Consider the following 144179-nt stretch of genomic DNA (forward strand, 5'->3'; position numbering starts at 1 on the left):
TCTCTCTCTCTCTCTCTCTTGGTGAGAGACTGAACAGAACAGCTTCAGGTAGGTCGGTCTTCATTTCATACTAATCAAATGACTAGTACTATTACTAGTTGGTTGTTTGTTAATCTGCAAAACCCGATCTGTTTTTGTATGTGTTTTTGTTGATGTTGAATTGGGATTAGGTTCAAAATCGAACATGCCGTCTCTTCAAACAGCATTGCCTCCTGAACTCGCCAACAATGCGATTAGAGTTAGTATTTTCTATTTCAAGTCTCAATTTTTTTATTTCTTTTTTATAGTTGGATTGGGTTTCTTTTTTATAGTTGGATTGGGTATTTCCCAATTACTGAGGCAATTTTTTGTTTTTGTTTTTGGGGGGTCTGTTATTGGGTGCAGCTTTACCGTGAATGCCTTCGAAGAGCTAAATATATTGGCACTTGGGTACATATTATTCTTCTCTTATCTCTCTTACTCTTCAGCTATTATTGTGCTTCTCAACTTTGATATTGTTTTGTTGTTTCTTAAGAAATTTGATCACAACTAGCTCAATATGGATTATTTGAATAGTCAGTTCATGCTTAATTTTTTGGAATAATTACCCACAAGTTTACACATGGTAATCTTAACCAAAAAGTGGATGTGGGTATTTAGACACACATGAAGCACAACATAATTTGAACAAAAACTTAGGACCTATTAATAAAAGAAAAATATTGTCCGTTTATTCTTATTAATCAATACTCTGTCAAGCTTTAGAAATTCCTGTTATGTTATATGTTTTATTAATTTTGAATGAAACATTCACATATTATATATAACATATAAAATCATATATTTTGCATGTATCTCCCTTGTGTTGTGTCTTGAATTTTTTGAAAATTGCAGTGTCAGTGTGTCAATGTCCATGCTTTTCAGATAGCCATTCTTGTTTATCTCCATCAGTTAGGTTTTTTATTGTTTAGCTCAATTTTTTGGATTAAACAATGAGGTTAGGTTAAATTTCATATCAGGCCTCCAGTTTCACTTGAGGATTTGTACTTCTAGTGGGACAAGATCAGATCTTTGAATTCAATCCCGTATTTCAGAAGTTTAGCCACTCATTTTAGTCAGTTTTGTAGTATCATATCAACGTGAACAACTTCTTTAATGGGAACAAACTTTATCCCTGGTGGGCTTGGCTTGATGGTTACTAATGCGCTTTACCCAAGAGACAACTTTGAACTCTTTGGGCTTGTTTGATTGGTTGGAGTAATAGTGATAGGATTAATAATCCATGGGATTAACCATTAGATTGACTGTCCAACTCAATTAGTAGGGTAAATATGTGTGGAATTATTAATACTTGCCTCCATAGGTATTGAATATCCCACGATTTTGTGGGATTAGAAGTCCTACGTATTGCTAAGCTGACCATCATTTATGTCATTCAACCGTAGGAATGTGCATATCACTGGATTAACAATCCAATCCTATTCTCTAATACTAGAATCAAACAGGCCCTTTAGGTGTGAAATGCAGCAGAAGGTAAAAGCATTGATGTTGAACCGAAAACAGATTAGTCTCTTGTTTCTCCAGAAAAATAAAGGTCAACATCTAAGATGATCTTACCTGAACTTTCATTCCTCATTTCCTCTGCAAATTCATAACCCTCAATCTCCATGGGCATGAATCAAAGGCTGGGCATGGAAATTGTAGGATGAGGAGGGAAACTATAATGAATGAAATTGGAATTATTGTTGGCTTGAGATTTACTTCCAGAGTGGGATACAGCCCTCATGTTTTTGGGGTCTCCAAATGTTTTAGGGAAGAAAAAATATGGAAGCAGAAGAAAACATCGGCCATCTCATTAGTTTATGAATCCTATCTTATTCTTTAGATAAAGTTGGTTTAATCCCTAGCCATAAATAGGACAGAGAAGGAAATTTATGTTTGTCTCAAAGTTGGAGGGGATTTTGAATTCTAGTGATGAAATGAAAAGAAGTAAAATAAAATAATTCAATTCATGAATTTCTTTTTTCCCACAATGCCCATGAAGTAAAATCAAATCCAGAAGTAGGGGTTTGATGCATGGCTTATTGGCATGCCTTTTGTCACCGACCATTATTTTCATCTTGTCAATGTGTTTTTATTGGTTGAAGGGTTCTTAATTCAAATACCTCTGAATTGAGTTTTAATGTTTCAGACTCTTTTTAAGTTCATATTGTCAAACTAACTTCATCTTAAATGTCCTTATCCGATAATTTTGGCAAGGAATATGATATTTAACCTGGTGCTTAGGTACTTACATTTGTCTAATCTGCAGCAATATAATACAGAGCTCGTTGTTGATATGGTGAGACAGCAGTTTAAAAAACACATGCATGAGACAGATTCAGAGAAGATTCAGAAGCTGAAAGATGAGTGAGTGTCATCTTACCTTGTTCACCTGTTCTTTTTTAAAGGGTGGCTAGGGAAGCAGAGGTTAGGATGTCAAAGACCATATTCTATTTAGAAAAGACATCCAAGTTTTTCTATCAGACTGTTCAATATGTATCATAGCCTTCCTTACTTTTAATTAATTATGTGCTTAAGCCAAATTTAGCTGGCATGATTGTAGGACAATGATCAGACCACCTGCTAACAAACATTAGATGCCCTTTTTTCTTCTTGTAAATTGAGTAGTATGCCTTGGGGTTAATTGCTCAATGCGAGCACTCAAGACCAATAACAGAATTAATATTTCAATGTTTTAATATGTCTGCTTCTTGGATTTGCAGTGCAGCAAGGGGACTCATAAATCACATGCTATACGAATCTGAGAAGATGTCTGGTCGTAAATTCAGCAACAGCACTTGATGTTGATTGAATGACACTGCTAAGATTCTGCTGGTTGTAGGAAGTCAAATTTTTGGCTGCTATCAAAATAATAAAGACGGAGTGAAGATCCCAAGCCCAGGACATCTCTTTTGTGCTTCCATTTTATGGAGTCTAGACTGTTATTCTGTGTGAGATCAGTGTGTCATGGTTTTCTCGGAGTTATTCACTTGGCACTGAAACATTCACCATAAATGTTAGAAAGGAGAAGTCACAACTCAATTTGAGCAGAGAAGGGTGTCGCATTACCTTGTAAGATGATTTGTTAAGGTTAATATACTTGCATACATTTGAGTATTTATCATTTGAACAAATGCTTCTTGTTTGCCAAGGATTATTATTAATTTTAAGTCAAAAAGATGTTTGTGAGTATTGTATTTGAGAAACCAGCACGGTGCTATGTACCATCAACATTTGTTTCAGATGTTAGTTTGTGTTGGTATTGAAGGTCGAGCTTCTCAAAGTGGTTGAAAAGCCGAGTCTTTTGTGTTGGTATTGAATGGTTGCAATTGTGTGCATTCATATTCGTAAAAACTCCCTGCTGTTGAGATTGAAAGTCTTACGTTGCTGGAAAAATGGTTTAATATAGGCATATATTTTAGCTCAATTTGAGTGGGTCCCAAACGTCTTTGGGGTGAGTCCGAAGAGGTGACGTGTTCCTTGCCGCGTGACAAGTCACACGGTGAAGACGGAACGTCAAAACTATTTATGAGTGAATGGAAAGTTAACATCATTTTCGGATCTAACATTAATTTTTTAGATAAAATTTATTTGAATTTTTTCAATAAAAATTATTGTGGGAATTTAATTTAATTCTAAAATTCAAATTTTAGATTCTTGAGTGGTTTCTTAAAGTTTGTAATTGTGAGAATTTAATTTAATTCTAAATTCAAATTTTTGATTCCTAAGTGGTTTGCTAAAGATTGTACCTCTTCATTTATTTATTTATTTAACTATTTCAATAGTTGAATATTTATATATATATATATATATATTTAATTAGTTTAATATATATATATATATATATATATTTGAAATAGTTTAAATAATAAATTACCTACAGATTTGAAACATTCTCTAACGGAACACTTCTTCAAATATTTGAGTTTGAGATCAAACAGTCAACTTTATTTGAATTGAAATAATGCACATTTTCACTTCTTTAAGTTGATACCTGTTCGGAACTTTTGCTGCCTATATATACCATCTATTCTAGCAGGTTTGTATCTAATTTTTCACATCCGAAAATCTGTCTAAATTTGATCTCATTGTTGTCCAGATTTTTCTACTTTTGCATTTTTTTTCATTCTAGTTTTAGAATAAATAAAAGAGAGTATAGATCATAGGTTTGGTTCGCCGAACAAATTTATTTGAAATGTTTCTATAAATTTGTGAAGATCATTGTATCCTGGGAGATAAACGCCACTCAACCGTAAGCACCATAGCGGGGCGAATCTGTCTTAAGGACAGAGTGTCACACACTCGACTTGGTCTTTAAATTATTGATTCGGTTCAACAAAATAAATTCTGTAAGGTTTATTTTATTTTGTTTGAATTTTTTTAAGTTATTTTATTTACACAGAAGATTATTCCAACAATCTTAAGACAGATTCGAATTATTCTGTTTACAGAATTTTTCATTTTTTTTTTCTCATTCTTCATAAATAATTTCAGAAGAAAATTATTTTCTGTGGATTTACAAAATAATATTCTGGTTGGAAAAATAAATAGTGATTATATGCTATTTGACAGATAGTAGTAATATACTGTCTCTTTTCTTTGACAACAACTAGTAGTACGATACTGGTGTCATTAACAATTCAGAATATATTTTTGTGGAATTTTTTCAAAAATTAATTTTGGGTTTTAGAAATTATTTTTCTGAGTTTTCATTAATTAAAATTCTGTTTTCAGTATTTTAATTATTGACGTGTTACTGAAATTAATTTTCTATGTGGAATTAATTTGGTTAAATAAAATTTTATTTTATTTCCAAATTAATTGAAAAATAGCAGTTATAGTTTTTATTTCTTTTATTTTACAGAATTTAATTTCTTGTGTGGAATTAATTTGGTTAAATAAAATTTTATTTTATTTCCAAATTAATTAAAAAATAAAAGTTATAGTTTTTATTTCTTTTATTTTACAGAATTTAATTTTCTGTGTGGAATTAATTTGTTTAAATAAAATTTTATTTTATTTTCAAATTAATTGGAAAATAAAAGTTACATTCTTGTTTCTTTTATTTTTACAGAATTTAATTCTGTGAATTTGGTTTAATTTTCTGTGTAGTGTAAATTCTAATTATAATTTTGTTTTATATATTATAATTGATGGCTACTGAAACAAATGCCCAAACAAGTACTACTGTGGTGGCTGCAATGACGCCAACCCCCTCTCCTGTTGTAACAGTACCGGTAAATCACGGTAAAAAGCCAAAGAAGTTCTTAGGAACTGACTTTAAAAGATGGCAACAGAAAATGTTGTTCCATCTTACAACTCTGAATTTGGCTCGTTTCCTCCATGAAGATGCTCCTATCCTGAAAGAGGATGAAACCGACCGGCAAGTGGTTGCTGCGGTTGATGCCTGGAAACATGCCGATTTCCTTTGCCGGAATTACGTCTTGAACGGACTTGACAACACATTATACAATGTCTATAGTCCAATCAAAACAGTATAGGAACTTTGGGAATCGTTGGAGAAAAAGTACAAAACGGAAGATGCCGGCTCAAAGAAATTTGTGGTTGGCAGATTCTTGGATTTTGTAATGGTTGATTCAAAAACCGTGATCAGCCAAGCTCAAGATTTCCAACTCATTCTGCATGACATTCACGCAGAAGGTATGTCTCTCAGAGAATCCTTTCAAGTTGCAGCCTTAATTGAAAAATTACCAAAAGGTTGGAAGGAATTCAAGAACTACCTCAAACACAAGCGCAAAGAAATTTCTATGGACGAGTTAATTGTGCGTTTGAGGATTGAGGAGGACAACCGCAATTCTGAAAAGCGGGCTGGTAAGCTTCCTATGGAGTCTAAGGCAAATGTGGTGGAACATGCTTCAAAAACCAAGAAACGAAAGTGTTCTGGAGAAAGTTCATCACAAGGCTCTAAAGGGGGGATAATAAAAAGTACAAGCTTAATAGCAAATGTTACATCTGTGACAAAGAGGGACATCGGGCCAAAGATTGTCGTAGCAAAGGCAAAAGCAAAAGAAGAACAAGCAAGAAGCTTGCTCAAACCCGCATGACTGAAGTGGACAATATTTCCAATGGTATAGATGATATCAATCTTTCTGCAGTTGTTTCCGAGGCAAATCTTGTCGGAAATCCTAAAGAATGGTGGGTGGTCACTGGTGCTACTCGCCATATTTGTGCCGACAAAAAGATGTTCACATCTTATTCTTCAGTGGACAATGGTGAACAACTTTTTATGGGCAACTCCTCAACTTCCAAAGTTGAAGGACAAGGAAAGATTATACTCAAGATGACATCTGGAATGAAGCTCACTCTCAACAATGTGTTGTATGTACCGGACATTCGCAAGAATTTAGTTTCCGGATCTTTGTTGAGTAAGAATGGGTTTAGGCTAGTTTTTGAAAGTAACAAGTTTGTACTTACCAAAAACGGGATGTATGTAGGAAAAGGTTACATGTCTGATGGCCTTTTCAAGTTAAATGTAATGACCATTGTACCCTCAGTTATTAATGATACTACATCTTCTTCTTACTTGCTTGAGTCTTCAAATTTAAGGCATGGTAGACTAGGACATGTTAATTATGGATCTTTGCGTAGATTAATTAATATGGAATGTTTACCTAAATTTAACATGGATTCAAATCATAAATGTGAAATTTGCGTTGAGGCAAAATTATCTAAAACTCCTTTTCATTCAATTGAAAGAAGTACGGAACCACTTGAATTAATTCATAGTGACATTTGTGATTTTAAATCAATTCAAACTAGAGGTGGGAAAAAGTATTTTATCACTTTTATAGATGACTATACTAGATATAGTTATGTTTATTTAATTCAAACCAAGGATGAAGCTTTGGAAACTTTCATTCAATATAAGAATGAAGTTGAAAATCAACTTAGTAAGAAAATCAAGAAACTTAGAAGTGATAGAGGTGGTGAATATGAATCACCTTTTGGTGAATTTTGTAAAGAACATGGAATAATTCATCAAACCACCGCTCCTTACTCACCTCAGCAAAATGGAATTGCTGAAAGGAAAAATAGAACTTTAAAAGAAATGATGAATGCCATGTTAATCAGTCCTGGATTACCTCAGAACTTGTGGGGGGAAGCAATACTTTCTGCTAATTATATACTTAATAAAGTACCCCGAAAGAAAGTGAATCAAACACCTTACGAATTGTGGCATGGGAGAGTACCATCCTACAAATACTTAAAAATGTGGGGGTGTTTGGCTAAAGTGGCTATTCCTAGTCCTAAAAAGACTAAGATAGGTCCTAAGACCATTGATTGCTTTTTCATTGGTTATGCCAAGAATAGTAGTGCATATCGGTTTTTGATTCATAAATCAGAACATTCCGAAATGCATGTAAATACTATTATTGAATCTCGGAATGCATCCTTCTTTGAACATGTATTTCCGAATACGATTGGACAAGAGACTAGTAATAAGAAAAGATCTTTTGATGCTATTACTAGTAATGATCAAGAACATGATCAAGAACAAGAGTTAGATCAAACTGAAGAAGAGGAACCTAGGCGTAGTAAACGTGCTAGAACCTCAAAATCTTTTGGTCCAGATTTTCTAACATATTTGTTAGAAAATGAGCGTTTAACTTTTAAAGAGGCTATGTCCAGTCCTGAAACTCCTTTATGGAAAGAAGCTGTCAACAGTGAAGTTGAATCTATCTTGCAAAATCACACTTGGGAATTAGTGGACTTGCCACCAGGTTGTAAACCTCTTGGGTACAAGTGGATTTTCAAAAGAAAATTGAAAGCGGATGGATCAATAGATAAATACAAGGCAAGACTTGTAGTCAAAGGTTTTAGACAGAAAGAAGGTCTAAATTACTTTGACACATACTCACCGGTTACTAGAATCACATCCATTAGAATGCTAATTGCCATTGCATCTCTATACAATCTAGAAATTCATCAAATGGATGTTAAAACCGCTTTCTTAAATGGTGAGTTAAATGAAGAAATTTACATGGAACAACCAGAAGGGTTTTCTGTTCCAGGGAAAGAAAAGAAAGTGTGTAAATTGGTTAAATCATTATATGGTTTAAAACAAGCGCCAAAGCAATGGCATGAGAAATTTGACAAAGCAATGATGTCAAATGGATTTAAAATTAATGAGTGTGACAAATGTGTTTATATTAAAAACACAGATAAAGGTTATGTCATTGTATGTCTTTATGTAGATGATATGCTCATTATAGGTAGTAATAATGATATGATTAAAACTACCAAGAAAATGTTGAATAAACATTTTGACATGAAGGACATGGGCATTGCTGATGTAATTCTTGGTATGAAAATTACCAAAACAGTAGAATGATATGCTTTGTCACAATCTCATTACATTGAGAAAATACTTGACAAATTCAGCAAAGATGATGATCATCTTGCTAGAACTCCTGTAGATGTTAATTTGTATCTTTCTAAAAATGTACAGGAAAGTATTTCTCAATTAGAGTATGCCCAAATTATTGGAAGCTTAATGTACTTGATGAACTGCATCTGCCCAAATATAGCTTATGCAGTAAAGTAAATTAAGTAGATATACGAGTAATCCGGGAGTAGAACACTAGAAAGCAATGATAAGGGTTCTAAGATATCTCCGATTTACTCGTAACATTGGGCTTAACTATACTAGATATCCAGCAGTACTTGAAGGATACTGTGATGCAAATTGGATATCGGATACTAGAGACTCAAAGTCCACCAGTGGGTATGTCTTTACTCTTGGTGGGGCGGCTGTATCTTGGAAATCTTCCAAACAGACTTGTATTGCTAGGTCTACTATGGAATCTGAATTTATAGCTTTAGACAAAGTAGGGGAAGAGGCAGAATGGCTTCGCCACTTCCTTGAAGATATTCCAATATGGCCAAAACCGGTGCCTGCTATATGCATACATTGTGATAGTCAATCAGCAATTGGTAGAGCATAGAGTCATATGTATAACGGTAAGTCACGACATATTCGTCGTCGACATAACACCGTAAGACAACTACTCTCTAATGGAATTATTTCCATAGAATATGTTAAGTCTAAAGACAACATAGCGGATCCACTAACCAAAGGGTTAGCAAGAGAGTTAGTTGAGAATTCATCGAGGGGAATGGAACTTAAGCCTATTAAATAAGAGTTACCACAACGGCAACCCAACCTAGTTGATTGGAGATCCCAAGATCTAGGTTCAAAGGAACAACCGAGTTGTGAATGATTCAGAAGAATCACTGTGGAGTCTAACTCCTACCCATTTCTATGATGAAATAGTGATGTCTGCAGCGTTTTAGGTTAAGTAAAACTTTAAATGATTCTTATATCTAGGTAAACCTAGTGGAGTATGGAAGGATACTCTTCATAAGAATCACCTACGTGAGTGTGAACTGGGCCGGTTCTATAAGATTTGTGAAGGGCTATAAGTCTTTAGAGCACTCATGAAAGACCAGGATGTTCAGGGCCAAAATGAACACAATAGTGAGAACTAAACTGTGTCTGGGAATATACTATGTGAGTTCTATTGTCTAGGTTTACACAAACGGCTGAACAATTCAAGACATCATGTTCACTGGTTAGCTAGTAAATCCGATAGTGTCTCACAAGGGAAGGTTCAAAGCCAAAAGCTACCTATCATTTGCAGAATATTTCCAATTTCTGTACTCTCTGATTAGATCATGTTGTTGCATTTTCTCCCCGTCAAATTCCATTCATGTGGGGGATTGTTGGAAAAATGGTTTAATATAGGCATATTTTTTAGCTCAATTTGAGTGGGTCCCAAACGTCTTTGGGGTGAGTCCGGAGAGGTGACGCGTTCCTTGCCGCGTGGCAAGTCACACGGTGAAGACGGAACGTCAAAACCATTTATGAGTGAATGAGAAGTTAACGTCGTTTTCGGATCTAACATTAATTTTTTAGATAAAATTCATTTGAATTTTTTCAATAAAAATTATTGTGGGAATTTAATTTAATTCTAAAATTCAAATTTTGGATTCTTGAGTGGTTTCCTAAAGTTTGTAATTGTGAGAATTTAATTTAATTCTAAATTCAAATTTTTGGTTCCTAAGTGGTTTGCTAAAGATTGTACCTCTTCATTTATTTATTTATTTAACTATTTCAATAGTTGAATATTTATATATATATATATATATTTAATTAGTTTAATATATATATATATATATATATTTGAAATAGTTTAAATAATAAATTACCTACAGATTTGAAACATTCTCTAATGGAACACTTCTTCAAATATTTGAATTTGAGATCAAACAGTCAACTTTATTTGAATTGAAATAATGCACCTTTTCACTTCTTTAAGTTGATACCTGTTCGGAACTTTTGCTGCCTATACATACCATCTATTCTAGCAGGTTTGTATCTAATTTTTCACATCCGAAAATCTGTCTAAATTTGATCTCATTGTTGTCCAGATTTTTCTACTTTTGCATTATTCTTCATTCTAGTTTTAGAATAAATAAAAGAGAGTATAGATCACAGGTTTGGTTCGCCGAACAAATTTATTTGAAGTGCTTCTATAAATTTGTGAAGATCATTGTATCCTGGGAGATAAACGCCACTCAACCGTAAGCACCATAGCGGGGCGAATCTGTCTTAAGGACAGAGTGTCACACACTCGACTTGGTCTTTAAATTATTGATTCGGTTCAACAAAATAAATTCTGTAAGTTTTATTTTATTTTGTTTGAATTTTTTTAAGTTATTTTATTTACACAGAAGATTGTTCCAACACACATTTTACAGGGAAACACACTTTATGATCTGATTGGCTTACAGGATTTTTGTGGTCCATCTACCCACTTCCTTTTGATGTCATTTGATTTTTGAAGCTTTCATCAAATAAGATCGATATGAAGTATTTAAAGCACCAACTCAGCACTATATGGTGTTCCCGAATCTATAAGAGGTGTGTGGGTAATTTTCTTACCACACTGCCCGCCTAGTAATCAGCTGGAGAGCACCGGCAGAATAGATAGCTCCAGTAACCTGTAACAGAAAGAAAGGGCTCCGGCGGTGGCTCTTCCACCCGGGGGCACTCCGACGATCAAGTCAGTATATCTTTCAAACATAATCAAGTGCTAAACTCACAAGCTTGAGTATAAAACTGCGTACCTTAGACCCATGGGGGTACCTCTCTTTTATAGTTAACTCAATCCAAGTCCTGCTAGAAGCATGACTTCTATAGACTTCAATTCCGTGCTTACTTAGGATTTCTCAAGAGATAAAGATAAACTCCCTAAGAGCTTTATCCTTATCTCTGCTAAGTCCCCTCTTTGTCCTAGGACTCCTGTCCCCTATCCGCTTATCTCGGATTCCGAAATCTTCGGAGATAACCTCGGCCTAGCTGAGATGACCTCGGTACAACGACCAAGACACGTGGCACCTCGGCTGACACGTCAGCGTCACCTTGCCACGTGTTGGTACTTAGAAAATATATCCCCACAACTGCCCCCTAGGTTCTATTACCTCGGCATCCTGAGGTGATGGAACTTACTTCGATATTTCTTTCTGCATAGTGGCTCAAAAACTATTTGGCCGAAATAATTTATTTTCAAGCCGATGTGTTCTCTTCGGAGAACAAGAATTCAAATGAACTCCATCACGCGCATGAGCTGTCATGCACATCTAACCGTTCCTTTCACGTGCTTTGTCTTCATTGGCCCGTGTCTGTGACGCGCCTAAAAGCTGTCTTTCACTCGTCTGTGCCGTCTGATGTGTGCGTTGCTCCAGGCGTAATAAATGCCCTGCTTTTGCCGCCGTTTCAAGTTTTTTTGATAAAACTTTTCTTTTTATCTTCTTTTCCTTACTTTATGCATTCGAATTTCTGGTTTTTTTTCTCTCTCTAAACTTTCTGAAATCCACCATTGTTCTAACTCCAAGCTATACACCCGTCTTCATTCCTCCATTTCAGCGAAGCGTTTGCCATTCTGCTGTGTCTGCAATCGTTGCCCTACCTCAGCGGCTTTTATTCCGGCTCCATTTGTTCTGGTAAGATTCCGTTTCTTTTATTCTCAATTTCTTCTATGCTACTTGCTGCCATTTTTGTTTTGTTCATACCTTGGATTGTTCATCTGGATGTGTTCATTCATGATTTCACTTATCTCTTGAACACTTGTACTGTTTTATCACTTCCTTGCCATGGTTCTTGATCTTTTACTTCTGTACCTCTTTCGCTTTTGAGAATCATACCTTTGTTCTTGATTCTGAAACGTCATTCTTTGTTTCTTGTTTTCTGTTTTTCCTTTCCAGATCTGTGCCTTTGATCTTGTTCTTCATAGTTCTTAGGCTTGGGATTTGTTTGTAGAACCTTTAATTTAGGGAAAACTGAAACAAACCGTATCACTACTTACCTAGGTTGTTGCCGAGGTTCCAATAACTTTTTTAAGAACAGCTCCTTGCTGAGACCTAGCCCTCTGACTTTAGGCTGACGTTATGGGTATGTGGAGATATCGGGTAAATACCCCAACAAAACTCAAATACTTTAGGCAGTAGTTCTCCATCCCAGCCGATGTTCACCTTAGGCTAGCTGGGGATGGTGATTCCATCATCCCCACAGATCATACGATGCCCTTTCCTATTGTAGCCTTTACTGAATGTGGACTCCGGCTTCCACTCAATCCCCTTTTTCGCGAGGTTCTCCACTTCTATAGGTTGAACCCTATGCAACTTACCATCAACTCTTATCGAGTGATTAATGGTATCATAGCCCTGGCTAGGCAAGAGAACGTTAGGATCACCCTTGCCGATATCCAATTTTGTTATACCATGTGCCCCCTTAACCTGAAGGAAAGAGGTTATGTCTACTACCTCAAGCCGAGGTCCACCGAGTTCAAAATTGTAGCCGACCTCCCGGATTCCAACAAGGGAGCCGGGGATGACTTTGTCATTGCTTCGGGAAATTGGGAATTTGGCCCAGACGAAGATATTCACCTCTACCCTCTTCCTCAATCAGTTAAAGAGGGTAAGGGTAAGAGCCCAGTGCCAATACTTAGTTGTTTCTTTTCCAAGTTTTCAAAACTCTGTCTGTTTCTAATGTTGGTTTGTTTGTCTTGCAGATCTTCATCAGCCACCCAAAAACTTCCATCAATCCTTCTTCCCTGGAAAAGATTTAAAGAAGTTTCTAGATCTTCCAATTCACAAGCGCAAGGCTCCCCTGTTACTGAATTTTATTCCGACATACAAATCCACACTACCCGACGTCCCAAAAAGGAAGAAAAAGAGTCTTTCTTCACCTTCTGCCACAACTCCTCCCATTGCTTCCATATCACGAGCAGACGAAGGATCCACTTCTGACCCAGTCGATCTGCCATCTACTTCGGCCTCATACTTAGTCCCAATACCAGAAAGAAAACGTCGGCGTCGACTTGTCAAGACTGCTGAGATGGGTCGTCTGAAGCCTATTGCTGTAGATCTTTTAGCCGACTTACTTGCCGATGTTGATGCTGTTCCAGCTCAATCCATGCCCCCACCGAAGCCAAAAAGAATCAAAAAGGCTCAGCCTAAGGCCAAGGCAACTGAGTTTGAGGCTGAGGATGCCCTGCCCATCTCCAAGCTGGCTGAAAGCAGCAAATCCCAACCTTCTGCTGGGAAGAGGTACGCAGAGACCCAGCCATCAGAATCTTCAAAGTCAAAGAGGCCGAGGTCCTCCTCTGCAACGACTTCAAAATCCAAAGTGCCAAACGTCCCCTAGACGCCCGAGATTACCCTGGAGGACAAGCCAGTCATGGCTACTGATAGCGTCGATGACATTAACGTCGGCGTTGCCCTTAGTACAGCTCTTCTTCTTCCAGGTGATCTGGAAAAGAATGCTGGAATGAGTGAGTATGAAAATTACGCTTTCATGCTTCAACGCTGTGTTCAAGTAAGTGTCTTCACTTGGTAACCTGTCTTTTCCTTATTGTTTGTAAAACTTCTGTAATAACTTCTCGCTTTTGTGTTCTTTCAGGCTGTTCAGCATGCCCACTCCTTCTCCACGCAATCTTTTGAGAACAGGGAGAAGTTAACTGACTTGCAGAAGGAGTATTCTGCACTCCAGAAGATCAACAAGGGTCTTCAAGCAAAAATGAAGAAATTGGAAGACCAGGCCGAGGCTGCCACTAAAGCCCAAACTTTGGTTGAAGAAAAGGCCGAGCCTGCTGAAGCTATAAAGAAAGTTGCCGAAGCGCAGAAAAATGAAGCCGATGACAAGGCAACCCAAGCCGAGAAGGAACTTCAGGAGGCCTTGGCCACGAAAAAGGCTGAAATCAAAGAAGCTGATGAAAAGGCTTATGCGTAGGGCATGGCCGACGTCACTGAGGAGTACAAGCTTCAAGTCAGGCAAGCATGCAACAGGGGATTTTCCCTTGGTTGGATGTCTCTGCTAAAAAGACTTGATCTCCCTGCTGACTCGCCTTTCCGTAATGCCGACGCTATTCCTCTCCCATTTCCTCCTCTTCCACCAAGTCAAGCTGAAGAAGAATCTAGGTCTGAGCCTGAGGATGAAGATGATCATGATGCTGAGGCCTTGATGAAGAAACCCAAGGGTGATGCTGGGGTCAAGTCTCTTTCTCAAATTGAGCCCATCCTGGACTTAACCCAAGATGAGGAGATTGAGGAGGTACCCAAGGGAGTTGATATTGGGATGTTATCTTCCGACCTCATTCTGGCTGAAAGGAGTCTTTCTAAAACACTTGTTGAGATCGATGCCGAGCTGGCTGCAGAAAAGGCTGCCGAAGTATTTCCTCAGGAATCTGCCGAGGTAATTCTTCAAGAATCGGATGAGATCCAGACCCAAATCCTTTCTGAAGCCGAAAAATCATAATCTTCCCTGTCTTTTGTACTTGTTTTCTTTTATGGACAATATAAGTTTCTTTGTATGGCCGAAGTGCCTTTTCCTGTAAAAACGATTTACTTCTGGTAGGCCGTAGTGCCTTCTTCAATATGTAACTGCAACTGTTTTTTCTATAGATATTTCAATCTTTATAATTTTCTGTTGATTGCTTCTGCATAGTTCTATACTTAGAATTTTTTGCATGCCTTTCCATTTTGCTTTCTTTGTATAATCTTCTCGGGGTTACGTACCTCGGGTGAAATAACACCCAACTTCACTTCGGCAAGATACAGATCTGTAAACTCTTCATAAATTCCAACAAGTGTAAAACATATATTGTTTAATGTCAATTTTGCAAACTTTTTTTCCAGTTTCAACAAGTATTTAAACAGCGATCTCAGTCTAACCTACTTGTAAATTGCTGCAAATTTCAACAAGTGTTAATATATACTGTAATTTTTTCTTCAAGTTATAACAATGATCTACCTGTAAATTGCTACGAATTTCAACAAGTGTTTAAACAATATACTTAGCTTTTACCTCAACCTGTAAATTGACGCAAATTTCAATAGATGATCACATGTCGGCTTAACATTATCTTGTAAATTGCTATAAATTTCAACAAGTGTTAAGTATCTTCTTTGGTTGGATCATCCTGTAGATTGGTATAAGTGTGCAAACTATAACCTCGTCTTTACTTCGACTTGTAAATTGCTACAAATTTCAACAAGTGAAGAGAAACAGTAATCTCGGCTTAACTTTGACTTGTAAATTGCTACAAATTTCAACAAGTGAAGATAAGGAATCAGCTTAACTCCAACTTGTAAATTGCTACAAATTTCAACAAGTGAAGATAAGGAATCAGCTTAATTCCAACTTGTAAATTGCTACAAATTTCAACAAATGAATTAAGGAATTATCTCGGCTTAACTTCGACTTGTAAATTGCTACAAATTTCAACAAGTAAAGATAAGGAATCAGGTTAACTCCAACTTGTAAATTGCTACAAATTTCAACAAGTGAAGATAAGGAATCAGGTTAACTCCAACTTGTAAATTGCTACAAATTTCAACAAGTGAATTAAGGAATTATCTCGGCTTAACTTTGACTTGTAAATTGCTACAAATTTCAACAAGTGAAGATAAGGAATCAGCTTAACTTCAACTTGTAAATTGCTACAAATTTCAACAAGTGAAGATAAGGAATCAGCTTAATTCCAACTTGTAAATTGCTACAAATTTCAACAAGTGAATTAAGGAATTATCTCGGCTTAACTTCGACTTGTAAATTGCTACAAATTTTAACAAGTGAAGATAAGGAATCAGCTTAACTCCAACTTGTAAATTGCTACAAATTTCAACAAGTGAATTAAGTGTCTCTGTCTTCTCTCTGCCCCCAATGTGAACCTGAGTTCTACTTGGGTTCTCATTATTCATGTTTCCAAAAACACCAATATGTAATTTTGTCAATCATATGTGTTGAAAGAATTCTGAAAAGACTTTATTGATGATATCGGCCAAAAAATGATGCACATCTAATGATAGAAAAATTTCAAATTACAAGTATTCCAAGGTCTGGGCAATGCTTTGCCCTCATTGTCCTCAAGCCGATAAGCTCCATTGCCTAATACTGAAATAATTCTGTAGGGTCCTTCTCAGTTTGGGCAAAGCTTGCCCTCTCTGGGATCCTTCTTGTTCCCGACGACTTTTCTCAGGACTAGGTCACCGACTTGAAAATATCTTGGATTGACCTTCTTGTTGTAAGCTCTGGCAAGCTGTTGCTGGTATACTGCAAGCTGAATTGCAGCTTTCTCTCTTCGTTCTTCCAAAAGATCCAGATCTCGGGCTAGGAGTACATCATTGGTGCCATTCTCTACTCCTTGGGTTCTGATCCCTGGTATGTCGATCTCCAATGGGATGACTGCTTCTGTGCCATAAGCCATGGCGAAGGGGGATTCTCCTGTTGATCTTCTCGGTGTAGTCCGATATGCCCAAAGCACGTTGGGCAACTCGTCTACCCACTTTCCTTTTGCAGCCTGCAACCTTTTCTTTATTCCATCCACAATCTGGCATCCACCAGATTTTGGATGCCTCTGCTTGGCCATTACTTTGGGGAAAACTTGGTGTTGAGAAATAATTCTTGATCTTGAATTTTGCACAAAAGTTCTTGATGAGTTTGCTGTCAAACTGTGTTCCGTTGTCGGCAACTATTGCTCTTGGAATCCCAAATCTGGTGATGATGTTTCTCCATATAAAGTTCTTGACGTCCACATCTCAGATTTTGGCAAAAGGTTCTGCTTCTATCCACTTTTTAAAGTAGTCTGTTGCTACCAGCAAGTATTTTCTTTGCCCAGTTGCCTGGGGAAGTTGCCCAACTAGATCCATGCCCCATTGGGCGAACGGCCAAGGGCTGGATACTGGGTTCAGGTCAGCAGCTGGCTGATGTATCAAAGGTGCAAACCTTTGGCATTGTTCACACTTCTTCACGTAGGCTTCAGCATCCTTTTGTACCCTGGGTAATGGCCCTGTGGGCTAATGATCTGCCTCCAGCGTGGCTTCCACAAATTCCTTCATGGATTTCATAGAGGAAATCTTCAACCTGCAAAGGGTGTACGCACCTTAAAAGGGGTCCAGTGAAGGATCTTCTATAAAGATATCCATCTTCTGTCAGACAGAATCTTGCAGATTTCAATTTGACTTTGTGTGCTTCCTTACGATCTTCTGGCAACTTTCCTTCTTTCAGGAATGCGATAATTGCATCCATCCAGCTTGGCCCCATGTCCACACACATTGCTTGCTGCTTTGTATTCTCGGGTCCTATGCTCGGGCCCGACATGTAGTCGATCATAATTGTTCTTGTTTTTCCAGTTTGAATTGAACTTGCCAGGTACGCCAACGCGTCGGCGTGGGTGTTGTCATCTCGGCTAACCTTGAGCAGTCGGCAGTTTTGAAATAGGGTTGCTAATCTATTGACCTCTTTTGCATATGCCGACATCCTTTCGTCCTTGGCTGCAAATTCACCTGTTGACTGGTTAACAATAAGTTGTGAATCACAAAAAATTATTACCTCATCTGTTTCTGCTGCTGCTGCTAGTTTTAGCCCTGCAATTAATGCTTCATACTCCGCTTCATTGTTTGAGGCCTTGAACCCCAAACGGATGGACTGTTTTATTATTTCTCCATCGGGAGATATCAGCAGTACTCCTGCCCCCGCTCCTTGACGGTTTGAACTTCCATCGACGAAAAGTCTGAATGAATCGCCGATGTAGATGCTGCAGGGTCTGAGTTTTTCCTTCCTTTGTTCTTTTGCCTTTGGCTGGGCTTCTCCTTGCTTGCTGGGATACTGCTCATCTCGGCTCAACGGAGCCCGATGTTCCATGGTTTCTGGGGTGAATTCTGCCACGAAGTCGGCCAAAACTTGGCCCTTTATTGCTGTTCTCGGCTTGAACTCCAAGTCATATTGGCCCAGGGCCACTGCCCATCTTGCTATCCTTCCTGTTAAGTCTCCTTGTTGTAACAAGGACTTCAGTGGGTGCTCTGTTAGGACCACAATCTTGTGCGCCTGAAAATAATGGTTCAACTTCTTTGAAGCCATTACTAAGGCCAGCATTAATTTTTCTAGCGGCAGATACCTTGTTTCTGCATCGGCCAAGGTTTTACTTACATAATAAACCGCTTTTTGCTCCCATTTTTCTTCTCGGATTAGTACTGCACTTACTGCGTGTTCTGAAACTGCCAAGTACAAAAACAGTTCTTCCCCTGGTTCTGGATTGAAAAGAACCAGAGTTGTGGTCAAGTACTTCTTTAGGTCGGCTAGAGCGGTTTCGCATTATTCTGTCCACAGAAAGTCTGTGGCTTTTTTCACCAAGTTGAAGAAGGGTCTGCATTTATCTGAGCTTCTGCTGATGAATTTGTTTAGGGCTGCGGCCCTTCCAGTAAGCATCTGAACCTGTTTCGCCGACGTCGGGCTCTGCAGCTCTAGGATGGCCTTGATTTGGTCTGGGCTGGCCTCTATGCCCTTTCTCGTTACCAGATACCCTAGAAACTTACCTGATCCAACTCCAAACGCGCACTTTGATGCGTTGAGTCGGAGCCGGTATGTTTTGAGTATATCAAAGATCTCTTTTAGGTCGGCAAAATGTCTCTTAGATTCTTTGGCCTTCACGACCATGTCGTCAATGTAGACTTCTACCGTTTTGCCAATCAGGTGCTTGAACATCTTTGTTACTAACCTTTGGTAAGTTGCTCCTGCGTTTTTCAACCCAAAAGGCATTACCTTGTAACAGTACAAGCCTTTAGGGGTGATGAACGCAGCCTTCTCCTCGTCTGGAGGGTACATGGCAATCTGGTGGTACCCCCTGTATGTATCTAGAAAACTCATCCTTTCATGTCCTGAAGTTGCATCTACTAGTTGGTCGATCTTGGGCAGAGGAAAGCTGTTTTTGGGGCAGGCTTTGTTGAGGCTGGTAAAGTCTACACAGACCCTCCATTTACCGTTCTTCTTTTTCACTACTACTGTGTTGGACAGCCATGTTGGATAGTGAACTTCTCAGATGGCCCTGGCTTCCAGAAGTTTGTCTACTTCTTCTTCTACTGCTTCGACGTGCATCAACGTCGGTCTTCTGGCTCGTTGAATCACAGGTTTTGCCGACCTGTCGACATTCAGTTTGTGGCAAGTGACCTCGGGGTCAATGCCAGGCATTTCATAAGGTGTCCAGGCGAACACCTCAATGTTGGCTCTCAAAAACTCTTCCAGTTCTCTTTCCTCTTCTTCGGCTAAGCCTGAACCGAGAAGAAAGAAACGTTCTTCGTCGCCCTCCTGGACTAGGATTTTCTTTAGTGTTTCTTCACTTTTTTCGGTTGGCTCCTTGCCGACATCATCTAGGACCTCCATGTCCTCGTTTTCAATTTCTGCCTCTTTTGGTTCTCGAATGTTACAAGTGGACTTTGTTGCTGCCATGGAGCAACTTTTTGCCTGCAGTTGATCTCCTCTGACTTCTTCAATTCCATGTTCTGTGGGAAACCGTAGTAGTTGATGCAATGTTGAGGGAACTGCCCCCATCGCATGCAACCATGGTCTTCCCAAGATGATGTTATATGGTGAGGGTGTGTCAATCACCATAAATTCTGTTTTGATCTTCTTAGTACCAGCTTGTACTTCTACACTTGCTGCGCCCAGTGGCCATGTCGATGTTCTATTGAAGCCGACCATAGGGTTGCTGGATTGTTCTAGGTCGTCAGGATGAAGGCCCAGCTCCTTGTAACATCTGATATACATGATGTCACAAGAGCTGCCTTGATCTATTAGGATGCGTTTTACTTGGCATTCCCCAACCTGGAGGGATACTACCAAGGCATCATTATGCGGATGCTGGACCATCTCTAGGTCGGCTTCGGTGAAGGTTATGATTGGTCCTTGTCTTTCTTCAGGCCGAGGTCTTTTTTTCCCGATTTGGTAGACATGCTGTAAATGCCTTACCCTCTGGGTTTCTCCTCTGACTTCGTTCTCGTTGATCCTTGAGTGGATCACATTAACCACCCTTGACCCTCCTGCCTGTGGTTGCTGTGCTGGAGGTGGTGGAGCTGCTGGTGCTTGAGGCAATCTTGCCTGTTCTTCTCTTGTCCTGGCCTCATCAATAAGGTCCCTCAGATGGCCTTGTCTTACCAAGTCTTCTAAGTGTGCTTTTAGGGCTCTGCAACCCTGAGTTGGGTGCCCTTCTTCATTGTGGTAAGCACAACGCCTACCAACGTTTCTTCCCATGAATTCCTCTGGTGTTCTTGCTGGAGTTCTGAAATAGGGTTGGTTTCGTATTTGATCCAAGACTTTATGGATAGGGATTCGGAACACCGTGGTCACTGCCTGTTTACCTTTCAATTCTGTTTCTTGTTTGGTCGGTCCGTTGTTACCTCGGCCTCGCTTCGGCGAGCCGTTTCCTTTCTCCTGTTTTATCTCTTTGTTTCCCGATGTATCTTCCTCGGCTCTGGCGTACTTCTCAATTCTTGCCATGAGTTCTTCCATGCTTTTTGGCAGTGTTTTTGCCAAGGACTTCCGTAGTGGGCAGTCATCTTTGAGGCCGTTCTTGAAAGATACGACCGCCACTTCTTGGTTGCATTCGGGTATTCGATTAAACACCTCGTAGTATCTCTTCACGTAGGCCCTAAGGCCTTCTTCCTTGGTGATTCTTAAAGCCATCAGGGCGTCGACCCTCAAGGGCTGTAGTTTGTTCGTCACAAACCTGGCCACAAACATCTCGGTCAGGCCTTCCCATGTCTTTACGCTTCCCTTCGGTAGTTTATGGAACCAATCAGATGCAATTTCCCCAAAGGATGAGGGAAATACGTTGCAGAGCAACGGCTCGTTCCCACTGTATAATGCCATTGAATTCAGGTATAGTCCAACGTGAAAGTTGGGGTTTGACTTACCATCATAAATTTGGAACCTCGGCATACTGAATCTCTTTGGTGCCTCAAATTTATCCAGTTCCACCGAGAATGGTGTTCTCAGCTTAACTTTAGAAGTCACCTCGGTTTCAACATTCTGCTGCCTCCTTTTGAAGTAGTCCCTCAAGTCTTCCTTACTCCTACCTGGAGCTCGGCTATCTCTGGACTTCAATCTTTTCAGCACACTACTTTCGGCCTCGTGGTGGGCCCGTTTCGATCTTTCTCCATGGGTTGTGTCAAAGCAGAGCGCTTGCCCTTGAACATGCCGATGTTCTTTGGGCCCTGGATACTTCATGCGATGTGTCCTTCAGGACTCTTCTTGCCTTGGTTCCTCTCGTCTGACTTCCCTGGAACGTTGGTAAGAGTGGCTTGCACTCCTGGTGTGCTGAGGGGCTTCGAGGATTGCTTTTCTTCCTCCCTTTTGGGTATTAATCGTTGGCATCGGTGTATCTTGCAGCGGGTATGGTGGCTGCATAACATTGTTTTGCATCATGAAGTTAACCACTGACTGTAGGTCTGCCAGCTTGTTTGCCAAGTTTTTTACTTCCTCATCCCTTCGTAAGCACCTATCCCTCCAAACCTGAAGGTTATCTTCGTTGTAGTACTTGCTTTGGTTTGTCCTTTTTGAAGCGTCGCCCTCCTGGCCGACGTCTTTTTCTCCGTGGCCCTGGTCATGATTTTCTGTACTGTGGTTGTCTTCTTCAACGTCAAGGTCGATTGGTCCACCACTCCCAGCAGGAGTTTCGCCCCCAATGTTTTCCCCTTGTCCGTCACTGGCCATCTATTCTTCTAAGATTCCCACAGACGGCGCCAAATTGTGTGGGTAATTTTCTTACCACACTGCCCGCCTAGTAATCAGCTGGAGAGCACCGGCAGAATAGATGGCTCCAGTAACCTGTAACAGAAAGAAAGGGCTCCGGCGGTGGCTCTTCCACCCGGGGGCACTCCGACGATCAAGTCAGTATATCTCTCAAACATAATCAAGTGCTAAACTCACAAGCTTGAGTATAAAACTACGTACCTTAGACTCATGGGGGTGCCTCTCTTTTATAGTTAACTCAATCCAAGTCCTACTAGAAGCATGACTTCTATAGACTTCAATTCAGTGCTTACTTAGGATTTCTCAAGAGATAAAGATAAACTCCCTAAGAGATTTATCCTTATCTCTGCTAAGTCCGCTCTTTGTCCTAGGACTCCTGTCCCTTATCCGCTTATCTCGGATTCCGATATCTTCGGAGATAACCTCGGTCTAGCTGAGATGACCTCGACACAACGACCAAGATACGTGACACCTCGGCTGATACGTCGGTGTCACCTTGCCACGTGTTGGTACTTAGAAAATATATCCCCACAAGAGGAATAGTAAGTCGTTGTGCAGAAGTGTACGGATGGAGCAGGTTGGCTTCACCCATGGTTGCTCCCAAACCAATAAGAGTAGTAGTCACATAATGGGCCTCTGATGGTCTTAAGATGCGGGTGACCCACAACAAGAACAATTGAACCAGGCTTCAGACACAAGATCATGAGCCCCACAGCTCCATGACTATTCTGTAATCAATCCTATGATCTTCTATGTTTAAGAATTGTAGCCCTGGGAGTGTTTTGTGTCAGCTTTCTGTTTTCCTAGCATTAATCTAACACAGCCCTGACAAGACTGTAACCGGTTTTTCTGTTCCTAACAATAACCCAATAAAAATCGTAGCACGGTGATTCAGTTAATGTATCCCAGAAACAAAAGCAAAAACATAAACAAAAATAAAACTGATTGCTAATTCATTAATCTTTTTTTTTTTTTTTTTTTTCAAAAAAAAAGGCGGATTGTTCAAACCTCACCAACTTGCTGACTCTTAGTAATACTTTCTTCAGGCACACCATTATCATCACACCTCAACACGTTAGTGGTCAATTTCAAGAAAATGGCTTCATATAAGCAAATGAATCAAACAACAATACAATTGGAGATTTTAATCAACAAGCTCGATCACCAGGAAATTGGTTGTGATCAGTGCGCTATAAATAGGAAAAATTAAAACAAAATGTTCATACTCTTAAAGTTCTGGAATGAAAGTTCTCTACAATCATCAACAAATTGAGATACCGAAAAGCAAAAAAGTCATATGTTTCTCTCCATTGCACTCCTTACACGCTGCAAAACACGAACAAACTCATAAAACATCGAGAAATCTAAACCTCCAAGACTAAATTTTTTTTTTTTTTTGAGACAGAGGGGTACTTGTTCTAAAATCTGTCCTGTTGCGAAGCTCACAACAACACAACACAAAACAACACGTCTGTCTGTCTGTCTGTCTGTCTGTGTGTCTGTCTGTCTGTCTCTCTCTATCTTGGTGAGAGACTGAACAGAACAGCTTCAGGTAGGTCGGTCTTCATTTCATACAAATCAAATGACTAGTACTATTACTAGTTGGCTGTTTGTTAATCTGCAAAACCCCATCTGTTTTTGTATGTGTTTTTGTTGATGTTGAATTGGGATTAGGTTCAAAATCGAACATGCCGTCTCTTCAAACAGCATTGCCTCCTGAACTCGCCAACAATGTGATTAGAGTTGGTATTTTCTATTTCAAGTCTCAATTTTTTTATTTCTTTTTTATAGTTGAATTGGGTATTTCCCAATTGCTGAGGCAATTTTTTGTTTTTGGGGGGTCTGTTATTGGGTGCAGCTTTACCGTGTATGCCTTCGAAGAGCTAAGTATATTGGCACTCAGGTACATATTATTCTTCTCGTATCTCTCTTACTCTTCAACTATTATTGTGCTTCTCAACTTTGATATTGTTTTGCTGTTTCTTAAGAAATTTGATCACATCTAGCTCAATATGGATTATTTGAATAGTCAGTTCATACTTAATTTTTTGGAATAATTACCCACAAGTTTACACATGGTAATCTTAACCAAAAAGTGGACGTGGGTGTTTAGACCCACATGAAACACAATATAATTTGAACAAAAACTTAGGACCTATTTATAAAAGAAAAATATTGTCCGTTTATTCTTATTAATCAATACTCTGCCAAGCTTTAAAAATTCCTGTTCTGTTATGTTATGTGTTTTATTAATTTTGAATGAAACATTCACATATCATCAATTAGGTTTTTTTATTGTTTAGCTCAATTTTTTGGATTAAACAATGAGGTTAGGTTAAATTTCATCTCAGCCTCCAGTTTCGCTTGAGGATTTGTACTTCTAGTGGGACAAGATCAGATCTTTGAGTTCAATCCCGTATTTCAGAAGTTCAGCCACTCATTTTAGTCAGTTATGTAGTATCATATCAACGTGAACAACTTTCTAAAATTATTGAAAAAAAAATTTAAAAAAAAAGTAGACAAACATTTTAAGACAGATGGAATAGTGTATAATATTTAAATTAATTATAATTTTTTTACTATAACGTTTTTTATTTTATAAACAATGACCAATCGACATACCGCTTTAAAAAAAAGGGTAAATTATAAATACACCCCTTGAAATTTATTTAAAATATAGATTGTCTCCTGTGATTTGAAAAATTACAAATATCCCCTTATCAGAATTTTTTATTTAATAGAATTAACTAAAAAAAATAAAATTCATAATTGCTCTCCTATATAATAATAAAATTACCTAAATTATTAATTGAAATATATTTATAACATCATTAAAAATTATTAATTGACTTGATGGTTTATTAATAAAATGGGTAATTTGTTATGAAATTAGAAACCTCAAGGGTTGAATGTAATTTCCAAAATCACAAGTAATGATTCATATTTTAATTAAATCTCAGGAAATGTATTTGTAATTTATCCTTAAAAAAAATATCGAGGAAATTATTCATCAGTTGGACTGAAAAAAAGAAACTATACAAACATGGAGAGGTGTAATTACAAAATCACACACTCATATTTTGGTACTTCTTCCGTCTCAAAATATTAGTCCTTTATTCTATTTTTTATTATCCCAAAATATTAGAAATTTTTCAAAAACTAAGGACTAAAATAATAAAAATTTCCTATTTTGTCCTTCCCTTAAATTCATTAACAACACAAAAAGTATAATTATAACAATTGATATTTTTAGAAAATGTATCAAAAGGTAATTTTAAAATTTTAATATTTTTAAAGTATAATAATTGTACTACTAAAAAAATTAAATTCCTTAAAAAAAATTATTATTTTAAAATGGAGATAGTAATTTTTTTTTTCCACTGTTAAATTAATTTCTCTAAAAACATATAGATTAGAGAAGGCGTAAAAAAAGAAAAAGAAAAAAGGGAATGCTAGAGGAAGAAAGTAGAAACAATTATGGCAGTGATGTGTCTATCCCATCCATCCACGGATTCCATAGTAGGATTAGTTAGTGCATTTCTCTTTAGGGGCAATTTGGTAAAAAGTTAGTTTTTTAGCTTTTTTTAGTCCAAAAAAAAGTCAATTTTTTTAGCCAAAAAAACTACCAAAAAAGTCAAAATAACAGTTTTTTATCAACTTCTCAAAACAGCCCTAAATTAAAGAAGAGAGCAACACGTAATTTGTAAATTTTGCTTGGTTTCATACAGATTTAACTTTTCAAATTATATTTATGAGAAGATTGGTAAATTTTGTTGACTCGTAACTGATTTTTTGACAAATTTATTTTTTTTATTTGTAATTTCTTATTTGATTATTTGTTTGATCTTTTAGAGGCTTCTTGTTTTTCTTTTCAAAAAAAGATATCTCGTTAAAAAGCTTCTCACTTGTCACTTAGGGACAATTTGCGCTCAACTCATTTGAGTTTGACTCGTTTATTAATCGAGGCGAGATTGAATAATTCTAAAGCCATCTCAATAAAGCTTGATTCATTTAAAATTTGTTTGAGTTCAACTCGTTTATTAATTAAGTCGAGCTCGAATAACACTAAGTTCAACTCGATAAAGCTTGTGAACGTAAAGAAAATAAATTAATATTTATTTTTAATAATATATCAAAAAAATTATTAATTTATTTTATTTATATTTGATATTTGTGTAAATTTACTTACTTGATTCATAAAATTTATTATTAATATAATTATTTTTGTATATTCAACTCATAATCTTTTATTTTTATCTTATATATAAATTAATTTTAATTTAATTTTTATAAAGTTTCAATTCGCTTCTCTATATAATAATTGGCTCAAGTCAAACTTGAGTTTGTCAAATATTTAATCTGGAAGCTCGACCAATTCATAATAAATAAGTCTTGAACGCTCAAGTCAAAAGCTAGCTCGGCTCGGCTCGGCTCGGCTCGGCTCAGCTCATTCGCAGTTCACTATATCTATATCTATATTGTGAATACCAAATCCCACACTAGATGATAGTGGACCAGTGCTCCACGACTAAATGGACTATCCAGCAACAGAGGACCTGCCCAATGACTGACCCACACATTTGCGTAACCCACACATTTGCCTAATTGACTGGCCCACACATTTGCCTAACCCACGTGAGTTTTGGTTTAGCAGATTGGACAGCCCAATGCTTGATCCGACTTATTTTATATTCTCCCCTTTCATGTATATATAGGCACAAGCACACGTGAGTGATGCAGAGAGTGAAGAGTAGAGTTGGAAGAGGAAGGAGTGAAAGAGTGTTTTCCATATTCTAGAAAGGAGTTTGAGTAGTAATAATAATAATGAAGAGTGATGTGCCCAATTTGGGTATACTAGTACTAGTGCCAGTGGTGCTGCTGCTGCTAATGCCAATACTTGATGATGTCTGTGTTTCTTCTTCCTCCCTCTCTCTCACTCCCAACGACAACCACCGCAATCTTCTCGCTAATCGCCTTGCCACTACTCCTCCTATGGGGTCGGTACTCTCTCTCTCTCTCTCTCTTTCTCTTCATAAATTTAGATATGTGTGTGTGTGTTTGTGTGAGATAGGTTGATGCTGATCTCACTACTGGATATATATATATATATATATAGTGAGGAGGAGAGTATAAAAATCAGAATTGTTCATTTTGTGTCGATGACATTAATGTCGATGACATTAATGTCGGCGTTGCCCTTAGTACAGCTCTTCTTCTTCCAGGTGATCTGGAAAAGAATGCTGGAATGAGTGAGTATGAAAATTACGCTTTCATGCTTCAACGCTGTGTTCAAGTAAGTGTCTTCACTTGGTAACCTGTCTTTTCCTTATTGTTTGTAAAACTTCTGTAATAACTTCTCGCTTTTGTGTTCTTTCAGGCTGTTCAGCATGCCCACTCCTTCTCCACGCAATCTTTTGAGAACAGGGAGAAGTTAACTGACTTGCAGAAGGAGTATTCTGCACTCCAGAAGATCAACAAGGGTCTTCAAGCAAAAATGAAGAAATTGGAAGACCAGGCCGAGGCTGCCACTAAAGCCCAAACTTTGGTTGAAGAAAAGGCCGAGCCTGCTGAAGCTATAAAGAAAGTTGCCGAAGCGCAGAAAAATGAATCCGATGACAAGGCAACCCAAGCCGAGAAGGAACTTCAGGAGGCCTTGGCCACGAAAAAGGCTGAAATCAAAGAAGCTGATGAAAAGGCTTATGCGCAGGGCATGGCCGACGTCACTGAGGAGTACAAGCTTCAAGTCAGGCAAGCATGCAACAGGGGATTTTCCCTTGGTTGGATGTCTCTGCTAAAAAGACTTGATCTCCCTGCTGACTCGCCTTTCCGTAATGCCGACGCTATTCCTCTCCCATTTCCTCCTCTTCCACCAAGTCAAGCTGAAGAAGAATCTAGGTCTGAGCCTGAGGATGAAGATGATCATGATGCTGAGGCCTTGATGAAGAAACCCAAGGGTGATGCTGGGGTCAAGTCTCTTTCTCAAATTGAGCCCATCCTGGACTTAACCCAAGATGAGGAGATTGAGGAGGTACCCAAGGGAGTTGATATTGGGATGTTATCTTCCGACCTCATTCTGGCTGAAAGGAGTCTTTCTAAAACACTTGTTGAGATCGATGCCGAGCTGGCTGCAGAAAAGGCTGCCGAAGTATTTCCTCAGGAATTTGCCGAGGTAATTCTTCAAGAATCGGATGAGATCCAGACCCAAATCCTTTCTGAAGCCGAAAAATCATAATCTTCCCTGTCTTTTGTACTTGTTTTCTTTTATGGACAATATAAGTTTCTTTGTATGGCCGAAGTGCCTTTTCCTGTAAAAACGATTTACTTCTGGTAGGCCGTAGTGCCTTCTTCAATATGTAACTGCAACTGTTTTTTCTATAGATATTTCAATCTTTGTAATTTTCTGTTGATTGCTTCTGCATAGTTCTATACTTAGAATTTTTTGCATGCCTTTCCATTTTGCTTTCTTTGTATAATCTTCTCGGGGTTACGTACCTCGGGTGAAATAACACCCAACTTCACTTCGGCAAGATACAGATCTGTAAACTCTTCATAAATTCCAACAAGTGTAAAACATATATTGTTTAATGTCAATTTTGCAAACTTTTTTTCCAGTTTCAACAAGTATTTAAACAGCGATCTCAGTCTAACCTACTTGTAAATTGCTGCAAATTTCAACAAGTGTTAATATATACTATAATTTTTTCTTCAAGTTATAACAATGATCTACCTGTAAATTGCTACGAATTTCAACAAGTGTTTAAACAATATACTTAGTTTTTACCTCAACCTGTAAATTGACGCAAATTTCAACAGATGATCACATATCGGCTTAACATTATCTTGTAAATTGCTATAAATTTCAACAAGTGTTAAGTATCTTCTTTGGTTGGATCATCCTGTAGATTGGTATAAGTGTGCAAACTATAACCTCGTCTTTACTTCGACTTGTAAATTGCTACAAATTTCAACAAGTGAAGAGAAACAGTAATCTCGGCTTAACTTTGACTTGTAAATTGCTACAAATTTCAACAAGTGAAGATAAGGAATCAGCTTAACTCCAACTTGTAAATTGCTACAAATTTCAACAAGTGAAGATAAGGAATCAGCTTAATTCCAATTTGTAAATTGCTACAAATTTCAACAAATGAATTAAGGAATTATCTCGGCTTAACTTCGACTTGTAAATTGCTACAAATTTCAACAAGTGAAGATAAGGAATCAGGTTAACTCCAACTTGTAAATTGCTACAAATTTCAACAAGTGAAGATAAGGAATCAGCTTAATTCCAACTTGTAAATTGCTACAAATTTCAACAAGTGAAGATAAGGAATCAGGTTAACTCCAACTTGTAAATTGCTACAAATTTCAACAAGTGAATTAAAGAATTATCTCGGCTTAACTTTGACTTGTAAATTGCTACAAATTTCAACAAGTGAAGATAAGGAATCAGCTTAACTTCAACTTGTAAATTGCTACAAATTTCAACAAGTGAAGATAAGGAATCAGCTTAATTCCAACTTGTAAATTGCTACAAATTTCAACAAGTGAATTAAGGAATTATCTCGGCTTAACTTCGACTTGTAAATTGCTACAAATTTTAACAAGTGAAGATAAGGAATCAGCTTAACTCCAACTTGTAAATTACTACAAATTTCAACAAGTGAATTAAGTGTCTCTGTCTTCTCTCTGCCCCCAATGTGAACCTGAGTTCTACTTGGATTCTCATTATTCATGTTTCCAAAAACACCAATATGTAATTTTGTCAATCATATGTGTTGAAAGAATTCTGAAAAGACTTTATTGATGATATCGGCCAAAAAATTATGCACATCTAATGATAGAAAAATTTCAAATTACAAGTATTCCAAGGTCTGGGCAATGCTTTGCCCTCATTGTCCTCAAGCTGATAAGCTCCATTGCCTAATACTGAAATAATTCTGTAGGGTCCTTCTCAGTTTGGGCAAAGCTTGCCCTCTCTGGGATCCTTCTTGTTCCCGACGACTTTTCTCAGGACTAGGTCGCCGACTTGAAAATATCTTGGATTGACCTTCTTGTTGTAAGCTCTGGCAAGCTGTTGCTGGTATACTGCAAGCTGAATTGCAGCTTTCTCTCTTCGTTCTTCCAAAAGATCCAGATCTCGGGCTAGGAGTACATCATTGGTGCCATTCTCTACTCCTTGGGTTCTGATCCCTAGTATGTCGATCTCCAATGGGATGACTGCTTCTGTGCCATAAGCCATGGCGAAGGGGGATTCTCCTGTTGATCTTCTCGGTGTAGTCCGATATGCCCAAAGCACGTTGGGCAACTCGTCTACCCACTTTCCTTTTGCAGCCTGCAACCTTTTCTTTATTCCATCCACAATCTGGCATCCACCAGATTTTGGATGCCTCTGCTTGGCCATTACTTTAGGGAAAACTTGGTGTTGAGAAATAATTCTTGATCTTGAATTTTGCACAAAAGTTCTTGATGAGTTTGCTGTCAAACTGTGTTCCGTTGTCGGCAACTATTGCTCTTGGAATCCCAAATCTGGTGATGATGTTTCTCCATATAAAGTTCTTGACGTCCACATCTCAGATTTTGGCAAAAGGTTCTGCTTCTATCCACTTTTTAAAGTAGTCTGTTGCTACCAGCAAGTATTTTCTTTGCCCAGTTGCCTGGGGAAGTTGCCCAACTAGATCCATGCCCCATTGGGCGAACGGCCAAGGGCTGGATACTGGGTTCAGGTCAGCAGCTGGCTGATGTATCAAAGGTGCAAACCTTTGGCATTGTTCACACTTCTTCACGTAGGCTTCAGCATCCTTTTGTACCCTGGGTAATGGCCCTGTGGGCTAATGATCTGCCTCCAGCGTGGCTTCCACAAATTCCTTCATGGATTTCATAGAGGAAATCTTCAACCTGCAAAGGGTGTACGCACCTTAAAAGGGGTCCAGTGAAGGATCTTCTGTAAAGATATCCATCTTCTGTCAGACAGAATCTTGCAGATTTCAATTTGACTTTGTGTGCTTCCTTACGATCTTCTGGCAACTTTCCTTCTTTCAGGAATGCGATAATTGCATCCATCCAGCTTGGCCCCATGTCCACACACATTGCTTGCTGCTTTGTGTTCTCGGGTCCTATGCTCGGGCCCGACATGTAGTCGATCATAATTGTTCTTGTTTTTCCAGTTTGAATTGAACTTGCCAGGTACGCCAACGCGTCGGCGTGGGTGTTGTCATCTCGGCTAACCTGGAGCAGTCGGCAGTTCTGAAATAGGGTTGCTAATCTATTGACCTCTTTTGCATATGCCGACATCCTTTCGTCCTTGGCTGCAAATTCACCTGTTGACTGGTTAACAATAAGTTGTGAATCACAAAAAATTATTACCTCATCTGCTTCTGCTGCTGCTGCTAGTTTTAGCCCTGCAATTAATGCTTCATACTCCGCTTCATTGTTTGAGGCCTTGAACCCCAAACGGATGGACTGTTCTATTATTTCTCCATCGGGAGATATCAGCAGTACTCCTGCCCCCGCTCCTTGACGGTTTGAACTTTCATCGATGAAAAGTCTGAATGAATCGCCGATGTAGATGCTGCAGGGTCTGAGTTTTTCCTTCCTTTGTTCTTTTGCCTTTGGCTGGGCTTCTCCTTGCTTTCTGGGATACTGCTCATCTCGGCTCAACGGAGCCCGATGTTCCATGGTTTCTGGGGTGAATTCTGCCACGAAGTCGGCCAAAACTTGGCCCTTTATTGCTGTTCTCGGCTTGAACTCCAGGTCATATTGGCCAGGGCCACTGCCCATCTTGCTATCCTTCCTGTTAAGTCTCCTTGTTGTAACAAGGACTTCAGTGGGTGCTCTGTTAGGACCACAATCTTGTGCGCCTGAAAATAATGGTTCAACTTCTTTGAAGCCATTACTAAGGCCAGCATTAATTTTTCTAGCGGCAGATACCTTGTTTCTGCATCGGCCAAGGTTTTACTTACATAATAAACCGCTTTTTGCTCCCATTTTTCTTCTCGGATTAGTACTGCACTTACTGCGTGTTCTGAAACTGCCAAGTACAAAAACAGTTCTTCCCCTGGTTCTGGATTGAAAAGAACCAGAGTTGTGGTCAAGTACTTCTTTAGGTCGGCTAGAGCGGTTTCGCATTCTTCTGTCCACAGAAAGTCTGTGGCTTTTTTCACCAAGTTGAAGAAGGGTCTGCATTTATCTGAGCTTCTGCTGATGAATCTGTTTAGGGCTGCGGCCCTTCCAGTAAGCATCTGAACCTATTTCGCCGACGTCGGGCTCTGCAGCTCTAGAATGGCCTTGATTTGGTCTGGGCTGGCCTCTATGCCCTTTCTCGTTACCAGATACCCTAGAAACTTACCTGATCCAACTCCAAACGCGCACTTTGATGCGTTGAGTCGGAGCCGGTATGTTTTGAGTATATCAAAGATCTCTTTTAGGTCGGCAAAATGTCTCTTAGATTCTTTGGTCTTCACGACCATGTCGTCAATGTAGACTTCTACCGTTTTGCCAATCAGGTGCTTGAACATCTTTGTTACTAACCTTTGGTAAGTTGCTCCTGCGTTTTTCAACCCAAAAGGCATTACCTTGTAACAGTACAAGCCTTTAGGGGTGATGAACGCAGCCTTCTCCTCGTCTGGAGGGTACATGGCAATCTGGTGGTACCCCCTGTATGTATCTAGAAAACTCATCCTTTCATGTCCTGAAGTTGCATCTACTAGTTGGTCGATCTTGGGCAGAGGAAAGCTGTTTTTGGGGCAGGCTTTGTTGAGGCTGGTAAAGTCTACACAGACCCTCCATTTACCGTTCTTCTTTTTCACTACTACTGTGTTGGACAGCCATGTTGGATAGTGAACTTCTCAGATGGCCCTGGCTTCCAGAAGTTTGTCTACTTCTTCTTCTACTGCTTCGACGTGCATCAACGTCGGTCTTCTGGCTCGTTGAATCACAGGTTTTGCCGACCTGTCGACATTCAGTTTGTGGCAAGTGACCTCGGGGTCAATGCCAGGCATTTCATAAGGTGTCCAGGCGAACACCTCAATGTTGGCTCTCAAAAACTCTTCCAGTTCTCTTTCCTCTTCTTCGACTAAGCCTGAACCGAGAAGAAAGAAACGTTCTTCGTCGCCCTCCTGGACTAGGATTTTCTTTAGTGTTTCTTCACTTTTTTCGGTTGGCTCCTTGCCGACATCATCTAGGACCTCCATGTCCTCGTTTTCAATTTCTGCCTCTTTTGGTTCTCGAATGTTACAAGTGGACTTTGTTGCTGCCATGGAGCAACTTTTTGCCTGCAGTTGATCTCCTCTGACTTCTTCAATTCTATGTTCTGTGGGGAACCGTAGTAGTTGATGCAATGTTGAGGGAACTGCCCCCATCGCATGCAACCATGGTCTTCCCAAGATGATGTTATATGGTGAGGGTGTGTCAATCACCATAAATTCTATTTTGATCTTCTTAGTACCAGCTTGTACTTCTACACTTGCTGCGCCCAGTGGCCATGTCGATGTTCTATTGAAGCCGACCATAGGGTTGCTGGATTGTTCTAGGTCGTCAGGATGAAGGCCCAGCTCCTTGTAACATCTGATATACATGATGTCACAAGAGCTGCCTTGATCTATTAGGATGCGTTTTACTTGGCATTCCCCAACCTGGAGGGATACTACCAAGGCATCATTATGCGGATGCTGGACCATCTCTAGGTCGGCTTCGGTGAAGGTTATGATTGGTCCTTGTCTTTCTTCAGGCCGAGGTCTTTTTTTCCCGATTTGGTAGACATGCTGTAAATGCCTTACCCTCTGGGTTTCTCCTCTGACTTCGTTCTCGTTGATCCTTGAGTGGATCACATTAACCACCCTTGACCCTCCTGCCTGTGGTTGCTGTGCTGGAGGTGGTGGAGCTACTGGTGCTTGAGGCAATCTTGCATGTTCTTCTCTTGTCCTGGCCTCATCAATAAGGTCCCTCAGATGGCCTTGTCTTACCAAGTCTTCTAAGTGTGCTTTTAGGGCTCTGCAACCCTGAGTTGGGTGCCCTTCTTCATTGTGGTAAGCACAACGCCTACCAACGTTTCTTCCCATGAATTCCTCTGGTGTTCTTGCTGGAGTTCTGAAATAGGGTTGGTTTCGTATTTGATCCAAGACTTTATGGATAGGGATTCGGAACACCGTGGTCACTGCCTGTTTACCTTTCAATTCTGTTTCTTGTTTGGTCGGTCCGTTGTTACCTCGGCCTCGCTTCGGCGAGCCGTTTCCTTTCTCCTGTTTTATCTCTTTGTTTCCCGATGTATCTTCCTCGGCTCTGGCGTACTTCTCAATTCTTGCCATGAGTTCTTCCATGCTTTTTGGCAGTGTTTTTGCCAAGGACTTCCGTAGTGGGCAGTCATCTTTGAGGCCGTTCTTGAAAGATACGACCGCCACTTCTTGGTTGCATTCGGGTATTCGATTAAACACCTCGTAGTATCTCTTCACGTAGGCCCTAAGGCCTTCTTCCTTAGTGATTCTTAAAGCCATCAGGGCGTCGACCCTCAAGGGCTGTAGTTTGTTCGTCACAAACCTGGCCACAAACATCTCGGTCAGGCCTTCCCATGTCTTTACGCTTCCCTTCGGTAGTTTATGGAACCAATCGGATGCAATTTCCCCAAAGGATGAGGGAAATACGTTGCAGAGCAACGGCTCGTTCCCACTGTATAATGCCATTGAATTCAGGTATAGTCCAACGTGAAAGTTGGGGTTTGACTTACCATCATAAATTTGGAACCTCGGCATACTGAATCTCTTTGGTGCCTCAAATTTATCCAGTTCCACCGAGAATGGTGTTCTCAGCTTAACTTTAGAAGTCACCTCGGTTTTAACATTCTGCTGCCTCATTTTGAAGTAGTCCCTCAAGTCTTCCTTACTCCTACCTGGAGCTCGGCTATCTCTGGACTTCAATCTTTTCAGCACACTACTTTCGGCCTCGTGGTGGGCCCGTTTCGATCTTTCTCCATGGGTTGTGTCAAAGCAGAGCGCTTGCCCTTGAATATGCCGATGTTCTTTGGGCCCTGGATACTTCATGCGATGTGTCCTTCAGGACTCTTCTTGCCTTGGTTCCTCTCGTCTGACTTCCCTGGAACGTTGGTAAGAGTGGCTTGCACTCCTGGTGTGCTGAGGGGCTTCGAGGATTGCTTTTCTTCCTCCCTTTTGGGTATTAATCGTTGGCATCGGTGTATCTTGCAGCGGGTATGGTGGCTGCATAACATTGTTTTGCATCATGAAGTTGACCACTGACTGTAGGTCTGCCAGCTTGTTTGCCAAGTTTTTTACTTCCTCATCCCTTCGTAAGCACCTATCCCTCCAAACCTGAAGGTTATCTTCGTTGTAGTACTTGCTTTGGTTTGTCCTTTTTGAAGCGTCGCCCTCCTGGCCGACGTCTTTTTCTCCGTGGCCCTGGTCATGATTTTCTGTACTGTGGTTGTCTTCTTCAACGTCAAGGTCGATTGGTCCACCACTCCCAGCAGGAGTTTCGCCCCCAATGTTTTCCCCTTGTCCGTCACTGGCCATCTATTCTTCTAAGATTCCCACAGACGGCGCCAAATTGTGTGGGTAATTTTCTTACCACACTGCCCGCCTAGTAATCAGCTGGAGAGCACCGGCAGAATAGATGGCTCCAGTAACCTGTAACAGAAAGAAAGGGCTCCGGCGGTGGCTCTTCCACCCGGGGGCACTCCGACGATCAAGTCAGTATATCTCTCAAACATAATCAAGTGCTAAACTCACAAGCTTGAGTATAAAACTACGTACCTTAGACCCATGGGGGTGCCTCTCTTTTATAGTTAACTCAATCCAAGTCCTACTAGAAGCATGACTTCTATAGACTTCAATTCAGTGCTTACTTAGGATTTCTCAAGAGATAAAGATAAACTCCCTAAGAGATTTATCCTTATCTCTGCTAAGTCCCCTCTTTGTCCTAGGACTCCTGTCCCTTATCCGCTTATCTCGGATTCCGATATCTTCGGAGATAACCTCGGTCTAGCTGAGATGACCTCAACACAACGACCAAGATACGTGACACCTCGGCTGACACGTCGGTGTCACCTTGCCACGTGTTGGTACTTAGAAAATATATCCCCACAAGAGGAATAGTAAGTCGTTGTGCAGAAGTGTACGGATGGAGCAGGTTGGCTTCACCCATGGTTGCTCCCAAACCAATAAGAGTAGTAGTCACATAATGGGCCTCTGATGGTCTTAAGATGCGGGTGACCCACAACAAGAACAATTGAACCAGGCTTCAGACACAAGATCATGAGCCCCACAGCTCCATGACTATTCTGTAATCAATCCTATGATCTTCTATGTTTAAGAATTGTAGCCCTGAGAGTGTTTTGTGTCAGCTTTCTGTTTTCCTAGCATTAATCTAACACAGCCCTGACAAGACTGTAACCGGTTTTTCTGTTCCTAACAATAACCCAATAAAAATCGTAGCACGGTGATTCAGTTAATGTATCCCAGAAACAAAAGCAAAAACATAAACAAAAATAGAACTGATTGCTAATTCATTAATCTATTTTTTTTTTTTTTTTCAAAAAAAAAGGCGGATTGTTCAAACCTCACCAACTTGCTGACTCTTAGTAATACTTTCTTCAGGCACACCATTATCATCACACCTCAACACGTTAGTGGTCAATTTCAAGAAAATGGCTTCATATAAGCAAATGAATCAAACAACAATACAATTGGAGATTTTAATCAACAAGCTCGATCACCAGGAAACTGGTTGTGATCAGTGCGCTATAAATAGGAAAAATTAAGACAAAATGTTCATACTCTTAAAGTTCTGGAATGAAAGTTCTCTACAATCATCAACAAATTGAGATACCGAAAAGCAAAAAAGTCATATGTTTCTCTCCATTGCACTCCTTACACGCTGCAAAACACGAACAAACTCATAAAACATCGAGAAATCTAAACCTCCAAGACTAAATTTTTTTTTTTTTTTGAGACAGAGGGGTACTTGTTCTAAAATCTGTCCTGTTGCGAAGCTCACAACAACACAACACAAAACAACACGTCTGTCTGTCTCTCTCTCTCTCTCTCTCTCTCTCTCTCTCTCTATCTTGGTGAGAGACTGAACAGAACAGCTTCAGGTAGGTCGGTCTTCATTTCATACAAATCAAATGACTAGTACTATTACTAGTTGGTTGTTTGTTAATCTGCAAAACCCCATCTGTTTTTGTATGTGTTTTTGTTGATGTTGAATTGGGATTAGGTTCAAAATCGAACATGCCGTCTCTTCAAACAGCATTGCCTCCTGAACTCGCAAACAATGTGATTAGAGTTGGTATTTTCTATTTCAAGTCTCAATTTTTTTATTTCTTTTTTATAGTTGAATTGGGTATTTCCCAATTGCTGAGGCAATTTTTTGTTTTTGGGGGGTCTGTTATTGGGTGCAGCTTTACCGTGTATGCCTTCGAAGAGCTAAGTATATTGGCACTCAGGTACATATTATTCTTCTCGTATCTCTCTTACTCTTCAGCTATTATTGTGCTTCTCAACTTTGATATTGTTTTGCTGTTTCTTAAGAAATTTGATCACAACTAGCTCAATATGGATTATTTGAATAGTCAGTTCATACTTAATTTTTTGGAATAATTACCCACAAGTTTACACATGGTAATCTTAACCAAAAAGTGGACGTGGGTGTTTAGACACACATGAAACACAATATAATTTGAACAAAAACTTAGGACCTATTTATAAAAGAAAAATATTGTCCGTTTATTCTTATTAATCAATACTCTGCCAAGCTTTAAAAATTCCTGTTCTGTTATGTTATGTGTTTTATTAATTTTGAATGAAACATTCACATATCATCAATTAGGTTTTTTTATTGTTTAGCTCAATTTTTCGGATTAAACAATGAGGTTAGGTTAAATTTCATCTCAGGCCTCCAGTTTCGCTTGAGGATTTGTACTTCTAGTGGGACAAAATCAGATCTTTGAGTTCAATCCCGTATTTCAGAAGTTCATCCACTCATTTTAGTCAGTTATGTAGTATCATATCAACGTGAACAACTTTTTAAAATTATTGAAAAAAAATTTAAAAAAAAAATTAAGATGTAAAAGTGGACAAACATTTTAAGACAGATGGAATAGTGTATAATATTTAAATTAATTATAATTTTTTTACTATAACGTTTTTTATTTTATAAACAATGACCAATCAACATACCGCTTTAAAAAAAATGGTAAATTATAAATACACCCCTTGAAATTTACTTAAAATATAGATTGTCTCCTGTGATTTGAAAAATTACAAATATCCCCTTATCAGAATTTTTTATTTAATAGAATTAACTAAATAAAATAAAATTCATAATTGCTCTCCTATATAATAATAAAATTACCTAAATTATTAATTGAAACATATTTATAACATCATTAAAAATTATTAACTGACTTGATGGTTTATTAATAAAATAGGTAATTTGTTATAAAATTAGAAACCTCAAGGGTTGAATGTAATTTTCAAAATCACAAGTAATGATTCATATTTTAATTAAATCTCAGGAAATATATTTGTAATTTATCCTAAAAAAAAAATATAGAGGAAATTATTCATCAGTTGGACTGAAAAAAAGAAACTATACAAACATGGAGAGGTGTAATTACAAAATCACACACTCATATTTTGGTACTTCTTCCGTCTCAAAATATTAGTCCTTTATTCTATTTTTTATTATCCCAAAATATTATAAATTTTTCAAAAACTAAGGACTAAAATAATAAAAATTTCTTATTTTGTCCTTCCCTTAAATTCATTAACAACACAAAAAGTATAATTATAACAATTGATATTTTTAGAAAATGTATCAAAAGGTAATTTTAAAATTTTAATATTTTTAAAGTATAATAATTGTACTACTAAAAAAATTAAATTCCTTAAAAAAAATTATTATTTTAAAATGGAGATAGTAATTTTTTTTTTCCACTGTTAAATTAATTTCTCTAAAAACATATAGATTAGAGAAGGCGTAAAAAAAGAAAAAGAAAAAAGGGAATGCTAGAGGAAGAAAGTAGAAACAATTATGGCAGTGATGTGTCTATCCCATCCATCCACGGATTCCATAGTAGGATTAGTTAGTGCATTTCTCTTTAGGGGCAATTTGGTAAAAAGTTAGTTTTTTAGCTTTTTTAGTCCAAAAAAAGTCAATTTTTTTAGCCAAAAAAACTACCAAAAAAGTAAAAAAAAAACAGTTTTTTATCAACTTTCCAAAACAGCACTAAATTAAAGAAGAGAGCAACACGTAATTTGTAGATTTTGCTTGGTTTCATACAGATTTAACTTTTCAAATTATATTTATGAGAAGATTGGTAAATTTTGTTGACTCGTAATTGATTTTTTGACAAATTTATTTTTTTTATTTGTAATTTCTTATTTGATTATTTGTTTGATCTTTTAGAGGCTTCTTGTTTTTCTTTTCAAAAAAAGATATCTCGTTAAAAAGCTTCTCACTTGTCACTTAGGGACAATTTGCGCTCAACTCATTTGAGTTTGACTCGTTTATTAATCGAGGCGAGATTGAATAATTCTAAAGCCATCTCAATAAAGCTTGATTCATTTAAAATTTGTTTGAGTTCAACTCGTTTATTAATTAAGTCGAGCTCGAATAACACTAAGTTCAACTCGATAAAGCTTGTGAACGTAAAGAAAATAAATTAATATTTATTTTTAATAATATATCAAAAAAATTATTAATTTATTTTATTTATATTTGATATTTGTGTAAATTTACTTACTTGATTCATAAAATTTATTATTAATATAATTATTTTTGTATATTCAACTCATAATCTTTTATTTTTATCTTATATATAAATTAATTTTAATTTAATTTTTATAAAGTTTCAATTCGCTTCTCTATATAATAATTGGCTCAAGTCAAACTTGAGTTTGTCAAATATTTAATCTGGAAGCTCGACCAATTCATAATAAATAAGTCTTGAACGCTCAAGTCAAAAGCTAGCTCGACTCGGCTCGGCTCATTCGCAGTTCACTATATCTATATCTATATTGTGAATACCAAATCCCACACTAGATGATAGTGGACCAGTGCTCCACGACTAAATGGACTATCCAGCAACAGAGGACCTGCCCAATGACTGACCCACACATTTGCGTAACCCACACATTTGCCTAATTGACTGGCCCACACATTTGCCTAACCCACGTGAGTTTTGGTTTAGCAGATTGGACAGCCCAATGCTTGATCCGACTTATTTTATATTCTCCCCTTTCATGTATATATAGGCACAAGCACACGTGAGTGATGCAGAGAGTGAAGAGTAGAGTTGGAAGAGGAAGGAGTGAAAGAGTGTTTTCCATATTCTAGAAAGGAGTTTGAGTAGTAATAATAATAATGAAGAGTGATGTGCCCAATTTGGGTATACTAGTACTAGTGCCAGTGGTGCTGCTGCTGCTAATGCCAATACTTGATGATGTCTGTGTTTCTTCTTCCTCCCGCTCTCTCACTCCCAACGACAACCACCGCAATCTTCTCGCTAATCGCCTTGCCATTACTCCTCCTATGGGGTCGGTACTCTCTCTCTCTCTCTCTCTTTCTCTTCATAAATTTAGATATGTGTGTGTGTGTTTGTGTGAGATAGGTTGATGCTGATCTCACTACTGGATATATATATATATATATATATATATATATATAGTGAGGAGGAGAGTATAAAAATCAGAATTGTTCATTTTGTGAATTTTCTTCAATTTATTACTGACTGACTGATTATTTCTTTGAAATCCGATTACAATCTTCAAAAAAATTGCATCAATTATTTAATTTCCATCGGTATTTTCTATTTAGACCGTCGAAACTGAAGAATCTGTTTTTCTTCTTATTTCTCATTTCACAGTTTCATTATTTTCAAAGCCCTATCTATCCAAAGAAAGAAAAATACAGAAAGAAAAAAAAAAGAAAAAGATAGATAGATACGACAGCAGGTCTCGAAGTATTGTGGAACTTGTTTCTGTCTTATCCTTTTCTAATTGCCTTTTTCTTGGTTCACCCACCTTATCCATTAATTAATTGTTGACTACTTACATCCTTTGAATGGAGAATCCTTTTGATTGGAGAGGACAAAGTATTTTGTGTAGTTAGTCTACGGTGGTGCTATATTATTTGAATAATGATATACAAATCATAACCAAATTTTATTTATATAGAATTTTTATAATATAATGATGCAGCTCAATGTAGATCATTCATTTTAAAATAAAACACTTACAAAATGACATTCCCACATCATTGTTTTGTTACCATGTTTTTTTTATATAAGTTTTATTTATGAATACCATTTTCTATATTATTTTATCTCACGTGTATGTAAGCTCCACCTTTGTAGGTTATAGGCAACACCATTATCACGATCTATCCATTACACAAAATGAAAATATTACTTGCACATAAATTTCAATGCCAGCCAGTTTAGGGGTTGTTAATGTTAATACTGTGCAGTGCGCACCTTATAATGTGCACCGAATGCAAGGGCTACATCCTCTATACCGTTTGGGGCAAATTACACTAATAATTCTTATAGTTTGAGACTTGTATCACTTTGATTCCTAACTTTTCAATTGTGACACATTTGATCCTGAATTTTGAATCTTATTCTAAATAAGGACAATTGAAAATACCATTGCTCAATTTTAAGGGCAAAGTTGTCAATTTGATAAAATATAAACTAATTTGACAAAAATAAATGTAAATAAAATATTTTTGAATTTTTAATATGTATTTAGATGATGATCATGTAATGGGTGATTGCTAGGCTTTAATGTGTAATCGATATATTGAATATATTAAATGTTTGACTTTTGAAAAAATAGAAACCAATTTAATGAAAATAACAATAATCACCCATTACATGATCATCATTCAAACATGTAATAAAAATTAATTTGGTAAAAATAAATAAATAAATGTGTAAAAGATTTATCAATTTTACATAATTTATCATTGTTGGGTAGAAATAATTTTAAAAAATTAAAAATATTTTTTGGCATTTATTTTTGTTAAATTAGTTTATATTTTATCAAATTAACGACTTTACCCGTAAAATTGAGTAATAGTATATTCAATTGTTCTTATTTAAAACAAGATTCAAAATTAAAGATCAAATGTGTTACAATTGAAAAGTCAAAAACCAAAGTGACATAAACCTTAAACTATAGGACCTTTAGTATAATTCGCTCTATCTTTTTTAATGTGCTAGTAACATAACTAACATTTTATCAGCTTACAAAAGAGCAGCAGCACACTGTAACAACGAACTAGACTTACAAATTCACGATGCTTTACAAGACCTAACATTATATTTTCACTCATTTTCATAACGTTACCCAACCAAAAAAATTTAAAAAGCTTTTTCCTTCCCCTGTTTCTTTTCTTTGACAAATCCAAAATCCAATCATATGGATGGAATTTGGAACTGAAATTTCAAACCTTTCTTTCTTTCTTTCTTTCTTTCTTTTGTGCTAGTAAAAGGACAAGGGAGAGAGTCCAAACTGTACAATTTTTGGTAAAACTGATCAGTTCAACAAGTCCATCCACCCAATAATTATGTATTAGATGACCGAATGAGACTATGTTATCCCATGTTTGCACACTTGGAGTGCTCCTGCCTAAGATCAGTTCTTTCTCAGTTATCTACAAAAAAAGAAAAGAAAAAGATGATCCAATGAGATTATGTTATGTGCTAACTTCTTAGGGACAAATATTTTAAGAAATATTAGTGGGAGTGGGGCCTAAAAAACCAAACATTCTCACTTTCTCTGTCTGTCTTAATTATAGGTGGAATAGCTGGAATCACTTCCACTGCATGATTGATGAGAATATGATCAAACAAACTGGTAACTCAGTTCCTCCGGATTTTACTCCTTCCTTCTCTTTTCTTTTTAATTGTTTTTATGGTTAATGCTTTTGCTACTATTATTATTGTTACTTATTTATTTGAAGGTAGTTCTTCATGGAGAAACATGATACGTGCATGCATTGGCGTGTCCCATGACCTGTCCTTTATTATTATTATTATCTTTGTTCTGTTTTATTTTAGTTGTTCTGTTTTTGTTTTAGTTTAGTGGAGTCTGTCGTGGGTTGTATAGTGTTCATGTCCCTAGAAAATGGGATCATGCACATATCACAAATCTGCTGGAACTACATCTATTTAAAGAGTCATTGAGTCATGTATTGTTTGATGCTTGGAAATATATTCAGAAAAGGCTAATTACTAGTCAACTTGGAGATCCAGCCTATCTCGAACGAGGCTCCCTCTCTCTCTCTAAATTCTTTTTGTTTTCTTTTCTGTAACCAAAGCCCACAACGGGTCGAAAGACTCGAATTAGTTCTAAGGCGTTGCGAGCCAACGAAGGTGATCGTAACATTTTGGTATCAGAGCCAGGTTTGTCCGACGATCGGATTAATCACCTTGAGGCGGAAATCAGCAACCTCTCTGCCTCCCAAGAACGCGGTCATCTCGAAATTCAAGAAATGTTTGCGGCCTTACATGCTCGCTTCGACCAACTTACGGCCTCTTGAAAAGATGATCAAGGTGAAGCTTCCACTGGCCATTCTTTTGGTCAGAACAGGCCCTCCGAAAACCGCTCGATTATGCCACGACTCACCAAATTGGACTTTCCTAGGTATGATGGCAGCAACGACCCTACGAGTTGGATTTGCCGTTCGGAACAGTTCTTTGAATTCCAACAAATCCAAGCCAACGACCAAGTGACCCTCGCAGCATACCATTTAGATGGCGATGCACAACTTTGGTATCAAATTGCCAAGAAGGAGGAACGAAGTTATACGTGGACCACACTTAAAGCCGAGCTCCAAGCTCGCTTCGGCCCTACACAGTTTGAGGATTTTTTTGGCGATCTTACCAAACTACAACAACGAGGAAGTGTTCGTGAGTATCAAACTCAGTTTGAAAGATTATTAACCCGAGCAGGTTCTCTTACACCACAGCAGCAAATTGGGTGCTTTACCAGTGGACTTAAGGAGTCCATTCGAGTGGAGGTACAGGCCTCTCGGCCTCCCTCTCTATCTGCTGCCGTTGGCCTTGCTAGGCTTTATGAAGCAAGGGTCATGGCCGCCAACCGGAGGCCATCCAACTTGAATCAACCACCTTTGTCTGTCAATAAGGGCCAAGAACGCAGCACAATATCCACGTCCCCTATTCCGCAAATTCGGAGGTTCTCACCAACAGAAATCGAGGAACGCAAGCAGAAGGGGTTGTGTTTCCATTGTAACGACAAGTACGGACCCCGTCATGTATGCAAGAAATTGTTTATCATGGAGGCTTGCTGGCCTGATGAAGATGTGGATGTGGAACCTGACGAGCACTCTAACGAGCATCCAAATGAAAGCGAACACCATGAGGACCCACCAGCCATCTCTCTTCATGCCATGTCTGGCATTCATGCTCCTCAAACCATGCGGGTCTTGGGAAAGATTCTTAACCATTTAGCCACAGTCCTCGTGGACTCCGGAAGCACGCACAATTTTCTTAAGGAAGAGTTGGCGACAAAAGTGGGTTTAAAACCCGACTTGTGTGGCAGGTTGGAGGTCCAAGTTGCGAGCGGCGAAAGGTTGTCTAGCGCCGGAAAATGCAAGGAGGTGCCCATAAGTCTTCAAGGAGTCCCACTCACTGTGGACTTCTACCTATTGCCCTTAGAGGGTTATGAGTTGGTCTTGGGTGCACAATGGCTGCAGACGTTGGGCCCAATTTTGTGGGATTTTTCAAAGCTCCAGATGCAGTTCGAACTAGGAGAAAAAAAGGTATGCTTGCAGGGGCTATCTAATCCTAGTCCTAAATTTGTAAATGAGACAAATATACACCGAGAGTATCGCCGGCGTAAGGAATGTCTGGTCCTCCAATTGCATGCCATGAATGGAGCACTGCCAACCACTCAGTCCACTACTCCTGATCCACGCATTCAGTCTCTTTTGAAGGCATTCCCTGATATTTTTGAAAAACCCATCGATCTACCTCCACAAAGAAGCCAAGACCACAGCATACCTCTGTTACCGGGTAGTGCACCAGTTAATGTTCGACTGTATCGATACCCGCATTTCCAAAAAATGAGATTGAAAAATTGATTAGAGAGATGTTGTCAACAGGAATTATCCGCGCCAGCAATAGTCCGTACTCTTCCCCGGTCATATTGGTGAAGAAACACGATGGATCATGGCGCATGTGCATTGATTATCGCGCCTTAAACAAAATCACAATCAAAGATAAATTTCCCATTCCCGTGATCGATGAGTTACTGGACGAGCTCCACGGTTCTCAATTTTTCACCAAACTCGATCTGCGGTCAGGATATCACCAGATCCGGGTCCGCCAGGAAGACGTGCAAAAAACAGCATTTCGTACTCATCAAGGGCATTATGAATTTCTCGTAATGCCATTCGGATTGAGTAATGCTCCATCCACTTTCCAATCTTTAATGAATGAGGTATTCCAATCTTATTTGCGAAAATTTGTATTGGTATTTTTTGATGATATTTTGATCTACAGCCGTACCTTGCAAGACCACGTCCATCACTTGGATTTGGTACTTACTACCTTGCGGGCTCACCACTTATTCGTCAAAAGGGAAAAATGTACCTTTGGCCAATCACAAGTGCTCTATCTCGGCCACATCATCAGCAAGGAGGGCGTTAGTGTAGACCAAGGAAAAATACAAGCAATGTTAGGTTGGCGGAAACCCGCAACTCTAAAATCTTTACGGGGTTTCTTGGGACTTACAAGGTACTACCGTAAATTCATTCAAAATTACGGTGGCATCGCCAGACCCTTAACCGACATGCTCAAAAAGGATAACTTTATTTGGACACCTACTGCAGAGGAAGCTTTTGCAAAACTGAAGCTCGCCATGACCACATCCCCAGTGCTTGCTCTTCCCGATTTTTCTCAACCATTCATGATCGAGTGTGATGCATGTGGTTCCGGAGTTGGTGCGGTCTTACAATAGCAGAATAGGCCACTTGCTTTTTTCAGTCAGGCCTTACATGGACGCAACTTGGAGCTCTCCACTTATGACAAAGAGATGCTCGCTATTGTTCTCGCCATCAAAAAGTGGCGACCCTATCTTCTTGGCCGCTCCTTCATCATCAAAACCGATCAAAAGAGCCTCAAGTATCTACGGGATCAACGCATTTCCACTGACGCGCAGCAACGTTGGCTCTCCAAACTCATTGGGTATGATTTCATCATTGAGTACAAAAAAGGAGTTGATAATGTAGTTGCCGATGCTCTCTCTCGCCAAAATCATGGTGATATGTATGCTCTCTCACAACCGGTTCCAAGCTGGTTGCATCCCATCCAAGAGGAGACTACATCCGATCCTACTCTACAGCACTTAATCAAGTTGATCAATGATGGTGAAGCCGTGGGTCCATGGCGGCATACCAACGGCGTCCTATTTTTCAAAGATCGGATTTACGTGCTTCATACTTCTGAACTCATCCCTCAAATCATCAAGGAATTCCACACCACCACCCACGAAGGTTTCCATAAAACTCTCCAACGAGTTCGCTCGGTTTTTTATTGGAAAGGGATGCGAAGCACTGTGCGCAGTTTCATTCAAAATTGTGACACTTGCCAACGTCAGAAGTCTCAAACTCTCTCCCCTGCAGGTCTCCTTCACCCGCTGCCTATTCCAACTCAGATTTGGGCCGACATCTCAATGGATTTTGTGGACGGGCTACCACCATCCAAAGGCAAAACGGTTATTTTCGTAGTGGTTGATCGCCTATCCAAATATGCCCACTTCATGCCATTGGCACACCCCTACACTGCTATCACAGTGGCCCAGGTATTCTTTGAGAACGTTTTCAAGCTACATGGCATGCCCAAAAGCATCGTCTGTGATCGCGATCCTACATTTACAGGTGTTTTTTGGACTACCCTTTTCAAACTGCAAGGAACTGATTTCAATTTTAGTTCGGCATACCACCCTCAAACGGATGGTTAGACGGAAGTTGTCAACCGTACCCTGGAGATGTACTTGCGATGTATCACTTCAGATCGGCCTAAGGAATGGACCACTTGGCTGCCATGGATCGAGTACATCTACAACACATCCTCCCATAGTGCAACCAAATCCACACCGTTTGAAGTAATCTATGGCCGAACTCCTCCATCACTGCTTACTTATATTCCGGGCACTACTAAGCTTGAAGCCATAGACCAAGCTCTACAAGCTCGGGATGAGATGTTACGGGTGATTCGTCACCGGTTACAGTTGAGCCAAAATCGAATGAAACAACTTTATGATTTGAAGCATCGCGAGGTTGAGTTTTCCGTCGGTGACTGGGTTTACTTGAAGAAACAACCATATCGGCAATCCAGTCTATCCAAACAGTTCAACCAGAAATTGTCACCCAAGTTTTTTGGCCCTTATCAGATCATCCATAAAATCAGTCCTGTGGCCTACAAACTCTCTTTGCCAACTGATTGCAAAATCCATCCCGTGTTTCATGTTTCACTCCTCAAGAAGAAAATTGGTCCTGAAGCTGTGGTTCAAAGCGCGCCCCCAGCTTATATCGATCTTTCCGATCAGGCCGTCCTGCCACAAGCTATATTAGAAACCCGTGTTCGGCCAACTGGCAAGCAACTGCTCGTCCACTGGAAGAATCATTCGCCGGTGGAGGCTACATGGGAAGATTTGGCCGACTTCAAACTGCGGTACACAGATTTTGTCCTTGAGGACAAGGAAGCTCTCAGCAGGGAGGGATGATACGTGCATGCATTGGCGTGTCCCATGACCTGTCCTTTATTATTATTATTATCTTTGTTCTGTTTTGTTTTAGTTGTTCTGTTTTTGTTTTAGTTTAGTGGAGTCTGTCGTGGGTTGTATAGTGTTCATGTCCCTAGAAAATGGGATCATGCACATATCACAAATCTGCTGGAACTACATCTATTTAAAGAGTCATTGAGTCATGTATTGTTTGATGCTTGGAAATATATTCAGAAATCTGCTGGAACTACATCTATTTAAAGAGTCATTGAGTCATGTATTGTTTGATACTTGGAAATATATTCAGAAAAGGCTAATTACTAGTCAACTTGGAGATCCAGCCTATCTCGAACGAGGCTCCCTCTCTCTCTCTAAATTCTTTTTGTTTTCTTTTCTGTAACCAAAGCCCACAACGGGTCAAAAGACTCGAATTAGTTCTAAGGCGTTGCGAGCCGACGAAGGTGATCGTAACAAAACAATTATAATTTATGATGGTTATCTTAAATGTTTTTATTTGTTTCTTTTGTTTTATTCAGGGCTTTCTTCTTTTTTCATTATTCTTCAAATAATACGTTACGTTGTTACTATGACAGACTCAACATTGTTCATTAATTTGTCTTCTGCTTTTTTTTTTACCACAGCTGATGCTCTGGTTTCAACTGGCCTTGCTAAACTTGGTTACAAATATGTCAATATAGGTACAATAACACGACCCTTTTCTATGCTTATTTTCATCTCCATTTTTTTTTTTCTTCAAAAACCACTATCAACATGTGTAGCTGACATAAGATTGTGATATTGCTTCTTTAGATGATTGCTGGGCTGAAATTGATCGTGACAATGAGGTTTGCTTGCTTCCACATATTTTTTTCTTCAATGACGGTTAACAGTGGATTTATTCGTAGATTTAATTGTTGAGATGTCCTATTTTAAGGACCTGTGCGAGAATAAGTCCCATCATAAATCTTTTAACCATTACAGTCCCTTTTTAAAAATTGTTATAATTTTTTGACATTTACCCTTGAATTAATGGTTTAGTAATGTGATTGTGGGTTGAGTGCATGCTTAACAGGCAAAGGGTTGGTTTTTTGTGTTTCAAAATTTTAATTTCATAACTTTCATTATAAATACACATCCATTTTTGATAAAATTGATATTTTTGGATCCTATTGGCCAAGATCCATCAAACTAAATTATTTGAAATTAGGTATAAAACTGAAACTTTTTTTAAATTAAAATATTTCTCAGCTTCAAAAATGAGAAATTTCTCATTTTTATGAAATTTCTCAATGTGTACGTGTTTGAGAGAGAGAGAGTTAATTTCTTTTTAATTTCATTTTGAATCTTAAAACTATAAAATTTCTTATATTCCTTAAACTAAGAAATTTGACATTTTCTTGAATTTTTTTTAATATGAAAATTTTCAGTTTTTCCTTGAATTTTCTTACTACTATGAAATTTCAATTGAGTAAAATTTCTCACTTTTGAAATTGAGAATTTTTCAATTTCAGTTTTCAGAACTCAATTTTTTCCAAAACTGAGAAACTTCTCATTTCCAAACCAATCCAACCACTCCCATTCTTCAAAGCAACTAATATCAGTTTCTTATATTTATATCAAAACTTTGAAAAAAAAATTAATTTCTTGAAATTAAACTGAGAAATTAGGACGACTTTCGTCTAGGGCTGGGAGTCCACTCCCATTGCAACATGTGCAAAACAACCCAAACATTCAGTTTTACAATGTTAACATGTACTCTACCTCAGACCACATCCTTCATTAGGAGTTTCAAGATCAAAATATTGTACATGTCAGTCCTGCCATTGCAAATTTCATGACAAAGGAAGCCCCACCACATCCCCGATGCTTATATTTCACTTCTCAACGTGTATACAAATACTTATGTACTATATATCATATATGTATATATTAGAATCCTTAGGACTGACCTGGTTGTGGTTGTGGAGTAGTGGATGGTGATGAACGTGTAGACTCAGAGAAATTGTTTAGTGGAGGTTTAGGAAACGACGACTTTGTAGTCTGTACAGAGAGTTGGGGTATTAGGGTGATGACGAATGATGATCACATTTTTGGAACTCGCATTTAATGGGACTTAACAGGTTAAAAAAACTTGGTTAGGACTAAAAAGTCCTTAAAATTGGACCTATCACCAAATCCCTTTTATCTATATTCATTAACTATATTGTACTTTAATTGGGACTTCAATTTCAGGGTAATCTAATGGCTAAGAAATCAACATTTCCTTCTGGTATTAAAGCTCTTGCAGACTACGTTCACAGCAAAGGTCTTAAGCTAGGAATCTACTCGGATGCAGGGTAACAGGATTCCACATTTAAGCTGTTTGACATTGATAATCCACTGAACCACCTTAACTGAGGTGTTGGACCTATTTTACTTCATTTTGCAGTTATTTTACTTGTAGCAAAATGATGCCTGGCTCACTTGGTCATGAAGAACAAGATGCCAAAACCTTTGCTTCGTGGGTATGATTTTAGGAATTATGTGTATGATGCCAAAAACTTTGCTTCGTGAGTATGATCAAGTAACAAAGTAACACACGTTTCTTCATAGGGTATTGATTATTTGAAGTACGATAACTGTAACACTGATGGTTCAAGGCCAACTGTTCGGTAAGAAAATTGTTACTGCCTTACAGTTCAACATCATCAATTTATTATGTAAATTTCTGTTTAAATTACCAGATATCTCATTACAAATTATTCTGCATTTCTCTTCTTCGTGTAGATACCCTGTAATGACCCGAGCTTTAATGAAGGCAGGCCGTCCCATCTTCTTCTCGCTATGTGAATGGTGATTCTGGTTTTTCTTTGACTATATTTTTTACTGCTCTTTGATATATTCAGTTTTAAACTCATTTTGACATAATTTTCCTTCTATACTCTATGTATTTATCAGGGGAGACCTGCACCCAGCTTTATGGGGTGCTGAGGTTGGAAATAGTTGGAGAACTACTAATGATATTTCTGATTCATGGGAAAGGTAGCTTTCATGCTTTTTTCCCTTTGTTCTTTCCTTTAGTTTATAAATCATATTTTTATTTGAGGCTTGGTGTATAATTTTTCTTTAAGTTTTTTGGTTTAACAGTATGGTCTCTAGAGCTGACATGAATGAAGTTTATGCTGACCTTGCAAGGCCTGGTGGCTGGAATGGTTAGCATTCTCTCATAATCATAGTAGTTTACCAATAATGATATGATTTGGAAAAATAAAAAATACATGTATAAGATGTTCACAATTGTCTGTGATTTGATTTTGAATAGATCCTGACATGCTTGAGGTGGGAAATGGAGGAATGACAAAAGATGAATATATAGTCCATTTTAGTATATGGGCCATGTCTAAGGTATTAAGGAGGCTTATATTCTTTTACAGCTATATACTTGGCTTAATACAAAAAATCCCTTTATTTCTTCCATGTGAAGCTATATATTCTTGCTTGCCCATACTATCGTAGGCTCCTCTTCTCATTGGCTGTGATGTGACAAATGCAACAAAAGAAACCATGGAAATCATTGCAAATAAAGAGGTGATTGCTGTTAACCAAGGTATACCATTTTCACATCTCTCTCTATAGATATATTCCCCTTTCTTTTACGGGTGATTTGATTTTAATAAAGTGGTTTTCTAATTATTTGCACTTGTGTTGATCATTTTGAACACAGATAAACTCGGTGTTCAAGCTAAAAAGGTCAGAATGGAAGGGGATAGTGAGGTAAATTGACGAAAGTCTTCTTCTGGGATGCCGTCATTTACTTTGTTATTTGTCTACAATGCAAAATGTAAGCTTTATTTTGTTTCCCGGCCACCAGGTTTGGGCAGGGCCCCTTTCAGAGTATAGAGTAGTTGTACTCCTTCTCAACCGTGCTTCTATTCGCTTTTCCCTGACAGCCCAGTGGGATGACTTAAGAATTCCTCCCAACACTATTGTAGAAGCAAGAGATCTTTGGGAGGTATTTTAGCTAGGGTTTTAATTTTAATTTTCTAATTTTTTAAGCGTGCTTCCATGGTATTGGAACATAACTCCTAATCGCGCATATATCATGCAGCACAAGACCTTGAAGACACGATTTGTTGGGAACCTGACAGTCACTGTGGATTCCCATGCATGCAAGATGTATATCTTGAAGCCTATTTCTTGAGAAACCCTTTTTTATCAGCACGCAGTCTCTTGGCTAGTTTCTACTGCCATATTGAACTTCAATTTAGTAGCTGATGTCACAAATGATGGTAAAAAATAAAATTAAGTCTATTTGACTTTTGGATGTAGTTACTAATAAAGATTGGATGCAATATTGTTCCCTTTCATCTCCCATGGATGCGAAAAGTTTGATCTTTTTGTTGATTTTTTCGGGCAAAGAATATGCGCGCACACACACACACATATATATATACAAACTATCAAGGACGAGCAATGAGGTTATATTATCGTATTTGCACACTCAATAAAAAAACTGGGCCTCCCTTGGATTTCCCACATCTCAGTCATCGATCTATGTTTGTTGGCCATGGTTGTGAATAATCAGTGAAAATTCTTGAAGAAATTATCAATAAAGACTTGAAATTACACAATTAGGACTGAGAAAAGTCAATTAGCACTTCAGAAATTGAAATCTTTGGAGTGTATGATGGAATCCCATTGAGATGAGTGCATTGGTAAATTTGTGGGCATATATATCATCATGTGCTTCTTCAAATCAGAAGAGGTTGTTCATATTTCTTTTCATGGAGGTGATTGTTGCTAGGATTTTCCACTCGTTCTCTTTTATTTTCTCTGTTTTGCTTCATTGCCATTGAGATTTATATTATTTGACATATTGATTTTAAATTGATTAAAAAATAAAAATTAAAATAAAATGTTTGAACTTGACTCTGAATTGGTGTGTAAACAAAAACATAATAGTTTGGCCACCTAAACCATAACTTTACTGTCTTCACTATTTCTATCAAAAACAAAATATTGGCATTTTGTTTCTGTTGAAAGAAAACAGCTCATCATCACATTAGGGCCGTTTGAAAAGAGAGTTGGATTAAAATAACCCACTAAAAGATAAAAAAAGTTAAAATAATTAATATGACAATATATCACATCTAATTCATAATCATTTTATTTTTTCTCTCATAATCATTAAATCAATTATGAAAAAAATCAATTATTTTTTTAAATATAACTATTTTAGTCAGATTAAGATAACTAAAAAACTAAATAATCAGCTAAAATAATTTACATCCCAAAGAAGACCATTATGTTGTGGCTGAACCAAAGCATCTTTGCAAGTAATAAGTAGAGAGAGACGACATATTTGGGAACTTAGGCAGGAAGAAGAGATGACAGAGTAAGTATCTTGTCTTTGGTATCATGCTTTTTTAAATATCACTCTTATTAGGGAAATTTTATTCGCACACCATCGAAAATTTTAATACACAACATTTATGTTGTTTGGAAGATATAAATTTTTAAACAAAGGTAAAATGTTTCGATATAAAATTTTAAACAAAAAATAATTGTGAACAGAATGTATATTTGAACAATTATTTTTTGTTCCAAGTTTATGTCCAAATATTTAACTTTTGTTCAAAAATCTATATTCGAATTATATAAATTGTGTGTATTGATATTTTTGTAGTGTGAATATAATTAGCCATCTACATAACCTAGCATAATATTTTGCACAAATCTTCCACTAAAATTACAATTATTATCTAATTGATTTGCATATAAAAATAAGTTAGCTCATATAGGCCCAATGATAATATATGACAGTCCATACCTTAAAAAAAGATAATATATGACAGCAAACGTATTTGCATAGAAGCCTAAGAAGCTTAATACAGTGAAAATGCTTATAATATTATAAGTAAAAAGTTATAAGAATCATATTTTTTAGGGCACTCGAGTCATAAACGTAAATTTAAAATTTGTATAGTAATTGTCTCAAATATTATTATTTTTTTTGTCTAAAAGAACAACATAATTTGAAAGTTGTCTGTTTTGGTTTGAGTTATTTGGTTTTTGTATTTTTTTGTTTTTAGTGAATATTTTTAAAATTTTAAATATTTTTTTTTACTTTTTTATATGCACCTTACTTACATGTATCTAAAAAGTAAAAAAATTGTGAAAAAATATTTTAAAAAATTAATAAATACAAAAAATATATTGAATTCTCGTATTTTTTTTTTTATATATTTTTGGTATTTAGTGAATTTTTAAAAGGTTTTTGTCACAAATTTTTTACTTTTTGAGTATATTTATGTTAGGTATATCTAAAAAGTAAAAAAAATTGCTTAAAATATTTAAAAAAAATTCAGTAAAAATAAAAAAAAACATGAAAAATAAAAAAATAGAATTTTCTGAAAAGTGTTTTTGAAAAAATAGAACCAAGCAAAGTGTTTGCATGTAAATAGATATGCAAAACGTATTTGTTTGGTTCTATTTTTATAAGTGTATATTACATTAGGCTCGGATTTTCACATGGAACAAAAAAAATAAATTTTCAGCTTAGAGAGAAAGCTAAGTCCTTAATTACGTGACGAAAAAGTCTAGAAACCCACACATTTACCTTAACTTTTTTGGACCGACCAATACCCAGCTATTTGCCAACCCCAACCCCAACCCCAACCCCCCACCTCCCCGGTGGAATTACCTTTCATGGTTGTCCACTTATAACAAGCTAATGCTATATAAATTGATAATTTTTTTAAAAAAATACTAATAGATGTGACACACAAAGATAAAATTTCAGAATTTAAAACAGGACTTCATCGAATAATATAATTGGAGAAACAATTCATCTGGTTTTAATTTGTATACCATTACTTCTAGTAGTAAAGGTTTTGTCATGTGATGAATCGTAAGGCTATATATTGCAAGTTTGACGCCCCTTTGGAATTGACACAGTCGTATTTAATATTAGTAATTTTGCAAATGATTGTTGATGTTTTCTATCCTTAGTTGAGTCTATTTCTCAGCTATGATTTTTCTACAACAATATTATTGTGCTTTTTATCATAATAAAACACATCAACTAAGTATATAATGCAACGATTAGTTAAAATTAGAAGAAAATAAAAAAAAAAAAAATCTTATATGTCAAGAAGATATCACGTGACGTTACACCAATTACCAATCATCAGCACTTCTCTTGTCTCCATACACCCCCTACACAAATTGATTGACTCCACATTCAAAATCAATCAAAATGGAGGCAGGCACTGCCTTGACCATCTCCTCCTTGCATGGAAGAACTAAAAGTCTATAAACTTATAATTGATCATGGAATCAACTGCATAAAACATACGTGAAATAATCTGAGTGAAACTATAATATTTTTATAATAGGTCCCACCATCTGATATGTATAATCAGAATATTTTAGTTAGTTAGTTCTATGGATGTGGTTATGTGTCCTTAGTCTTCTTGCATGGAAGAATTGCTCAATAAAATGACCTTAATACTACACTCTAAAATGATTTAATTTTATTTAAACTTTAAACATAAATTGCTGAATTACACAGCAAAACTATTGGAGAGCCATCTACTACTGAGAATCATGATCCTACCTACCTTGAATGGTTCTTTGTCAAGAAAAGAACAAAGAAAAGAAAGATGCCACCGGAATCATCGTTGATGATTGCGACACGCGGACATACATACGTGTATATTAATTTTTTTTCAGATGAAGATGCTGCTACGGCAAAGTAGTCTGTCTGAACTTAACATCCAGCCAAAGAACCACAACAACGTTCTTGTTCTCTAATAAAAACAAAATCATATAGTATAGTATATATCTATCCAACTTACCATTCTTCATTCCCGGATGCACTAGTGGGGTTGAGAAATGGCATCCTAGGATTTTAACATAGTACTAACAAAGATTTTAAGAAAAAAAATAATAATGAATTACAATATCAAAATTTCTATTGGTATAAAGAACCGTGCAAAATAATGCAAAAAAACATATACAAATAGAGATGTTTTCTTATATTCATATTGAGTTTTTTTTTTTTTTTTAAAGGCAATCTATTTACTAAAGTAAATCATCTTAAGTTGTACTTGATGTTCCTTCATCTTGTTATTAAATACAAGTAATATTAGGGATTATAAAAAAAAATCATGAAATGTTTCATAAATATTTTTTATTTTTTAATTAGTGTGTGATATTTTATTGTATGTACAATCTAAGAGTGGAAAATTTTTATGAAATATTTCATAATTTTTTTTCATGATTCCTAACATTATAGAATCTAACATTAAAATTCCAAATCATCTATTTCTTATCATCAAGTAACTTGTTGACTCATCTACCTTCTTCTATTCTGTGCAAGCTATAGCGCTTGTAATCGATATTAGTTACTATTTTTTTTTTTTGTTAATATTTTGTCCCATATTCAATAAATATGGAGGTGTACAGTAGTACAACTAGCCACACAAAAATAAAATAAAATAAAATAAAATAAAAATAAAAAACTTAACGGGACAGGTCTGTAAAATTTGAAGTTAATAATTAATACTAGTATAATAAAGCAACTTTTATAAATTGTCACCTTATCCCACTACAGGAAATGACACTTTTGGCGATCAAAATATTGGTCACCAAAAGCTCTATTTTTGGTCGCCGAAACAAATTAGCGGCTAATTTTTTTTGTCATCAAAGTCGTCGCCTATGCTGTCGGCGATAGTATTGGTGACTAAACTATTTTTGGTCGCTGAAAGTGAACATTTTGGCTACTAAAGTCTAGTTAGTCGGCAAAGGTTATCTTTTGGTGACTAAAATATTAGTCGCCAAAAGTGAACATTTGGCTACGAAACTCTAAGTAGTCGGGAAAGGGGATATTTGGCGACTAAATTTTTAGTCGCCAAAAGTGTTCAAATAAATTAATTTTTTTTTTAGCGACTACAAATTTTAGTCGTAGATAAGTTTTAGTCGGCAACATTACTACATTTAGGAACTAAAGAATTTAGTAGCCAAAAAATTATTTTTCATTAAATTTTATTTTTTGCTACTAACCATTTGGTCGCCGAAAGTCTTTATTTATTTTTGGCTACTAAACTATTTAGTAGCCAAAAATCTTTGGGTTCTTTTTGGCTACCAAATATTTAGTGGCTAAAAACATTGATTTCCTTTTTAACTACCAATTGGTTAGTTACTAACAAATTCACTTTTTCTTTTTTGGCTACTAAATATTTACTTGCCAAAAACTTTATTTAGTGTTTTTTTTATTATAATTTATTTATCCACAACCTGTATTTATTTCGTGCAACTTGCACCCTGCATATAAACAAAATAATACATATTTCTATTTCGTTTCAACCATACAAAAATTTGGTGTTTTAACATCAAATTCTATACAAATCAAATATAATCCAACCCAAAATAATAATTCCATACAAACAAATAATCATACAAAACAGATATCCTTTGTACACAAAATTCTACATCAAATGTCATTTACATAATATTTTGAAGGTGTAAACATGATGGGAAAATTAAATTTATTTACTAAAACACTTGCTTAATTTAACAATGAAGCCATTGATCTAAAGGCTTCTCATCTTTCAAGCTTGCTTCATATAGTTTGGTACCTTTCTTTCTGAAGACACCAACTGCAAAATAATAATCAACCTCCCAATCAGTGCAAGCATTTAGCAAATAAGTATAGATAATTAAACAACTTAAATAGAAAGATAATTAAATTGATGCTAACAAATCTCCCTGCTGATGAAATTAGTTTCAATTTCCTGGCATAGTTAAATGAAAACAAATACACATGTTCAGTACCAACTAAATATGAACTTTTTTTTGGGTGAATAAAAATATGAACTTATAACCCATAGTGATACATAAATTAGGCAAATGCATATGTTGTGAAAAATAAACCTGAGCATCAAATTCTTACTACTACACCGCTTGCTCGGGAGAGAAATTAATGAAAATGTTCTGTGCCATCAAAAAACACCTATTACACTATCAGTCAAATGCATCAAAAAATAAATTTAAAATTCTTAATCCAATGTAAATGCTCCAAGTTCAATATGTTAGCAAGACCTCAATTTTTAAGCCTGCAAGCTCTATTCAATATGAAGAAATATAACAAACTTGTGTAGGAAATAAACATGTGAGGCTAATCAACCAAGCAAGCAAATAAATGAACTATTTCAATTAACCAACTGTAATAAAAGTGACCAAAATAACTGTTAGACATAATTTTTCCAAGAAGATTAATGCAGCATTAAGACTCTATTTACATTATCAATTATAACTCATTTCTCAAAAAAAAAAAAAAAAAAAAAAAAAAAAAAAAAAAAAGAAGAAGAAGAAGAGGAAAATTTTTTTAAATGAGTTTACTGTAAAGAACTACTCTATACTATATTTTTTAAAAAAAATTAAATGAGTTTACTGTAAAGAACTATTCTATACTATATTTTTTTAAAAAAAATTTAAATGAGTTTACTGTAAACAACTACTCTATCACTAGGGTAGTAGCATTTCTTATAGCACTGGAACTACTCTATAAACTTGCCTCTTGAAAACCATCGAGCGACAATGACATGAAAGCAACCTTTGCAGCGGCATGCTCTGCTTCTTTTAAAGTCCTAAAGTACCCTGGACTCTCAAAGGAATGCCCATCCATGAACAAAGGATCAAGTTGAACAACATAATACATAAAAGTGATTTTTCAACAAATGATCCGTCATGTAGTCATATATATCTAAGTGCCTTGAAGCAAAATTAAAAGCACAACAGAAATGACAAGCAAGTGAATGTAGTCATACATATCTCAGCATGTATCAACTATTAAATTACTTACCAACTTTGACATCTGAAGCATTTGAATGAATCTGAGAACTCATATCTATTTCTTCAATCTCAGGTCCTTCAGCAATGGGTTTCGCATCTACAATTCAATTATGTATGTGGATTATAAATAATGATGGCGAGTAAAAATATTCAGGGCATGTCAAAGTTCTTATCCAACAAATATCATACTTTTTTTAAACTAAATTATCATCATAGGCTTCTAACTATATTTTCCACAAAGAAAAATGACCTCAAATCTCTCTGTTACCAAACATAAAGGAGAATTGGGGCATCCCAAAGAAACGAAATCATTTGTTGGCTTCAACACATAAAGGTGAGGATCATCTTCGAACTCTGCAGGGAACAAACAAGTATTGTAATTAAACCCAGAGATCCAGTTGTCATGGTCTTTGAAGCAAACATTTCAAATATGAAATAATAGAACTAATATGATTAAATGTATCATCTTAGATTCATCAGAAGAAGAAATCAAAAAACAAAAAATAAAAATCAACTTAGGTGACTCAATAAACTTTCACTACTTTTTAGTTAAGTTAAGTTAAGTTTGATTGATTGATTACCAGGAGCAGAAGCAGAGCTAAACTGCTACCCTAAGCTAGACCACCCAGATTTACCAGGAGCCCACTGCAGCAAAACCAGATCAATGATACACTCTCCTACCCAAAGACAGACCAGATCAAACCAGCCAACTGGGGACAGTCCAGACTCAAACACCCATATCTCATCTACTAAATCAGCCCTAAATTTATCAATTATTTATAAGTTGGGATGAGCAAAGTGAGCCCAATACCATATTCTAATTATCACTTGAAATTTGTTGCTCTAAAAATCTAACATAACTGCAAGGAACCGTACACAATCCAAATCAATAATCAAGAACATAATTTCAAATCCTTAGTTTAATAAAACTTGGCCAAAGGAAAACATCTGAAAGTACTTGACGATAATTTCACTAAGCATATCATTACAAACAATCTCTTATTCCCAAATTCTCCTTTAGTTGCTGAGAAAGCTGTGGTAAATCCAAACAGAAACAAAAAGACTAATAGTCCAATCTTATTGTTGAGTGATTTCCCAAACCCAAATTAAAATCCAAATATTTATATAGGGAATGACATGTATTCAGGTCCAAGTGATAGAAAAGACATAAACTTCCTTCATTTTCCTTCATTTTCTCAGCAACCAAACAGTGGACATCCAAAAAAAGAAGAAAAACCCAATTACACCTCACCAAGATAAGGCAAAAGAATGAATCAGAATCATAGATCGGCATAAAATATAATATATAAAGAGAGAAATTTAAAAAGAGCACCTCGACAGTCCAAATGAAGAAATCAAGAGGCTCAGGAGGGCGTTCTTTGTTCATCTCCCAAATCAAGACACAAAGAAACCTAACCTTAAAATCAAATTAAGCTTGAATAAGATCAAATGATTCCATTAAAAACAAAATCAGAAAAAACGCAACATATTTATGAATATATGAGTGATGATGGATTTACGGCGTGAGGAGGAGGTGTAATTATGGGTCTGATTGTCTTCTTCTTCTTCTCCTACATTTGATGCTCGGATTACGATTTCAGAGAGAGAAACAGAGAGGGAGGTTCTTTGAACCAAAAGGCTTCACTTTTTACGCACTCTCTTGCTCTTTCTCTCTCTCTCTGTCACACATACACACACACACTGAATCTATTCACCGGCACCGTGAGACTTCATTTGCAAAGTCCGCCGGAATCACCAGATTGGGATTGAGAAGAACATGAAGGAGAAAGGATTGAGAGATTCAGACCGCGAGAGAGAGAGAGAGAGAGAGAGAGAGAGAGAGAGAACATCTGCAAAGGGCTAGGGCAAATATAAGGAAAAGGAGAAAAATTAATAAAAATTAATTTCTTATTTTACATTTGCCGACTAAAGGCTTTAGTAGCCAAATGTATATAAAAATTAATTTCTTATTTTACATTTGCCGACTAAAGGCTTTAGTAGCCAAATGTATATAAAAATTATTTTTTTATTTTACATTTGCCGACTAAAGGCTTTAGTAGCCAAATGTATACCTACGGTGACTAAAAGTAGATTTTGTCGCTGAAAATCAACTTTTGGCGACTAAAAATTTAGTCGCCAAAGACAAAAATTAATTTTTTATTTTACATTTGCCGACTAAAGGTTTTAATAGCCAAATGTACACCTACGGCGACTAAAAGTATTTTTTGTCGCCAATTTCTGGCATTTTTGCTGACTAAATTTCTTTTAGTCGCCAATTGTAATATTTTTAGCTACTAAATTTTTTTTAGTCGCCAATAATTAACATTCCCCTATGAAAAAAAATTAGTAGCTAAAAAGTTGACTTTTGCCGACTAAAATTAATTTTGGTAGCCAATTCCCACACTTTTGGCGACTAAATTTGTTTTGGTAGCCAAACATGGTCGCCAAAAATGTGTTTTCTTGTAGTGTCCCTCTCTAGATTCATCCTTGTATGTGACAATGCATTACTTATTTTATATATATACACACATACAAAAATGTACTATGAAAATCATCCAATTGAATGTAGATGAAGAATATTTTTATCATTGTCAAAAAAAAATATGTGAGGAAAAAGAAAACTAGAAAAATCACCAAAATTTGAAATTTGAGATCAAAATATGTAGTGGTTTCAAAGGGACAATTTTAGGAATTAAAAAAAAACTGTGAAAAAGTAAATTATAGATTTTATATAATAGAATAGATATATGTGTGAAAAGAAGAAGAAGGAGAAGAAGACACCTTCTACACATATATAAATAGATACCTATGCAGTTCAAATATCTTCATTAGAGAAATTAAGAGACACAAAAAGAAGTATGAGCATGGTTCAACGTGGTGGTCTAGTTTGTTCTTCCTTCTTCTTCTTATCCTCAAAAGTGTCAAGAATGGCGTTCTTGTTTATTTTGTTGATCAGCCTTTTGGGAGTATCAGTTAGCAGTAGTAGTAGCCATGAAGAGGCCATACCCATATCCATAACCTCCGCAAGAAGAAATCTGTTAAATAATGGACTTGGTCGCACTCCTCAGATGGGGTCGGTACTCTCTCTCTCTCTCTCTCTCTCTTTCTCTCTCTCTCTCTCTCTCTCTATATATATATATATATATTCCTACATATACTGTCCTCCTTCAATCTACTCTACATGCTTTCTAATTCCCATTACATATAGAATATACAAAAAGTCTTGGCGCTACTGAAACTACGAGATATGTGAAATTCTGTCTGTCTGAGTAGTACAGCTATTTCTAAAATAACATCTTTTCTCCCTTCCTCACTAAGCATAACTAGGTGTCGCGCCACATGCATTAAAGGGTGCTCCCTTTCATTTTTATTTTTTTTTCCTTTCCTTTTTCATACATGTAATGTATCGTACTTGACAATGAAACAGTTACTTCTCAAAAAAATAACATATGTTGCGCCATTTGTCACTTCCTAAACAAAATTTGTACACATTAATTAGCCTGTTTGGATAGTCATTTGTCACCCCTCAAATAAATTTTTAAACACCTTAGGCTCGGAATTTAAGAGAGCAAACAAAGTATATTGCAATATAGAGATGAAGTCACATATACTCAACTCTATATATGCATATAAATTTAAACATATGAGAGTATATATGCGGAATCCGTCATTCATATTTGTGTGGCAATAATGAATATTATGGTACGTACTGCAGATGGAACAGTTATAACCACTTCCCATGCAAGCTCAGCGACCAACTAATTCGCCAGACTGGTAAAATATATACAATGATACATATATATATATATATATATATATATATATATATATATATATATATATATGAATTCGGCCTCACTGTTTTTATTTTTATTTTTCATTTTTTTGGACTTCCAATGCATACCTCTATATATTGAGGAATGGTTATCAAACTCTATGATTTTTCTTCTTTCACAGCGGATGCAATGGTTTCTACTGGGCTAGCAGCCTTGGGATATGAGTACATTAATTTGGGCAAGTTTTTTTGGGGTTTTTTTTTTCTTCTGAATTTGAAAGAAAGTAAAATTAATTTATATAATCCAACAAGTATTAACGTCTTTTGTTAATTTGTGCGTTTGAATTTTAATTAAACAGACGACTGTTGGGCTGAACTGAACAGAGATTCTAAGGTACAAATCAATAATCTATATAAAGTCTTTTGCATCTATTATGATTTGTACATTTATATTATATATATATATATATATATATGTATGATTAAATAGCAAGAACAAATACTTATATAACATCCTGAGTATTTAATAAGTAATTAAAAATACTTATATGAGAAATGATTAACTTTTCATCCCTGTACTCACTGGTGGTGGTGGGTCTCATTGTAAGTAGAAATAAGAAAATTTTAAAAACAAAAGGACTTGGTGGTTTAGATGGTGTTGGAACTAAAACTATGTCCTCTAGCAAGCATAAGTGTATGCTCAACAATTCACTCTGATCAAGCATCTCAAATATATACACGTATCAAAAGTTTTTGATGGTTTGATTAAATTAATTTCTCTCTCTCTCTCTCTTTCTCACACACACATACATATATATAGATGCACTAATAAATACTAGGAGATGATTGAAATATATACATCTATAATACATACATCAATGTTGGGCCGCATTTGTCTTATATATATATATATATATATATGCAGGGAAACTTGGTACCAAATGCTACAATATTTCCATCTGGTATGAAGACTCTAGCAGATTATGTCCACAGCAAAGGGCTCAAGATTGGGATTTACGCTGATGCGGGGTAACAGAGTTAACTGACAGTTCGAATTTGACAAATTATAGATCATCAAAGATAACATATGTCAGTAATTTGTAAAATTTATGAGAGCTGATTATTTATAGTCCTAAAACCTCACTCATCATAACTAATTCTTTAATCCAACATATGTTATCAATATCTTCTCTCTTTTTTTGATCAGCAAAAAGAAAGAGTATTATTGATGCAAATAAAAGGATTCCCTAGCTTGTAAATTGTTCCATTTATGTATTATTGTTTTCAGGACATTGACTTGTGACAAAAGGATGCCTGGATCACTTGGCTACGAGGAACATGATGCCAACACCTTTGCTTCATGGGTACGTATGTATGTCTTAATTAATTGATCGATTATGCATTTTCGTTACATTTTATTCATCAAATGATTGCATAATAAACTAAATTAAAATTGTATTAGTTATCTATGCCATGTGTGCCTCCATGCTTGCATGCAAGATTAGTAAGATGTTGGAGGTGGGAAGAATAAAAACTATAAACTTGGGATTGTATTTGTTTCTATTTTATTGTTCCTTTGATACTAAATTTACTCCACTGGAGTCACAAGTTTGCCTTGACTAATATGATTTTTTTTGTCCGTCTTTTTAAGGGAATTGATTATTTGAAGTATGACAATTGCCACAATAATGGATTGACTCCACAAGAAAGGTAAAACGAATGCAAAACTACTTATTACCTTTTCTTTTGACTATTAAAACACACGATGCAGTATTTAGATAAAATTTAATTATATATAGGGTTGATAGATTATTCAATCATTTGTCATTGTCAATCAGTTTTATGTATTATGAAACTAATTCATGTTAGATCAATATTGAAAAACAAATTTAAGTTTTTGTTTTTGTTTTTGTTATTGTTATTATTATTGTAAGATAAATTGATAGAGAGAGATACAGAGAGAATGAATTATGTATATTGATTTATGTATTGAATGTATTTTGTACAATGGTTCAGGAGCTCCTTATAAAGGAGAAGTTTACAAACAATGCACCCAAAAGCAACCGAAAGCAAAGACATCATGATCAGCTAGGACACACTTTACAGCTAATAACAACATAGAATACACTAACAATATAATGCACTAACAGCCCCCCTCAAACTCAAGGAGGATAGGCACAAACCAACTTGAGTTTGAAGAGAGTAACAAAATAGAAAAATAAACTGATAAATAAAATAAAACAGGATAGGAGACACGGTATGGTCGTGTCAGACCGATGTAGCAGACAGTTTATGGGGTCATGTCGGACCGTTGTAGAAGACAGTTTATGGGGTCATGTCGGACCGGTGTAGAAGACAGTTTACGGGGTCATGTCGGACCGTTGTAGCAGACACTGTGTGGTCGTGTCAGACCGTTGTAGAAGACAGTTTATGGGGTCATGTTGGACCGTTGTAGTGGTGCACCAAGGGGGCGACTTAGGGAGTGCGCCATGAGCGACTTATACATGATACTGTGTATAACCCCCCCTCAAACTCAAATAGGTGTGAAGATAGAAACCTATTTGAGGTTGAAACAAAGGGATTGATAAAGCTGACCGGTGTAAAAGACACTGTATGAGTGTGTATATAGGCTGCCCAAAAAAAAAAATATACACGGATGTAGATATCGAGCCCTCAAAAGTCGCGCCCTCAAAAGGTGTGCCCGCACCCTCAAAAGGCGTGCCATCAAAAGGCATGCTCGAATGCATCAAAAGGCGTGCCATGAAAAGGCGTGCCAGTTTGTCGGCGAGAAGAGGCGCGCGATGCGCGTGGCTGCCTCGGCTATTTAACCAAGACGGAGCTGAGGCCGAGGCAGAGGCTGAGACAAGAAACTGAGAGAAACCTCTGAAGAATTCTGCGTTGTGCTGAGAGAGAGAGGCTGTAACACTGTTGTGCTGAGAGAGAGAGTCTGTAACACTCTGTTGCGAGAGAAAAATGGCTTCGTCGTCCCGTGGGCTGCTGACCCTCTTTCCTGACCTCAACGAGTCAACAAGAGAGAAAACGGGTGCGGTGGCCAGTGAACCGCAACCAAACACTGCCGGTTTTGCGCCGTTGAACTTTCCGATGCGGTCAGTGGAGCAAAAAATGGCTGTGCAGTCGGATGTGGAGGCCAATCAGTATACTTTGAAATCATGTGTGGAAACCATGACTGCGGTGACAAACTTGTCGAACCGGCTGCAGAGTAGGGCAAATGAGGTGCAGCAGTTAAACGCCCAGCTGGCTCTGCTCCAACGCATGTATAAGGATGCGCGAGCAGAGATAAGCGTGCTAAGGGCAGAAAACAAGGAGCTGAAGCGGAAGGCCACCGTGATGTTCAGATTTGGAGGTCCTCCATATGCTGCAGTGGAGGAGTATGGGGGAGTGAACGTGCTCGGCGGCGTGGAAAACACGGAGGCAGCACCGTCAAGGGCCGCGCAGGACGGAGGCAAGAAGAAAAGACCGGCGGCAGAGTAGAGAAGAAAAATCCCACCTGTGGATGTGGGTGGTTTGTGTGTTGGTTTTTTTTTTTTTTTTTTTTTTTTTGTTTGTTTGTTTGTTTGTTTTTTTTTTTTTTTTTTTTTTTTTTTTTTGTTATGTTTTGTGTAAAATGGTGATCGGGGTGGATCCCCAGCATGAATAAAAGGAGTTTAGTGTGCAGTTCGGCTTCTGCCTTTCTTTTTTTTTTTTTTTTTTGTTTTAAAGAAATAAATAAAATAAAGAAAGAAATAAAACAAAATAAAAAAAAAAGAAAGGGAAATTGGAGTCGTAGACAAAGGAGGAGAATACCCATGTAGTGGGAGAGAGAATGAGTGGGGTGAAATATTTAAGAAAAACAAGTGGTTGGGTGGAAAGGAGAAAAGGAGAGAGAGAGAGTGACAGTGTGAGGTGTGCAGATCATGTGTATCGGTTCCTGCTCTTTGTTTTTTTTTTTTTTTTTTTTTTTTTTTTTTAAATAAAGTGAGACCAGCTAAGCTTGATAAGAAGGAAAATAAAGGTTGGGCCGTGGAGCGGTGTGATTATGGTTTAGGGTGAAGAATATTTTAAAAGGAAAAAGTGGATATAATAATAAGAAAAGGGTAGTGGATGCTGTGTGTTTCAAGGAGTTTCACGCTTGGGCGGTTGTGTTTCATAATGGAGCCCATCATAAATGAGCATAACCCTTTCAAGATAGTTCTTTCCCTGTCCATACAAATCGCATCTCAAGGTTGGGATATCATATGCTGCAATTTCACGTCCATAATAATCTGCTAATAGTGCAAGCTCTATGGCACCTCCCCACTTCTCTGGGTGAAGAATCCAGGTGCAGTACTCTTCATTTGGCTTCCCAAGGAATGCTTCAGAATATTGTGTCGGATCACTTGCCACTGTCGCAGCTATAACCTGGCTCAACTCGGGAGCTTTGTTTTTGTCATGGTCCATAACATACCCAACAGCATTGAAGAGGCAACTGTTGTCTGAAGGAATGACCCTCCAGTGATCCACAGCGACCAGAAACCAGCTACACGTGTTCCAGTTCGCACACTGCTCTTCAAGGCAGCCGTGGTCACCACCATCAGCAACAAACATGCGAGCCGACTGTGCAGTTGCGTCCAAACTTCCACAGATCATGGTCGGCGGTGGTGATCCACCGAGAAGAGAGAGAGCCCAGGTGCAGAGAGAGAGAGGAACATGAATCCATCGTTGTCGCCGGACCTCTCGACGAGCTCCTGGAAGACGGGGTGGTCAACGACGTCGGAGCCGACGAGGTAGCGACGGCGAGACTTGCCGACGTAGACGGGGTGGGGGGCTTTGGAGATCTTGTCGTTGTTGTTGTGGAAAGAGGAGGAGTAGTCATCGTTGGAGGAAAAGTGGGTTGAGGACGAGGCGGCGGTGACGACGGAGCCGCCGTAGGTGGAGCGGCTGCTGAGCTGTTTGCTGACTTGAGCTTGGTTAGTTTGCCTCCTTTTGCCATCTTATTGTATATGATTAACCAGTGTGCTTCAAGACTTGGTTGAGAGACATGTGCTTAGTTTTCTCATCGTCCGGCGGGCGGCCAGGGCGAGGCTGCCGCCCGCCGGTGAAGCGAAATTACTAGGTTGTTAACTTGGCTCTGATACCATGTAAGATAAATTGATAGAGAGAGATACAGAGAGAATGAATTATGTATATTGATTTATGTATTGAATGTATTTTGTACAATGGTTCAGGAGCTCCTTATAAAGGAGAAGTTTACAAACAATGCACCCAAAAGCAACCGAAAGCAAAGACATCATGATCAGCTAGGACACACTTTACAGCTAATAACAACATAGAATACACTAACAATATAATGCACTAACAATTATTATTATTTATTTATTTTTGGTAGAAGAATTAATGTAGGGACTGATAACAAATACATGATTACATCCTTGGTTGTAGATATTTGACAATGAGTAAAGCTCTCCTTAAAACTGGACGACCCATTTTCTTTTCCCTATGTGAATGGTATGTCTTCAATTTTAATCTCCTTTCTTTAATTAGTTTAAAATACCATACAATTAATTGTTTTCATGACTATATTATATATTCATCAAAAAGGATGATCTGGTTTTTTTAGGGGCCAAGAAAACCCAGCGACTTGGGCAGCTAGCATAGGAAATAGTTGGAGAACAACTGGAGACATTAAAGACACTTGGAAGAGGTAAACAAATTAAAAACCCCTAATTAGATAATGTGAATTTTATCTTATAGTAGAATTTTTTTATGATGATGAGAGTAATATTAAAAAATTATGGTAAAAATAAAATCATGACATGGATTTTGTTTTTTCTGCATGCACATGATGCAGTATGACTTCACGTGCCGATGAAAATGATGTCTGGGCATCTTATGCTGGACCAGGAGGATGGAACGGTAATTAGTTATATGCTTAATCAATAAGCATATTATTTTAAAAGTCATATAATTAATTTTTTAACATTAATTTGTCATATATATATGTCGGTTTATTACATTACAATTACAATTCAAGTGTGATTGACAATGAAAGAAAAGTATCTAAATCATGTTGTATAATTAATCTCACATCATTTATGGCCATTAGATCCTGACATGCTTGAAGTAGGCAATGGAGGGATGTCAACAGAAGAGTATCGCTCTCACTTTAGCATATGGGCTTTAGCAAAGGTACATATCCGTGATGAAATATTGGATCATTTCTTCTTGATCACTACATTAATCCTAGCCCAACTGTAAAAACAGAATGTTTAAACTTTTTTCGCTTCATTTTATTCTCCTATATATCTTTTTTACTTTCTCCAATTCTTTATGAAATAAAAAAATGCATAAGTTAACATATATATAGAGTAATAATTATTGAAGTTGGAATTATTTGTGTGTTTTGTGGTTGGTTGGCAATGGCATATGCGTAGGCACCCCTTATCATTGGGTGTGACATCCGGTCGATGGATAGTGATACATTCCAATTGCTAAGCAACAAGGAGGTTATTGCAGTCAATCAAGGTCTCTCTCAACACTCACTGTTACCCACCCCCAACCCCACCCACATTGTCTTCTTCTTCTCCTCCACCTCCACCTCCTCCTCCTCTTTTTCATACCCTATTTATTTTCTTCTTGTTTAATGTTTAATTATGTGTTAATTCTTTTCTATATTTAATGGGTAACAGATAAGCTCGGTGTCCAAGGGAAGAAAGTAAATAAAAATGGAGATCTAGAGGTATTCTATTCTGTCCATTTTTATCTTTTCTATTAACTGTTAAGGAAGAAAGAGATTTTATCAAAATAGAAAATAGAAATGACCATTACTTTCGTTTGTTTGTTTTGTACGGTGGGAAATCCTTTGTTCAAACTAACATGCATCATCTCTAGTCTCCAGACAAAAACAAAGAGTGGATTGTTTTGCACATTATTACTTTCATTTGTAGCCTTATTTATATTGAAAATTAGATTTGAGTGAGTGATTGGATACAGGTTTGGGCCGGTCCTCTAAGTGGGAAAAGAGTAGCGGTTGTGCTATGGAACAGAGGAGAGTCTAATGCTACCATAACTGCAGATTGGAAAGATATTGGGCTTAAGCCATCCACAGTAGTTGATGCTCGAGACTTATGGAAGGTACTCTCTCTCTCTCTCTCTCTTTTCTAGAATAAAATTACTTCTCTTGTTGACGATTTTATGTCTAACACACATGCTTCTTTTCTCTTTAAATTAACAATCTTGCAGCATAGCACTACAGCATCGATTCAAGATCAACTAAAGGCCGGCGTAGATGCCCATGCATGCAAGATGTATATACTCACACCACATAATTAGAATATCATACTCTTTATTTCCTTCAATAATCTTGTAATCTCTCTCCTATGCAAAAGTCTATAATGTTGTGGTATTAAAAATATATGTATGTAGGTGTGTATGTATAACTGTGGTGTGGCGAATAATTTTAGAAATAAAAAATAATTTTACTTTAAGGAACTCCAGTTATACTACTGTGAGAGGATATTATTATTATTCAACATTTCCGTAAGAATGATAAAACCTCCACATTTATTCAAAGCATCCCAGGCAAGAATAAAAACAACTGACCAATTTGCAAAACATATTCTAAGTTAAATCCAAGTTAAGCTAGGATATCTAGGTCTCTACCACCATGATGTCTAAAGCGGTATTATGTAAGAGAACCGAATGTGCTACAAACTTTGATGTGATGTAATCATCATGACATGTGTGGCTTGTTACTTGTCAGTGATTCAACAAACACAAACCAAGACAACCTATACGTGTGTTTTGTCACATGCACAGAATAAAAGCCAAAAGTAGAAATGTCGTGGTTAGGTAGTTTTGACGAGTGTTGCAACTTGTAGACTAGCTCCGTTGCATCGATACTACAATACAATCATCTCTCCGTTACTTGCACTTGCACATATGTATACTTACACAAGCATGTTGCATTAGTGGTGTTAGGATGCATAATGCACAAAATTGACCCAACTAAAACTAGTTTAGTGTGCTGACCTCTAGCTTTGAAATTTTGAGAAAAATAGGACAGCCAGCCAAGGTTGGACGAGCATGACCTCAGGCCACTCAAGCAAACTATAGAGGGGGCAGCCTAGAGCAGACATATTGCAAGACCTGCATGAACCGTCCTAAAACCCACTTGAGCAAAAGCATCATTCCATATTCCCTACAGAAGAATTACTGAGCTCTATTCCGGCTATTAGGTTCTAACTAATACGAGTGAGTACATTACCTATAAACAATTGAACAAGGCTTTTGCACATTTGAGAGAGAAGAACCCAACACTCAAAATTTTAGAGTTTTTGATAAAGCCACATTGTTTTCAATGACTGGGCCTTGTGTTCTTCTAAACACAAAGAAAAGTTTCATGATCAAGTATTTTTCATAATTATCCGCACATAGTTATGCCACATACCTACTTTGCTAATTATTCCTTGAGTTAGTCCTATTCATTCTCAATGGCCGCACAAACAACTCTTGCCTCCATGATTTCAATAATAAGTATTAGGGAATATGAGATGGGGGTTACAAGCAAGTATAGGTCAATTTTATACCCTTCAATTGGTAGAGTTCATTTTCATATTCTCAGAGGGAAGAAATAACATGCCTCAAGCACAACTCTGCAATGTCGTCTCCATATTCTTTCAGTCCCTGATTATGACGGTTTTTAATATATTTAGTAGGAAAGTTAACTAAAAAAAAAAAAGACTATTTGTATTAATACTCATAAGTGCTTAATTCAAGACACGCTTGTATTAATGCATAATAATGATCGAACTGATACATAATCTCAAACAAGAAGCCAAGAGTTACAACTTTACATGCCAGAAGATACATATATATGGTTAGAAATTGATAAAAGGTGTGAATGGATGGATCCTTATCAAATTGGCGGTTGCCAAAACCAAGCGCAGCAACCAACAGCAGGTGCAGAGAGGGCACACATGTCAGTTTTTAACAGCCGGATCAGGATCAGGATCAGAATCAGTCGTAGTTAATTGTTCCACTTAGCATGACCAATGAACAATGTAATAAAAGGATCAGGAGGAGAAGAGGCAAGGCCAGACAATGAGTTCGAAGGCATGTAACAATTCAGATCCCATCACAATGAGTCAATATCTTGATAATTGATACATTAAAAATTAAACAAAACAAAACAAAACAAAAAAAAAACAAAAAAAAAAAACCTGTGTGGCCAAGAATTCTTCCAATTGAGTATATGTTAATTTTTAATCAACTAAGCCCGTGAAACTTCTTGAAGTGCTAGATTCAGCTCTTGGGCAGACTTCGCAATGGACCCCCCTCTTCTGAAAATTTAAGAACAAGAAGGAAAAAATAATTAATTCAGATAATGCAAAGCAAGGTGAAATTGTCATAAAGTCTGCAAACAAGCAGCCATCTAAAGAAAACACACACCTGCAAAGCACAGGAAGGCAGCGTTTAACTTTTTCAAGCTCGATGAAGCAGAGGTTACAACGCTCTTGCCTTTATTACCCAGTAAGCAGTAGAGTCCATTCCGGTTAGAATTTAAGTGAAGTAAAAGATTATATATAAAAACAGCTGATGATAATGATGACTTAGATCCAATCAATACCTTTGCTCTGCCTCAATATCTACACCAACAGAGGATGATGCTGATAAAGTTGAATAGATCACCGAACCAAATACCCTGACAAGCTTAAGAAGCATTTCCAGTGAAAGACCTTGATGCCTACATATGGACAGGCTATTAATACGAGCAACTGGGTCCACTTGCAACTTAGAATAACATGATTATGAATCGTCAGAATAAATTGGGGGAAAAGGTAAAGCATGAAATAGGAATCAGAAGAAAATTTGTCATATCATCAATGCCTCATTCAACCTATTAGCGTGCAATAGGAACTACGTCTCATTCAACCTTGAAAGGTGATAGCAACCAAGATGACAGAAAGCCCAAAGGCATAGGGTGACAACCAAGACCACACAACAAGTGGTGGAAATGTGTCCTAACAGACAAGGAATAGGAAATTGATGGCAGATGCCCACCATTAAAGAACGAAGTGATAAATTGAGAGTGAGAGAGAGAGAGAGAGAGATGAGAAGACATCTCAATCTTTGATTAAATGAAACTGTTAATATTTTGAATAACGTTGGGATATTAGTGATAAATGGAAAGATCTTTGTAAAATTAATATCTAATCAGGATGGGGCGGGGACGGTCGAGGGCCACCTCACCCCATTTCTTCCTGAAAACAACTCAATTCTATTTCTTTTACCCAAAACCCACCCCAACACTGCTATACTCTCCCCAAACTCATTCCATTAGGTGTTTGGGGCAAGGGCAAGAATGCTTCCATAAACAATGACCAAAGTACCCAATATCCGCAATCCCACATACTTGTAATGCACGAGTAGATATCCTAGCAACACGTTTTCTCTATTTAGATATGTTGCAAAAGACCGCCAAACAACCACAATTGTCAGCTCTCTGTATACCCCTAAATGAAAGAAAGAAATTTCTGACAAATTATGATGGCTAGATACTGCAGTCCAGCAATAAGATGGAGGACTTCTGAAGCAAGAAGATGCATAGACTCATTAGAATCGCCGGAATCAGGAAATTCAATGAAGGGGTGGAAAAGAATCTAAGATGCATAGACATTTGTAAGGTGGCATGTCCATGTCGGGCACCAACACCAGTTGGATACTCCTAGACACCTGTTAGACGCGTCCAAATGTGTGTCATACTATAGTTTTTTTTATTTTTTTAGAATCGGACAAGCTTCAAACACTTGGGGGGACACAAATATCCATCACTTAGACACACATGAAACACATGGTAAGTTTGGAAATATTGGAATCCAAGGTTAAAATAAAAACAATGTGCATTTATACAAACTAATCCCTCCTTTAGACTTTCTAATTTCAGGAATTCTAAAGCTCAAAACTTCTAATCTTTTCATGAGTAAAGGATTTTAAAATAGATATTAGGATTTTTATTTTCTTTTCTTTTCTTTTTGGGCACAAGGGAGGGGAATTGAACCTGTGACCTCCTAGTGAGGTACACAAGCCTGACCACTGAGCAAACCCCAGTGGTTGATATGAGCATTTTTATTATTATTTTGAAAAAAAGAAATATAAACGTAATTGTAATGTAAAAAATTGAAGAAACCATTATTATTTACAAAATTATTTTCATGCTTGTGTTGACTTGTACCTACTGAGTTGTGTCGTATCTTCGTACTTTTAAAATTTTCTATGTCGGAATATTTGTGTGATGTCGTATTTGTGTTTGCGTCCTTATATGTGCTCCTTATAGAAGAATATTTCATTAATGTGTAACCCCAACAAATTCATGATCAGATGCATGAAAGAGAAGATAATGACACCTAGAATTAACCTCTTAAAAAAGAAAAAATAAGGCAATCTAAGATACAAATCTCCAAATCTGACTGTTGAATCGAATCATTTATAAGGTTGGATATGAATACTACCTGTTTGGTGCCTTAATACTGACTATGATATGGTCCCAAATACTTTTTGGCACTATAACACTAGCTCCCTACAACTACAAAAGAGATGATCTACGTACTCCCCCACTTCCTCATACATTTAAAACCAATTAGGCTTACTTTCCTTCTTCTAATAAAATTTAGGATAAATTACAAATACATCTCTTGAGATTTACTTAAAATACAGATTGTTCCCTATGGTTCTGGAAATTATATCTCACCCATTCAAATTTCCAATCGCATAACAACTGACCCCTTTTATTAATAAATCATCAACTCAATTACAGTTTTTAGTGGTGTCAGAAATATAGTTCAATTAACAATTTAGGTAATTTTATTATTGTATAAAAGAGTATGTTAGAATTTACCATAAACCTACCCCCACTATCACCTCCACTACACCTACTACCACATTTTCTTCTATATATAGATTGTATAGGAATTGTAATTTATCAATCTTGTAATACATCAATCATAAACTCATCAATCAATAATACATAAATTTTTACATGGTATCAGAGCAAGGTTGAGAATTTAATGATTCCGCTTCACCGGCGGACGGCAGCCTCGCCTTGGCCGTCCGCCGGACAAACCCAAAATTTCTAATTCTCTCTCTCCTTCCTCAACAAACTGATTCGTCACCCAACCCGTACTCTTCCTCGGCTCTACTGGACGACACTCGATCTCCCTCGATCCATACCTCTCAATCTCAGAACCACCAGAACCAGAACCAGAAGCACCACCACTTTGCTTCCTCTCATACAAAATCAACTCCAATTTCTGGTCCAAATACAGAGCATAACTCCTCACAAAAGCCGAATGGTCCCACGAATTCGAGTGCGCTTCGTCTCGAAAATCCGACATGTTCAACAACCGAGTCCCTCTACGAGTCGCGTACGTGATCTCTTGCTGAAACACAGGCTCGCCATCGGAGAGAAGGCGATGAATCACGATCGCCACTTCCAGATCCGGAGCCAAGTTGCCTGCTACTTTCGCGATTCCGATGCTTGTTTGATCCTTCACAGCTCCGATCGCTTTGCGGATCGTGCTCGGAGCCATTGTTGCCGATCACGTTGAGTTTGGAGAAAAGTTCTTCTAGATCTGCGGCGAAGAGAGAGGGTCTGACCTTTCGAAGGGTCTGTGGTTTTGTGGTGTTGACTTGTCTGGATTCTGGATCAATGGGTTGAAGGAGGTAGCACTGTTGACAAGTCTGAACTCAAAACCATCATCAAGCTCCTCAGAACATACAAACGCTTCTTTTTCTTTTATTATTAAAAATTTAGTTGGTGAGCCCCTTTTTCCACTACCCACGTACCCACCACATTTTTTTTAATATTTCTCTCTCTCATTTTTCCACACTCAAGCCCACGGTTTTGCTCCCAACCACCATATAGTTTTCCAACCCACTCCCTCTCTCTCTGGTCTGTTTTTTAATCCACCCACTTTCGTTATACCCATCTTTTCTTTTCTTTTATTATATATATATATATTAAAATAATCAATCATACCATCACACCCCTCTGCTGGTTCCACCCATGTGGGCTTGTCCCCTCTTATTATTATTATTCTTATTATTATTATTAAAAAAAAAAAAAAAAAAAAAAAAAAAAAAAACTTGGCAGACGACGAACTTGCCCAATACACTCATTTTATTCATATCAGGATCAACTCCGATCACCATTTTACATCAAAAAAAAAAAAAAAAAAAAAAAAAAAACAACCACCTCATCCACAGGCGGAATTTTTCTCCTCTACTCTACTGCAGGTCTCTTCTTTTTGCCTCCGTCCTGGGCAGTCCTTGCCGGTGTTGCCTCCGTGTTTCCCACTCCACTGGGCATGATCACTCCCCCATACTCCTCCACTGCCGCATATGGCGGCCCTCCAAATCGGAACATCACGGTGGCCTTCCGCTTCAGCTCCTTGTTTTCTGCCCTTAGCACGCTTATCTCTGCTCGCGCATCCTTATACATGCGTTGGAGCAGAGCCAGCTGGGAGTTTACATGCTGCACCTCATTTGTCCTACTCTGCAGCCAGTTCGACAAATTTGTGACCGCCGTCATGCTTTCCACACATGCCTTCAGAGTATACTGATTGGCCTCCACATCTGACAGCACCGCCATTTTTTGCTCCACCGACCGCATCGGAAAATTCAACGGAGCAAACTCCGGGGCACTTGGTTGAGGTTCCAGTGCCACCGCACCAGTTCTCTCTCTCGTTGACTCGTTGAGGTCGGGAAAGAGGGTGAGCAGCCCGCGGGAAGACGAGGCCATTTTCTGGGCAACAGAGTGTTACAGAATATCTCTCGCCACAGAGTGTTACAGACTCTCTCTCTCAGCACAACGAAGAGTTTTTCAGACTCTCTCTCTCAGCACAACGAAGTTTTTTTTCAGAGGTTTTTCGCAGCTTTTCTCTGCCTCAGCCTCAGCATCAACCTTGGTTAAATAGCCAAGGCAGCCACGCGCATCGCGCGCCCCTTGCCACCAGCCGACAAACGAGCACGCAAGCCAAGGCGCCTACGTGCCTCGCCATCATGTCCGGCACGCCTTTTGATGAATTGGGCATGCCTTTTTATGGCACGTCTTTTTATGGATTTGGCACGCCTTTTGATGGCACACCTTTTGAAAGATTGGGCACACCTTTTGAGGGTGCGACTTTTTAAGGGTCCGACAAGACTTTGTAAACTGTCCCGACATTGATTCCGGTTAGTTTCTACAAGGGTCCGACAAGACTCTGTAAACTGTCCCGACATTGATTCCGGTTAGTTTCTACAAGGGTCCAGCAAGACTCCGTAAACTGCCACAACCACTGTCACAACATTGTCTGCTACAACGGTCCGACATGACCCCATAAACTGTCTTCTACATCGGTCTGACACCGCCATCCAGTGTCCTCTACAACGTTATGACACCCCCATACAGTGTCCTCTGCAACGTTATGACACCACCATACAGTGTCTTCACCAATGGTCTGACACGACCATACAGTGTCTCCTCTCCTTTTTTTTTATTTTTATGTATTTTCTTGTTTTGTTCCTCTCTTCAAACTCAAGTTGGTTAGTTTCTATCCTCCTTGAGTTTGCGGGGGGCTGTTAGAATTTACCATAAACCTACCCCCACTATCACCTCCACTACACCTACTACCACATTTTCTTCTATATATAGATTGTATAGGAATTGTAATTTATCAATCTTGTAATACATCAATCATAAACTCATCAATCAATAATACATAAATTTTTACAGAGTAGTTAAAATTTTATTTTTCCTATTAATTCTATTAAGTAAAAAGTTCTAACAAAGGGGTGTTGTAATTTCCAAAACCACAAGGGACAATTGTATTTTAAGCAAACTTGAACGGTTGTATTTGTAATTTATCCTAAAATTTAATAATTGTTATGATCTTTGCATGAGTTGCCTCAAAAACAAGCAAGGAAGGCTCCTTGGGAGGAGCGCTCACTCTCCACAAAGGTTTTGAAAATCATCCACTCTGCTATGTGTTAAAATCCACCTACTCTCCACCTACTTCACCCACTTAAACCTACTCCACTAAACCTAACCCACTACACCACTACCATCTCACCTACTCCACTAAACCTAACCCACTACACCACTACCACCTCCACTTCACCTACTCCTCACCCACTACACACTCACCCTCTTCTATATATAGGAATCATGAATCATTGTAAAAGATATAACATTACATCAATCAATAATAATACATACAATTTATTCTCTCTCTTTCTCTATACATTATTTCTTACATGGTATCAGAGCGATAAGATTTAAGCCTGTATTTCTTTCTCACCGGCGGGCAGCCGGCCGACACCTTTGCCTTTGCTGCCCGCTGGAATTTTCTACACATACCTTCCACTCTCCACAGCCGTAACTCTGCAAGAAGAGAAACTTCGCTCCATCATTTTCTTCCACGAATCTTCTTCGTGGCTTTCGAGCTCGTCTCTCACTATCTCGTGCAATCGATCTTTGCACTTCATCGCCACATGTGAGCAACCGTGGCCGTCGTAAACGCCGAAAAAGTGCAAATCCGCCGGATTCTGACTACTCCGACAGCAAAGCAAGGGGTGAATGGCCACAGCGTCTTCCATATCTCTCCTCCTTCCACGCACAGAAGTCATGCCTAACTTAGGGCATTTCTAAGCCACCTCAGGCTCGTTTGTCACATTTAAAGTCGGAGATGCACACTGTTTCGCAGACATCGTCTCTGATTCACCGTTCTCCACTAAACGACCTTCACTAATCACGCAATTCTCAACTGCTTCCGCACTCAGACAGCTTCGAATCTGCCACCAAAACATCCAATTTCTGACGTTTTCTACCGTGCTCTTCCAGATTCTTCTCAGCTTGGTGATAGATTTTTCATAATGGTTGCTACCGCCGCTACTTCTGCATTTTTTCCAGTTGCATCTCCTCCACCCGATTCTGGTGCCAAGACATCCAGCAAGCTTGGAGGACCTCCAGCAAATGTGGATGCACGAGGGATTAAATCAAAATCTGCTGCCACTGGGGGTTTGCAGGTTAAGGCCAATGCACAAGCCCCTTCCAAGGTAAACGGTACCAAAGTTGGTGTAATGGAGGGGCTCAAGAGTGAGGATGATTCGCCATCACTTCACCAAAGGACTTTTATCAACCAACTGTTCACCCACGTTGGGCAGTGTTACAGCTGCAAATTTGTCTTCTTATCACGTGAGGTGATGATGAGATTTGTGAATTATTTGAAGTGGTTTGAGCTGGAATGCATATCTTCAGAAAAGGAATGTGCCGGTAAACCTAAGATAAACTATGTTAATATGTTACAGTGTGTCTCTCTCTCACTTTACTTTTTCCACCACCCACAACACATTATCATCGCCATTCCCTAACCCACATGGACTTGTTCCCATCGTTTCATACAACTCATCATTCATCCCACTAGAATATATAGAATATATATATATATTTAAAAAAAAAAAAAAAAAAAAAATACAAATTTGCACACCAAACCTTCCCTTATTTTATTCATGTTGGGGCTCACCCCGATCACCATTTTACACCAAAAAAAAAAAAAAAAAAAACAACCACAAGATTTGTTTTCTTTTCTGCAGACGGCCACCCACCGATCTCACTTTTTCGCCTATTCCGCCGGTCTTTTCTTCTTGCCTCCGTCCTGGGCGGCCCTTGACGGTGTTGCCTCCATGTTTCCCACTCCACTGGGCACGATCACTCCACCCTGCTCCTCCACTACAGCATATGGCGGACCTCCAAATCGGAACATAACGGTGGCCTTCCGCTTCAGCTCCTTATTTTCCGCCTTTAGCATACTTATCTCTGCTCGCGCATCCTTATACATGCGTTGGAGCAGAGCCAGTTGGGCGTTTAACTGCTGCACCTCATTTGTCCTACTCTGCAGCCGGTGCGACAAGTTTGTGACCGCAGTCATAGTTTCAACACAGGACTTCAATGTATACTGATTAGCTTCAATATCCGTTTGCACTGCCATTTTTTGCTCCACCGACCGCATCGAAAAGTTCAACGGAGCAAAACCAGAGGTGTTTGGTTGAGGTTCACAGGCCACCGCACCAGTTATCTCTCTTGTTGACTCGTTGAGGTCGGGAAAGAGAGTAAGCAGCCCACGGGAAGACGAAGCCATTTTCTGGGCAACAGAGTGTTACAGCGTATTACAGAGTTTCTCTCTCAGCAAAGGAAGACTTTTTCAGAGGTTTCTCTCAGTTTTTCTGTCTCAGCTTCTGCCTCAGCCTCAGCCTCCGTCTTGGTTAAATAGCCGAGGCAGCCACGCGTATCGCGCGCCACTTGACGACAGACGACAAAACGGGCGCGCAAGCCAATGTGGTGACGCGTCTCGCAATCATGTCCGGCACATCTTTTTATGACTTGGGCTCGCCTTTTTTATGGCACGCCTTTTTATGGATTGGGCACGCCTTTTGATGGCACGCCTTTTGAAAGATTGGGCACGCCTTTTGAGGTGCGACTTTTTAGGGGTCCGACAAGACTCTGTAAACTGTCCCGACATTGATTCCGGTTAGCTCCTTTATGGGTCCGACAAGACTCTGTAAACTGTCCCGACATTAATTTCGGTTAGCTCCTTTATGGGTCCGACAAGACTCTGTAAACTGTCCCGACATTGATTCCGGTTAGTTTCTACAAGGGTCCGACAAGACTCTGTAAACTGTCCCGACATTGATTCCGGTTAGTTTCTACAAGGGTCCAGCAAGACTCTGTAAACTGTCACAACAACTGTCACAACATTGTCTGCTACAACGGTCCGACATGACCCCATAAACTGTCTTCTACATCGGTCTGACACCGCCATCTAGTGTCCTCTACACCGTTATGACACCACCATACAGTGTCCTCTACATGGTTATGACACCCCCATACAGTGTCCTCAACAACGTTATGACACCACCATCCAGTGTCTTCACCAATGGTCTGACACGACCATACAGTGTCTCTTATCCTCTTTTATTTTTATGTATTTTCTTGTTTTGTTACTCTCTCCAAACTCAAATTGGTTAGTTCCTATCCCCCTTAAGTTTGCGGGGGGCTGTTAAAATCCACCTACTCTCCACCTACTTCACCCACTTAAACCTACTCCACTAAACCTAACCCACTACACCACTACCATCTCACCTACTCCACTAAACCTAACCCACTACACCACTACCACCTCCACTTCACATACTCCTCACCCACTACACACTCACCCTCTTCTATATATAGGAATCATGAATCATTGTAAAAGATATGACATTACATCAATCAATAATAATACATACAATTTATTCTCTCTTTTTCTCTATACATTATTTCTTACACTATGTAAGGCCATAAGCAGTGGTTTCAGAAGGTTCTAATCACATTACTGGCCACTATAGTGGTGAGACAGAAATTCGCACATGTAAAGGCCTGTAGTAATACTGTAATAGCCGTAACAACCGCTACGGCAATTCAAACATGTAAACTTTTAAAAGCCTTTTTTTTGTCGAAGAGTTGGCTTGTTGGCTCTCAAGGAACCAGCTGGCTCAACAAATCCGTAGTGTTTCCTCAAATTTGATTATTTGATTGAACTAGGGAACAAGTAGTAGATTCTGATTGAACTGAATCTTGACCATGAGTCAGTGCAGTTTCTATCAGTGGCTGTTCAGAGGCTAGGAACATGAATGAAAGACCGGAACATATTTACCTGTCCATGTTGCTTTCAAGAAGGCCTGCAAGGAGTGGCAGGAGATAAGTGCAAATATCCAATGTGATAATATCAGGTTTTTCTGTCAAAAAGCTTATCACATCAGCAAGAACCTGCAAGTTACGGCAAACAGAAATTTAATTATATGGCTGTATTGAAAAATTAGTTCTGTGAAAATTAAAAAAATATGTATATATATAAAAATCTTTGTGCTATCCAAGACACGAGAAAACATAAAACACATCATGAGAAACACAAAAAAAGTTAATAGTTGTTCTAAAATGTAATATGAATTTACAGCATGATCAGCCATCTTCTCCATCGCACCAATGGCCCCTCTAACATCATGCCTTTCCCAGTATTTGTGGACCATCTGCAAGAAATTAGACAGAAACCTTTAGCTAGTAGATCAGTTGTTACCGTACCACCACTAATTCTGATGAATAATAGCTTATTTCAATAAATAATTGATGAGGGCAGTGAAAAGCAAATAACACAATGATTAAACTACCTTAGATGGTTGTAATCCTCATTTCATAGATCAAGCATTTGCCGTGAGATTTTTATGTAATGATTCCCATAGAAGAGCTAATAAACTTTTATTGAAGGAACCATGGATCAAAACATCATCCGTGTAAAAAATTATGGGCTTCCCAATTCGGATTCTCCACTTTGTATCCCCACAAAAAAAAATGATAATAATAATAATTCAAGTATACCGATACTTACGTGTATTGTTTCTGCATTGGACAGAATCTGCCAATAACCCCAATAAATCACACTTTACGCATTGTTACACTCTTATCAACTATGATTTGTACTTATATTATATTTTGTCTCTTTTCTCCCATAATCCCATTCAAATGAATTTAATTAGAATCTGATTTCTGCCAACAAATATTATTGTTTGCTTGTATGAGTATATCATTGTACCAACAAATATTGAATTAAGTTTTGTTTTATTGTTATAAATTATCAATTATTTATTCTAGAAGCTTTTTTAATTATCTTAAATAGTAAAAAAATCTCTTACTACATGAAATTCTCTATTTTCTTTAGCCTTGAAAACAACATAAAATTCAATAATATTTTATAAAACATACTTTAGATCCACAATGTTCATTAGAAACCATTACAAACATTCAAATTGTGATAAATAAAGTTAAAACATGCTTATCAACGAGTTTCTCTCTTACTCTTCTGCTTTCATCCCTCGCTTGTTTCTCTCTCTGGTTCTATGCCACTTATATAAGGTTTTTCCAAAGTCCATCCTTATTTGCTACACTGGGGAGTGGGGCCTTTACTCACATTTGCAGACCAGGTGGATCATTATTCCCAACCACATGAATTACTTTATTAAATATACTTCACACGCACAGGATCCAACAAATAAGAAAAATATATATCTTAATAGAAGTACACTGAGTCACAGACAAAGAAGATATCCAAAAGAAGAAGAAAAAATTCCAGCAACGTAACAAAGGAAAAAAAATAAAATAACGAAGGAACAATTCCAGCAAAGCACTTTCTGTATGAGAAGATACCAAAAGAACACAATTTGCCCACCAAATGTCCAACTTTCAGAAGGAACAAAAATAAAATTAAAAAATCTATAATCCCTTTTTTTTTTCAGGGTAAGCTAAAAATCACCTGTAATCTGCCTAAACGAGACTGCATTGAGCCAACAAAGTGATCATGTTGTTCCATTATCTCCACAATTGCATCCTTGTCACTAACAGGCAACGTTTCTTTTTCAGGAGATATGGGCCCTCTCTGTTTAGAATTAAGAGAATGAAGATATCACTTAGCATGCATGAGAAAGAAAAAGAGGACAACATTAAAAATATATATATTATATATAGGTGACACTATTGAAGGAAAAAATAAGCTAGTTATACAAGTAAATTGATAGATCAAGTGCTAAAATCAAATCAGTTAATATTTCACTTCCACTGATATCAGGCCTGATTGCATCAGAAATCAACTACTACCATTATATAACATTATTATATTGTAATACCCGAGGGATCCATTACTGTTGCACACCAGAAAAACAGTTCAGCAAACTCACATCTATATTGGCCATTACAAGCTGCCGCAACATCATGGAAGCATGAAACTAATTTATGTGGTATTCTGAAAAGGCAGTTTACGACCTAAAAGCTACCTAGAAAAGAGTCTAATTCTTGTGAGAAGGTGGAAGTATAGTTGGACTTGCTTCAGTTCAGGTTGCAAGCTTGGGCCTCACTGTCCTTACCTGGGCTTTCACAACTGAATGGTGTGAGAAAAACATAACAACATGGACAAGGTATATTTGTAGAAGGGAGGTGCCTTACTCTTATTTTGTGAAAGTTCACTAAAGGAAGGAAACTTCAGCAGTCAATACAAGACAATGTTATGAACGGATTGAACAATTTCCCTGGATTCCTTTCCCTATGCTCATTTGCGAGCCCTGGCCAGAGCTCTTTTCCTATTGAATTTGCCATCATATTTAAAACAGGTTCTTAATCATGCATTCTCACTAGCAAAACATCACATTGCTCTGTTTGGTTTATTGGAATGAAGAGGAATTGAATGACCATTCCATCATAACGTCGATTCTGATAGAATGGAGGTGTATTATCACTTCACAAAGACATTACTGGGAGAGATAGAGACGAAGCTCATCAAAACAAAGGACCAAGTTGCAGATATCTTAATGAGGCATTCCAAAAACATGGCATGGTTACCTAAACTACAATGCCAAGGGGGAGTGTTGAGAGTTCATCACTAACTCTCCTTCCTCTCTCCCCCTCTAGATTTTTTTAGCATCTCATATCTCTAGGAGTAAATTCCTCATTACTCGTTTTGCCAACTCAAACTTCATCATTTACCAACTACTAATTTTACCTACCTACCTATAAATATGGAATAGCCCTTGTATTTTTATTTTTATTTTTATTTTTTTGAGAAGCAAATAGCCCTTGTATTGGGTATCATGCAATACAAGAGTGATCTAGTGTGAGCTGTCCTAGAAGTCTTGTGCAAGGAATACAAGTGTAATTGTGGGTGCCTATGTCTTGTGTGATCAGTGTGATATGAATATGGTAGTGTATTCCAGCCAAGTGGGTGTGGGACCTGTGAGTGGTTGTCACATGAACTTAGTGGAGAGTAATTGAGTGTACAATTGTGTACTTGAGAGAGTTAGTAATAAAAACTTGGGTAGCGTTTGGTAGAGTTTTCTAAATATGATTTGAGAATAGAGCTGTATTTTGAATTTGTAAGTTTTGAAATTGTGATTTGAGTGTGGAAAATTTGTTTGGTTATGAGTTTTGAATTGAGTTTTGGAGGAAGATTTTGAGTTTTTGAAACTAGGAAAGTTATTTGATTAAAAAACTTACAACTCATAACCAATCACACAACTCAAAATTCTATTCAAAACTCATATAAAAATAAAAATAAAAAAAAAAATCTGAAAATATTTTTTATTTACAATATAAAAATTACAAGTGCCAAAAAAAAAAAAAAAAAAACACTATTCCGGTCAACCGGCCCGACGTCCGGGTTAGCCAAATTTTCCGGCCTGGAAAGGAGTTTTCAAAAGTGGATGTGGAATTATAATTTGAAAGCTCAAAATAAACACCACACTCAAATCAGTAGGTGGAAATGTATTTGGAACACATAACCAAACACAGCCTTGTATTTTTTGGGAGTCAAACTCAACATAATAGCCTCTAACCAGATCTGAATAATTGCAGGCTCAGTACTAAAAAAGTTTGACAAGTCCAAGCCTGGCTTCCCACAAACTTTTAATCCAATCAATAAAAGAGCACTAGTACCTTTTACAGCACCGTAACATCCCAAAAAACCTTTAATCCGTGTTCCCAAAATACAATCCAACCAACCCTTTGAACTGTTTAACCAAATTCTAACCTTAATACCCTTGTGCAATTGTCCAAACACAGATTTAGCATCATCCAGTCATAAGCACAAGTGTCCCCCATTTCTTTGGTTCACAGTTTATCAAGGGAGAAATTATTTACGTTAGTTTCTTTTTGTTGATTCCTGAAAAGTGTTGCAGACAAGCTGTTGGCGTTGCTTTGCCAATTTGTTAGCAAATGTTCAAGTTTACTTTGTGAACCTGAGTGCAATATTGTATACACTATGTGTGCATGGGTTGCACATTCTTGAAGCCTTTTGTAATTCGATTCCCAAAAAGACAAAAAGAACTAAAACAAAATATACAGTTTGCACTTCTACAAGCTTATGTAATTTTCATTGAAGCCATCTACCAGGAGAAAAAAAAAAAAAAGAAAGATGAGAAGGGAAGAAATTACAGAATCATAAAGTAATCATACCGCATTAGGTTGGAGCATGCTAACAACGGGTACTGTCCCAGATAAATTGCTTGAAGCAGGAGCCTCATAATAAGAGTATCTCTCACTCTTCTCCCAGTTTGCAACAAGCGAGCGCGTCCTTCCTAGAATAACGGTTGATTGAATGAGTAAAGCTTCGTTAGATTCTTATAAGTATCACCTGTGATGCAGATTGGACATACCTCCTTTTTGTCCTTCCGTGGAACACACATCTCTGTTTCCCTTATGCACACGAGTTTCATCTTAGGTGAAAACAATTAGCTAATGTCAGTAGTAAATCAATACATCCAAAGCTACAACCACCTAAAATTAAATAGATGAGTATTATGTAAACTTCGTACAACAAGACAGACTATCTATCACATTTGAGGAATTGTATATATTTTGGATGTAATAGCAGAAAATCTTGGAGTTTAGTCCTGAGACTGAGACCATCAACACAATTAGCATGCAAATTCAGCCTAGATTTCCTTTCTTTTAGGGCCAGCATCATAATTTCCACAAAAGCATTTCGAAATATGTGGATTTCATAAATCATTTTACGGGTTTATTTAACCCTTTTGGTCCAAGAAACTATGGTCACCATGCTATTTGATTCTTTTCTACATTGCCCAGGCTCCATTCCCTTTCCTTTATGTCATTCAAGTATAGACCTTTCTTCTAAGCAATTGTTTTGCCAAAGGTTAACTTAAAAGGGTTTAAACCCCCCTAAATGGAAAGCGCTCCCCATTAGAGCTTGTACAACACTATTCTAGAATGACAATCATGATTCTCCAAATAGAAGACCTTCATCACAATATCTTAAGTCAATTCTCTCCTATAGAAGTACAAGTTTGCATGCCTAAGATAAACGTTGGATAGCCACGTGCAGAGCAAATAATTGCTGAAAGCATCTTAATAAGCCCACCCTAAGGTAAGGGCTCTCTTATTCCAACTTTCCCAAAACCTTAGTAGCACGGATGAGACAGCGACGGGTTCACTGCCCCTGTGGGGATGGAGCAACAAGAATCATATTGTTTTTCAATATCGAGAGTTGCATGTTTATGTAGCAAGGGTCTTGTATGAAAGAAGATAACAGCAAAAACAGAATATTGAAGGAAAATAGAAGAAAAGATAAGAAAACAAAGCAGAGAAGAAAATAGAAAAGAAAAGGAGAGAGAGAGAGAGAGAGAGAGAGAGAGAGAGAGAGAGAAAGCAATGCTCTTATAGTATTTTCAAATTTTTATACATTCTTTAGAAAATAATTTTCCTTTTATACCAAACGCGCATTTATAAGCTTCATAACCCTAAAGCCATGAAAAAGGTACATAAAACGCATCCTACCCTATATGATAACAAATGAAGCCACAATTATATCCTGACATCACTAAAAACTACTTATCAATCAACAAATTTGATTGAGAGTGTCATGTGAACTAGGTTGCACTAATTGCAGTCTAGGAAGTATAAAATATAGAAAAGATCAAATAAGAAGGTGAAACAAGGAACAAAGGCATTCTAATTACAGAAGAAACATAACAAATATTTAATGACACAAAAATCCAAGCTTGATCATCTGTTTGTAGGACAAGCTAAAAATTTTACATGCAAGGATGCAACTTGTCCAAATACTGACATTACAACATCAAAACTATTCTTCTTTCACCAGAAGTTGGGGGATTGATTGAACTAGTAAATGAGCAATTATGCATCAAAAAAGCATTAAACCAACCAAAGAGAGGTCATGTTAATACAGGTCTTCAGATAAATCCACTCCAATCACCTTCTTCTTAGGAATCGTCAACCAGAAGCTTATTAGTCTTGTAATTCTTCACCTCTACAAAGAAGACCCCCATCATGCAGCTGGTCTCTTATGTTACATTGACTCTTTTAAATTTGTGTAGTACCCATGTTGCACACTCAACACTTGAGTATGTAACAGTATGGGATATATGTCTGACATGCTTAGTTGGACATGCACCCACTAGTAAGCCTAAGTAGTTGAGTTTACTATATTACTATCCATAAGACTCATATTTTATGCAGAATAATCATTCGGATATCAAATTTGTTGATACTATTGGAAAGGCTAGATGGAAAAAATGGAAGTCGATGACAAATATTGAGAGAGCATCTTATGTGAAATAGATACAATTTTGAAGATTATTTGTTGGTTTTTGATGATTTCAGATCTGCATGCAGGGGTTTGCTTTTTATTTAGACAATTTTCTTGTTTTCTTTTCTTTATTTCCTCTTTTCTAGTCATATAAGGGTTGTGGTCCTCAACATGTTCTCTAATACAATTTCTTTTGTTGTTGATAACAAAAAAAAAGGTCTCATTTTACACATAAAATACTCTAATATTAGTTTGTAAACATCATTTTAGTCAAAAAATAGAATAAGTTTTCAAGAAATATAAAATCTAGTTGTGTCCTATTGTCTTTGGGCATGAGATCGAATGAATCAGAATGTAGATGCATAACCTCACCAGACACACCACCTGAGTCCATGTAACATAGTTGGTCTCAATTAACTTCATATTCAAGCTATAGTCAATGGGATTAGTGCTAAACCTTCTCCTCAACAACAAAAACCACTCTTAACCATACAATATCCATGTCTGCATGGGGACGCTTAATTATAACTGGTGGTCAGACCATGGAACAAATGGGTGCTACTGAACTTGAGACCCCAGATAAGAAGTGGCATAACTGTAGGCATTACTTTTGTCCCTTTCATTAAGAAACAGATAATAACCACATGGAAGTCATGACAAGAATAGAAACATAACATAACAGGTGAAAATAATAGAATATCCATAAACTGATATGTAGAAATATCTTTTAATAACCAAAAGAAATTTCTAGTAAAGAGCATATATTAGACATTTTTCTATGTTCAATAGAAAAGCATAACCATAGCTAATCCACTAGCCTAAAATTGAGAAAACTTTCTGAATAGAAAAAACAATAGAAGACAGTTGGGAAACACAAGCACACAATATTAGCAGAAAAGCAGCCAAAATGAATTTTAATTAACATGGTAAAATCTAGACTACTGAGAAATGCATACATACAGCTATCATTCTGGAAACTGGCAAGTGGCTCTGGCATTAGATTCATTCCAACTCTCCCAGAAACAATACGCCTGTCGACCTTTGCATTCATCTCCCCTTCAGGAATTCCTGCATCTGAGCTTTTTACTGCAGGAAAAACATTCCTATTTGCCACTCCACTCAACTCAGTGGTTTTGAAACCATCCGTTTCAGAATGATCACTAGCAATTGGCCTATCCAAGTCATCCCTAATGTTTGACAACTTAAGAAAATCAGATGTTTTTGACTGCATGGACAATGGCATCATTCTGCCAGCGACACCTTCTTTTCTGGATTCAGCTGCTTGCTCAAACCTCCCATTATTCCGAGGGACAACTACAGGTATCACATCAGACCCATTGAAAAACGAAGGATTGGCTGTCAGATGGACTTTTCCAGTGCCCCTTTTCAGAGTTGCTGCACCAGGAACTGAGATTGAACTAATTGGCGTTGTCTTTGGACCAGTATTTGAAATTACCCTTTGAGGAGTACCAGGTACACTTCCTGTGGCTTCATCAAGAAAATAGGCCGAGATTAAACATGTGATGCAGAGTATAAGAAGCTCAAGGAAGAATAAATTTAAAGAAGCGGCAATATTGGGAAATTGGCATGGTTTCAAAGAGAAACCGATAAGAACTATCCATAACCATGTTTATAGTATTATTAGAATCTTATTTTATAATTATTTTATGTTTTTAGGATTTTTAGGCAAGGGATATTTTGGTATTTTTATGTTTGCTGACTAGGAATGGTAACAGGCCGAGGTGGGGCCGGGATCACACTCCCCGTCCCCAATCCCCGACGGTAGAAATGTCCCCGTCCCCGGTCCCAATCCCCGACGAGGAGCCTATCACCGCCCCCGTCCCCGCCCCCGTCCCCGTCCCCGTCCCCTAACGGGGATTGGGTTTTCCCAACCCCGAAAATTCCCCGGCCAAAATAAAATAAATAAAATAAAATAGAAGATCTGAGCATATACTAGATTTAACATTATCATCAAATCCCAGATCTGAGCCTATACCATACGGATATATTCAACACACCCAGGTATATTCAACACACCCATACAGATCTATTCGACACACCCAACCAGATATATTCAAATACCAGATATATTTAACACACCCATACAAATTTGAGCATATACCAGAACTTCAACACAGATTTGAGCATATATCAGATCTGAACATATCAACTTTATCATCATCGTCATCAACAACAACACACTAATGATGGAGGGACGCGATCGGTAGTGATAGAGAGAGAGAGAGAGAGAGAGATCGGAAACCCTAACACTCTCTCTTGTTGAAGACAGGACAGCGAAGGAGGAGGGAGATCGGCGGTGATGGGAGGAGGGAGGTCGCCGCCGACGCCGTGAGTGGCAGCTGCGCAGAGAGAGAGAGAGAGAGGGAGAGAGAGAGGCTGAGAGATTAATGAATGAGAGTGAAAGGCAGACAAACATATATTATATATGTGGGGAATATTCGGGGAATTATTCGATGATAATTCGGGGCCGGGACGGGGCCGGGACAAGGGAACCTATCCCTGTCCCCGGCCCAAAAACTGTTGGGGATTTAATTTTTAATACTATCCCCGGCCCTACGGGGATAATTTTCGGGGAAAACCCGCTCAAATCGAGGTCGGGGGATCTGGTCCCCGTCGGGCCGAGTTCAAATTGCCATCTCTATTGTTGACATGGGTCGTCTTGCAAATCAAGTTATTTAATTAGTTTTTGTTTTTATTTTATTAGTCTTAGATTAGTTTTGAAAACCAAAGATATTATAGTAGTTTCCTTTTTTGGTTCTAGTTGGTTTAGAAAATCTCCTAATTCTATATAAAGCCATGTAATGCTTATAATTTAAGAGAGTTGATATTTTAGAGAATTTTAGAGCTTTTAAAGCTTCTTTATAAATTGTGCAGTGCAATCAAACCCCAAGTGTGATGCCTAAGGAATTCTATGAGTGATTCCTAGATTTTTCTTCTTCTTCTTCTCCTTCTTTCCCTCTTTTATTTTCTGCACTTTTGATAGCCAAAAACACTGTTCACGAATCAACTGTTCACAGCCTCATAACAACCCCTAAAACAGTATTAAATCAGCCCCAAAAGACCACTGTTGTGGCTGTCCATAATCGTCCTACATCAATTTGGTATAAGAGCTTAAGATTTCGCAACTATGTTCTTACAAAGTGAGAACCTATGTGCCACAATATGTTATACCCCATAACAAAGAAGTTCCAGATTTTGAAGGAAGAGATAATCCTATGGTTTTCTCTAATTGGCTTGTTTCAATTGAGAAATATTTTGATTGCTATGATTAGACGGATGATCATAGAGCGAGATTTGCCAAAATGAAACTTGTAGGTTTGGCACAACTTTGGTGATATCGTGTTGAAGAAGATATAAGAAGACTGGAATCGCCACCAATAAACACATAAGCATCAAAAGAAGTATATACTTCAAACAATCTTGTTAAGTCATGTGAGCAACTTGTTAATTCAAGATATGGCAACACTTTCTTTGAAGAATATATGCAAAGACTTGAGGCACTTGACACTCGAAATCGAGTTCTGGAAGAATCATGTCAAAGACTTGCTAGATTTAAACCTGCATTAAGCCCTATTATTAGGCAAGAAGTGCCACATTAGTCAAGATATAGCATGGAGTACACACAATAAGTCGTGCCAAAGCTGAGAGCTAGAGTCAAAGATCAAAAGTTTGTGCAATTGCAGCTACAAGTGAAAGAGAACAATCAAAACCTGCACAAGGTGAAAGATGAACGGATTTTGAAGGATAACGAGGCTCTTACTGATGATTCAAAAGTACCCAAAGAAGATCAAGTTATTACTCAAGTAAAGGCTAGAGTCCAAAACGAGAAACTGGGTGCTATGGAAGTTGTAGGAACTGAAGAATCAAAGCAACCAGCAGCTAATGCTGAGCAAAATATGCCTTTAAAGCATGATGTTGATCCTATATTAGAGTCACAATTGCCTAACCCACCAGCACATAATGCAAATTCGAGTGAGTATAACATGTCAAAAACAATGATAGGTGTTGATTTCATTCAAAAGGATGTCAAAATTGAATTGCATGATAACATTTTTATGGAAGAAAAGGCTGAGAATATGGAATCCATGATTGTTGATACAAGCAAGAGCATTCAAATTGATTGCAAGCAGTACATCGCAAAGCCAAAAGAGAATAGAATGGATGGGCAGAATTCTGCAACTCTACATTTGGATCAATTTAAGGGTCTGTTTTCTACTTCAACTGATTTTGTCATTCCAAAAAAATTCAACTTTAGAGCGTCAAATATCTTGTTGCTTCCATTGCTATCTCCAATGAAGAACAAACGATATTGCCAACTTGTAAGATTTTAATGTGAAGCCATGGATGCAATTTCAAAACTTATTGATTCTTGTACTTGAAGATCTTAAAACTCGAGGTCGAGTTTTTTTCCAACCAAGAGAGAATGATACAGGGTATAAGAAGCTCAAGGAAGAGTAAATTCAAAGTAGCGGCAATATTGGGAAATTGGCATGGTTTCAAAGAGACACCGATAAGAACTACACATAATCATATTTATAGTATTATTAGAGCCTTATTTTATAATTATTTTATGTTTTTTCAGATTTTTAGACGAGGGCTATTTTGGTATTTTTTATGTTTGCTGAAATGGGTCGTCTTATGGGTCAAATTATTTAATTAGTCTTTGTTTTTGTTCTTATTTAGTCTTAGATTAGTTTTGAAAGTCAAAAATATTATAATTGTTTTCTTTTTTAGTTCTAATTAGTTTAGGAAGTCTCCTAGTTCTATATAAAGTCATATAATACTTATAATTTAAAAGAGTTGATATTTTAGAGAATTTTATAACTTTTAAAGCTTCTTTATGGATTGTGTGATGCAATCAAACCCTAGGTGTGATTAGGAGATTCTAGGAGTGATTCCTAGATCTTTCTTCTCCTCCTCCTTTTCCTCTTTTATTTTCTACATTTTTAACATCCCAAAACACTGTTCACGAATCCACTATTCACAGCCTCATAACAACCCCTAAAACAGTGTTAAAACAGCCCCAAATGCCCACTGTTGTGGTTGTCCCTAATCGTCCTAAATCAATATGTCATAATCTAAACATGGAGAAAAGTTGACAAAAATAAATTAAATAAAATTATTATGAAATAAGGAGAAAATGAAAAGAAAACACAACATAAAATCAACAAACCACAAATAAAGTAAGGAAAGTTGGCTTGTAATAGCTTTAGCAATGGCCCTATGGCTAATTGGCAACATGATTTGTTTAGCTGATCCAAATAGTTCCATATCCCTTGGACAAGAATTGTCAATTTGGGTTGAGCCATTGAATACAGAAAAACACAAAGGAAAACAACAATGGAGTGAAAACAAACATACATGCAAAAGATTTCGACTCCTTCTCCTTGGTGATAGGATCTGAGTTTTGCGAGACTGAAAGCCTTCCCAAAGATTTTGTTTCCTTGGATACAGGATCTGAATTTTGTGATATGGCTAGCCTGCCTGAACATACCTTTGCATTGTTTTCAGTCAATATTGGCACATTCCCACTTGAATCAGATTTTGGTTCAGGATGACCTTTCAATCGAGTTACATTCCCAATTGCATATGGTTCAATACGCTGCAAAGGGTAAAATGCCATAAAGCATACATCAGTTCAAATTTCAGAATAGAACTGAGAGGAATTTGCTAAGTATACAAATTAAGTCATACCGATAAGTCTACAACCCATACTCCAACACAACTTTGATTATAGGAGCAGCCAAGAAGCTTTCCCTCGTGAATATTAAGATCTGACAATCTAGACCATCCCACATCCACAGCATCATGACATCTTATTGGTTCCCAAGAGACAACCTATCAAATTGCTTAAGGAATTAGACTAAAAATTGATATACAGATAAGAAGATTTATTAATCGTAGTCTAGCGTCTCTCCATGCACAGTTAAAAACAAGAAGAGGTTACCTTTAGACTTTCGTGCAAACCACAAAGTAGGGTTCTCCCATCAGGATTAAAGGCCATACAGCGTACACCGGTGGTCTGGAGTACGAAACAAAGAACTTGAAATAAACATTATGTGCAAAAGCAAAGTTGAAGAAGAAATACTATGATAATTTCCCTCAATATATGCAAAGCCAGCAGTAATTACACCATTCGACAGTCATTCACCTCAGGACCAGCTGACCCTATAAGCTCAAAAGTCTCTAGATCCCAGAATTTAACAGTTCTATCGGCCGAACCTGTGAAAAAAGATCAAGGTGGAATCACGATAATAACAGTAGCATGAACACTAATGATTGAAATGATATAGAAAAGTAACAGACAAAGACAGATAATGCAACAAGGGATTTAACTGCTAGCAGTACCCCCAAGACATAATTTAAAACCTATGTTACCTAGAACGTGGATCGTTCTGGCACGTGGAACGGGAACGGGAATGGAAATGGAAATGTGGTACACCACACGCTCTAAAATATGGTACAATAGGGGTAGACTTGTATATATTATACTTAAGAATTTAAGGTACTTAGTAATTTTCTTTTAACTATTAGGTGTCAAATAAAATGTACTTTCCTTTTTCTTTTTCTTTTTTTCATTTTTGATGTTTTTGTCTTTGTCAAAACTTAACTCATCTTAGATTTTAGTTTATTATATTTGATTTTTTTTCCTCCTAAGCAACATTTAAGAAAATATATTGGAAAAAAAAAAACTTTTGAGATCATTTCAGATCACTAACTCGTTTGGGAACAAGCTTTTTTAGTAACTTTTTGGCTTTTTGACTAAAATATGGTATAAAAAAAAAAACTAGCATATTTGGGATGACTTTTTGATTTTTTATGAAAAGATGTGCAAAAAGTAGATGGAAAATAGAATCTTTGACTTTTAGGTATAGGTTGTTGGCTTTTTGGTTTTTTTAGTGACTTTTTGACTTTTTGGTTAAAATCACCACTTGCCAAACGAGGTCTAAATTTACTGTTTTGGAACGAAAGTGTACCATTCGGAACGTGAGTACCAATACATAATTCGCTTGGGTATTATTGTTTTCTGATAACACAATTCAAAACACAAAAACAAAGCTTCCATAAAAACAGAAGAATGACAAGACTTTACAAATATTATCCAATATAGCCTGAACCTCGATCAACTAAGACCAAAAATGCAGCTTAATCAACTGGATACTTTCCTAGCCTTCTGAACAATAGATAAGTAAGAGTTATCAAATTTTAACAGAACAAAACAATAGAAAATTTCCAACTGATGTTTGTCCTTCAGGATTTCCTGCTTTATACATCTTAAAATTTCCAATTTGTATATTCTAAATAAACATGTTTCATAAATCTAAAATGTCAAATTCTACTTTGCCATGTGAAAGTATCTAACTACTGAAATGAATGAGAAAGGATCTGCAGACAGTGGACAACGCTTGATAAAAGCTACTACAGAAACTTTCTTGTACGTAAGTTTTTCCTAATGTAATTAGCTCTTACTCTCTTATGATTCTTTTTGAAAAATTCTACTCACCTATGCTTCTTGCTCTCATCTCAAAATGTTCTCACAAGAATTCTTGTTACCTTTTCTGTTCTTTTACTTTTGTTGTGGTCATGTATTTAGCTTAATTTAGGTGTAAGTAAGCTTACTTTTCTGAGGTTTGGGGAGGGTTGTACGTCATTTTACAAAGCATAGATGCATATCAGAATACTCCTTCAAAAAGTACAATAAAATCTAATGGCCCTTCTCAGGGAAAATTTTTTATGTGGCACATGGGGAAAAAATGATAATTTGATCAAGAGGCATAAGTATGTTTTAAATCAGTGTTACATGTGCAAGGAGGCAGAAAAATCAGTCGATCATCTACCCATCGATTCTGAATTGACCAAGGAATTGAGTTTCTAATTGTTGAATTGCTTCAAGGAAGCTTTGCATGCTTGGATGTTCCCAAATTTGGTACTTGATTTGATAGTCAGGTGGAAAGAAGGGTAGGTTGGCAGAAGGAAAGGCAAGGTTCAAAGAATAGGTCCTCTTTACCTTTTAGAATATGCAGGAACCAATATATAGGTTGAGGTGTAAATTTTAAATATATTGCATAGTTGTGCTACCTAAAATGCCGATCATTTTGATATGAGGAACGGGAATGGGAATGTGATATGCCACATGCTTTAAAATGTGGTACGATAGGAGTAGACTTCTTAATTTGACATCCAATATATTATAGTGGATTTTTCTTCAAATTAATTGTTTAACAACACAATTCTATGAGCATTATGATATATTGTATTACATTTTGTCAATCCAAAACTCCACTCTATTAGATTTTAGTTTATTATATTTGATTTTTTTCTCTATTAAAGAGAACCTATGATGAAAAACTTAGAAATAATGGCATTGTTTGGGAACCAAGTTTAGAGGCTATTTTAACCTCTTAAGAAAAAAATCCAAAAAAGCCTTACTGTTGCTCAACCCCAACCACGTGATGCACAGCTGTCATCCAGATAGTGCAAAATGATGCTTTTGCCCTTTTAATGTTTGAGAAACCCACAGCAGCAGCAGTGCCACGTCAGCAGGATGTTTTATTGGTTGGAAAGGAGCTGTACATTTGTAAAGGGGCATTTTGGTCATTTACTATCCCAACGTCTTTTCAAACACATTTTCCAATGCACCAATCCAACAAAAAATTCAACTCATCTTCCCAAACACAAAAACTAAAATAGCCTCTAAAATAACCAAATAGCCTAAAAAGTAGCCACTTCCCAAACGAAGCCAATATGGGATCGTTTTGGATCATGAGATTCATCCTTTTGGAATGAAAGTGTACCACACTTCAGAAAGTACGTTCCAAAATGTAAATCACCATGGGGGTAGCATTTTCGGGTAACACTGGTCGGGCCTCTGAAGAGTTTCAGGATTCTATTGATAGCAAAGATTTACCAGTCACACACACCCACAGGATGCCTTCTAAGGAAGTAGTTTAATTATTTAAAAACAAATATATAAAAAGACAAGTCTACTATGAAGTCCAAATCACATAAACCAATCAAGGAACATTTGATCTTGTTAACATTGGATCGACATGAAAAAAAAAAAATCAAATTTGATTAAGGATTACCATCTTTATATCAAACATTACTTATCAAAAACCACTATAGCAAACATTTTACCAACCTGTTGCCAGCAGAAACTCATGGGGATGAAAATCTATGCATTGAATCTGGCCTTCATGATACTTGAAATCATGCAACAACTTCCCAGCAGTCAGATCCCACAGCTGTCACATAAACGATTTTATTGCAAGCAAAGAAATCTCCAGATTAGCCAAAAAAAAAGAGTGTAGGTCTGTATGTGCCCTCTTGCACAGAAACTGACATGGTTAAACCTATTTACTAGATATGGCTCTCAAGACAATTGAAATCGTGCAAAACCCCTATACCTAATCATAATTAACTGGTGTTTAAATAGTGTTTTAACTGAAACAACTCTATGGTAACAATTCCCACATTAACCAAAAGTATTTCTCTGTGTAATGTGCAACTGAGGGAGTCTGACCGACAAAGGCACCAACAATGCATGGTATAACACAATATACACGGCCTACACCCCAACAAAAATTTAAATAAAAAATAAAAATATGCTGTGACTAGGTATCCAAATGCAGAGCATGCCTTCTAGCTCCATTAGTATCTATACCAATCTGGAAAGTTGTGTGCTCTAGGATTTCTTCAGACAAGGTTTAAAAAATTAAAAAATAATAAGAAGAACTACATGAGTACCATTCCCAAATATTTACAAAAAATAAGTTAAACTATATGGGAAAAGGAGAAGTCAATGCCAATGTTTTCACAATACATCTAGGTGTTACTATACAAACACATGTTCCATTGTTGTAAATTCCACCGTAAATGTAATGAACAAGAAAAGCAACTCTTACCTTCACGCTATGGTCCTCTCCACCAGATACGACCCAACGGCCATCTGGTGTAAATCTAATAGCGTTGACCCCTCTAGTGTGGCCCTTGTAAGTGTGAATACACCCTTTTCGTCTGATATCCCAGATCTTCAGGTTTGTGTCCAGAGAACCAGAGGCAAAGAACTCCCCAAAGGGATGGAAATCCAAGGATATGCAATTGGACCGGTGACCGGTTAGGGTGCGAACAACTACAGGAGAAAACAAATTTCCAATTAAGAGTTTTGCAAATCAACTTGACAACATACAACAAAATAAAATCTACATATATGATGGAATGTAACACATAAAGCATACTCTTTGCCTCCTCTAAATCCCAAAGCTTGATTGTACCACTTGCAGCTCCTGCAGCTACCAACACTTCAGCAGAATCGAAGCTAACAGAGTCAATTCCACTAGAATGACCGGACAAACTCTGCATAAGTAACCGCCAGTAACATGTGAAATGAAAAAGACAATTGGTCATTCAGAGGGAAAGAGACAGACACAGAAGGCAAAAGGAAATTTTGTTGATCAACGTGAACCTCGTAACTTTTTAAGAAATTCATAACTGATCGAACTTTTTTTTTTCCTCAAATGGGAACAACCGGTCATACTTTGAAAAATACTTAACTATTTTTCTTTGTAATTCAAATTATAAACATGGTCTAAACAGCAGTTTGATCATATAGCCCTTGATAAAGCATAACGGCAAAAAAGAATTCATGTAGCCGACCCCACTTCATTGGGACACAAGGCTTAGTTTAGGTTGGTTTGGTTTGTTTGGTAGTATAAGAACACAAGTTGTGGTACCAACAAAAGGATTGATGAGAAGAAATACAAATATATGTTGGATGAATAAGGGAGCTAGCCCTAAAGACTAAGCTTTCTCTTCAATAAGAGAGCACAACATAGTTGGGTTTTCATCTCAAGGGATTTCACAAAATTTTAGGTGCATAAATCTCTTTGTGGTTTTCGAAAAAATGTACGAGACTTGTCTAGAGAGTCTCCAATCATATCCCAAGAGTACATTAAACTATACCGTCTCATCACAGGAATAAATCACAAATCAATGGATTTGATTAAACTAGATATTGTTCCGCCACTCCATACAATCAATTGGATCTATATTTATCCAAGTAGAATTTATCCAAGTCTACTAGCTAACTGGAGCATTTGACACTTAACTGTTTTCTGTAGCCAAGACACAAAAAATGTGCCACAAAAGATCCGACTTAGATATCTCCAATATTTTATCAAGCAGCCATATGAATAATACATGCATTGTATTGAAAAATACATATTCAGTAGAAATCAATATTAAAAATAAGAGTGTAGTGTGCTTGTGAGGTGCTTGATGGTGTACACATCACATCACCATTTGTTCAATGCTTGGGGGTTTTATTATTCTAGACGACCTGTAGACCACCAACCATGGCTCTATATATACATACATCAAGGGATTTCAGCCCCACACATTCAAACATTGATCATATATCCAAACCATCAGATGAAATCAGTCATACAAGCCAGTTATGATCAACCAACAGAGGAAAGTGCACTTTGTTTGATAAGTAACAGATAAAGATGTATGTACGCATATTGTGCACACAAGGTGTGATTCTGAAAAGAGCCAAAAAAAACTAAAAGAAAGCAAAGTACGAAATAAGCAAGTTATTTAATGGATGACAAATGAGAAAATAACAGAGAAACTCACCAGTATGGCATTGGGTTTGCCAATGGCCCATAGATTCACCTTGTGATCTTCTCCTCCAGTGACGAGAACCCTTGATGACTTCCTCCCAATTTTGAGGCAATTTACACTGGAAGCATGAGCCACAAATTCCTCTATGGGGTGGACACATATGGGTCAAGGCAAAGTTTTGTTTAACCAAAATTCTATGTGTCCCTATAGAATCTTTATTAGACAAATTAAAAAGAAAGCATGATAATAGTTAAATTGAAGAAGAAAATGAAAGCTCCATAAGTAATATAATTTCATATATGATTCACACAATAAAAAGAGATCTGCTCAAAACTCAATTGAAATTGTATGTAGAATCAAAGTTGGTTGGGTTGGGTTGGGTTGGGTTGGGGGAGGAGTAACACACATACTCTGAATTCAAAAATGGATTGCATTATCGTTGTTATTTTTTCAGAATCAAAACAAATACATAGAGAGAGAGAGAGAGAGAGAGAGAGAGAGAGAGAGAGAGAGAGATAAAGCCGAATTCAAAAGAAGCAAAATAAGAAATTCAAGAAAATAGACAAGGATACGCAGCTTATAAGCACGTTTGGTGGTCGTCATGAAGAACAAGTCTTGTGTTGTGGGAGGATTCGAAATGGTGACAAAACCCTAGTAGCACTATCTGATTCTGCTACTTCTTCAGCTTCAAATCTCGGTTAAATTTATACATTTAATCTAGATTAGTTGAACCCTTGAAGAATTTGAGACCCTCCAACGCCAGATCTCGAAAACCCTTAACATTTTGCCTCCCCTTGTTTGTTCATTTCACTGGGCCCCAGAAAGAAACATTACTATTACTAATGCTAATACTAATACTAATAATAATATTTATGAATGCATGATAATGGGTTATGGGTTGTGGAAATTTTTTTGAAATTAAAGCGAAAAGCAAAAAGAGAAGAGTGATTTAAAATAATCAGATCAGAGAGAATGCGGGTGGAGGGAGGGGGCAATTGATGTTACCTGACTTGTTACCGACATTTCCTTCCTTTCCTTGGGACTATTTTGGTGACTCTTCTTCTTCTTCTTCTTCTTCTTCTTCGTTCCAAGTGTTGGGGGACTTTGGTATATACACTATACGTGCCTGTATTTATTTTTATTTTTTTTATTTACAAAAAGGAAAATAGAGAGAGAGAGAGAGAGAGAGAGAGAGAGAAGAAGAAGAAGATCAAAATGCGGTGTTGTCCGTGAAGTGGGAGTAATGGCTGCTTTGTTTGCTTGGTTGATTCCAATAACACATTTCGTGTCTTTCTCGCACAATCACTGCAAATTTCCCAAAATCAAAACCAATATTGGCCGAGAGAAAGAGAAAGAGAAAGAGGGGACAAAAAGGGTGGAAGAGGGTCGCTTTCATGAGGTCTCTCCTCTCTGCTAAGTGATGGTTAAGTTTAAACTCGATAGAGTTAACAATAAAGCCAAGTTTGGCTATCCTAAAGAAGGCCTCGTTTGGGAATTTATTTTTTTAGTCAATTAGTTAAAAAGTTATTAAATTAGTCAAAAAGTCAATAACTCATACTAAAAAGTCAAAGATTCTCTTTTCTCTCTACTTTTTGCACATCTTTTCGTAATTAGCTAAAAAGTCATCCCAAACATAAAGTTTTTTTTACCTACCTTTTTAGCCAAATAGCCAAAAAGTTACTAAATTATCATGTTCCCAAACGAGGCCTAAGTATACACTTTTTATCTTTTTATCTTTTTTTCATCACATCAGTTCTTTACTTTTCTGCACATCTTTTCATAAAAAGACAAAAAATGTACTTATTTAGGTCATCCCAAACAACCCCTAAAACAAAACTGTAATATACAGTGTATGTATGTGTATGCTTTGCTTATGTGCCGTTTGGTAACATTTACGTTTTCAGTTTTCTATTTATATTTACAAAAATTTAAAAAACTCAAATAAAAACTTGTTTGGTAAAATTTTTGATTTATAAATCAGTGGTCTCAGTTTATAAATTTGGCAAAAAAATGAAAACACAAAAAGTGTGTTTCCGTTTTGAGTTTTGAGTTTTTTTTTTTTTTACCACCCAACACTAGCCACTACCCGCCACCATTTTCCACTACCGTCTTCCGCCACCACCACCACCTGCCACCACCACTCACTACCCACCTGCCACCACCACCCACCACCCGCTACCACCACCCACCACCCATCACCACCCATCTACTACCCACTCGCCACCACCACCCACCCCTCACCGCCACCACCACCACCACCACCCACCTGCCATCCACCCGCCACCACCCGCCACCACCCACCACCCACCTGCCATCCACCCGCCACCACCCACCACCCGCCACTATCATCCACTGCCTGCCACCACCACCTGCCACCTACTTGCCACCACCACTCACCACCCACCCGCCACCGCCACCACCACCACCACCCACCACCCACCACCACTACCACCACCACCACCACCACTACCACTACCACCATCACCCACTCGCTACCACCTACCACTCGCCACTGTCACCCACTCACCCACCACCACCACCACTCGCCACCGCCACCGCTACCACCCACCACCCGCCACCATCACCCACCCATCCACCATCACCACCCACCACCACCACCACCCGCCGCCGTCACCCACCCACCCACCTACCCACCACCACCACCACCACCACCCGCCACCTACCCGCCACCACCACCTACCACCCGCCACTACCCACTCGCTACCACCCGCCACCGTGACCCACCCACCCACCCACCACCACCCATCCGCCACCACCCACCACCACCAGCTACCCACCACCCACCGTCACCACTTTCCACCGCCGTCTTCCGCCGCCACTTGCCACCACTTGCCATTTCTCACTGTTTTTTATATTTTTAAATTTTTTTAAATATTTTGTCAATTACCAAACGCGTTTGTAGTTTATGTTTTTCTAAAAATAAACAAAAATCAGTTTATAAAACTTTTGTAAATATAAACTGAAAACGTAAACGTTATCAAACACACCCTTAGTATTACTGATGAATGGATAAATTACGTTTTCGAAGGTAATTTTTTTCATTATTTAAGTCTCGTTTGGCAAGAGGTTATTTTAGTCAATTAATCAAAAAATTATTAAATTAGTCAAAAAGTCAACAATCCATACCAAAAAGTCAAAGATTCTCTTTTCTCTACTTTTTGCACATCTTTTCGTAATTAGCAAAAAAATCATCACAAACATATAAATTTTTTTTACCTACTTTTTTAATTAAATAATCAAAAAATTACTAAATTAGCTTGTTCCTAAACGAGGCCTTATTATTGAAAATATTTACACAAACATCAAATCAAAATAAGATCTTTCATAAAAGTTAAATGATGAAGCGTATACTTTAATCACAATTTTGAAACTCAACTAAGGTTTTTCACTTCTTTTTTTTTTTTTTTTCATGTTTTCATTTTAATAACTCAGTCAAAATCAAATACTGCCATAATAAATATGTCCCACCACCACACCCACTCCAAACGCAAACATCCGCTTCCTCCCAACCCATTCGTCCCACCCGACCCAACTATGCACCCTTTTCAATGTAGGGTTGCGCAACCATCAAATTAACCTATTTAATCCACTCAATTCGATTTAATCGTATTTTGAGTGGGTTGGTTCGTTATAATGGGTGAACATATGCAAGTCTAATAATTTTAAAATAATTATATTTCGATTAAGTAATGCACGAGTACGAAATAATATTTTCGTATAATCTTATTGATTAAATTTAAGTTTGTATTTCTTTCGAACGTCGTCGCTTTACTTCCTGAAAACACAAACGTGAGCTAGCCGGGGGATGTGTGTCGGATACCTCTCCGATGCCTAAATCAGCAAAATAGACAAATAGACAAAAGTTCTGTGTATTCGAGAATCAAAATTGTGAAACCTGTACATAGGTCCTGCTATGAGATTTTATAGATTTCATCTAGCATAATCCTAGTAGGACTCTTACTCCTCAATGTAGAGTCCTCCTAGGAATTACACCTCTAAGAGATAATACTTATCCCTTAACACCCTTCTCACTGCATTAACCAAGTAAAATGGTCTTACCTCGATAGTATGACAAAACGACTGGGCTAACACATCCTGAAGCAGCAGATTTTACCGAGCTTTCCTTAGCTCGGTCCTACCTCGCTTTACTTAGCACGGTTCCACCCTGCTACAACACGGCTCCCTGTACCTCGGTTCAGAATACTCAAGCCGAGCTAACCTCAGTCATTCATGACCAGGCTAACAAGGCCCAATGGCGAAGCCCATTCACCTCGGCCCATTATTTGACTCTCCATAAATCTGGTTCCACCTCGGCCCAAGCTTCACACATTTTACCCTCTCAATTGCCCCTTAATTCCATCTGCAACACATGATTTAGGATTATTCTTCTCCAGCCGAGCTAGAAACATTTAAACAAACCGAGCTCACCTTCTACTGGGCTATCGGTGAATCCGGTCCATAAACGTCATTTCGAGTGCTCAGCTCGCCTGAATCGTTTTCTATTCTCTTGGACACGTGGCAGGCTCTCATTGGCCCAGTATAGCTGTTATAGTTGTCTTCATACTCCACAATTTTTGAACAGTCCCGTCCATTCTATGCTCTATACAAAAACCTTAGTTTCATCTTCTCTCTCTTGCCCTTTGAGTCTCCATTTTCGCATCCATAGCACCTACAAAGCTTGCGTTCTCCTCGCCATCCTTGCGGTTTTGATCTGTGTCCTTCTATCTTCAAACTGTAAGTAGCTCAATCCCTTTTTCTTTTTGTTTGTATAGTCTAGCAACATGTAGCATAGTATTCATATGTTTTTGCACAACATACTCATATGGTTTTCTCACGAATGGGTAAGAACCTTTTGGACAACAATCACACTCACTGGATTCACAAACAATCTGTAATGTGATGTTTTCGATCCAAAATAACACCACAACCGAGATAGACACTTGTTTACCATAGATGCATTAGACCGAACTGGAAACCTTACCCAATAACTGAGCTGAAACTCTTGTTACCATAGATGCCGAGCTGTCTCTTGTGTTACAACCGAACTAAGAACGTGGACATAACCCTGTATACTAACCTCTAAACAAGCTAGAAGCCTTGTGTTGGCCCATGTTCTACCGAACTGAGAACTCTCTATCATTCAGATGAACCGAGCTAAGCCTTCACAATTTTTCTGTAAATTGATTGTTTACGTAGTCCAGTCCAGTCGTCTGGGCATAACACTTATTATTTCCACTTTGCAGACTTCACTAAGTTGGCCAGGCACACCTTTGCATGCTCAACCGAGATACTCGACGTCATCTCAACACCAAACTAGAATTCCAAGCTATTTTATACATAATTTAAAGTTTTGATAGGTAAATACCGTTTCTTAGTCAACTCTCCTGGGGCTATCGCGGAACTTCGTAAAGACTACAACATTCTTGATGATGTCCACATTTCTTCAGCCAAGCTGAATACAACCCCCTGGGAAAAGCCGGGCTTCGTTCCCTTCACCGTAATATCCATTGTTGAAGATGGACTTCGATTTCCTGTTCAGCCACCCCTTTGTGCATTCCTTAGGCAGGCAAGACTCTGTCTCACTCAGCTCTCTACAAACTCATATAGAATAATAAATTGTATCGCCGAGCTAAACCACCGGCTTGGCCTCAACCTCGGTTTAGCCGAGTTATTTCATCAATACTCACTTGGCCAGAATGAAGACGGTTGGGTGTATTATTTAAGAATAAGAAGACGTCGAAAGAAAATAATTAAAAACACACCGGACAAAGACGTAAATGAGGACAATTTTTTCTTGGTTTTTGGCAATTTTAAAGACCAAGAAGCCCAGATACCGGGCTATGGTATTAACTGGAATAAAGGAACAGCCGGTATGAATACCTCGGCTTAATTTGTCCGTTATTTGCCCTTGCTGTTTATAAGCTTTTTACCATGCTAACCGTTGCCTTTTTCCATATGCAGATTTAGACCACCTAAAATCATAATACCAGTACCCCAACCTAGACGTTCTTCGCGTCACGCTTCAGTACCGCGATCGAGGTTGGGCCGAGCTACTCAATTTTGAACCGACCTACCGATACAGTAGAAGGAGGAAGGTCAGGATAACTAACTTTCTCCTTGAACCATCACCAGAACCGAACCCAAACTTGGCACAGGATTGACCTCATACCCTTTACTGAAGAATAGGAAATGGCCAAGCGCCAAGCTGTAAGGACACTGATCACCGAAACAACGAGTAACGCCGGCGAGGGACAGACCGAGACAACACAAGCCGGCCAAACAAACGAGGCTATGGTGGCCCTCCCAACAGCCCGTGCCTCGTCATCCCAGCCAAGCAAGCGTGCTCGCCCTTCCTCAACCGAGCCGCAACACCTTGTTGATGAAGATAAAACCGTGGTCCCACAAATCACCCTGCCAAGCCCAGAACCCGTGCGTTCTAACCAGGCTAGCTCTTCAAAGTGGGTACCAAAACTAACGTACAAAAACCGAGCCATAGTGAACACAGACTCAGTGGTGGCAGATAAAGACCACACACTTGCCTTCAACCTTGCAAAAAGTGTGTGTCTGCCACCCGATATGGAACACCACGACCATCTTACCGAGCTCAAGGCCATCCACTCGGCCACGAAATCGATGGTGCTGGTAAGTGCTTTTTTACTTTCTAATTTTGTGCATCTGTTTGCTTGATTTTACTCAAAATTTATGTCCACTCTTTTGCAGGCCATGCAGAAGAATCACGTTGCTCATAAGCGTGTGCTAGAGCTGCGTAAGGCAACACGGCTGGCTGTTGCAGACGCTACTACCAAAACGGTCGAGCTAAACGAGACCAAGCAAAAGATGGTCGAGCTTGACTCTAAAATAGCCTGACTCACAGGGCTGGTCAACTCGGCTGAAGCAGATAAGCAGAAGGCTTTGGCCGAGAGAAAAGACAAATATCTGCACGAGCTGGCCAAGCTCTAGAAAAAGAAGGGTGCAGAGATCACCAAGCTGCAGAAGAAGATGAAAGATGCAGAAGACCGTGGCTACAATGAAAGAGAAGCCACCTACATTCTGCATTGCGAAGCCTCAAAGGATATATTTTTCAAATGCGGATGGAAGGCGGCTGCCACAAAGCTCGGTTTTAGCTAAGAAACCGAGGTCTTCCAGAACTCTCATCCCCACTTCATTCTGAGTTACATGGCGGACTACGCCAATGCTATCCAAGAAAAATTGCTCCAAGTAGGGGAGGAGGATGAGGCATCCCCAGAACTAGAAAATGCCCCAACTGCTACTAGTGACCACGGTCTCTAAACTGCTCAGTCAGCTCGGGTGGATCCACCGGTGCCCATTACGGTTGAAGATATGACAGTGACCGACCTACCTGCCAACACGGGGCTACCGAGTGGTGAAGCTCGGGTTGACTTAGATGCTGATTTGGATGACCTATTTGCTTGATCATGTATTTTCTTATTTTAATGCTAACTTTTTGAAAGAATTTGTAACCGGGCTAAAGCCCCCACCTCATGTAATGCAGTTCTGATCCTGAATGAAATCTGCTATTTTTTCATTCTTTTTGCCCAGTTCACATCCTGTTTGTGTTTGTCTCAACTTTAATTGGCATGTCTGGAACTTTTATGGCCGAGATAGACATCTCGGTTTGTTAGATTTTTAATTTGTTTTATGTTCAACCTTCTCTAGCCTAGATCCTTATCTCGGCTGAAGAGAGCTCAATATTGGTTATTCTGGCCAACATTCTTCAGCCTAGATCCTTATCTCGGCTGAAGAGAGCTCAATGTTGGTTATTCCGGCCAACATTCTTCAGCCTAGATCCTTATCTCGGCTGAAGAGAGCTAACTTGTTTGGTTATTCCTGCCAAACTTTCTTCAGCCCATATCCTTATCTCGACTGAAGAGAGATAAATGTTGGTTATTCCTGCCAACCTCTTCAGCCCAGATCCTTATCTCGACTGAAGAGAGATAAATATTGGTTATTCCTGCCAACCTTCTTTAGCCCAAATTCTTATCTCGGCTGAAGAGAGATAAATGTTGGTTATTACTGCAATCTCTTCATCTCAAATCCTTATCTCGACTGAAGATAGCTCAATATTGGTTATTCTGGCCAACATTCTTCAGCCTAGATCATTATCTCAGCTGAAGAGAGCTAATCTTGTTTGGTTATTCCTGCCAAACTTTCTTTAGCCCAGATCCTTATCTCGGCTGAAGAGAGCTAACTTGTTTGGTTATTCCTGCCAAACTTTCTGATTGCCCCTTGCTGGCAATGACTGAGAACAACTTTTACAATAGAAAGACTTATGCTGGAAAAGTAAAGTACTTTGTTTTATTTGAAAAATGGAAAAAATTATAAATATTCTAAAGGAAAGCTAAAAATAAAATAACTTGAGATTGACAATGTTCCATGGCCTGGGAATAACCTTGATGTCTCCATCTTCCAAGTGATATGCCCATTTTCCTACTAAACCAATCACTTTGTATGGTCCTTCCCAGTTAGATCCCAATTTACCATCTCCAGGTACCAAAGTGTTGCCCATTACTTTGCGTAATACCCAATCCCCAATCTTGAATTGCTATGGATGCACTGTTTTGTTATATTTTCTAGATAACTCCTGCTGGTACGAAGCAATGTGAACTAGAGCCCTTTCTCTTCTGCAAGGTCAAGTTCCAAGGCTATGGCTTCTCCATTTAAGTTTGGGTCAAAATTTTCACTTCTAATAGTGTGGAGGCCTACTTCTAGTGGGATTACTGCCTTCATGCCATAAGCCAGGGAAAAAGGCATTTCTCCAGTTAACCGCCGAGGTGTGGTACGGTAAGCCCATAAAACATGAGGAAAGCTCCTCAGCCCACTTGCCTTTTGCTCTCTCCAGCCTTTTCTTTAAACCATCTAGGACGACTTTGCTTGAACCTTCTGCTTGGCCATTTGCTTGAGGATATGCAAGTGTAGAGTTGTAGAATTATATATTGTATTCCTCGCAAAAACCCTGAAGATTTTGCCGTCAAACTGAGTGCCATTGTCAGATATTAGAGCCTTAGGTATGCCTAATCGAGTTATGATATTATGCCAGACAAACTTTTTCACATCGTTCTCCTTTATTGATGCGAGTGCTTCTGCCTTCACCCACTTTGTGAAGTAGTCTGTTGCTGCAAGAAAGAACTTTTTGTTGCCGGGTGCCGTTGGAAATGGTCCTACTATGTCCAAGCCCCACATTGCGAAGGGCCATGGGCTAGTTAATGATAGAAGCTCTCTGGATGGCTGGTGTATCTGATGTGCGAACTTTTGACATTTCTCGCACCTTTTGACATACTTCTCAGAATCTGCCTGCATATATGGCCACCAATATCCTTGTGAGATCGCCCTATAAGCCAATGATCTTCCTCCTTGGTGGCTTCCGCATACGCCTTCATGTATCTCGAACAAGAATGCTTCGACCTTGCTAGAATGGACATATTTCAAGTAAGGTCCTGTAAAGGATTTTTTGTATAACGCCAATGATGGAGAGAGCCAAAATCGCTTGACTTTGCTCTTATTTTGTTGGTTTCTTTCTTCTCTTCAGGTAAGATGCCGTCTTTTAGGAACACTATGATGAGATCCATCTATAAAAGGCCTAGTTCGGCGCAACATACCTCAACTACTTCGGATTCTTCAATGCTTGGTCTGGGTAGGAAGTCGATCAATAATGGATGTGGGATAGATGTATCTGTCATTGAAGCAAAACCTACTAGTTCGTCTGCTCTACTGTTTTTTTTTTCAGCCGATTTGCTCTATCCGCACTACTTCGAACTTCATGATCTCCTTTCTGACTAACTCCTGGTACTTAGCCATCCTCTCATCTTTCGCTTCGTAGTCGCCTGAAATCTGGTTTACTACCAGCTGGGAGTCACTGTAAACCATTAGTTCGATGGCCTTCATGAAAAGTGCTGTTTTTAGGCCTGCTAAAAGTGCTTCATACTCCGCATCATTGTTTGATGCTGGGAAGTCAAAGTTGACTGCTTGTTCCACTATTAGGCCATCTGGTGAAATGAGGACTATGCCAAATCCTGCACCGTGCCTATTGGATGCTCCATCCACAAAGAGCTTCCACATCTCTCCGACGAATAGTTTCCAGCAAGTAGAGGGGTCGGATGATGTCTTGGGGTCATGCGTGTTGTTGATGTTTTCTTCCAAGTCCATGCCTGCTGTTGGAGTTTGCTCTTCACTATCTGACTACCCCAAGTTTTTACTTGTTGATGAGTCTTTGTTGGGAATAGCATGGTCTATCCCTTCCTTGTTGTCTTCAATCCTGTAAGGCTTGCAATGTGGTTGGGCATCCTATATTGGGGGGTGCGCAGTTCCAGCGGCACTTTCCCCCATTTCTTCGGTTGTATCGGTCAAGTCAACTGGGCAGTTGTGATGGCTTCCTGGTGTGAATTCAGCCACAAAGTCTGCCAAAGCTTGGGCTTTTATTGCGGTTTTGGGTTAAACTTGATATCAAACTGTCCCAGCTCTACTGCCCATTTCAAGATTTGTCCAGAAAAGTCTGCCCTCTCAAACAAAGCCTTTAATGGGAAAGCTATTAGGACGATTATGGTGTGGGCATGGAAATAGTGCGACAACTTCCATGAGGCCATCATCAAAGCTAAGGCTAACTTTTCCAATGGTAGGTACCTTGTTTTCGCGTCCAGCAAGGTTTTGCTAACATAAAAGATAGACAGGTGTTGGATTCCTTCCGCTCTGACTAACATTGTGCTGATTGCATGCTGTGAAACCGCCAAGTATAAAAAGAGCTCTTCTCCTGGCACTGGGTTACTAATAATGGAGAAGAGTTCGTGTAGTCCTTCAGGCTCTCTAAGGCACGGTCGCATTCTTCATCCTACTCAAATTTGGCTTTCAAGGCTTGGAAGAATGGTCGATGTAGAGAAGTGGTTTTGGAAATACTTTTCAGATCCTAGAAGACACTAGTGATCCTCAGCTAGTCACCTAAAAAGATACAAACACTCCGGTCGGGGGTGCCGGAATTAGCACTCCGATGGACAAGTCAGTTCTTGTACTCAAAATTGCTTGTCTTCTAAGTTAAGCAAAAAGTGATTGTTACATACATACTAAATCTGTTATTCCTGTATTTATACCTGTTTCTTTTGGGCCTCGAGGCCAGGGCCTACTTTTTAATCATTGTCCTTTCTCTTATTCGACCCATATATTATATTTGGCCCCCTATTCTCGCAGGATACAGCCGATTAATATAGTGTGCGTCTTCTGACTTTGCCATTATTCGGCTTCTACAATTGCCCCCCGAACTCCCCATTGATGGTAGTTAATCGGCGTGTTTGGTTTTGAATTTGAAAAGTCAAAATAGGTCAGACGTCAGAATTTGAAGAGTCTCCCACATACCCCAATATAGATGTCAAAATGCGCACACCTTTTTGGTCATCATTATACTTTCCCGCCTCGTTCGTGCATCTCTCGCATTTATTACGATTTGAAACTTCAGTCTTCTCGAATGCATAATTCGTCAAGTATTCGAGACTCTTCGACCGCCAGCGGGTATCCCTTCTCTGACTCGCATTTTCTGCAATTCTTCTACGTCTATCCTTGCCTGTTTACTCCTCGTAAGTCTTCTTCTCTCTTCTTTGCAATCCTATTTTCTGTTTGTCATTTTGATTTCGGCGGAACCTTGAATCCCCGCGAAAATGGCTAAACACTTGAAGTACCTCCTTTCTGAGGGTCGTATTTCCGGATTCTGGCGACACTTTTCCATTCCCGACGATGTCCACTTATCTCTTGTAACGGACAGTACTCTTGATATGGAGAGGGAGGATCAAAATATGATTGTCTTCCCTCTCTTATCCATAGCGGAGGGCGGTGTCCGTTTTCCTCTATATCCATTGCTTAGGGCTGTCCTTCGCTATTAGAGTCTGATTCCTTCTCAACCCAATGTAAATCTCTTTCAAATCATCATGGGGGTGATAGAGTTGAACCGACGCCTTAGGATCAACCTTGGCATTCCGGCGATTCGGCACTGCTACGCTTTGGCCAAATCTTCCGGTCGGCTGGGGCGATACTTTCTCAGGGCCAAGGACACTGACCATCACTTGATAACCATGCTTGCCAGTTCTGGTAAGAGAGTTGACGACGTAATGGTCAATGTCCGAGGTAATTGGGAGTTCGGTGAAGGCAAAGACTGCCTAGACCTTATTCCCAAACGGAAGGGCGATCCAGGTTGCCATGTAACGCCTCGTGTTTGTTGATCTGCCTTTTATTCGGCTTTTTTCCTTTAATCACCCCTTGTTCTTTGCAAGTAACATATTGAAGAAGATTCTTCCCTCAACTGACAATGCAGTCCTTGAGGAAATTAAGTCTGCACTCAGATACTTCGGCCGTCCAAACGTACAAAAGCAAGGGAGAGCTGCTCACATACTCCTTCGATACGAACCAACTTATACTACATTCTCGGCCGCGGACAGCATTCCAATTCCATCCGGCGATCAACACCTTTTGACTCTTCTCTTTCCTAGCTTTAAGAGCCTTAAGCAAATTGGCCTCGAAGATTCGAATTCGGGGGAAGACGCGGAGCCGGCGGTAGTGGTAGTTGCCGAACCAACCAGAGAGATCGCTGAGGAGGCCGAAGAGGTCGACGAGGCGATGCGTTCCGCGTTCGAGGCTGCCGGACTTAACCAGCCTTCACCGTCCACTTCGGGTCGGGCAGAGTTTTCTTTTGGAGATATTTTTGCGAATTTGGGAGACCTGTCCGGTGATTTTTTCGAAGGTATGGCTGGGGAAAGCCTTACGCAGATGGCACGAAAGAAAAATGCCAAGCGAATGGCTGCTCGAAAGAAGGTTGAGGCCGCCCATTCTGAGCCCACCTTAATTAAAACTTTCGTACCTGTTATTGAAGAGACGGCTCAGGTTGCTGCTACCGAAGCGGGGAAAGAGGTTGAACAACAGGTCATTGACGAACGGCTGATTCCGGAGGAGCGGGGCAAAAGTGTAGTGCCGATGGAAAGGCTGGGTCGAAGATTAGCCTTGCTTCCAAATGGTCTCATTTAGAAGAGTCGGACGTGGTTGCTCCTTTTATTGTTCGGCTAAAGATCAAAGATACGCCGATCTCTTCTGACGCTTCAGCCATTGAGGATCCAGCCGTGGCGTTGAGCCTGGCGGTTTCAATTTCCTTGCCGGCTGACAACGCAGCCTTTCGCGCCGTGCCGGATGTTATGGCCGTAGCCCTATTTGCGCAGTCGGCGCTCCTAGTAAGTGACAATCTCAAATTCTCTTGAATTTGTTTTCATTAAGGTATCTGACGATCCCAACTTGTTTTACAGACGGTTGGCAGGATCACGGACCTAGGTCGCCACCTGCATAATGCCCTTGGCAGGATTGATCGTTTGCAAACGGAGGCGGATGGTCAAAAGAGTAAGGCCGAGTTTGAAGTGATGAGGGCCACAATGGAGAGTATGCGAGCTGAAGCAGAGGAGGAGAGGGCTCGCTCAGCTGAACAGTTCCGCGCTGACGTTGAGAGTAGGGCAAATGCGAGTGAAGAATCGCTCAAGTTAGCCAAGGAGGTGCTTGCCGAGGTGGAGGTTCAGTTAGAGGAGCTCAAGGTGGCCAAGGAAAAAGCCGATTCTGAGGCTTCTACGGCATTTGAGGCAGGAAAAAGCGCCGCCTTCACGGAATATGTAGATGAAGTCCCCAAATTCGAGAATAGGGGGTTCAAACATGGGTGGCTCAAAGCCCTTGCTGCCGCTGGAGTTACATTGGCCTTGCCAATTCCCTACGAGCAAGTGGACGTTGAGCCACTTGAATCTGACCCCAAGGATTGATCTGGGAGACATTTCAATTTTATTAAGTATTTTTAATTCCGATGTAATTTTTTGTTCGGTAGACTTTTGTTGGTTCAGGGTAGTTTTCATATATAAATTGGTTACTATTTGCGCTCAATTTATTAATGAAAATTTTCTTGCTATTTCACCACCATTTGTACACAGTTTGTGAAGTTATGTTAATGAAGAATGTTTTGCCTTTCACTACTTTGGATAAAATCATTGCTGTGTTTGAGCTTTAAGAGATTGAATATCTTATGGCAATATTGATTTATCATTCATATGCCGAGTATTGTGGACATTCAAGCCGAATAGGTTGGTGAAATTGCCCTGGCCCTAGGTGGTTTATGGTCGTTTGGATGCCGGATGAGATGACCTTAAGAATTTTGAAGAATCAATTCATGAGCCATCTGGGGCACTTGAGCCGAATATATTGATGAATCTTAAGAATTTTGAATAATCGATTCATGAGTCGGCTGGGGAAGTTGAGCCGAATAGATTGATGAATCTGCCTTTGCCCCAGTTGGTTCATGATCATTCCAACGCCGGATGAGACGACCTTAAGAATTTTGAAGAATCGATTCATGAGTCGGCTGGGGCAGTTGAGCTGAATAGATTGATGAATATGCCCTTGCCCCAGTTGGTTCATGATCATTTTGACGCCGGATTAGACGACCTTAAGAATTTTGAAGAATCGATTCATGAGCCGGCTGGGGCAGTTGAGCCGAATAGATTGATGAATCTGCCCTTGCCCTAGGCGGTGCATGATCATTCAAGCGCCGGACAATTGAGGTTTTCTCAGTTAATGAGATTGCCTCGAGGGCGCTGCCTCTGTAAAGGATAAATGAACAAAGGTACAACCTTTATGAGCTTAGTAAATAGCTGACTCCAGCTCTTGGAGGAAGATTTATCGTGTGAATGTCGAACAAACTCTTCTTTAACAACAGAGGGGAAGCGAGGACGCTAGCTGAGCTGAGCGGAGACATGAATTGAGGTGGTGAACCTTCGCGCACAGGAAGTAGGAGTTCTAGGGATCGAGAGAGGCGTCAGTCTCCTCGACGTTGAAGCAGGTCACCCAAGCGGAACAAGTAGTCACCGGGTAGATCTCCGCAACCCCGAGTCGAGAGGGGATCTCACGCGAATCCGTGCCCATTAAGCTTTGCGATATTTGTGGATAATAGACCCATGACAGAGGCGGACTCGATCGTTTGAGACCCAAATGTAGCGGTCGAGTTTGCTCGACAAATTTTTCCTCCTGAGGTTCAGCAGTCAATGGTAGGTCGACAGGACTATGACGTATTTCGCGAAGGCATTCACGGGGCGGTGAAGGGGCTTTACACTGCCTATGAAATTGGCATACGGCTGCGCGCTACCTGTCCAGAATTGGAGAAGAAGGAGGAACGTATTCGAAGTTTGGAGGCTCACGCGGAGGTAGCTGAGCGTGAGTTAAGGAAGACCAGGGCGGCTCAGGCACTACCCGCCAGGTAGGGAAACCCAATTGTGGAGGAAAGGGTTACCAGTCGGCTCATCAGTACCGCGCTCGCCGATCGTGAGACGGCAAATATGTTTACAATGGAGTCTGCGAAGGGGAGGGCCTATGAAAAAGGTTTTCATGAAGGCCGAAAAGTTAGAATCGAAAAGACCAAGGAGAAGCTTGCCGAAGAGGTTTGCCGATGTGAGAATCATGGATTTAGGCACGGTTGGATCAAGACATCTCAAGCCGCGGAAGCTCTTCGAGCGTCGGGCATTGATTCGGCATTGCCACTCTACCACAGTAAACATTTTTCGTTTTCTGCTTTTGAAGTCGAGAAAAGTGAGGATGAGGGTGACGCCGTATAAGAATACGCATTGTAAGGTTGAATCGCAATAAAAACTATGTAATTTATTGTTGGACTAAATAAAAGCGTTCTATTATAAATATTTCGTCGTAGTTCGTATTCGGCATATACATGTTTCGTTTTATTAGATGAATGTTTAAATGAATGTACAAACATTGATCGTATAGTGATACGCCGGCTTATAGGCGGGGTCAGCCCAATCGTGATAGCCGTTTATTCTTGAATGTGGCCACTGTAATTTCAAGAGGCCAAAAGCCAGTACGTGGACTGGCTGTGGCAAATTCCAGTTGGCACGGGGTCTAAATGCTTGGCCGGTTGGGTTGATAACGTTGTCCCTGTCCCAGTCAGTGCATGTGTTCCAAAAAGTCGTTTGGGTACCTAGGCCGTGGTGAATGTCAATCGACGTTCGTCTCTTGGGGTTTTGGCATTAATGAAATTGCCTCGGGGTCACTGCTAGTATTTAAAAATAAATGGAATGGACTCTTCGTGCCAGTGACCTCATTAATATAACGCCATTTGTTGCGTGGGGTTATATAATATTGTGGATGTAAAACAGAGTTTCTTTAATCAGTCAAACTCAAACTTTGGCCGGAGAATTCTCCGGTGTGAGAGGTAGGACGTTAAAAAAGAAACGGGAGGCGCGTCAGCCTCCAAGTCGTCGAAGCAGATCGCCTCAAAAGGAGACACAACGACCGTTGCCCTTAACCTTCCTTGTCTTGGATCTTGGCCTTGACATTGTCGATGGTGTCAGAGGGAGGTCCAGAGATACGCTAATTCGGGCACGGTTAGATCAAGGCATTTTGAGCCATGGAGGCTTTCCAAACGACGTGCATTGATTCGAGGCCTCCGCTGTATCAACGTGATTAATTCCCCTTTTCGCCTTAGAAGTTAAAGATAGATATTGTAATGTTCGAACGCGGATTGCGTCTATGTAACAACTGTTTGATCAAATAAAAAGTTTTATTTCAAACATTTGCGTCTTACTTTGGATTTTTTATATGCTTAGCTAAGCACCTTATTTCAAATGTTGGCATGTTTTGTTTCGTTTTGTTCGTGCCGTAGGGTGCTCCGAATTCAGAGGTACGATCTGCCCTAGGGTGTTACGCGTCAGAGGCACTGTGAATTCAGAGTGTTAATCGGCCCAAAGACATCTTGCGCTGATGGGGCTCCGTAACCGGCGTTTTGATGTGGAGACTTTAATCGGCCCTAAGGTGTCATGCACCAAAAGGGGGGCTCCGAATCCAGAGACTTAGTTTGGCCAATCGTGATATCTACGAAGGGCGCTCTGAATCCAGAGTCTTAGTCGACCCTACGGTGTCATGACCAAAGAGGGCTCCGAATCCGGAGACTTAGTTTGGCCAATCATGATATCCACGAAGGGCGCTCCGAATCCGAAGTCTTAGTCGGCCCTAAAGTGTTATACACCAAAGGGGGCTCTGAATCCGGAGACTTTAATCGGCCCTAAGGTGTCATGCACCAAAAGGGGGCTCCGAATCCGGAGACTTAGTTTGGCCAATCGTGATATCCACGAAGGGCGCTTTGAATCCGGAGTCTTAGTCGGTCCTAAGGTGTCATGCACCAAAGGGGGCTCCAAATCCGGAGACTTAGTTTGGCCAATTGTGATATCCACGAAGGGCGCTCCGAATCCAGAGTCTTAGTCGGCCCTAAGGTGTCATGCACCAAAGGGGGCTCTGAATTCGGAGACTTAGTTTGGCCAATCGTGATATCCACGAAGGGCGCTCCGAATCCGGAGTCTTAGGCTGCCCTAAGGTGTCATGCACCAAAGGGGGCTCCGAATCCGGAGACTTAGTTTGGCCAATCGTGATATCCACGAAGGGCGTTCCGAATTCGGTGTCTTAGTCTGCCCTAAGGTGTCATGCACCAAAAGGGGCTCCGAATTTGGAGACTTTAATCGGCCCTAAGGTGTCATGCACCAAATGGGGGCTCCGAATCTGGAGACTCAGTTTGGCTAATCGTGATATCCACGAAGGGCGCTCCGAATCCGGAGTCTTAGTCGGCCCTAAGGTGTCATGCACCAAAGGGGGCTCCGAATCCGGAGACTTAGTTTGGCCAATCGTGATATCCACGAAGGGCGCTCTGAATCCGGAGTCTTATTCGGCCCTAAGGTGTCATGTACCAAAGGGGGCTCCGAATCCGGAGACTTAGTTTGGCCAATCGTGATATCCACGAAGGGCGCTCCGAATCCGTAGTCTTATTCGGCCCTAAGGTGCCATGCACCAAAGGGGGCTCTGAATCCGGAGACTTTAATCGGCCCTAAGGTGTCATGCACCAAAAGGGGGCTCCGAATCCGGAGACTTAGTTTGGCCAATCGTGATATCCATGAAGGGCGCTCCGAATCTGGAGTCTTAGTCGGCCCTAAGGTGTCATGTACCAAAGGAGGCTCCAAATCCGGAGACTTTAATCGGCCCTAAGGTGTCATGCACCAAAAGGGGGCTTTAAATCGGCGATATGACGAGCGCTACAATGGAAGTTGGGAAATGAATTTGAGCGACAAAAAAAAATGGTTTGCATTGCAGAAGTGAAATGTATACTAGTATCAAAGCCCACAGGTCGGGTCAGTGATAAGGTTTTCATAAAATCTCTGCTTGTGCCGATTGTGGGGAGCCACAGATTTCTTCAATGCCGTGGGCTGTCGGAAAGCGTACAAGCTAATGATAAGTGCTTGGAACGACCTTCATAATATGTAACCAGGTTCGCCCCATGATGACGTTATACGGTAAAGGGAGCTTTACGACCAAGAATTTTACTTTGACCGTTCTGGAGCCCGCTCGAACAGGTAGTGTGATCTTTCCTAACGGGTACTCAAGGTTCGTGTTAAAGCCGAACAATGGGTGAGGAGCCGGAGACAGATCTGACTTGTTGAAGCCGAGTTTGATGAAAGTCTTATGACACATAACCTCTGAAGTACTCCCCGGGCCTATGAGAATGCGTTCAATGGTGAACCGATTTACGCATAATCTGATGACCAACGGATCGATGTGGGAGGCTGTTGCGCCTCTAAGATCGGAGTCATTAAAAGTGATTGTCGGAGCTTCTCTGGGCCATTCGGTCGGAATATGTTACTTTTGGGGGATTGGATGCGATTGGATTGCGTGCACGGTTGGGACTGTAACAACCCTCGTCACTGTTTACCGATTAACCACTGATTACTGCTAAACTAAGACTGATTATGATTGGTAATTGAATTGATTAAAGTACTGAACTGACTGACTGAAATCTGGAACTGAATTGATTAAGTATATCTGTTTAATTGTATGTCTATCTGTTGACTGTTTGATTATCTGTTCATGCCTTTGTGTTTAAATTGCGAAGTGAAGGCCTTATCAGCGGCCAAACCAGAAATTGATTGATGTTCTGTGTGAATTAGATTTTATATGATTTTATGGTATATTTATCTAAAATGTGATTGGTATGATTAAATTTGATTGAATTCAGCTAAATTGCAATAGTTGGCTTAATTACCGTAATGCCATGTTAGTGGACAATGCTAGGACTTATTGAATCACATGTACAACACTTGACCAACACTTTTCCTCAGCCATTTCTTGAGTTCTCACCGAAAAATAGAGAGAGAAAGAGAGTTAAGAGAGAATTTGGCTTCATCTTGTGAATTGTTTGGGGACTTGAAGAAATTGAAGAAGAAATTGCATATTTGAGCTTCCCTTCCTTGAATTGGAGACTTAAGGTAGAAATTCATCTTCTCATTCTTGTGTTTAAATTGTTTCTTGCATGGTTTAGACCAAAGTTGAAGACTAGAGCCAACTTATGGCTCAAATTGTTGTGTTGAAGCTTAATTGTTGCATGCATGTATATATATTGAAGTTTTGAGGTTGTAGTTCATAATTCCTCACATGCATGTCCATGTTTTAAGAGTAGTCCATGATTTCATCATGTTTTAGAAAGAATTGGCTCAATTGAGCTAGGATTTGAAGCTTTGAAGTGTTTAAATTCATGCATGTTGCATGTTCTTCATATTCTTGAAAATTGGTTTGAAATTGAGTTGTTTGAAACACCCTTGGGTTTTGATTTTACAATTGAGCTTTGGAATCATGTTAAACTATGAGTTTTGGGATGTTTTCTGGAAAATTGGCCCAAGAGGATCGAAATTTATGTTTTAAAACTTGGTTTTGAGCTTGAGGTTCAAATCTGGAATTTCCAGAATTTGGACTCACGCTCGAGCGAGGTGACTGGCACTCGAGCGTGAAATTCGTGCTCTCAGTAGTTTGCATTGTTTTGAAGTCCGCTCGAGCGGAATAAGTGACACTCGAGCAGGACATTGTGTCTCATGCTCGAGCGGGTGTCGAGCGCCCAATCGAGTGTGAATTTCACCTATCCAGCACTTTTGACTGTTTGCAGAATGCTCGAGCGGGTAAGTCTACACTCGAGCGGAAACCTTTGTCTGCATGTCCGCTCAAGCGGAGTAATCTACCCTCGAGCGTGACCCCTGTTTTCTAAAAATTCTGAAAATACTTTTAAAGTGCATCTTTGCATCATCATCCCATCCTAGGCATTCTTAGGCCTAGTTTAAGACATCTTAATGAGGATATAGATGTAGAACCACACCGAGGCACATTAGGGATTAAGTTATTATCTTTCCCAACTGTGTAGCTTAGTGTGTGTTCAATCTGTAACTGTGTAGGGTTGGCGACTGGGGACGCGCTCTAGCTTTACAGTAGCCCAGAACTCTGTGAGTAACAACTGTGTAAAGATATGTTCAAAATGATTATCTTTTGAACAATTGAACTGTACTGCTTTCTGAACTGTTACTGTTAATTGCATGAATGTATGTCCTCTCTTTTGAACTGTATTGTGGCATCCTTAGCAACTACTGTTACTGACTGTTACTGTTACAGAGATCTCTATCGGTTCCCTTGTTGGAACCACTACTGTTACTGATTGATGGCCATCATTGACTGTTCGGTCTTTCAAGACCTACTGTTTACTGTACTATTATGCTAATGGATGTACCACATATGACTGCATTGATTGAACGACTGAAATACTGATTTAATGAACTGTTTTCATTACTGTAAGGACATTCATTCTTAACCTCTTTACGCATTGTGTTATTCACTGGGCTTTAGCTCACTGCTCATATATATATGTAGGTGTACAGGCACCAGACCGTGGTTAGAAGCATCGGGGTAAACTCCAGTTTTGTCAAGCCAACCACTGTGCCTCACTGCGAGGTTCCGAGCCTATCAAGTTATGGCTTAGGGGTGTTTTAATTTCCCCGTCTGTCTCTGCATCTGTTTTGTATAACTGTATAGACTGTTACCGTACTGTTTAATAGGGATTAGGTCCCTGAACTGAATGATTGTATATATGTACATACTGTTTGTCACTGACTGCATATATGTATGAAAAAGTCTTTTTGGCATACAGACTGTCACAGCTCATTGGACATTGTTTATTTACTGTATTGGCTTCTGCCAGCCCCTGTACTTTGTATTACTGTATTACTGTTAAGCAGGCCTTCGGTAATCTTGGATTACTGGCCGGTTACGGTGCTAAATCCATAGGGACGGGTTTGGGTCGTGACAGGGGCGCTGGCAGGTTGTAGATTATATGGATCATGCCAAGTGGGGGTGAGTCCTGCCTCAAGGCTAGTGCCTTGATTGGCTTGCCGTTTCTCACGTACTGCTGCAGTCGGCCGTCTTGCACCAGTTCTTCCAGGTGATCCTTTAATGCGTAACAATTCTTAGTCTCATGGCCGTGATCTTTGTGATACTCGCACCACCTATCCCTTCTTTGCGTGTCGGGAGGTCCCACCATTTTCAACGGCCATTTGAAGAATGGAAGGTGTTGGACCTTGGTCATTATCGCAGTGATTGGTTCGGACAATTCTGTGTACTTCTTGTCGGCATGCCTCAAGCGCCTGCTGTCGACTTGCAGTTGTTCATTCGTCTGGTGGGAGCATTGATCACTTGATCGACAAGAGTCCCGCCTTTTGTCTCTTTTAGCACGTTGCCGTGGCTCAGGGCTCGGAGGTGGCACAGAACTTATTGGTTGAGCAATTTTAGGGAGTGTTGTTTTGTTAGACGTTTGTCCGGCTTTAATTCTCAAGGCATCATCTTCGACTTTGCAATACTCCTCAACTTTCTTTATCAACGTCCAGACTGTTTTGGAGGGTCTTCTGGTCAAGGAACTGCAAAGAGCGCTATCAGGGTGTAGTCCCATTTTGAAGGCGGTGATGGCCATGGAGTCGTTGCAAGCGTCATCAACGAGATTGAAGCACTCCCAATAACGCGTCGAGTACGCTCTGAGCGTTCCTCCTGACTGGATCTGCATAGCCTAGAGAGAGTCAGCCTGTTTCGGTTGTACCTCGTTGGTGATGAACCTGGCCCTGAAGGATTTCTGTAATTGATGGAAGCTTTTGATCGAAGCCAGCTCCAGCTTGTAATACCACCTGACAGCTAATGGTCCCAGGCTGTTGGGGAATATTCGGCACATGAGGGCCTCGTTGTCTGCATGCAATGTCATGGCCTGCTTGTAGTGACGGATATGATCAATGGGGTCTAATTTTCCGTCGTAGAGAGTGAATGACGGAGCTTTGAACTTCTTGGGCAGGGCCGCCCTTGCAATCCGTTGGACAAAGGGATCATACTGGTCGTCTTCGTCTGAACTGCTTCTTCTGCGCTTGTTCCTTGTACGAAGACTCTTTTCGGAGGAGCTGGAAATTTCATATCGTCCCCTCTTGTTGAGCTCCGTGGACAGTGAGTTGGAGTCGCTATCGGTATCCCTTGGTCGGGCTCGAGGTCGTTGTCCACCTGCCTTCAGAGGATGTTCGGGATCTTGGCGCACGGCTTTTCTGGATTTTGCCACTTCCAAGGCCAAGTCTTGACGGAGACGTTCATTTTCAGCGATCATGTTCTCCAGTCTTTGTTCATTATACTTTGCTTGTTTCATAATCGCTTGCATTGTCTCTTGCGCTGAAGTCGTTGGCGAATCGAAGTTCAAGGCGCGTCTTGCAACGATGGTTTCCTTTCCGAGCATATTTGCTGGAGTGAGGTCATCTCTCTATGTGGTCTTGTCGGTGGCTATCGGAGGATCTTCAGTCACGCCTGCCATGGATGTATTTGAGTATTCCTACAGACGGCGTCAGTTGTGGAGAAGTGGTTTTGGAAATACTCTTCAGATCTTGGGAGACGCCAGTGATCCTCAGCTAGTCACCTGAAAAGACACAAACACTCCGGTCGAGGGTGCCGGAATTAGCACTCTGACGGATAAGTCAGTTCTTGTACTCAAAATAGCTTGTCTTCTAAGTTAAGCAAAAAGTGATTGTTACATACCTACTAAATCTGTTATTCCTATATTTATACCTGTTTCTTTTGGGCCTCGGGGCCAGGGTCTACTTTTTAATCATTGTCCTTTCTCTTATTCAGCCCATATATTATATTCGGCCCCCTATTCTCGCAGGATACAGCTGATTAATATCAGCCTTCCATAGTGCGTGCCTTCTGACTTTGCCATTATTCGGCTCCCACAGTCGACATATGTCTGACGATCGACTTATGAATCGATTGAGTGCGGCTGTTAAGCTAGTGAGATGCTGCACTTCTTTAATTGTGTTGGGCCTCTCAAGATCCTGGATTGCTTTGATCTAAGAGGGGTCTGCTTCTATACCTCGGTTGGTCACCAAGAAACCTAAGAATTTGCATGATCCAACGCCGAATGCACACTTGGATGCATTTAGAAGGCAACTTGTTCTTCTTCAGAATCTGGAACATTTCACTTAGGTCCTTGAGATGGTCATTTTCATCCTTGCTTTTGACCACCATGTCATCTATGTAAGCCTCTATTGTTCTGCCTAACAATGGTTCAAACATTTTGATGACCATCCGTTAGAATGTTGCCCTTATGTTCTTTAGGCCAAAGGGCATGACTTTGTAACAATACAACCCTCTAGGTGTTGTAAATGATGTGACCTCCTAGTCTGGTTCGTACGTAGCGATCTGATGGTAACCTCTATACGCATCAAGGAAGCTAAGTCGATTGTGTTCTGTCGTCAGGTCTACCAGTTGATCTATTCATGGGAGGGGAAAACTGTCTTTTGGGCATGCCTTGTTGACTGTTTTGTAGTCCACACAAACACGTCATTTTTCGTTCTTCTTTGGCACTGCAACAGTATTGGAGATCCACCTAGGATAGTGCACTTCTCTGATGGCTCCTGCCTCCAGTAAGTTTCTCATTTCCTCCATCACTATCTCCGCATGGTGGAGTGCCGATCTGCGGGTGTGTTGTATAATTGGTCTGGCAGTTGGGTGGACATTGAATTGGTGACATATGAAGTTTGGGTCAATGCTAAGCATGTCGTAGGGTGTTCAGACAAACACTTCGATGTTAGAGGTTAAGAATTCCATGACCTCTATTCTCTCAGTGCTAGATAACGACGAGCCGAGCAAAAAGAACTTTTCTGGTTCTTTTCATCTATCCTTACCTCTACCAAGTCTTCCACTGCCTTCTGTTCGGCTGCCTTACCAACATCTGTAAACAGTTCATTGCTCTCTAGCTCTTTCACCATTTGTACAAACCCTTTTGCAGCATGGCTTCCATTTACTGTGACGAAACATTACTTTGACATGATTTGGTCTTCTAAGACTTCTTCAATCACGCCGGTTTCGTTGGGGAATCGTAATGCCTGATGGTAGGTTGATGCCACTAAGCGCATGGCATGTAGCCATGTCCTTCCCAAGATTATGTTGTAACTAGAAGGGACTTTCAATACCCAGAATTCCACTTGTTTTGTCATGGTTCCTGCCTTGACTGGGAGGATTATCTTGCCTACTGGCCACTCTGGCATCGAGTTAAATCCGACAAGAGGAGATGTCGCAGGTGCCAAGTCTTTGTTCTCCAATTTCAGCTGTTTGAAGGTCTCGTAGTACATTATCTCGCATGAGCTTCCTTGGTCAATCAGAATCCGCTTGATGTCGAAATTTTTGACGCGCAAAGTCACCACCAGTGCGTTATTGTGAGGGCAATGTAGCTTTGCTAGATCCTTATCTGAGAAGGATATGACGTTTATAGGTTCTATTCTGCCCTTTTTGATGGTGGTCTGTTCACTTAATACCTCTCTCAAATGTTCAGCCTTTTTGATCATCCCCATGAGTTCACATACCCGCTCAGGTTCGATGATTCCATGTATAATGTTGATTACGCTTTGGGGTGGACCGTCGACTGGCATCCCGTTCGGTTTGTTGAGGTCCTAGGGGGCTGGTTGTGTCCCTCCTTCTATGTACTGGTCCAAGTGCCCAGCTGTCACTAACTCCTCCAGATGTTGCCTCAATGGCGTGCAATTTTTAGTGCGATGCCCCTTTTCATCATGGAAGGTGCACCAGGATCTCTCGTCATAGCCTTTTTGTGCTTCTTCCAACTTAGCTGGCCACCGGACGAAAGGTTCATTGCGTATCTCACTGAGAATCTGGTAAATAGGTTTATTGAATACTGTGGTAATGGCAGTGAGGACTCTTAAGTTCCTTTTTTCTAGGTCCTCTCTATTGGCTCGCCTGAGGCGCCTATTCCTGCTTGGCTGTTCCACCGTGTTGACTTTCGCTATAGTTTTTTTATCTGGCATCGCTGTTGTGCCAAATTTTGCTTTAGCACGGGCGCCATCTTCCTCTACTCGGATGTGTTGATGTACTCTCTCCATTAGGGCCTCCATCGTGAGAGGTGGTATCATTATTATTGAGTCCCTTAATTTGTTTCTGACTGGTAAACCCCGTTTATATTGTGCAATGGCGAGATTAGTAGGGCAATCCCCAATCTGGTTGAAGGTCTCCCAATAGCGACTATTGTAAGACCTCAATGTTTCTTTTTTGCCCATGTCAATGGAGAGTAACTGATCGATCTTCACTGGTGTTTTGGTGTTCATTCTGAATCTAGTCACGAACGCCTCTGCCAATTGTGCCCATGAGGCGATGCTGCCTTCTGGTAGCCTTTCGAACCAGGTTAAACCAAGGCCGCCAAGGCTGGATGGGAACAGAATACACATTAGGGCCTCGTTTCGCCAGTATACTGCCATAACCTGGCAAAAGTGGCTTAAGTGCATGTAGGGATCCGTCTTCCCCTCGTAAAAAGTGAATTTGGGTTGGTGGAAGCCTGAAGGTAGTGGTGCGTTCTCTATTGTCGGAATGAACGGCGAGCTCTGCAGCCTTACTAATACCTTATCTGTTGGTTCATAAGTAAGGTGCGGCATTGGCATCCTTACCTCGACACTCCCATATGTCCTAGGGCCAATCGCTGTAGTGCTGAAACTCTGCGTAGGTCGCGAGCCCTGGTGTCCTCCTTTCATTGGGCCTTTTCCTCGAGTACTGTCCGTAAGTCCGTTGATCTAGGCAACTCTGTGTGCCTAGATGTCGTTTGGTGCGTGTGCGAGGGGCGATAGTTGTTTCTCTCTGTATATGACCTTTCAGTCCTTGTTCTCCCAGACCTAGAGTGATGAGTCCTGGAAGTCATTGACTGAGTACCGCCTGTTCTACGGCTCTTACTTTCTGCTGGTGAAGGTGTGGTGTGTCTGTCACAGTCTTCCGAGTGGCGAGGGGGTGTGTTGCATTTGTGCCCCTCTCCAGTCGCCACCCTTTTTCCTTTTATCTGGCGCATCATTGTTTCCACGTCTGCCGCTATCCTCCTAATTAACTCGTCTTGCTCCCTCACGCGATCCTCCAGAACTTGAGGATCTAGTCTCCGTCTCTGTCTGTCAGGACTTTGAGAGCGACGAGGGCTAGTGCCCCGTCTCTCCCTCGCATCCCTCCGGAAGTTCCGTTGCTGGGTTTCTAAATCCGCCATGAGTGGGATAGAAGGTAAACCTTCGCGCCTCTCACCCCCTCCAGGGTTTGCCCATCAATAGCAGATTGCAGCAAGTCTTCATTGTGCGCCATTGCTTTCAACTAGAGAAGAAAACTTGATCAAGAGGTTTTGTTCTTTTTGAAGTTCCCACAGACGGCGCCAATTGTATGAGCACGAAATAATGTTCTCGTATAATCCTGTTGATCAAGTTTGCGTTTCCTCTGAACGTCATCGCTTTACTCCCTGAAAATGCAAACGTGAGATAGCCGACAGGTGTGTGCCGAATACCTCTCTGATGCCTAAGTCAGCAAAATAGACAAATAGACAAAAGCTCTGTGTATTCGAGAATCAAAGTTGTGATACTTGTACATAGGTCCTACTATGAGCTTTTATAGATTTCGCCTGGTACAATCCTAGTAGGACTCTTACTCCTCAATGTAGAGTCCTCCTAGGAATTACACCTCTAAGAGATAATGTTTATCCCCTAACACCCTTCTCACTGCATTAACCGAGTGAAATGGTCTTACCTCGGTAATATGACAAAACGATCGGGCTAACACATTCTGAAGCGACAGACTTCACCGAGCTTTCCTTAGCTCGATCCTACCTCGCTTTACTTAGCACGGTTCCACCCTGCTACAACACGGCTCCTTGTACCTCGGTTCAGAATACTCAAGCCGAGCTAACCCCAGTCATTCATAATACTTAACAAGGCCCAGTGGCGAAGCCCATTCACCTCGGCCCATTATTTGACTCACCATAAATCTGGTTTCAGCTCGCCCCACGCTTCACACATTTTACCCACTCAAGAAAAAAATAGGAGTATAAAAGTTAGAGGTTTTGGTAAAAATCCTCTTATTGAGTCCTTTTTTAGTGTAAATTATGAGTGGTTCTATTTACACACTAGTTTCAATGCATATCATTAATTGGTTAGAGTGATTCTACTTACACCATTCTTTTACCTCCTTACATCCTCTATATAAGATTGTATTGTTTTTCCAATTTTATTCATGTGTGAAATTACTTAAAGGGACAAAACACTAAAATTAAATATATTTGATTATCTCCTTACATCCCTTGAGCTTCAATCCCTACTTCTCTTTTTCCTTTCTCAACTTTTCTTTTCTCTTACACATCTCTTTTAAAAAATTGATAATCATAGTGTTTTGATCATCAAAAAAAGTAATGGATGAAAAAACAGTGGTGAAAAACCATCAAAAAAGTGAAATGGTGAGTTTTTTTATTAGTTTGGTAGGTTTTTGTTTCGATTTTCTGGGCTGGTCTGTGACTTTTGTTCGATGTTTCGAAATTAAACAAAATAACATAGTCTGGCATCACAGTGCCCAAAAAAAAAAATATAAGTCTGGTATCAAATTGCCAAATAAAAGATAAATTTCTGGTAATATAAAGTCGGATTTTTTAAATTTGTTCGGCTACTCATTGCCATGTATTTTTAGTATTTTTTTTTTTTGCTTGGAATGATTATACTTATACTTATTGCAACAACCCAAGTATTGCATTATTAGTGGACTTCAGTCATGAATTTATTATAAACGAGGTTTGTTAAGTTTTTTTATGAATACAATTCTTTCTTATTTCTAATTTGTATTGAGTTTTATTAATAATTTGACATACAAATGTATTTATTATGTTTAGATTTTTAGTAGTCGTCAAACATTAATTAAATGGGCTTCTGACGTTGGAAGGAAGACTGGATTTGTCATTGTTATAAAGACATCAGATGCAGGAGGTAATGACAAAAAATCAAGACTTACCCTTACTTATGAAAGAAGTGGTTATTATAGAGACAATAGGAAGATCAAGGGGGAATGATTGAGGTTGACAGGTTCTAAAAAGTGTGGATGTTCATTTCTATTAAGGGGGGGAAAAATTACCTACAAATGATGAGTGAATGTTGCATGTCTTATGTGGAGTGCACAATCATCCGTCTACTGAACATCTTAAAGGGTACTCATTTGCTAGCAGATCATCTAAGGAGGAAACATCCTTATTAGTTGACATGTCGAAAAGTATAGTGCGATCAAAAGAGCTATTGGTTACGTTGAAACAAAGGGATGCCTTTAATGCAACAATAGTGAAGACAATCTACAACACACGTCATCGACATCGAGTAGTATAGAAGACGGGAAGATCACAGATGCAACAACTATTAGGGCAATTATCGATTCAAAATTATGTTGAGTGGCATCGATGTGATGATAAAGAGATGGTGACTGACTTGTTCTAGGCACACCCAATTAGTTTGGAGTTGTTACGTGCATTTCCACATGTGTTGATTATGGATTACACATGCAAGACTAATGGGTATGGACTCCCTCTCTTAGAGATTGTTGGGGTAACATCAACGGACTTGACTTTTTCAGTTGTTTTTGTTTATTTTGGTCATGAACGGGAGGACAACTATACGTAGTACACTACATAGAAGATGCACAAGCAGATGACAATTGTGGTTTCAGGGATGCAACAACTATTAGGGCAATTGTCGATTCAAAATTATGTTGAGTGGCATCGATGTGATGATAGAGAGATGGTGACTGACTTGTTCTAGGCACACCCAGTTAGTTTGGAGTTATTACGTGCATTTCCACATGTGTTGATTATGGATTACACATGCAAGACTAATAGGTATGGACTCCCTCTCTTAGAGATTGTTGGGGTAACATCAACAGACTTGACTTTTTCAGTTGCTTTTGTTTATCTTGATCATGAACGGGAGGACAACTATACGTAGTACACTACATAAAAGATGTACAAGCATATGACAATTGTGGTTTCAGGGTAATAGCTGGATTGATTGGTTTAGGTGAAGATGATTGGCAACAAGTTAGGCGCACCTTGTTGGCTGAGTTGTATTCGAATGTAGTACACTACGTGCAACTATTTGGTTCACAAGAAAAGGATTGATGAACTTAACTCTATCTTATCCTACTTTGAACCTAGCCCTAGATTTAATCACTGGATGACTATGCCCGACATGGGCCATTTGATAGCATCATATTATCGAGTCGTTCTTTAACATTTATCTATGCAACAATGCTTGACATTTTTACCACTTAGATTAATACCGATTACAACACCTGATCGAAGAGATATCTACATAAGATTTGTAAATGGAAACCATTTCGTGCAGGTAACTATCGAGCCTACTTACATCATTACCATGTCTTATTTTGTAATTATATTTATTGATTTCTTTGTTATAGGTTTTTCTGCAACCAGGTCATCTAGTACCTCCGACAGCAAATAATTGGATTCGTTTTCATCACCCATGTGCTATTGGATGGGAGAAAGCATATACTATCCGTATTCAGCAATTCCGTACTCTTATCAGCCCTGACGTAATAACTACCAAAACAATTGATATAGAAGAATTGTGATAGCATGTTTAATTGATGGATGTAACAATGACAGATTTTATGGACGCTTTTATGGATATTCGTACACTTGATTTTGTTATGAAATATTTGATGAAAACTTTTTATGTTTGATTTTATAGATGCATGTTTGATTTATGGATGTTTTTTATTGAACTGGATTAATTCAAATTCGTTAACATTCTATTACCGGACAAGCCCAAATTATTATTTGGAACAAAGTGGCTCTGTAAATGTATAGCAACAGAACGCTAGACAAATATATTTCTTCCAGCAACATAACACCGGACAAATGTAATTTGTTTACTATTATGTGACTGAACAGACACTTCACAGTGGGCTCCACTGACTTTGTTGCGAAGCAAATTGAAATTCTCCAATTGTATGGCAACATAATGTTGGCAAAAAATAGTTTGTCTGGTAACACGACACTGGAGTAATTAAAATTCACTAGCATTTTATTATCGAACAGGCCCACCACAAATTATTACCACATCATTTGGGAGAAAGTGGCTCTATAAATGTATAGCTATAAAAGGCTGGACAAAACCATTTATTCCGGCGTTATAGCACCGAATTTTTGTAAATTGTTTCGCATTGTGTGACCTGACAGGCACTTCAATGTGGACTCTACTGGCTTTGTTGGGAAGTGAACATAAATTATCCAATTGAACAGTAACATAATGCTGGGAAACAAATTTTTTTCAGGTAACATGGAACTAGAGTAATTCAAATTGTTTAGCATTATATTATCGAACAGGCCCAGCATAAATAAAAAAAACATTGTTTAGGATGAAGTGGCTCTGGAAATATATAGCAATTAAATGCTGGAGGGATCTATTATTTCCGACAACTGAACGCCGGAATAATGGAAATTATTTAACAGTATGCCGCCGAACTGGTCCATAGCTGTAGACGTCCCCGAACGTCCCTAGAAAAATCTCGTTTTGTTCATTGGGCTTACTACAGTTCGGACTCAATGTCACGGACCTGTATCTAATCTCGCAGAGTGCAATGCAAGACCGATGAATCATCAAATAGTCTAAATCCGACAAATCGTTTTGAAAAACTGATTTTTAGAAAGAAGTGCCAAACATGGACTGCTTTGCCAGATACAGAGTCGCCACCTAAATATTTTATTTTGGGGAATTTAGAAAACCCTGACTCGTGCTTAAGACCACGCATCCGTCATCACCAAAGTTGCCTCGACTCGGGAACTTGGGTACGATTGGGGAATGTCACTTCGTGAGCACCCCCGCTCGCCCGATCAAAGATCGGCCTCTACTAACCATGATATCGAGTTTTGAAAACATTATGTGCTCTTATTCTGATTATTAGCTTAGAATTACTATGTGATGCACACAACATACAAGTATAGACTGGATTGCCTAAGTTTGAACAAAGCATTGCATATCCGTTTGTTTTGAAAATGGATTGAAGTTTGCTACTCGTAAGTAGGCTAAAACACGGGTTTCGACGAATTATTCCAACTCAAGCAACCCAACCTTCACCTACAGGCATTCAGGCAAGTATATCACATAAGCACATAGCCTCATGGTAAGTATGTTATCATGGCAGTCACTCACACACATGCAAGGATACTAAAACATAAACACTTACCGAGTACTCCGAGCCAAAGAAAGAAGCTAATTAGAAATCATACATGAATCCTAACTATACTAAGAATGCCTAATGCAACACATGTAAAAATGCAACTACGATAGGCTCGGCTATTCTAAGATGGCATATGAGATGCAACAATCGATACATGTATTCAACTTGGAATTGAAATACAATGCAGTTAGCATGATGCGCCGAGTCCGGTGCATGCAAAACAGATGAATGGATGCAAACATACGAGCATAAGGATGCTAATTTAAACGTGCTCTAAAACTAACCATCATAAGCTGGCAAATAAAAATGAGAAAGACGTGGGGTTGGAAGACATACATCACATACGCACACTTATTACAATATTGCCCTCCTCGGAGGGTCTGAATAAATAATACACAACTGAATGAATAACGAATTACAGCTAATTATTACACAACCCTAATTAATTAACAAATTAACTAAAATAAATAAGCTAGCATGAAAAACATATGAAATAGACTGCCTCAGCTCGGTCTTGAATGATAAGGAATACATGCATGCTCGAGTCGCCTTGCCGAAAAATCCATCGCGATGCCCCCAATTTGCCTCTGTTTGCAACTGGTCCCAGAACACTGTACAAAACTCCAAAAGACTGAAACTCCACCATGTTGTAGGGATACTACCGACCAGTTTTTGCTGCTGGCTTTCGATTTGCTACAATAGAAAGCAAGAAAGGGGCATGGCAAAGTATTTTTAACATATTGTAGACACCCTATTTTTGACCGAACTTAAGACTCAGACGTCACCAGTTGAGCGCTTGGTGATGTTGCATATCGTGCTCGTTCAGAGGTTTTAGAGTCTCGGCTGCGAGCCTTGCCTCCGGACTTTCGAACTCTTTCATGCTTTGCCTCGATTTGCGAACCAGGCTCTGTTTTCTCTGTTTTCTCTTCCCGAAGGGAGGGAGAGGTCTCGTAGATCATCTCTCAGTGGCCGTAGGCTATGTTTCGTGGTCGTAGGCCATTTTGAACTTTTGGAGTCCGGTTTCCGATTTTTCGGAGCCGTTGGACGTGTGCCTCGGTTCGGGACCGCTTAACCACCTCCGTTTGCTCCGATTTTTGGCATGCATCTTATTTGCTCCATTTTGAGGGACACTGTGACTCGAAAAACCAACTTTGTGGTCGAACAATACTTCTAGTGCCTAACAGTCAGTTTTCGGGGCCTCGGGCTGCGCGTTTCGGCCCCCGAACCTCCATTTTGCATCGGTTTGAGTTCATTTTTGGCAGGGACCTCTGTTTCATTGTTAGGGAGGTCGTAGAAGGGTGAGAGGCCAGTAATTGTTCTGACAACCAGTTTTATTCCTCCGTCGCCCTCCGTCGCCCGTTTTTCCCACTTGAAAGCCAATGTTGACCACCCTAAGGCCACTTTTTCTTGCCCCAAACCACATATTTGTGTTGTACACACCTGGGAGGCCACCAATATCACATGGCCGGCCAGTAATTTTGTTTGACCCTTTTGAACCCCTCCTAAAAGTGGCCTTTTCTCTCTCCTGGTTCACTTTCTCCAGTTCTTGACTGCATGGTTGTGTTGTGCACACATGGGAGGCCCTCTTTCTTGGGTGGCCAGCCACTAATCATGATTGACCCTTTTGACCCTTGGCCGGCCGGCCATGGGGAAAGCCGGCTGGCCACCTAAACCCTAGACAACCAGCCGGCCATGATCCTCTCTCCAGGCGCTTTACAGATATGCATTCTGTTTCCCCCCAGATTTTGTATCCGGGGGGCTGCACTTTTGGGGGGAAACTTGAATTCTTTCCCCTCATTTTTTCCCCTTTTTCTCCCCTTCTTTTGCCTATATAACAGCAGCTCCAGCTCCCATCTGAGGGTTACAAAATTTTGCTCTAAGCCTCCTATATTGTATCTCCCTCTCCTTCTCTTCCAAGCACCAAAACCTCTCAAGTCCTATACCATTTACCCTACACCCCTTAGCACAAGGCCTCCACCCTCCATTCCAGCAGCTTCAAGGTCATTTCCAGAGCTTAGGAGCACCCAAACTTGGTCCAAAAGGCTGTCAAAGATTGGTCTTCAAGGATAAGTCTCTTTCTCCTCTTCTTGGCTCTATTTTTGCATACAATCTAAGCTATACTTGCTTGCATATTTGGGCTCCGACCCTAATTGAAAATAGCATTATTTTGAAGCCTTTTTCATGTTTTTTTAAAGGCCTCTCCCTGTTTGAGGCTTCCTTTTAATACTTGCTTCTTTACCTCTCTTGTATGCCTCTTTCTTGCATAGTATTTTTGGCCTATTTTTAAACTGTTTTGAGCTTGATTATAAACTGTGAAGTGACTTATTTTGAGCCCTTATTCAATATTGTTGAAGGGATCTTCACTGTTTGATGCTTCCTTTTGGTACTTGCCGCTTTATCCCTCTTTTGGCCTTATTTTTGCATGTTTTGTTAGCCCCTTGTGCTTATATTTTTGGGCTCTGGTCTGAACTGTAAATAGCCTTTTTTTGGGCCCCTCTTCATGTTTGATCAAGGGACCTTTGCTGTTTGAGGTTCCCTTTTTTCTCTTTGTGTTTAAACCTCTTTTTAGGCCTTATTTTGCATAGTATTTTAGGCTTACATGTGCACTGTTTTGGGTTTGGTCACTAACTGTAAAATACCATTTTTTGGGCCCCTATTAAACTTTGTTGAAGGGCCCTACTTTGTTTGAGGCCAGAAACCATCACTTGCTTCTTTGTCTCCCTTTTGGCCCATTTCTTGTACAATATTTTAGGCCTGTTTTTGTTTAGATCTGTGGCTTGTTGAAAACTGTAAAGTGCTTCATTTTGAGCCCCTCTTCAACTTTGTTGAAGGAATCTTGGCCATTTAGGGCCAGAAGCTGCTACTTGCTTCATTACCTCTCTTACGGGGCCATTTTTGCATGCTAGCTTAGTCCTATTTGTGTCCATTGTTTGGCCTTGATTAAAACTGTAAACATGCTTGTTTTGGGACTGTCTTGATTCTGTCTTCACACTTGATGTTCAAATAATGCATGCTTTGCATAGCCATAGGTCATTCCATATACCTAATTTCGTGTTTCGGGTCTCATTCCAAGCATTGGGTACCATATTGCCATGTTTCGGGGCTGTTTTGCATCGTATTTCGGTACTAAAATTTGCATGCTTGTATACCATATTCCATGCCTTGCCATGCTTTGGTAGAGTGGCATTCGTGCCTTAGGTTCGGTCCTCGGTTTGCGTGCATGTGTGCACGCATCTCGAGTGTCTCATTTTCATCTAATGGCCTCTTATGTGAGTGTGGCTGAGGTCCACTCGTGTTGGTGTAAGTCCATTGTGCATTGTGTATGCCATTTCATTTCATAGCATTGTGTATGCTATGTTGTATGTTAGCGCATTGTGTATGCCATGTTACCTCGTGCATCGTGTATGCCATCTCATAGCATTGTGCATGCTAGGTTGTATATTAGTTGCATTCATGCATGTCATGCATATTGCATTGTGCTTGGGATAGGAGTTAGCCCGAACACGGGAAACGAGGGACGTTTCGTACTCTGAGTGACGGAACGTGTCTCAATTCCTGGTCGCCGACACTCCGGATTATCCATGATGGAGTCTAGGCCCTGTTATGTTTTCATGTGCATTCATTCTATATTGAGTTGCACAATTTGACTCCTCGGCCATCATGCATCAGATGCGTGATTGGTGGCACGAGGATCGAGGCATGCATACATTTGTGAAAATACATTGTCATGCCCTTTTCCTGCTCTCTGTTGCAGCAAATCAAAAATCAGTAGCCTTTCAAAGGCCTTGCACAGCATTCCGGCATCAATCGCAAACAGAGTCTAATTGGGGCATCGTAGTGGATTTCTGCGCCAAAGCAACCCGGACATGCATCATTCATCATCCGAAGCAGAGTCGAGGCAGTCCCTAACTTGCATGTCAATTTAATGCTTTCCTAGTTAAATTTGTTATTTAATTTGGATTCTGTACATATTTGGACTGTATTATTTATTTGGATTGTACTATTTATTTGGGACTGTATATTATTTATTCGGACCCTCTGCGCGAGGGCACAACTGTAATAAGTGTGCGTGTGTATGATGTATGTCTTCCAAACCCACGTCTTTCTCCCTTTTATTTACCCGCTTATGATGGTTAAATTAGGGCATGTTTCAATTAGCATACAGTATGATAGCATGTTTGTATTCATTAATCTGTTTTGCATGCACCGGGCTCAGCGCATCATACTAACTGCATTGTATTTTCAATTCCAAGTTGAATACATGTTAGCTGTAGCATTTCATATGCCATGTCTCGAATAGCCGAGCCTGCTATAGTTGCACTTTTGTATGTGTTACATTAGGCATTTCCGTATAATTAGGATCATGCATGGATTTCTAATTAGCTTTTGTTTTGGCTTGGAGTACTCGGTAAGTTTTATGCTTTAGCATCCTTGCATGCGTGTGAGTGACTGCCATGAATAGCATGCTTACCATGAGGCTATATGCTTATGTGATATAATTGTCTGAATGCTTGTGGGTGAAGGTTGGGTTATTTGAATTGGAACAATTCATCAAATGTGTGCTTTAAGCCCACTAGATAGTGGCAAAATCATGTTTTCTAAGCCCACCTGAGGGTGGCAAATCCACGTCTTAGCCTACTTGCGGGTAGCACCATCAAACCATTTTCAAACAAACGAACATGAAATGTTTTGTTCCAATTCAGGCGACCCAGTCTATACTTGTATGCTGTGTGCATCACATAGTAATCTAGGCTAATAACCGGAATAAGAACACATAATGTTTTCAAAAATAGATATCATGGTTAGTAGAGGCCGATCTTTGATCGGGCGAGCAGGGGTGCTCACGAAGTGACCTTCCCCAATCGTACCCAAGTTCCCGAGCCGAGGCAACTTTGGTGATGACGGACACGTGGCCTTAGGCAAACGAGTCAGGGTTTCTTAAATTTCTCCAAAATAAAATATGTAGGTGGCGACTCTGTATCTGGCAATGCAGTCCATGTTTGGCACTTCTTTCAAAATCTGTTTTCTCAAAACGATTTGCCGGATTTGGACTCTTTGGTTCAGATTAAGAACCGTGACAAATTGAGAGTCCAAACTGTAGTGAGCCCAATATCAAACGGAACGGGGGACTCGTTCCTCCCAGGGCGTTCGGGGACGTCTACAGTTTCTGGCGACTCTGCTGGGGAGTTAGGGAACTTGACTCGAACTCATGATATCTGTTTTTGGCTACACGTGTGTGTTTCTTTGCATTGCATTTGCATTGGTGCGCCTAGGACACCGTGTTTGCCATCTGCTATTCCTGAACGGTTTGCCGGAGGCTTGTCTTGTCAAGGCATGACCATAAGGCTGACCGGTTGTGGGCTCTGCCAGTATGGGAATACAAACCCCGGTTTTACCGAGGCACCCTTTTTGACCATTCGACCTAGTGCATATTCGGATCCATAGTGACCATTCCAAACTAGGACAGGTTGCTTACCCATTTATAGGTTGTTTGAAACCGCTGCGTGCATAGTGAAACCCTAGCTCCCAACATAGGGGTGTTTTGGCTCTCAATTATCTATTATGTGCTGTCAGAGTGTGTCTCTACAGGGATTGCATGTATCAGTTTATGAGTTTGGGCATCAGGCCTGCGGGCATCAGTCAGTGTTTGAGAATCAGTTATCTGCGGGTATCAGAGATTCAGTTTTGGGGACAGTGATTCAGGGATAATGATCAGTGTTGCAGGACAGTGTGTATTCAGCTTACCAACCGTGTGTTGTTATGCCCGGCTGTGTGTCATGCATTTACTTTAAGCTGTTATGCTATCTGTTTATCTGTTTATTTATTTCCTTATTGCTTTATTTATCTTTTTACTAGGGGCAGTTTTAGCACAATTGCTTCCAAGAAGACGCAGTGTGTCTGAGCAGAGGTTACCAGAACAGTGGTCTACCCTAGCAGTGAACAGTCGGGTTGACGTCTTAGTTTCTGCCATAGAGATACACATACCAGTCAGTCAGCAAGATCAGCAGAGTGTAGCCGAAATGGAGGAAATGATGCGTCAGCTCCAAGAGAGCATGAAACAAATGCAAGAGGACGCTATCCGCCAAGCAGAATTTTCTAAGCAGCAGGCCGCAATCATGGCCCAATAGGCAGAGATAATTACCCGGCTCCAGCAGTAAGTCGGAGCGTCAGCCTCACATCTAGTTCCTCCTCCACTAGGGGTCCCGTTACCCGAGCAGGCACCTACTGTCCGGAATACCCTGCCAAACACCCAGAACACCTTACCCAATCTCCAGAACATCCAAGAGGACACGGACCTTCTAACGGGGCCAGCTCCGCCTCCGCTTCCGCCTCAACTGTCCAAGACCCATACTCCCAACCACTCGGACTCTCCCTTCGAGTTCGAAATAGACCATACAGCTCTGAAACTGAGCAAGCTCAAGAAGCTTTTCAAGAAATCACAAGGAGTAAAGGCTATTCTGGATATCGAGGACGGATATACCGATGTGGTCGTAACGTTGCCAGATAGATTCAAGATGCCGCAGATTGATCGTTTCGACGGATCCGGGGATCCCATGGTCTACCTCCGGTTATTCTCAAATATATTGCGGCCAATGGGCCTAACCCGACCACAAAAGCTTTCGCTGTTCGGCCGAACCCTGTCGGGTGTGGCCGCTATCTGGTACGCGAAGTTAGAAGATGAGGTAAAAAGAAGTTGGGATGAAATGGCCAAGGCCTTTGTCGCACAGTACTCGTACAATACCCACATCGAGATTACAACTCGTGATCTTGAAACAACGAGGCAGGAGCCCAAAGAGACTTTCTCAGATTTCGTAACTCGGTGGAGGGCGAAGGCATCGATGATGACTTTGAGGCCCACTGATAAGGACCAAATCAGGATGATTGTGCGCAACCTCCAACCAAAATTGATGCAGAAGATGATTGTACTCCCCTTCCCCACCTTTTCGGATCTACATGAGATGGGGGTACAAATCGAGGATGCGATGAAGCAAGGTCTGATTGACCAAGATAGGGAGCAACCGATGAGGACTTTCAACCGTAACAACAATGCAGGCCCGAGTGGCGCTGCAACTGCAAGAGCTTCAGAGGTGAGCATGGTCACCACCATCCCCCCTCCCCTTCCAAGACCCATGGCAGCCACGCCCTTCTCCGGTGCATCCGGAAGCAACACCCAAACCACCAAATACCAACCCAAAGGCCAAAGAACCTTCACACCCTTATACATGCCCCTGTCCAAAGCTCTAGGGGTATTAATCAGGAAAAAGCATTTGAAGCCCCTGGAGCCGAGGCCACTACCAAATCCACTCCCTCCTTCTCATGACCCAGCAAAATACTACGCGTATCACCAATAACACGGTCATGACACCGACCGTTGTTTTAGATTTCGTCACAAGATCCAGGATCTTATTAACAAGTAGATGATTGCGCCTCCCGACAAACCCAATGTCACAACCAATCCTCTCTCACTTCATAACCAAGCTTCTCCTCCCAATAGAATCAATTTTATCCAAACTGGGGTCGCATCTTACAATCCTAGTATCTATATCACCCCATCCCACCTACCCAAGCCGGAGGTGCTCCTTCCTGACTGCACCGACTCTTTGTGCATGTTGGACATCTCCACAACCCAACCAGAGCCAGTGGTGGTGACCATTGAAGATGGGGCAAGGCAGACTTCGGAAAAGAATGGAATTGTTGAGTCTGGGATTGAACAGAGTTTTGTTGGGGAAGTCTATGATCCGACTGAGTACATCTTGTCAACAGGCCAGATTGGGCTGGGTTTAGAATTGCCAGAGAAGGAAGAGCTGTGTGTGATCCAGGGGGATAGATTTGAGCAAGAGGCAAGTGATTTGACGGCTGTGGAGGAGGACTTTGCCAGCCTACAGTTTTTCGATGACCAAGAATCAGGGGGCGCAGCAGTCAACTGGTTTGATTACGATGAATCGGCAGAGGCCACTGGATGGCTAAATGATCAACCAGATGTGGTGGAAGAATCCCAACCAGAACAGGGCCCGGCAGGGGCGAGAGAATCAACTGTGGCCGGAAGGGCCGGAAGTCAGGTTACATTGCCGGAGAGCGCGGGTACGAAGAATTTCGCTCGGGACTTGAGCATTGCGGATACACAGAAAGTTGAACAGCAAACCACACTGACACAGGCAGAACAAGAAAAGTTTTGGGATTCTGAGAGAATTAAAAAGGCAAAAGCCCATGAAGGGGCCAAAGATGCTGTGTGCACAAAAACAGAAGATGCTGCGGGCATGCGGGCAGAAGGTACTGCGAGTACGATCATACCAGGGCCGGACAGGTGTCTGTCGGCCGCTGATGGAATGTGGTGGGAAGACGGCGATTTATGTCTTGCCCACACAGATGAGGATTGGGGAAGTAACCAGCCAGATGACACCTGGTATGTCGGAGAAGTCGACCATATGACAAGAAGCGGGCGGTACTTCAAGCCCCCGCACCTGGACCAGCCAGAGGCATCCGGGAAGGATAAAGAAGCTGAGAGACAGAATGAAAAGCAAATCGAAGAAGAGGCGGTACTGAAGCAGTTAAAGAAGATACAAGCAAACATCTCCATCTGGGGACTACTTATGGCTTCACGAGTGCACAGACAGGCTGTCCTTTCAGCCATGGACAAAGCCAAGCTTTCTATAGACACCACGCCAGAGCAGTTAGTTGGATTGGTTTTTCCGGGAGGAGGTTCCCTAATGTTGGCCTTTTTTGATAAAGAACTGTCGCCTGAGGGCGCAAATCATAACAAACCCCTTTACATCTCCGTGGAATGTAGAGACAAGTGGGTGCCAGTGGTTCTTATCGACACGGGATCCGCCATTAATGTATGCCCGTCGAGGACAGCATATGCGATTGGGTTGAAGCCTGCAGACTTCGTGCCGACTACTCAAGTGATTAGAGCCTATGATAACACTAGCAGGGAGGTGATGGGGACTGTCAAAATTCAGACTCAGGTTGGTCCAAGATAACACAACATTGAATTCCATGTCTTGGACGTTCCCGCAACCTTTAACCTACTTTTGGGGCGACCGTGGTTGCACCAGGTCAAGGCAGTCTCTTTCACTTTGCATCAGATGTTAAAGTACCCTCACGGGAAAGGGGTAGCCATTGTTTTTGGGAATTCATCAATCCATCCACCGCCAGAAGTATCTACACCAGTCTTGGAAATCGAGCACGGCATGGAAGATGTGTTTTTATCAGGATTTACTTTGGCCGAGGCCCGGGTTGTGCAGAATATTATGGCCGTTAATGAGGGAGTATATGTCAGTGCTCAATCTGTATACCTCATGAACAAGCTACAACACATCCCGGGGATGGGATTAGGAAGGAGCGGCCGGAAGGGCGTCGCAGCATTGGCCGAAGTGCCACACAACCCTCATACCTTTGGCTTGGGTTATCTGCCCACCAAAGAGGACTGGGTGAGGAAGGGAAAGGAAATGGCCGGAAGAGCCAGAGCAAAGCAGGCTGGGAAGCCTTTCGAATTAATGCATAGGCCCATTCAAGGTACCCTAAACGGACGCTTCGTCCGGGAGGAGGAGGACTTTTCATTTTGCGGCTTCCCAGAGCCGTGGCTAAACGCCGAGAAGAAGCGCGTGCCAGGTTTCGAGATCTTCTTCGACCTGCAACTACCCGGGGATGACATTGCCGAAGAGCAGACAGACCCATCAACTGAGATTGGGCAGTGTAAGGCAGAGGATTCCGAAGGTGCTGAAATTGAAATAGGGGTAACGCTGGGAAGTCTACTCTCAGATCCTCCGATCGACCATAAGTGCTTAGGGGATAACTTCTCGGTATGCGTGATCGGGGATGGAATGGCTGCGGGCCTGCCAGCAACTATTTTGGATGCATCTATCGCACCCTCTCTCACTTAGCAGTATGAGAAGGGGTTTTTGTCCAGCAGTACCGAGTCAGGTAGTGAGCCGGAATCTGATTCCACCGAGTCCTGTGAGTCGGAATCAGGTTCCAGCTCGACTGAGTCTGGTAATCCTGGGGATGATAACCCGGATGCCACAGTTATGTCCAGTCGTCTTTTTCTTTCTCGTTTGAGTCTGTTGTAACCGAGAACTCGGACGATTTGGATGTGCTTAATGAGAATCAAGTGACTGTGGTTTCTGAGTACTTTTCTGTGCCCTTAATTTATTGCATAAACTCAAACTTTCAAAATTTCGATGAAAACGACGAGGAAGAAATTCCTCCGGTTTTGCAACGTTTAATTGAGCAGGAGCAGGAGAGATTTGTCAAACCCTTAATAGATGAAATCATTACTGTGAATATTGGTACTGAGGAGGACCCGCGGCTGGTCCAGATCGGGTCCACGTTGTCTTCGGAGGAACGCGAACGCTTAGTCGCTTTATTAAAAGATTTCAAAGATGTTTTCGCGTGGTCCTACGAAGACATGCTTGGGATCGATCCTGAGATTGTACAGCACCGGATCCCCCTTAACCCCGAGGCCCGACCTATCAAGCAGAAACTCAGAAGGATCCGCCCGGACTAGGCTCTCAAGATTAAGGAAGAGGTCACCAAGCAAATCGACGCAGGCTTCCTGCTGGTATCCAAATACCCGACTTGGTTGGCCAACATCGTCCCGGTGTCGAAGAAGGATGGCAGGATCCGAGTGTGCGTGGATTTCAGGGATTTAAACAGAGCTAGTCTGAAGGACGACTTTCCTTTGCCGCATATTGATGAGTTTGTGGATTTCACAGTAGGGCATGCTTTGCTCTCATTTATGGATGGCTTCTCAAGGTACAATCAGATAGTAATGGCACCTGAAGATCGGGAAAAGACTGCTTTCACCACCCCGTGGGGGACATACTGTTACAGAGTAATGCCGTTTGGGTTGAAGAATGCTGGAGCTACATATCAACGGGCCGCGACTACAATATTACATGATATGATCCACAAAGAGGTTGAGGTGTACGTGGACGACATGATTGTCAAGTCCAAAGAAAGAGAGGGCCACTACACCGCCTTACAAAAGTTCTTCCAAAAGATCAGGGAATTCCGGCTGCGGCTAAATCCTCAGAAGTGTACGTTCGGTGTTACAGCGGGAAAAATGCTGGGATTTCTGATTACACAAAGGGGCATCGAGGTCGACCCTTCAAAAATCAAGGCCATCTTAGAAATGCCGCCACCAAGGACTGAAAAGGAGGTGCGAGGCTTTCTGGGTAAAGTGCAATTCATAAGACGGTTTATCTCGAAATTAACCTTGACTTGTGAACCACTTTTTAGTCTCTTGAAGAAAGGCAAGAAATTCCAATGGGACGACCGATGCCAAGCTGCTTTTGAACAAATCAAGGAATATTTACAGAACCTGCCCGTGTTATCACCGCCAGAGCCGGGAAAACCGTTGATATTATACCTTTCAGTGACTGAGACTACAATGGGCTGTATGCTCGCACAAGAATCAGAGGATAAGATGGAGAGGGCCATCTACTATCTGAGCAAGAAGATGCTAGAGTATGAGACTCGCTACACACCATTAGAGAAGGCTTGCTTAGCTTTGGTATGGGCTACCAGGAAGCTGCGGCACTACTTGTTAGCTCACTCCGTAATGTTGGTTTCACGACTGGATCCCATCAAATATCTTTTCGAGAAAGCAGCACTTACGGGTAGGCTAGCTCGTTGGTTGCTTTTGCTCTCCGAATTAGATTTGAAATATGTAACACGCAAGTCAGTCAAGGGAAGAGCAGTGGCAGAGTTCTTAGCCGATCATCCAGTCGAAGGAGGTGAAGCAGTTGAATACTTATTCCCAGATGAAGCCATTTTGCACATCGACGACGAATATTGGACGATGTACTTTGACGAAGCGTCAAATCAATACGGGTATTGGATAGGAGTGTTGCTGATAGCACTCGACAATTCCCGTATCCCTCTAGCCTTCAAACTCCGGTTCAAAGTCTCGAACAACGAAGCAGAATATGAGGCATGCATTGCCGGTTTAGAAGCAGCCCTGGAACTAGGAGCAAGACGTTTGGACGTCATCGGGGATTCAAACCTTGTTGTGTCTCAAGCAAAAGGAGACTGGAAAGTCAAAGAAGAAAAGATGATGATGTACCACCAGACCTTGGACTTGTTAATTCCTCGGTTTGAAAAGCTAAACTTTGCTCATCTTCCAAGAGAGAACAACAGGTTCGCAGATTCTTTAGCAACTCTATCTTCCATGATAGACATCCCGTTTAGAATCCCTATGCGTCCAGTCGTCATTGACCAGAAATTTGCGCCAGCCTACGAGTCGATTGCTGCTATAGATGAGGTTCAGGACGAAAACCCCTGGTATTACGACATTTGGAATTTCTTGGAAAATGAAGCATACCCGCCAAGGGTAAATGCCAAGGATAAGAGGGCAATCAGAAGAATGGCCGTTCAGTTAATCATCTATGGAGGTAAGTTGTATAAGAGAGGTCATCTGGGAATGCATAAGCTGTGTGTTGAAGTCGAGAAATCGAAGCGCCTGATGGAGGCCATCTATGGAGTAGAATGCGGTGCGCATATGAACGGAGTAATGCTAGCACGGAAGATCCTCAGATAGGGTTACTACTGGTCCACCGTGGAGGAGGATTGTATTAGTTTTGTTCGGTGATGCCACAAGTGTCAGATCTATGCAAACCGCATGAATATCCCACCGTCGAAGCTGTACAACATGACTTCGCCATGGCCATTTTCAGTTTGGGGAATCAATGTGATCGGGGCTGTCACTCCAAAGGGGTCGAATGGGCATGAGTTCATCCTGGTTGCGATAGATTATTTCACGAAGTGGGTCGAGGCCCAATCGTATGCGGTGTTGAAGGCATCGCACGTTGCAAAGTTTATCAGAAACAACATCATCTGTCGCTATGGGGTCCCAAACGAGGTCATTTCAGATAATGGTTCCCACTTTAAGAATGAAGTGATTGACTTGTTGGAGAAATACAACGTAGCTTTCCATAAGTCAACATACCGGCCGCAAACCAACGGAGCGGTCGAGGCCGCCAACAAGAATATCAAACACATACTGCAGAAGATGGTGGAAACCTACCGGGATTGGCCAGATAAGCTGCCATTTGCTCTGTGGGGCTACAGGACTTTAATTAGAACTTCTACCGGAGCAACTCCGTATTCATTGGTTTATGGGATGGAGGCCGTTCTACCTATCGAGATTGAAGTTCCGTCATTACGAGTATTGGCTGAGTGTCAAATAGCCGAAGCAAATTGGCAGCAGAGCAGGTTTGAGGAACTCATGCTCTTTGATGAGAGAAGACTGAAAGAACTGTACCATGTTCAAGGTTATCAGCGCAGAATTGCCCGGGCTTTCAACAAGAAAGTTAAGTCCAGGAATCTAAAGGAAGGAGATTTGGTGCTCAAGGACAACCGAGCTCCCATCCACGACCCAAGGGGCAAGTTTAGACCTAATTGGACTGGTCCCT

General features: G+C 39.5%; 4 protein-coding genes and 1 long non-coding RNA gene across 10 annotated transcripts in view; 3 read left to right on the forward strand and 2 right to left on the reverse strand.

Moving 5' to 3' along the window:
• Window positions 1-3304, forward strand: part of LOC145814954 (uncharacterized) — a 6388-nt gene extending 3084 nt beyond the window's left edge. For all 3 annotated transcript variants that reach the window (XM_082911892.1, XM_082911893.1, XM_082911894.1), the window contains 4 exons: window positions 171-238; window positions 385-429; window positions 2291-2388; window positions 2745-3304. In XM_082911892.1, the coding sequence (XP_082768018.1) occupies window positions 185-238; window positions 385-429; window positions 2291-2388; window positions 2745-2823 (276 nt within the window). In that variant the 5' untranslated portion in view covers window positions 171-184 and the 3' untranslated portion in view covers window positions 2824-3304. The remainder of the gene's footprint in view (window positions 1-170; window positions 239-384; window positions 430-2290; window positions 2389-2744) is intronic.
• A 36972-nt stretch (window positions 3305-40276) lies between these two features.
• Window positions 40277-52275, forward strand: LOC114275092 (alpha-galactosidase 1). The gene is made up of 15 exons (XM_028217084.2): window positions 40277-40674; window positions 42941-42999; window positions 48534-48590; window positions 48703-48737; window positions 50125-50228; window positions 50321-50396; window positions 50485-50543; window positions 50659-50724; window positions 50830-50913; window positions 51019-51083; window positions 51194-51276; window positions 51388-51478; window positions 51596-51645; window positions 51743-51883; window positions 51980-52275. The coding sequence occupies exons 1-15, from the start codon at window positions 40502-40504 to the stop codon at window positions 52070-52072; spliced, it is 1236 nt and encodes a 411-aa protein (XP_028072885.2). The 5' UTR covers window positions 40277-40501; the 3' UTR covers window positions 52073-52275.
• A 5056-nt stretch (window positions 52276-57331) lies between these two features.
• Window positions 57332-60371, reverse strand: LOC114303912 (uncharacterized). 2 transcript variants are annotated; one of them, XR_014358172.1, is made up of 5 exons: window positions 60249-60371; window positions 60062-60145; window positions 58979-59082; window positions 58739-58825; window positions 57332-57533 (listed from the first exon to the last, which is right to left on the reverse strand). It is a non-coding gene; the product is annotated as an uncharacterized LOC114303912 (long non-coding RNA). The 2 variants fall into 2 exon arrangements; XR_014358173.1 differs by having other exon boundaries at window positions 60062-60140; window positions 60249-60314.
• A 2487-nt stretch (window positions 60372-62858) lies between these two features.
• On the forward strand, window positions 62859-69970 carry LOC145814965 (alpha-galactosidase-like; the record flags this gene model as incomplete). The annotated part of the gene is made up of 12 exons (XM_082911929.1): window positions 62859-62897; window positions 63429-63532; window positions 63792-63867; window positions 64155-64213; window positions 67922-67987; window positions 68100-68183; window positions 68331-68395; window positions 68586-68668; window positions 68914-69004; window positions 69169-69218; window positions 69473-69613; window positions 69722-69970. Coding segments are annotated over 12 exons (948 nt in total), but the record flags the coding sequence as incomplete, so codon positions are not given.
• Window positions 69971-71247: 1277 nt separating this feature from the next.
• On the reverse strand, window positions 71248-100750 carry LOC145814955 (katanin p80 WD40 repeat-containing subunit B1 homolog KTN80.4-like). Of its 3 annotated transcripts, XR_014358174.1 has the most exons (20): window positions 100309-100750; window positions 99876-100113; window positions 99316-99446; window positions 97917-98034; window positions 97584-97810; window positions 96821-96923; window positions 93830-93900; window positions 93626-93700; window positions 93373-93516; window positions 93040-93280; window positions 88618-89145; window positions 85745-85804; window positions 85545-85666; window positions 82858-82980; window positions 81506-81580; window positions 81208-81320; window positions 72108-72224; window positions 71930-71998; window positions 71701-71820; window positions 71248-71519 (listed from the first exon to the last, which is right to left on the reverse strand). XR_014358174.1 is itself a non-coding variant. In XM_082911895.1 (19 exons), the coding sequence occupies exons 2-19, from the start codon at window positions 99904-99906 to the stop codon at window positions 71751-71753; spliced, it is 2418 nt and encodes an 805-aa protein (XP_082768021.1). In that variant the 5' UTR covers window positions 99907-100113; window positions 100309-100750; the 3' UTR covers window positions 71248-71750. The 3 variants fall into 3 exon arrangements, 2 of the variants coding, with proteins under 2 accessions (XP_082768021.1, XP_082768022.1); XM_082911895.1 differs by having other exon boundaries at window positions 71248-71820; XM_082911896.1 differs by lacking the exon at window positions 71930-71998 and having other exon boundaries at window positions 71248-71820.
• Window positions 100751-144179: the final 43429 nt, after the last annotated feature.

Source organism: Camellia sinensis, unplaced genomic scaffold (genome assembly GCF_055761805.1).
Source record: "Camellia sinensis isolate YWXY unplaced genomic scaffold, ASM5576180v1 Unanchor14, whole genome shotgun sequence".
Classification (NCBI taxonomy): Eukaryota; Viridiplantae; Streptophyta; class Magnoliopsida; order Ericales; family Theaceae; genus Camellia; species Camellia sinensis.

Coding starts and splice junctions, on each gene's coding strand:
- LOC114275092 (XM_028217084.2), top strand. CDS start 40,502: ATGAAGAGTGATGTGCCCAATTTGGGTATACTAGTACTAGTGCCAGTG. Junction 50,914..51,018: donor ATTTCTGATTCATGGGAAAG/GTAGCTTTCATG, acceptor TTGGTTTAACAG/TATGGTCTCTAGAGCTGACA. Junction 51,277..51,387: donor GTATATGGGCCATGTCTAAG/GTATTAAGGAGG, acceptor ATACTATCGTAG/GCTCCTCTTCTCATTGGCTG.
- LOC145814955 (XM_082911895.1), bottom strand. CDS start 99,906: ATGACGACCACCAAACGTGCTTATAAGCTGC. Junction 93,701..93,829: donor TAGGGTCAGCTGGTCCTGAG/GTGAATGACTGT, acceptor TTCGTACTCCAG/ACCACCGGTGTACGCTGTAT. Junction 81,581..82,857: donor CTCGTTTAGGCAGATTACAG/GTGATTTTTAGC, acceptor AATTTCTTGCAG/ATGGTCCACAAATACTGGGA.